This window comes from Oncorhynchus gorbuscha, linkage group LG19 (assembly GCF_021184085.1).
Source record: "Oncorhynchus gorbuscha isolate QuinsamMale2020 ecotype Even-year linkage group LG19, OgorEven_v1.0, whole genome shotgun sequence".
Taxonomy (NCBI): domain Eukaryota; kingdom Metazoa; phylum Chordata; class Actinopteri; order Salmoniformes; family Salmonidae; genus Oncorhynchus; species Oncorhynchus gorbuscha.
The window spans coordinates 15,700,208-15,822,103 of record NC_060191.1 but is presented as its reverse complement, the minus strand read 5'-3'; the positions used below and the strand labels follow the sequence as shown (position 1 = coordinate 15,822,103).

At 45.4% G+C, this 121,896-nt stretch overlaps 3 protein-coding genes across 8 annotated transcripts in view; 1 reads left to right on the top strand and 2 right to left on the bottom strand.

The window, feature by feature from the left end:
* Positions 1-673: 673 nt before the first annotated feature.
* On the top strand, positions 674-16,336 carry LOC124006094 (flotillin-1-like). The gene is made up of 12 exons (XM_046315866.1): positions 674-832; positions 1,639-1,700; positions 3,403-3,478; positions 3,801-3,891; positions 4,034-4,177; positions 9,676-9,795; positions 10,309-10,557; positions 10,783-10,964; positions 13,018-13,063; positions 14,466-14,603; positions 15,779-15,943; positions 16,088-16,336. Exons 2-12 carry the CDS (start codon positions 1,658-1,660, stop codon positions 16,112-16,114), a joined length of 1,281 nt encoding a protein of 426 aa, XP_046171822.1. The 5' UTR covers positions 674-832; positions 1,639-1,657; the 3' UTR covers positions 16,115-16,336.
* Positions 16,337-19,218: 2,882 nt separating this feature from the next.
* On the bottom strand, positions 19,219-106,221 carry LOC124006089 (epithelial discoidin domain-containing receptor 1-like). 6 transcript variants are annotated; one of them, XM_046315855.1, is made up of 22 exons: positions 106,105-106,221; positions 105,835-105,995; positions 78,506-78,663; positions 63,240-63,342; positions 60,861-60,936; positions 60,431-60,583; positions 60,036-60,183; positions 58,051-58,153; positions 57,233-57,419; positions 44,189-44,438; positions 43,835-43,978; positions 42,631-42,684; positions 41,625-41,791; positions 41,160-41,361; positions 29,200-29,346; positions 28,594-28,747; positions 28,295-28,427; positions 27,518-27,645; positions 26,116-26,313; positions 24,698-24,965; positions 23,291-23,440; positions 19,219-22,138 (listed from the first exon to the last, which is right to left on the bottom strand). In XM_046315855.1, the coding sequence occupies exons 3-22, from the start codon at positions 78,603-78,605 to the stop codon at positions 21,998-22,000; spliced, it is 3,006 nt and encodes a 1,001-aa protein (XP_046171811.1). In that variant the 5' UTR covers positions 78,606-78,663; positions 105,835-105,995; positions 106,105-106,221; the 3' UTR covers positions 19,219-21,997. The 6 variants fall into 6 exon arrangements, with proteins under 6 accessions (XP_046171811.1, XP_046171809.1, XP_046171808.1 ...); XM_046315853.1 differs by lacking the exons at positions 105,835-105,995; positions 106,105-106,221 and adding an exon at positions 100,571-100,594 and having other exon boundaries at positions 29,200-29,304; XM_046315852.1 differs by lacking the exons at positions 105,835-105,995; positions 106,105-106,221 and adding an exon at positions 100,571-100,593.
* Positions 106,222-120,047: 13,826 nt separating this feature from the next.
* Positions 120,048-121,896, bottom strand: part of LOC124006090 (guanine nucleotide-binding protein-like 1) — a 9,446-nt gene continuing 7,597 nt past the window's right edge. Inside the window, exon 12 of the mRNA XM_046315858.1 lies at positions 120,048-121,896. This exon is cut by the window's right edge and continues 441 nt beyond it. The gene's annotated coding sequence lies outside the window, so the exon portion shown is untranslated.

Sequence of the window (121,896 nt, the reverse complement as noted above, 5' to 3'; positions counted from 1 at the left end):
GAGTGTCAGTGTAGCATGTGTGGGTGTGTGGTTAGAGTCCAGTGTGTGTATATTGATCCTGTGCAAAAGAGTCGGTGCAAAAAAAAAAAATAAATAAGAATAAAATAAGGGGGTGGATGCAAATACTTATTTCATGCACAATGATACACCTCGCCTCTCCCCTGCCTATTAGCTATTCATATTTTTTATTGTGGGTTCATATTGAAAATTGATCAGGCTTTGGATGCTTTTATGTGTGGTATGATTGCTAGTTAGCCTATTGCAGATCTTGACAAACGATTCACTTTCCAGTATTGTCACTATGAATGGTGGATAGAGGACAGGATAGACAGACTGGTAGACTACATTGACCTGTGGTAGTAAAAGTTAGCATGTCGAAAAGCGCAGTGGAAAAGGGAAGTACCAAAACACCTTGACAGGGGAGGTGAATGCAAGCAGATGAGGAAATGTGGCAAGGATGGAATAAATAATGCAAAAGAGCGAATGTAAACCATGGGGAAAATGCACTACCCTCCCCTGTGCCCAATAAAAAAAAACACAACCCTCCTCAAAGCAAAAAGGTAGACAACCCTCCCCCTATGTTGCCCCCCGCGCCCTTAACATTTCTCTAGGTAAAGAATGTCTGCATTTTGACCACCAGAGGGCGTTATTTCCACTATACTCCGAAGGGGGCGTGGTCAGCATTTGCTAACCATTAAGTCACGTTAAGTAACATTTTGTTGCAATTCCAGTATTTGAGCCAGTCGTCAAGTCACGCAAATCGGAGTATATTGAAACCATCTGGAGTGTACACGACGATTTAGGGAAACATATATTTAGGGAGAATCGATTGGTAAGTTACAGTAGGCAAAATAACAAGTATTTGTTTCTTGTTTGTGGTTGTTATGGATCTAGCTAGCGTAAGGTAAACGTTGGATTTTCAGCCAGCAATTTTAAACTAGCTAATTTGGTTGAGACGGGGGCATAGAGTAGCAAGTTAGCTAGCTACGTACTTGACAGTGTGGTCAGAATTAGCTGTGAAGAGATAAATATAATATTTGCTGTGGTTCATGGGGAGTGATGTGAAGCCGTGAGACAGCATAGGGTGGGTCAGCATGGGTGACAGCACACGGCTATAGTAAATGCACTAACTAACGTTAGCTATCTGCTGTATTTAACATTCACATTGTTGACGTAACTAGTTGGTTATGGTAACCAGAGACCGTAGAGAAACTCTCGCTGTGGTAACTATGTAGCTAGCTGTAACATATTGGCAGACGGTAACGGTAAGTATTATAATGTAACTTCCGGCATAAACCATGGATTCACGAACGACACTGTTGGAGGATCCACATGGCTAATTTAACCTCTCATCAATCTGCTTAGATCCCAGATGAGATGGAGCGCCTCTGTCCCATTCTGCCAAATCACGTTCTCTCTAAACTGTAGTCTGTTGTACACCCACCCAGACTGTCTGTCACTTTTTCACAAGTTGATTGCCCTACTTTTTCTCAGCACAAGTACTAACCACAAAAGTAACTATTTGGAATTGGGACGAGCAGCAAAAGACTAGTAACGTTACTATCCCAGGGATTCTTGAAAGATTAAGCCAACCAAGTGGAAACTGTCTAATGACTTTGACAATCTTAACCAAAACAGCTCTTAGGTCCAAATCAAGATGTTCTACACATGTGGACCCAATGAAGCCATGGTGGTGTCTGGTAAGATTCTTTGTTTTATGTGTTAATATTTAGTAACATAATCTTATATTGCACTATACAGAACCCTCCAAAAAAAACAGGTTGGGTAATCTACCCAACCTTACCCCCATCACCCTACATGGTCCAATATTGTTATGACTCTTCTTGAAACTGTAATAGGCCTATGTTTACTGTATGTGATTGTTTACAGTACAAGTAACTGTAAACATAATGCTGGGCCAAGTGACATGTGACTCACTTTAGCCTATCATCAAGTGTCATGTGATACCATTTAGCAACTCTGGGCCACTTTCAGTTGTCAAACTTTGCTGATCGAAAAGTAATTAATAGAGCCAACGTGATTCCTTGATCTATGTGTCGGAGAGGCATGTTTGTTCTATATTACATATTTCTATCTGAATGTTACAAAACATTGTGTCCTGCTGAACGTACCCCGGATGTCACAGTGTGTAGTAAACCAGGACAGGAATCTAATCGGGTTCAGCTCAAACTTTCTTAACTTTTTATAAAATCAAAATCAAATGTATTTATAAAGCCCTTCGTACATCAGCTGATATCTCAAAGTGCTGTACAGAAACCCAGCCTAAAACCCCAGATAGCAAGCAATGCAGGTGTAGAAGCATGGTGGCTAGGAAAAACTCCCGTGAAAGGCCAAAACCTAGGAAGAAACCTAGAGAGGAACCAGGCTATGTGGGGTGGCCAGTCCTCTTCTGGCTGTGCCGGGTGGAGATTATAACAGAACGTGGCCAAGATGTTCAAATGTTCATAAATGACCAGCATGGTCAAAAAATAATAAGGCAGAACAGTTGAAACTGGAGCAGTAGCACGGCCAGGTGAACTGGGGACAGCAAGGAGTCATCGTGTCAGGTAGTCCTGAGGCATGGTCCTAGGGCTCAGGTCCTCTGAGAGAAAGAAAGAATTAGAGAGAGTGCACTTAAATTCACACGGGACACCGAATAGGACAGGAGAAGTACTCCAGATATAACAAACTGACCCTAGCCCCCCGACACATAAACTACTGCAGCATAAATACTGGAGGCTGAGACAGGAGGGGTCAGGAGACACTGTGGCCCCATCCGAGGACACCCCTGGACGGGGCCAAACAGGAAGGATATAACCCCACCCACTTTGCCAAAGTACAGCCCCCAAACCACTAGAGGGATATCTGCAACCACCAACTTACCATCCTGAGACAAGGCCGAGTATAGCCCACAAAGATCTCCGCCACGGCACAACCCAAGGGGGGACGCCAACCCAGACAGGAAGATCACATCAGTGACTCAATCCACTCAAGTGACGCACCCCTCCTAGGGACTGTATGAAAGAGCCCCAGTAAGCCAGTGACTCAGCCCCTGTAATAGGGTTAGAGGCAGAGAATCCCAGTGGAAAGAGGGGAACCGGACAGGCAGAGACAGCAACAATACCAGCTGTCAGTAGGCTAGCTCCTCACTTACATTGTATTGTATGGAATGTGGTGTTGCATTATAGTCCTATATGTAGGCAAATTAATATATGTCATAGACTCAGTGTGTACATGACATCTTAATTGTGTGCACTACTGTGTTGACCGAGAGTATAGCCTAATGTAAACTCATCTCTCATATTTTCAAATAACCCACTCCTTTTTAGTATATACTAAGGCAATTGTTTTCCCTTTTCTCTGTCAGTCTGATTTGCTCTCTCTTCTTAACTTCTCCTCCAGGCTTTGGTCGTTCCCCTCCACTAATGATCGCTGGAGGAAGAGTGTTTGTCCTCCCCTGTATTCAACAGATCCAGAGGTGGCTATCTCTCCCTCCCCTTCTTCTTTCAGTTATCCAGGTTTCATTCAGGGATTCTATTAATGTATAGAGAAAAAGTCCCCATAGTCCCTGTGTATTCTCTACTGTTACTGTAACGTTAGTGGTTAAATGAGCCTATATGAATACCAGGCTACTATTTTAAGCTTATAATGCAACACAATCTATCTGTCATTTGTAGCCTCCACCTGTAGTCGTGGTTACTCTCTCTGTCTGACTCACTTTCTTCTCCATCCCTCTCACAATCCCCTTCTCTATTCTCACTGTACTTTCCCTCTTTGAACCACTTCTGTCTGTCTGTTAGGATCACTCTGAACACCCTGACTCTGAATGTGAAGAGTGATAAGGTGTACACCCGTCATGGAGTACCCATCTCTGTCACTGGCATCGCCCAAGTATGGACTTAGAAGTCAACACCCTACCCAGTGTACATGCGAAAGTAGCCATGTATTCTGATTGGATAGGTACATTTGACCTCACATGGAATCCCCATTTGTCCTATGTGATCTTTGACCTCTAACCCCTGACCTCTGGCAGGTGAAGATCCAGGGTCAGAACAAGGAGATGCTGGCCACGGCCTGTCAGATGTTCATGGGGAAGTCTGAGGCTGAGGTCTCCAACATCGCCCTGGAAACACTGGAGGGGCACCAGAGGGCCATCATCGCCCATCTGACTGTTGAGGTAGGCTACACACGCACCATGTCCTGATAAAGGGCATGTGTTGCCTCTGGTGCCCTTTTCACTTCCATAAGGAGTGCCTTGGTCTTTTGAATTGCTCAATGTCTCGCTGACTTCAACCTACAAGCCATAGCTTGTTTTTCTCATCGTTGACTTTTCTCATAACTTACCAAAAGGCTAGCAAACCTGCCTGGCAACTTAGAGCATTAATGGATTATAGTTATTATAACATAAGTAATAGTAACGTGTTTCCTTTCATTCCCCTGGTCTGTCATTTACTTCCTGTGTAGCTTTGGCTGATCTCCTCTGTGTGCAACTGGTGTCACCTCCTCCCCACATAGATACAGAAATACTAGAAGGGACAAAGCCTATCAGACCAGGCCAATTTGACAGGAACACTCATGGGTACACTCGTTATGGTTTGTAGACCCTTATCAATCAATCAATCAAATGTATTTATAAAGCCCTTTTTACATCAGCTGATGTCACAAAGTGCTGTATAGAAACTCACCCTAAAACCTCAAACGGCAAGCAATGTTGATGTAGAAGCACGGTGGCTAGGAAAAACTCCCTAGAAAGGCCAGAACCTAGGAAGAAACCTAGAGAGGAACCAGGCTCTGAGGGGGGCCAGTCCTCTTCTGGCTGTGCCGGGTGGAGATGTTCAAATGTTCATAGAGGACCAGCAGGGTCAGATAATAATAATCACAGTGGTTGTAGAGGGTGCAACAGGTCAGCACCTCAGGAATAAATGTCAGTTGGCTTTTCATAGCCGATCATTCAGAGTTAGAGATGAGGTGCGGTGGAGAGGGGGTCCAAAACAGCAGGTCCGGTACAAGGTAGCAGGATTCCATAGCCACAGGCAGAACAGTTGAATTTGGAGCAGCAGCTTGACCAGGTGGACTGGGGAAAGCAAGGAGCCATCAGGCCAGGTAGTCCTGAAACATGATCCTAGGGGAGAGAGAGAGACCCTAGACACAAACTATTGCAGCATAAATACTGGAGGCTGAGACAGGAGGGGTCGGGAGACACTGTTCCTGTCCGGGGGTATCGTTGGACAGGGCCAAACAGAGATCTCAACAAACCTGAGGGGGGCGCCAACCCGAACAGGAAGGTCATGTCAGTGACTCAACCCACTCAAGGGACGGCATGGAAGAGCACCAGTAAGCCAGTGACTCAGCCCCCTTAATAGGGTTAGAGGCAGAGAATCCCAATGGAGTGAGGGGAACTGGCCAGGCAAGGGAGGTTCGTCGCTCCAGTGCCTTTCCGTTCACCTTCACACCCCTGGGCCAGGCTACACTTAGTCATAGTTCCTACTGAAGAGCTGAGTCTTCAATAAAGACTTAAAGGTCGAGACCGAGTCTGTGTCTCTCACATGGATAGGCAGACCATTCCATAAAAATTGAGCTTTATAGGAGAACGCCCTGCCTCCAGCTGTTTGCTTAGAAATTCCAGGTACAGTAAGGAGGCCTGCGTCTTGTGACCGTAGCGTACATGTAGGTATGTAAAGCAGGACCAAATCGGAAATGTAGGTAGGAGCAAGCCTATGCAATGCTTTGTAGGTTAGCAGTAAAACCCCACATAGCCTGGTTCCTCTCTAGGTTTCTTCCTAGGTTTTGGCCTTTCTAGGGAGTTTTTCCTAGCCACCGTGCTTCTACACCTGCATTGCTTGCTGTTTGGGGTTTTTAGGCTGGGTTTCTGTACAGCACTTTGAGATATCAGCTGATGTACGAAGGGCTATATAAATACATTTGATTTGAATAGGGTCCAGTATGCAGCTTGAAGGTTTAGAGGCCAAGTCTATTTTTATCAATGTGTTGAGATATAGTATTTAAAGAACTTGCATGTCTCCCTTGATCCTAGGTCCTGGCAGAGTTGTGCAGACTCAGAACAACTGAGCTTTGGAGAAATACGCAGATTTAAAGAGGAGTCCGTAATTTGCTTTCTAATGTATCATGATCTTTTCGTCAAAGAAGTTAATGCATTTATTACTGCTGAAGTGAAAGCCATCCTCTCTTGGGGAATGCTGCTTTTTAGTTAGCTTTGCGACAGTATCAAAAATAAATGTTGGATTGTTCTTATTTTCCTCAATGAAGTTGGAAGAATAGGATGATCGAGCAGCAGTGAGGGCTCTTCGATACTGCACGGTACTGTCTTTCCAAGCCAGTCGAAAGACTTCCAGTTTGGTGTGGCGCCATTTCCGTTCCAATTTTCTGGAAGCTTGCTTCAGGGCTCGGGTACTTTCTGTATATCAGGGAGCTAGTTTCTCATGGCACATTTAGTTTGTTTTTAGGGGTGCGATTGCATCGAGGGTGTTACGCAAGGTTACATTTAGTTACATTTAGACTATAGCATGGCTTTTGATGATCCTTGGTTGGGGTCTGAGCAGATTATTTGTTGCAAATGTAATAAAATGGTGGTCCGATAGTCCATGATTATGAGGAAAAACATTAAGATTCACAATATGTATTCCACGGGACAAAACTAGGTCCAGAGTATGACTGTGGCAGTATGACTGTGGCAGTGAGTAGACATGTTGGACAAAACCCACTGAGTCAATGATGGCTCCGAAAGCCTTTTGGAGTGGGTCTGTGGACTTTTCCATGTTAGTATTCAAGTCACCAAAAATGTGAATATTATCTGCCATGACTACAAGGTCTGATAGGAATTCAGGGAACTCGGTGAGGAGCGCTGTATATGGCCCAGGAGGCCTGTAAACAGTAGCTATAAAAAGTGATTGAGTAGGCTGCATAGATTTCACGACTAGAAGATGAAAACGCAGTCTTTTTTTGTTGTTGTAAATTGAAATTTGCTATCATAAATGTTAGCAACACCTCCACCTTTGCGCCGATGCGCTGGGGATATGGTCACTAGTGTAACCAGGAGGAGAGGTCTCATTTGACACAGTAAATTCATCAGGCTTAAGCCATGTTTCAGTCAGGCTAATCACATCAAGATTATGATCGGTGATTAGTTCATTGACTATAACTGCCTTTGAAGTGAGGGATCAAACATTAAGTAGCCCTATTTTGAGATGTGAGAAATCACAATCTCTTTCAATAATGGCAGGAATGGAGGAGGTATTTATTCCAGTGAGATTGCTAAGGCAAACACCACCATGTTTAGTTTTGCCCAACCAAGATCGAGGCACAGACATGGTCTCAATGAGGTTAGCTGAGCTGACTACACTGACTGTGCTAGTGGCCGACTCCACTAAGCTGGCAGGCTGGCTAATAGCCTGCTGCCTGGCCTGCACCCTCTCTCATTGTGGAGCTAGAGGAGTTAGAGCCCTGTCTATGTTCATAGATAAGATGAGAGCACCCCTCCAGCTAGGATGGAGTCTGTCACTCCTCAGCAGGTCAGGCTTGGTCCTGTTTGTGGGTGAGTCCCAGAAAGATGGCCAATTATCTACAAATTCTATCTTTTGGGAGTGGCAGAAAACAGTTTTCAACCAGCGATTGAGTTGTGTGAGAGTGCTTGGTGACCTCTGACTGTTTCATCCTAACATCATTGGTGCCGACGTGGATAACAATATTCCTATACTCTCTACACTCGCCAGTTTTAGCTTTAGCCAGCACCATTTTCAGATTAGCCTTAACGTCGGTAGCCCTGCCCCCTGGTAAACAGTGTATGATCGCTGGATGATTAGTTTTAAGTCTAATACTGCAGGTAATGGAGTCGCCAATGACTAGGGTGTTCAATTTGTCAGAGCTAATGGTGGGAGGCTTCGGCGTCTCAGACCCCGTAACGGGTGGAGAGAAGACTCGGACCGACTCGTTGCTTAATGGGGAGAGCCGGTTGAAAGTTTCTGTCGGCTGAATGAGCAACACCGGTTGAGCATTCCTACAGCATTTCCCTCCAGAAGCCATGAGAAAGTTGTCCGGCTGCAGGGACTGTGCGAGGGGATTTATACTACTATCTGTACTTACTGGTGGCACAGACACGGTTTCATCCTTTCCTACATTTAAATGACCCTTGCTTAACGATTGCGTCTGAAGCTGGGCTTGCAGCACAGCTATCCTCGCCGTAAGGCGATCGTTATCCTGTATATTATGAGTACAGTGACTGCAATTAGGTTTAATGTTACTTCTTAGCTTCGGCTGGTGGAGGTCGTGTAGAACCATGTCCAGAAAGCATCATGTTAATGTTACCACTTAGCTTCGGCTGGTGGAGGTCGTGTAGAATCATGTCCAGAAAGCATCATGTTAACGTTACCACTTAGCTTCGGCTGGTGGAGGTCGTGTAGAACCATGTCCAGAAAGCATCATGTTAATTTTACCACTTAGCTTCGGCTGGTGGAGGTCGTGTAGAATCATGTCCAGAAAGCATCATGTTAACGTTACCACTTAGCTTCGGCTGGTGGAGGTCATGTCCAGAAAGCATCAGAACCATGTCCAGAAAGCATCATGTTAATTTTACCACTTAGCTTCGGCTGGTGGAGGTCGTGTAGAATCATGTCCAGAAAGCATCATGTTAATGTTACCACTTAGCTTCGGCTGGTGGAGGTCGTGTAGAACCATGTCCAGAAAGCATCATGTTAATTTTACCACTTAGCTTCGGCTGGTGGAGGTCGTGTAGAACCATGTCCAGAAAGCATCATGTTAATTTTACCACTTAGCTTCGGCTGGTGGAGGTCGTGTAGAATCATGTCCAGAAAGCATCATGTTAATTTTACCACTTAGCTTCGGCTGGTGGAGGTCGTGTAGAACCATGTCCAGAAAGCATCATGTTAATGTTACCACTTAGCTTCGGCTGGTGGAGGTCGTGTAGAATCATGTCCAGAAAGCATCATGTTAATTTTACCACTTAGCTTCGGCTGGTGGAGGTCGTGTAGAATCATGTCCAGAAAGCATCATGTTAATGTTACCACTTAGCTTCGGCTGGTGGAGGTCGTGTAGAATCATGTCCAGAAAGCATCATGTTAATGTTACCACTTAGCTTCGGCTGGTGGAGGTCGTGTAGAACCATGTCCAGAAAGCATCATGTTAATGTTACCACTTAGCTTCGGCTGGTGGAGGTCGTGTAGAATCATGTCCAGAAAGCATCATGTTAATGTTACCACTTAGCTTCGGCTGGTGGAGGTCGTGTAGAATCATGTCCAGAAAGCATCATGTTAATGTTACCACTTAGCTTCGGCTGGTGGAGGTCGTGTAGAATCATGTCCAGAAAGCATCATGTTAATGTTACCACTTAGCTTCGGCTGGTGGAGGTCGTGTAGAACCATGTCCAGAAAGCATCCGGGGTGAAAAAGGTGAATGAAAAAAGTTGTGGGGGGGGGGGGGGGGGGGGGTGATAAAAACCGTAACGTTGGCAGGTAGCAAAGAAACGTTAGCAACAAACTGCACAGCAGCACGTAAACAACCCACTTATCCTTTGGCCCAGTTAGTAGAGCATGGCGCTTGCAACGCCAGGGTTCATGGGTTAGATCGCAGTTTGGGCCACCAATACGAACATGTATAAAAGTGTCTGCTAAATGGTATTATTATATTATCCTTCCCCTGTAGGAGATCTACCAGGACCGTAAGAAGTTTTCTGAACAGGTGTTCAAGGTGGCCTCCTCTGACCTGGTCAACATGGGCATCGGCGTGGTCAGCTACACGCTCAAAGACGTTCACGACGACCAGGTTTGTTCTCTCTGACAAATATACAGCGACGTTACGGTATGAAGGTCACACAAGGATTACTACAGAAAACCGTCTGAAATTGAGATATTAGCACAGATTTGGTAAAAATGCAAATGCCTTTTTGAAAGTCAGTGTTCGAGAATGCAAGACAAATTGCTGCACAAAAATACTTGTTTACTGTTCTGTTTATGTTCATAACCAGTTTATAATAGCAATAAGTCTCAAAGGGGTGTGGTATATGGCCAATATATCATGACAAAGGGTTGTTCTTTGACACGATGCGAAGCGGACTGCCTGGACACAGCCCTTAGCCGTGGTATATTGGCCACATTACACAAACCCCTGAGGTGCCTTATTGCTATTATAAATTGGTTCTGAACATAAATAGAACACTAAGTATTTTTGTGGTATATTGCCTGATACATGCACAGCTGAAATGCTGTTTCAGCCAATCAGCATGCTGGACCCAAACTACCATGTTTCTAATAATAATAATGACACTGTCTCTGTCAGGACTACCTCACCTCCCTGGGTAAAGCTAGGACAGCTCAGGTGCAGAAGGATGCCAGGATCGGAGAGGCTCAGTACAAACGAGACGCGGTGATCCGTGAGGCCCAGGCCATGCAGGAGAAGGTGTCGGCCCAGTATCTGAATGAGATCGAGATGGCCAAAGCCCAGAGAGACTACGAGCTGAAGAAGGCCTCCTACGACTATGAGGTCAACACCAAGAAGGCGGAGTCTGAGATGGCCTATCAGCTGCAGGTATCCTACCACCAAACTTCTGGGCCGTGCAATGATCCTCTCATTCAGACGCTCAACACAGCCGAGGCAGTGTGTCGTGTTCTAATAACGGAACATATTCCCGTTTATTTACACACTAACTTGAGACATGTGCATGATCCTCAAATTCCCTCCACTGCCATCACTTTTGATGTGAAGTGTCTGAGTGTTGTTTTGTAAATCCGTTGTGTTATTGGGGTTATGTAGGTGGCGAAGACAAAGCAGCGGATTGAGGAGGAGACGATGCAGGTGAAGGTGGTGGAGAGATCTCAGCAGATCATGCTGCAGGAGCAGGAGATCACCCGTAAGGAGATGGAGCTGGAGGCCACGGTGAAGAAGCCTGCTGAGGCAGAGAGATACCGTCTGGAGAGACTGGCTGAGGCAGAACGGTATGTTACATTACCCAGGGCCTCATTGAGACAGTTTTCATGTGAAAGTTGTCCGTTATAAAAACTAAACTTGGACCATGTGTACACAACGTTTCTAGTGTTGCATTGCTGAAAGGCTAAAATAACATTGTGCAAATGAAGAATTCATGAGGTCACTCTTATTCATAGCCAAAAACAAGTAGCTAAATATAATAACAAGATGTAATCATTCGCCGTTATTTTTTGCGTTCTAAAATAATGATCATTGCAGAATAAATTCCTCATATTTTCTGGCCATATTCATATTTCTGAAGTAGCCATAGAACAAATGACCATGCGCATCTCTCATTTAATTGAACCTATTAGATAGGCTATTATAATCATTTAAAAATGGCTCTAGCTAGCTATGCATCCAACAGGGAGCGCAGTTTATAACAGACAGTTGATATGAGAGTCTGTGGTTGATGCTTTACATTGAAGTGTGTAGGCTACAGCTGTTAGTAACCAAACTGTAGTTGTCCTTTTTTTCCAGGAACACCATGTTTCAGAATTCGTGGGCAGTGCAGCATATTTATGTTTGGGGAAAAAGTGACTGCAAAACATTATTGCAAACAATCTATTTACAGGTCCACAACCATTTGCAATTGTTTCTGTCTTTCAGAAATGGGCAGATACACCCCCTCCGGGACATTTTGTTTCTGTCTTTCAGAAACGGGCAGATACACCCCCTACGGGACATTTTGTTTCTGTCTTTCAGAAACGGGCAAATACACCCCCTCCGGGACATTTTGTTTCTGTCTTTCAGAAATGGGCAAATACACCCCCTCCGGGACATTTTGTTTCTGTCTTTCAGAAATGGGCAAATACACCCCCTCCGGGACATTTTGTTTCTGTCTTTCAGAAACGGGCAGATACACCCCCTCCGGGACATTTTGTTTCTGTCTTTCAGAAACGGGCAGATACACCCCCTCCGGGACATTTTGTTTCTGTCTTTCAGAAACGGGCAGATACACCCCCTCCGGGACATTTTGTTTCTGTCTTTCAGAAATGGGCAGATAACACCCCCTCCGGGACATTTTGTTTCTGTCTTTCAGAAATGGGCAAATACACCCCCTCCGGGACATTTTGTTTCTGTCTTTCAGAAACGGGCAAATACACCCCCTCCGGGACATTTTGTTTCTGTCTTTCAGAAACGGGCAAATACACCCCCTCCGGGACATTTTGTTTCTGTCTTTCAGAAACGGGCAAATACACCCCCTCCGGGACATTTTGTTTCTGTCTTTCAGAAACGGGCAAATACACCCCCTCCGGGACATTTTGTTTCTGTCTTTCAGAAATGGGCAAATACACCCCCTCCGGGACATTTTGTTTCTGTCTTTCAGAAACGGGCAGATAACACCCCCTCCGGGACATTTTGTTTCTGTCTTTCAGAAACGGGCAGATAACACCCCCTCCGGGACATTTTGTTTCTGTCTTTCAGAAACGGGCAGATACACCCCCTACGGGACATTTTGTTTCTGTCTTTCAGAAACGGGCAGATACACCCCCTCCGGGACATTTTGTTTCTGTCTTTCAGAAACGGGCAAATACACCCCCTCCGGGACATTTTGTTTCTGTCTTTCAGAAACGGGCAGATACACCCCCTCCGGGACATTTTGTTTCTGTCTTTCAGAAACGGGCAGATACACCCCCTCCGGGACATTTTGTTTCTGTCTTTCAGAAACGGGCAGATACACCCCCTACGGGACATTTTGTTTCTGTCTTTCAGAAACGGGCAGATACACCCCCTCCGGGACATTTTGTTTCTGTCTTTCAGAAACGGGCAGATAACACCCCCTCCGGGACATTTGATCAAGTTCACCATTGCTATTCCTTTGAGACACTTTAAATGTCTAATTACAATACCTTTAAAGTAAACAGCAAATAAAGGCCTTATTGTCACCATAAAAGGGGAATGATGGGGGTATGTCAGAACTGTGGGTATGTTCTGTTCCGTAGTTGTCAGTAGACAGTGAGTCCTGTTAAAGGTCCAACATTTGTTCAGCTCAACTCAAACTGTCTCTCTCTTTCACAGTGCACAGCTCATCATGGAGGCTGAGGCAGAGGCAGAGTCCATCAGAGTGAGTTCAGTAGCGCCTCCCTTCTCTTCTCTATCATGTCCCTCCACTCTCCTGTCACTCCTGTTGTCTCTTCACCCCCAGTACAATAGCTGTCTGATATGCCTCCTGTCTTAGCTCCCCCGACAGCCTGTCCCTTCCACCCTTTAATCCACTTGCTCTCTCCATCTCCCCCTGCCTCCCCTCTCTCCGCCTCCCCTCTCTCCATCTCCCCCTGCCTTCCATCTCCCCCTGCCTTCCATCTCCCCCTGCCTTCCATCTCCCCTGCCTTCCCCTCTCCATCTCCCCCTGCCTCCCTCTCTCCATCTCCCCTGCCTCCCCTCTCTCCATCTCCCCCTGCCTCCCCTCTCTCCATCTCCCCCTGCCTCCCCTCTCTCCATCTCTCCATAGTGTTCTCTGTTCCTCTTCCCATCTCTATTCTAAATTCCCTGTCTCCTCCTTCGGAGACATCGCTCACTTCCCTTAATATAACCTTACTTTTGTTCTCTCTCTTCCTGTTTCATATATGATACACATCCTTATTAAACCATCCATTTGTATATTTGTTTCATAAAACAACGTGGTTCAAAAGTTTATTATGTACACCACCGTGTTCATGAAAATGGTTCGCACCAATAGACAGTGAGTCACGTGGCCTGCTATATAAAGCGGACAGACTGGCATCCAGTTTCTGTTACATTGAACGTTAGAATGGGCAAAACGAGTGACCTAAGCAACTTTGAGCGTGGCGTGATCGTCGGTGCCAGGCGTGCCGGTTCCAGTACCTCAAACAGCTGGGGTTTCCAGAGTCTCTGGGGTTTCTCGAGAATGGTGCGACAAACACAAAACATCCAGTCAACGGCAGTCCTGTGGGTGAAAACAGGTCGTTGATGAGAGGTTGGAGGAGAACATGGATCGTGCTAAGAGGTGGGCCACAAACAGGCAAATGGCTGCGCAGACCGACATCTCGAGAGGCACAACTCGACAGTCATGGATGGGCTATTGCAGCAGATGACCACACCAGGTCCCACTCCTATCAGCTCCAGTGGGCATGTGATCACCAACACTCGACAATTGAGTGGAAAAACATTGCCTGGGCTTGACGAATCCCGGTTCCTGTTGCGTCATGCTGGTGGCAGTCAGGATTTGGTGTCAGCAGCATGACTCCATGGCCCCATCCAGCCTGGTGTTAATGGTACAGGCTGGTGGTGTAATGGTGTGGGGAATGTTTTCCTGCCACACGAGTAGTTCCCTTGAAACCAATTGAGCAACATTTCTATGCATGAAGAATTCAGGCTGTTCTGGACCCTACCCGGTACTGGATGGGTGTACCTAATAAACTGGCAACTGAGTGTGTTCTTACTTATTCTTTCATATATACAACCTTTGTTTATTTGAACTAATGTGTTCTCTGTCCTGTCTGTAGATGAGGGGTGATGCTGAGGCGTTTGCTCTGGAGGCTAAAGGTCGTGCCGAGGCAGAGCAGATGGCTAAGAAGGCTGAGGCCTTTAAACAGTACGGGGAGGGAGCCATGGTGGACATGCTGCTGGAGAAACTACCACTGGTCAGTCACACTGGGAGTAGGACTGGTTCTACTAGAGACTGGGAGGATGCATGGATAGGGAGAAGGACTGGTTCTACTAGAGACTGGGAGGATGCATGGATAGGGAGAAGGACTGGTTCTACTAGAGACTGGGAGGATGCATGGATGGGGAGAAGGACTGGTTCTACTAGAGACTGGGAGGATGCATGGATAGGGAGAAGGACTGGTTCTACTAGAGACTGGGAGGATGCATGGATAGGGAGAAGGACTGGTTCTACTAGAGACTGGGAGGATGCATGGATAGGGAGAAGGACTGGTTCTACTAGAGACTGGGAGGATGCATGGATAGGGAGAAGGACTGGTTCTACTAGAGACTGGGAGGATGCATGGATAGGGAGAAGGACTGGTTCTACTAGAGACTGGGAGGATGCATGGATAGGGAGAAGGACTGGTTCTACTAGAGACTGGGAGGATGCATGGATAGGGAGAAGGACTGGTTCTACTAGAGACTGGGAGGATGCATGGATAGGGAGAAGGACTGGTTCTACTAGAGACTGGGAGGATGCATGGATAGCGAGAAGGACTGGTTCTACTAGAGACTGGGAGGATGCATGGATGGGGAGAAGGACTGGTTCTACTAGAGACTGGGAGGATGCATGGATAGGGAGAAGGACTGGTTCTACTAGACTGGGAGGATGCATGGATAGGGAGAAGGACTGGTTCTACTAGAGACTGGGAGGATGCATGGATAGGGAGAAGGACTGGTTCTACTAGAGACTGGGAGGATGCGTGGATAGGGAGAAGGACTGGTTCTACTAGAGACTGGGAGGATGCATGGATAGGGAGAAGGACTGGTTCTACTAGAGACTGGGAGGATGCATGGATAGGGAGAAGGACTGGTTCTACTAGAGACTGGGAGGATGCATGGATGGGGAGAAGGACTGGTTCTACTAGAGACTGGGAGGATGCATGGATGGGGAGAAGGATTGATGGGAAAGTGATTCAGTAGATATGGAAAGTTTAAGTGGATGGATGGAGAGATGAAGAGATTGGATGGATGGTCAGATTCAGTGGATGTGAGGATAGATGGATGACAGATTGATTAGATGACAGATGGACATGTAGTGTACTGTTACTGCAGTCCTGTCTGCTGCTGTTCTCTTCCTGAAGCTGCCATCACTCCTCCTGTCCTCTAGATAGCAGAGGAGATCAGCAGGCCCCTCTCCATGGCCCAGAAGGTTACCATGGTTTCCAGCGGCGGGGGTGAGGTGGGCGCGGCCAAGCTGACCGGAGAGGTTCTGGACATCATGACCAGACTACCAGCTGCCGTGGAGAAACTCACTGGAATCAACATCTCACAGGTGTGTGTGTGTGTGTGTGTGTGTGTGTGTGTGTGTGTGTGTGTGTGTGTGTGTGTGTGTGTGTGGAGGAAGAGAGAGGAAAATAGTATTTGTGTGTACATATTTGTCGACGAACACTGACATTCTCTCCCCTTTTTTCCACAGGTTGGGCTGTCCACCCGAATGGGCTGAGAATGGAACCTAGTTATTGAGACAGTCTGCACTGTCAGACCAGGAACTCCATACTGCCTCCTTGTGCCTATAATTATTATTACCTAGTGTAGTTGTCTGTCTGCATGCCTGTCTCCTTAGGGCATGTCTGTCTGCATGCCTGTCTCCTTAGGGCATGTCTGTCTGCATGCCTGTCTCCTTAGGGCATGTCTGTCTGCATGCCTGTCTCCTTAGGGCATGTCTGTCTGCATGCCTGTCACCTTAGGGCATGTCTGTCTGCATGCCTGTCACCTTAGGGCATGTCTGTCTGCATGCCTGTCTCCTTAGGGCATGTCTGTCTGCATGCCTGTCTCCTTAGGGCATGCCTGTCTGCATGCCTGTCTCCTTAGGGCATGCCTGTCTCCTTAGGCCCTAAGGCTTAGGGCGTGTCTGTCTCCTTAGGGCGTGTCTGTCTCCTTAGGGCGTGTCTGTCTTTCTCCTTAGGGCGTGTCTGTCTTTCTCCTTAGGGCGTGTCTGTCTTTCTCCTTAGGGCCTGTCTTTCTCCTTAGGGCCTGTCTGTCTCCTTAGGGCCTGTCTGTCTCCTTAGGGCCTGTCTGTCTCCTTAGGGCCTGTCTGTCTCCTTAGGGCCTGTCTGTCTCCTTAGGGCCTGTCTGTCTCCTTAGGGCGTGCCTGTCTCCTTAGGGCGTGCCTGTCTCCTTAGGGCGTGCCTGTCTCCTTAGGGCGTGCCTGTCTCCTTAGGGCGTGCCTGTCTCCTTAGGGCGTGTCTCAACACTCTTATTCGACCTCCCCTCTTGCTTCCTGGTCCTTTTTGGCACTGATCTGAAAACAGAGGATGGTTCCAAGCTGTATGTTGTAAGCCTACTGGGGGAGTGTGTCTCCTGGTCATTCATAACTGTTAGTTCAGCTTGGATGAAGGAAAGAAAAGCACTTTGGACTAGCATGACACAGCCTTCGTCGTTCTGGTAGTAACTCCGCCTCCTCCACCATTCTGTACTCTTTTCTCCGTTTGCTATTCAGTGTGTTTTAATCACTGCTTCAAGCCTGCCTCTGTCTCACTCCATTACAGGTTTGGGTCCATATAAACTGTTCAACTGTCACATAGTTGTAATTCATAGAATGTTATTTCATTGGGATGTGGTTGTGTTTGAGAAATGATGTAGGAAATGATTGTGTCAGTATGAGGTCATCCATGTCATTGTTGGGTTCGTCAGCTGATTGTTTTGTCAACATTTGCAGTTCTAGAAGGTTCTTAGCATCGGAAGCTTGCTTAGTTGCTATCAGTTGCTTTGCAAATGAAGAAATGCTTTTTACTTTCACTGGGAAGAAATGAAGATATGTCCAGAATCAGAATTTAGATAATGGTAGTCATGTCATTTATACATGACTTCTGCATGCCTTACAGCATTCCAGTACCTCTGTCTACCACCTTATGGACAAAGTAGTTTTCCACTATGTGCTCCCCTGACAGTAGACCCTAGATCAGTCTATCTACTCATATCTGTAAGATGACACTCTAGAATGGCCAGTGCCTTGTTTTAGAGTCTAATTAATCATATCAGTACAAGCCATATTACAATAGAATCCAAGTTACATGCAGATTATGCTGTTTTTTTGTAAGTCTATGTTTTACAATTTGTGTGCTTTTTGCCATGACTCTGCCATGTGTGGGGGATGAGATCACAAACTATATGATGGGTTGGCACTAAACCTCTTCTATGTGTTGGTACAACACTGGCATAGACACAATCAGTCGAGTACTGACTCTGATGGTATCTAATTACCAAAGCAATAAACAAGGAACTACAGATTCTGTTACTATACTGTTGTTTATCCAACAGACAGATTGTCATGTACACCATTATGGCTTAGTTCCAGTGTGTTTCTAAACCCTAGACTTATTAGACAGACAGGCCATCGATCAGAGCTTCTACTGTGCTATAACTGTATAAAGGTGGAGATTTTCTGTGAAGTGATTGGAAGGAAGAGGGAGGGAGCAGACTGGGGTTTTCCTGCTGAAGGCTAACCTCCGAGGTCTCTATCTAGGTCAGGTGTACTGTCAGTCACGTGGTGTCTGGTGGATGTGTTGTTTGAGGTGAAGGTATGTGTGTAGAAGAGGGGAATGGGTGCCAGTCTGTTTCTGCTCTCTTTTCAAATCCTTATAGAATTGCCATGCCAAACATTGTTTCCCTTGACAATGACAATGGAACAGGCAAAAACACAAACAGACCTGGGACCAGGCTACAGACCCTAAAGTAGTGGACTTCCATTAAGTTGTACGGTCCAGTGGGGTACACAGGGACCTTCTATAGATTGGAGTAGACAATATACATTTGAATTAGGAGCGATCCTTTCATATTGTAATATTATCATTAGAATGGTGTATTTTTGTTGTGCTGGTCACATCCCTGTTTGATCCTTTTGTAGGACAGGGTTGTTGTAGTTGTTAGGGACTTGTTCTATACCATAGAATCCTTCTCGTTCTATACCATAGAATCCTTCTCGTTCTATACCATAGAATCCTTCTCGTTCTATACCATAGAATCCTTCTCGTTCTATACCATAGAATCCTTCTTGTTCTATACCGCTGCTCAGGATTCTAGAAGTTACTTCTCTCTACTGGATTGAATACTGCCCCAAAGCTTACATGCGATCTGACGGTCTATGCATTTTGTTACCGAGTGCCTGACTAAGTTGAAAGATTCCCATTTTTCTCTCAACCTAAAGGCTAAACTATCACACCAGGTTAAACATGAACAATCTAGAGGCATGCTATGTCCTAAAGATATTAATGAAAGCCAATTTCGTCAAACCAATTCTACTGCTTTCACTTATGCACACACCTGTATATTACATCAGTCAATGATTTGTGACTTCTAACCTTTTTCTGTACAGTAGCTGCACTTAGTTACAGAAATCACATTTGTTTCTTTCCATCTATACTTTGTTGACTTGCCAAAATAATCCTGGCCTCCCATGTAGTGTAACTTTAGTATGCAAGTGCACTAAGTTAAGAATATTATAAATATTTGGAATGAAATGATTGTAACATAAAAACTCTGATTTCCTAACGTAAACCCTTTGTTGTGTGTGTGTGTGTGTGTGTTTTAATGACAAGTAGAACATTCTTCCTTGCTTTATTTGGAAAGATTAACTTTATTAAAACTACAAAAATAGACAACACAATGAATTACAATGGCACCAAGGTAAGGTAGCAAGCTTTCTACAGAAGAACAAAAAGAGACCAACTATAACAAAGTCATTCCATATATTAGTCAAGAAAATAAAAATTCTGTCCTTAATATGTACACATCAGGTTCAGCTTCAAAGGCAAAGGATGATATCACTGACAACAAGGAGATTATAAGTAGTATACAGGAAATATATACACTGTAGCCCAACTAAACACATTTGTATATGGAAAAAGGTCAATGGAGACACATACTGTATTCATATGGCACCACCGTTCACTCATTCAATCAGTAAACAAGGATTATTTGATCATCTTGATTAAGCCTGACACATTATGCAGAACTACACTCAGTGAGGCAGAGTAATGTAGGTGAAAGGTTACTGACAAACTAAAAGGCTTTGTATACAGTTGTTAGTGCTCCTCATGAGTGTTAGGTTCTTTGTGATTGGGATGTTTTAACCATCAGCTCTGCTGGGTATCTATGTAACACTGGCAGAAAGCATTTGGTGTACTCTGCCTTTCCTCATAATGCAGACAGAGGTTTTCCAAAGCTGAATTTTCCTCCTTGAGAACATTGAGGCAGTTCTATTTGAACAACAATCCACTGACATGAATGATGAATACAGGATACTCTTTTAAGTAGATAAATCACAAGACACTGACCTGTTTTTCTGTTTAGAACTACATCTATTTTGACCAGCAATGCCATGGACTGCTATCGGTTCTAACACCAAGGGGATACAGACTGTCTGTACGCTCCAACATCCAGACTGGCATTCCAACATGATACTCTTATAGTAACATGATGCATACCAGTGTTGTGGGAGCTTCTCTGAAAGTGTTAATTAGTTGTTAAACTACAAGTACTGTAACTACGCCCCAAGACTGGCCACGACTCTAGTATTCTAGTGCAGGTATTGGGGCGTGCGGACAGAAACAGCCTTTAAAGTGCAGCTGGTAGTGTATTGGACATATACATGAACCTCCTTTCTGCATCTGGGTCACTGAGTCAGACCCAGCTCCGCTATTCATCACTGGTAGAAAATCACATCGCTCACCTCACTTACACATGAAAATGGTCATTTACATATATCAGCCCCCACTCCCCTCGGGTCGTCAATCCATCTGTCCATCAGCTAGTCACCAATCACAACTGTCAGTTTCACATGTGATGTCAGCACAGGCAGTGCTGTGTGTTGCTGTGGGCTGTACTATTCCAGCTCTCATCAGGAAGGATGTCTCTCTTCTGTTAAGTCTGTAGCCGTTTACAGTGCACCTCCCCTACTGTACCTGTTCTCTCAGCCAGTGAGGCTCACGTCACATGACACCAGTCAGTTCTCTCTGGCTCCAGAGGTCCAAAGGGTTTCAGTTTGGAGGTCTGGTAGAGTAACAACCATATCTCTATGGTAACAACCACACACTTCCTGTCCTGGAAAGAGTCCTCGAGTCCAGATCAGTTCACACCCTCTATAACTCCATAGTTACAGCTCAGCTCAGTTGTGATAGATATGAGTGAGACTGCAGAATGAAAGGCTTCTGGATTTGTGAGATACTGAGTTGGGTGGAGTGGGAAGCAGAATGTGGAAGATTATAGTCACAATGCCAGCCAAGTCTGGGCTGAGGAGCTGACTGACTGACTGGCTGGCAGCATTGTCTAATGCCTGGTGTTACAGACTGCTGGTGGAACAGCTGTTGCTGTGTCTGCTACTGGCCTGTGTATGAGATACCATCCTTCTGCTTGCCAGACTGTAACGGGTAGGCCAGAGGAATAGAATGCAATATTCAGCCACACTCGTCTGGTTCCATGAGACTAGAGACAACAGACTGGGGTCTGGGATGGAGGGTTTGGGGCTGGGAAGAACTGGGTTATATACTGAAAACTAGTGAAACATAATGGACTTTACTGGGACACTCGTTTTATATATACTACTAATACAGCAAACCTTGTGTGCAATTTCATCTCTGTGTGAATAATGTGTGCGTACCGTTTTGAGATGGAGAAATGTTGACAGTATGAGAATATATATAGACCTTCACCAGTAACCCTAGCACATGATTTATACAAATACCAAAAACATTAGCAGGTCAAGTAATAAAATATCTATATAGGACAATGTGTTATTAAGTTTATCCCAACATGTTAATATGCTATTAAACTATGATCACATTTCAGAGTATTAATGTCTGACATTGATGCATAATCAGATTGGTAATGTTTATATTCTTTGATAAACGTTAATCAGCGTTACACGTTCATTTTAGCTTCATCTTCATTACCAAGCATTGTCACACCGCCTCCCCATCCATCTTACAGCTTCCCTGTGTTCGCTAGCAGACCATTGACAGACCATCGGTGGTCCTGGAAGGACTATGCAGAATCAGACACCAACCCACCACCGCACCAACCATTGTGTTGTGTTACATTCTTAAGACGCTCTAGAGACTACTCAGGGGGGGTAAAGGGGTTTGGGTTGGGGTCTGTCTCGTGGGAGTGAAAACCGAACCAGCGGTGTCTCAGCCCCATCCGCCCATCATAGAGAGATACAAAATATACAAGCAGGCACCCGTCCCTCTACTGCACACCTCTCCCTCTACACCTCCACCACTTCTACACACATCCCTCGCTCATCTCTACGATGAATGGAGGAATGGAGGTAGGAGGAGCCGTCTCTAATCCCTCTCTCTCCATCTCACTCTTCCATTCCTCTCTCTCTCTACACCATGTTCATGGCATCCTCTGTGAGGAAGGAGTGAATGTGGGCAAATGATGGGCGGAGCTTGCAGTCCCGGTTCCAGCAGCTCAGCATGAGGTCATAGAGACCCTGAGGACACACATCTGGCCTGCTCAGATACACCTGGGGGGTGGGGAGGGAGGGAGAGAGGGAGGGAGAGAGGGAGGGGGAAAGGAAGGGGATAGAGGGAGGGAGAGAGGGAGGGGGAAAGGAAGGGGATAGAGGGAGGGAGAGGGGATGGAGAAAGGAAGGGGATAGAGGGAGGGAGAGAGGGGATGGAGGGAGGGAGAGAGGGAGGGGATGGAGGGAGGGAGAGAGGGAGGGGGAAAGGAAGGGGATAGAGGGGAGGGAGAGAGGGGATGGAGGGATGGGGGAGAAAGACAGAGGAGGGATGGGGGAGAAAGAGAGATGGGGAGGCAAAGACAGAGGAGGGATGGGGGAGAAAGAGAGACGGGGAGGCAAAGACAGAGGAGGGATGGGGGATAAAGAGAGACGGGGAGGCAAAGACAGAGGAGGGATGGGGGAGAAAGAGAGACGGGGAGGCAAAGACAGAGGAGGGATGGGGGATAAAGAGAGACGGGGAGGCAAAGACAGAGGAGGGATGAGGGAGAAAGAGAGACGGGGAGGCAAAGACAGAGGAGGGATGGGGGATAAAGAGAGACGGGGAGGCAAAGACAGAGGAGGGATGGGGGATAAAGAGAGACGGGGAGGCAAAGACAGAGGAGGGATGGGGGATAAAGAGAGACGGGGAGGCAAAGACAGAGGAGGGATGGGGGAGAAAGAGAGACGGGGAGGCAAAGACAGAGGAGGGATGGGGGAGAAAGAGAGACGGGGAGGCAAAGACAGAGGAGGGATGGGGGATAAAGAGAGACGGGGAGGCAAAGACAGAGGAGGGATGGGGGAGAAAGAGAGACGGGGAGGCAAAGACAGAGGAGGGATGGGGGATAAAGAGAGACGGGGAGGCAAAGACAGAGGAGGGATGGGGGATAAAGAGAGACGGGGAGGCAAAGACAGAGGAGGGATGGGGGAGAAAGAGACGGGGAGGCAAAGACAGAGGAGGGATGGGGGAGAAAGAGACGGGGAGGCAAAGACAGAGGAGGGATGGGGGATAAAGAGAGACGGGGAGGCAAAGACAGAGGAGGGATGGGGGAGAAAGATAGAAAGGGGGAGGTGGAGGGGGGAGAGAAAAGGGAGGAGGGAGAGATGAGGCATTCCATCTACACACTTAAATGTACTGCTACTGTACTGTATGAGCCTGTGTATGAGTGTGTGTACCTGTCTTCCGTGGTCTCTGAAGAACTCTCCGGCATTGTCTATGACCTGTTCATCAGTCAGGTTGGAGTAGGGTTGCTCCTGACACACACTCAGCATCTCCCACAGAGTCACACCAAACGCCCACATGTCACTAGCTGTGGTGAACTTCCCCTGCAGAGACACACACTACCTGTTAGTTACTGGTTAGTTACTTATTTACCACAACTAACTTACTACTTGTCCCACCATTTTGTTTCTTTCTTTTGTAATGTCCTCATATCTTCCCTCTTGTTTTCTTTATGCCTCTCCTCCATCCTCGTCCCTCTCTCCTTCCTCGCCCCTCTCTCCTTCCTCGCCCCTCTCTCTCCTCACCCCTCTCTCTCCTTCCTCGCCCCTCTCTCCTTCCTCGCCCCTCTCTCTCCTCACCCCTCTCTCTCTCCTTCCTCACCCCTCTCTCTCCTTCCTCGCCCCTCTCTCCTTCCTCGCCCCTCTCTCCTTCCTCGCCCCTCTCTCCTTCCTCGCCCCTCTCTCCTTCCTCGCCCCTCTCTCCTTCCTCGCCCCTCTCTCCTTCCTCGCCCCCCTCTCTCCTTCCTCGCCCCTCTCTCTCCTTCCTCGCCCCTCTCTCTCCTTCCTCGCCCCTCTCTCTCCTTCCCCGCCCCTCTCTCTCCTTCCCCGCCCCTCTCTCTCCTTCCCCGCCCCTCTCTCTCTCCTTCCTCGCCCCTCTCTCTCCTTCCTCGCCCCTCTCTCTCCTTCCTCACCCCTCTCTCTCCTTCCTCGCCCCTCTCTCTCCTTCCTCGCCCCTCTCTCCTTCCTCACCCCTCTCTCTCCTTCCTCACCCCTCTCTCTCCTTCCTCGCCCCTCTCTCCTTCCTCGCCCCTCTCTCTCCTCACCCCTCTCTCTCTCCTTCCTCACCCCTCTCTCTCCTTCCTCACCCCTCTCTCCTTCCTCGCCCCTCTCTCTCCTCACCCCCTCTCTCCTTCCTCGCCCCTCTCTCCTTCCTCGCCCCTCTCTCCTTCCTCGCCCCTCTCTCTCCTTCCTCGCCCCTCTCTCTCCTTCCCCGCCCCTCTCTCTCCTTCCCCGCCCCCTCTCTCCTTCCTCGCCCCTCTCTCTCCTTCCTCGCCCCTCTCTCTCCTTCCTCGCCCCTCTCTCTCCTTCCTCACCCCTCTCTCTCCTTCCTCGCCCCTCTCTCTCCTTCCTCGCCCCTCTCTCTCCTTCCTCGCCTCTCTCTCTCCTTCCTCGCCCCCCTCTCTCTCCCTGTGTGTCCTCTCACCATCAGTATACACTCCCAGGCCATCCATCGTATAGGCAGCACGGCCCGCCCCTCTCTCTCCTTCCCCGCCCCTCTCTCCTTCCTCGCCCCTCTCTCTCCTCGCCCCTCTCTCTCCTTCCTTGTCCCTCTCTCCTCTCTCTCCCTGTGTGTCCTCTCACCATCAGTATACACTCCCAGGCCATCCATCGTATAGGCAGCACGGCCCGCCCCTGGATGCGGTAGTAGTCTCCAGCGTACAGGTTTCTGCTCATCCCAAAGTCGGCGATCTTGATGGGTCGCTCCCCGCCCCGGTCGCCCCCGCTCTCGCCCTTCTCACCCCCCACCAGGCAGTTTCTTGTGGCCAGGTCACGGTGCACGAAGTTCAGAGACGACAGAAACTTCATCCCTGAAGCTATCTGACTGGCCATGGCAATCAGAGCAGGGTAACTGAGAGGGAGGGATGTGTGGTGGAAGAAGAGAAGAGATAAGTGGCAGAAATACAATATTTCAGATGCAGGTGTGTGTGTATATGCATCTGTCTTCATGAAAACGTGAATGTCACTGCGTGTGTGTACTCTGTGTGTGTACGGTGTGTGTGTGTGTTGTGACGGCCCTGAATTTTTCTGAACCGTCTCAGTGCTTCTCCTTCCAATAGGGCGCTTCCCCTTTAATTCCCAATTAAATAGCCAGCATCAGCTGCGTGAAAGTGGGGTTGTGATGGAGACGTGACTGAGGATGTGTTCAACCCTCAGTTCCCGGAGCTTCTCTATTCCGTTAGTTTTGTTGCCTTTAAACGTGTTTTGTACCATAATAGAGTTTACCCAGGATGGGATCCACTCTTTGTGTCCGTGGACGACACCTCTCTGTTGTTCCTCTCTCCGCTGGACATCTGCTGGCGGATTGGATTGTCTGACTGACCGACTGACCACAACCTTTTTGGATACGGTATTTCATTTGTTTTGGGGTGATGTATTCCGTGATGGTTTATGTAGTTAGTTGTAAGTGAGGACGTATTAGTATTTGATACGCTTTATAGTTGTGTGGTAAAATAATTGTTATTTTGATTGTAAGATTAATACTGGGTTTACGCTACACTTGTATGAACGGACAAACATTGCGTGACTAAGGTCACTTGAGTTCCCTGAACTCCTTTACCAGACTGGACTCTTTTAGGCCCGAGGTGCAGGACATTTCTGGAGGAACCAGAGCTCATTATTTATTATGTGTGATCATTTATGTTGGTAATACAACCCACGCAAAATAATACAATTGTTTTTGAAGTTCTTTTCAATGTTTTAATGGTTTATGAAAAGTGTATAGACTTTTACATAAGTCCTTTGTATTGGGGTAGACTTGACGGACCAGATGGGACTCATTCCCTCACAAACCAAAAAGAGAAACCAATGTTTTCTCTGGTAGGCACAACCTACCTGGCACCCCTATTAATAATAACCTCAAGTGAAAATCATTACGGTGTGTGTGTACTATGTGTGCGTATTACCTGATGGTGGGGGTGTTGTGTGTGGGTCCGGTCTTGTCCAGCAGGACTCTGTGTGAGAGGTACTGGTTGTGTGTGTGTACTATGTGTGCGTATTACCTGATGGTGGGGGTGTTGTGTGTGGGTCCGGTCTTATCCAGCAGGACTCTGTGTGAGAGGTACTGGTTGAGGTCCCCACTCTCCATGTACTCTGTGACCATACAGAGAGGGTCACTGCTCACACACACTCCCAACAGACTGATGATGTTGGGGTCTTTCAGACGAGACAGAATCTTCCCTTCCTTTAGGAAGTCATTCCTAGGATGGAGCGAGAGGTGGGGGGGTGGAGAGAGAGAGAGAGAGCGGGGAGGGGTGGGGGGTAGAGAGAGAGGGGTGGTGGGGTAGAGAGAGAGAGTAGCGAGGGGTGGGGGGATAGATAGAGAGAGAGGAGTGGGGGTAGAAAGAGAGGAGCGAGGGGTGGGGGGGTAGAGAGAGCGAGAGCAGCGAGGGGTGGGTGGGTAGAGAGAGAAGCGAGGGGTGGCGAGAGGAGCAAGGGGTGGTTGGTGGCGAGAGAGGAGCGAGGGGTGGAGAGTAGAGAGAGGTGGAGAGAGAGTGGGGTGGGGGAGTGGAGAGAGAGAGAGAGAGAGAGAGAGAGAGAGAGAGAGAGAGAGAGAGAGAGAGAGAGAGAGAGAGAGAGAGAGAGAGAGAGAGAGAGGGGTGGAGGGGTGGCGAGAGGAGCAAGGGGTGGCGAGAGGAGCAAGGGGTGGTTGGTGGCGAAAGAGGAGCGAGGGGTGGAGAGAGAGTGGGGTGGGGGGGGAGAGAGAGAGAGAGAGAGAGAGAGAGAGAGAGAGAGAGAAGCGAGGGGTGGAGGGGTGGCGAGAGGAGCAAGGGGTGGTTGGTGGCGAGAGGAGCGAGGGGTGGAGAGTGGAGAGAGAGTGGGGTGGGGGGGGGGGAGAGGAGAGAGAGAGAGAGAGAGAGAGAGAGAGAGAGAGAGAGAGAGAGAGAGAGAGAGAGAGAGAGAGCGAGGGGTGGTGGGGTGGAGAGAGGAGTGTGAGGGGTTGGAGAGAGAGAGGGGTGGGGGTTGGAGAGAGAGGAGTGTGGGGGGTTGAGAGAGAGGGGTGGGGGTGGAGAGAGAGGAGCGTGGGGGGTTGGAGAGAGAGAGGGGTGGGGGTTGGAGAGAGAGAGCGGGGTGGGGGGTGGAGAGAGAGAGAGAGGAACACGTGGTGGAGGGAGAGAGAGAGCGAGAGCGGGGTGGGGTGGAGAGAGAGAGAGGGGTGGAGAGAGAGAGAGCGAGGGGAGGGGGTGGAGAGAGAGAGAGAGGGGTGGAGAGAGCGAGAGATCAACAATTGAAACGAGAAAAAGCTCAAAAAAGTAGAGAAGAGATAGCGAGAGATGGAGAGAGAGAGTGAGAGAGAGGTAGAAACTGAGAAAGAAACTTTAGGACCAAAATGAGATGTTCTTAATAGATTTAGAAATGGTAATTGTTCGCTAAATGATTTAGATGAACTATCCTGAGACGGACCTGGCATTCTTGGAGGCGTCAGGGCGCAGTATCTTAACAGCCACCAGCAGAGGGCGACCTTTCCTTACGTTGAAAGGGAACTCCAGGTTAGGCAGGTCCTGAGGGCTCTCTATCTCACACAGGTGTACCTGAGGAAGGAACCAATAGGAAAAGTTACCTTCAGACAACCAACAACCACAACTAAAAGTCTCTCACATGATCAGAAAACCACCCCTCTGCACCACAAATGACTTCAATAATGCCAGTCTGACTAAAGAATGTAGAGAACGATAGAGCAGCGGAAGAATTTAGTGAGAGTTGTCAAGCTAACACACACTTACACATGCACACACACAAACACGTCTACACACACACACACATGCACACACACACACATGCACACACACAGTATAGTTAAACACGTCTACGCACACACACACACACACAGTATAGTTAAATACGTCTACACACACACTACGCACACACACAGTATAGTTAAATACGTCTACACACACACACACACACACAGTATAGTTAAACACATCTACACACACACACACACATCTACACACACACACACACATCTACACACACACACACACACACACATCACACACACACACACACACACACACACACACACACACACACACACACACACACACACACACACACACACACACACACACACACACACACACACACACACACACACACACACACACACACACACACACACACACAGCATAGTTAAACACGTCTACACATACAAACAAGCACACACACAGGCATACACACCTCTCCAAACTGTCCTTCTCCCAGTTTCTCCTTGAAGACCAGACAGTGTCGGGGCAGTTCAGGCAGGGGGGTGCAGTCTGCTGCAGTGGGGCTGGGGGAGGTCTGGGCTGGCACTGCATACGTGTTGTTACCACTGACAAGACAAATCACAACTAAGTGTATTGAAATTGAAACACTTTAGGGTAGAAACACAAAAAAGGCAATATAATATGAATAAAAGAACATAAAAACAAAGAAAGATCACTGATTCAAGTCCAAGTTAAAACGGTGGGTTTTTAATGATGATTTAACCCTCCTACCTGACGCCCTGCAGGCTAACAATGTCTGCCTCTGCATAGTGGGGCACGCTGGCGGAGAAGGGGGGAGACAGGGCCGGGTAGGGAGGGGCATCGGGGTACGGGGGAGGCTCCTCCTGGGTGGGGGGCAAGCCCTTCTCCAAGTCCATACCACAGGCTGGAGGGAGAAAGAAGAGGGAAGAGGTTGTGAAAGGAGGGATAGAGGAGTGGAGAGAGGGATGGAAGAGTTGAGAGAGAGGCTCAGGCCGTTGTCATGACAACTTTGAGACAAATCACTTTATTATGTTAAAAGCACTTCACAAAATGGAGTGAATTGATGCAGTGAATGAGTGAATAGCAGTGAGTGAGTGAATAGGAGTGAGTGAGTGAATAGCAGTGAGAATGAGTGAATAGCAGTGAGTGAGTGAATAGCAGTGAGTGAGTGAATAGCAGTGAGTGAGTGAATAGCAGTGAGTGAGTGAATAGCAGTGACAGACACACGGTTCATAATCAAACACATGCTCAGAGCCCTGATGTCACTCTGTTATTCTAGACAGTATGATTCCAGCTCTATGGAGCTCCAGGAAGGGGGTGAATCCTGGTACTTCCCCCCCAGTCAGAGGCTCTTACCCTGGGCCCCATTATTGAGGCTCTTCTCCTGAGGGTGGGAGGAGCTGGCCCTGGCCAAAGGGACGGTTAGGGGCCACGAGGAGCCTGAGCCATGCTGCCTCTGATCTGACAGGAGGAGGTCATAGGCTGGGTTGTTTAACAGCAAGGCTGGGGGGACACACATGGACACACACACACATTGACACACACACACACAAAACACAAAATAAGGCAAACAACATGCGATATACACATCAAGGCAAAACACACAAGGCAAACAACACAACACAGTACAGCGCAGCATAACATAACACAGCACCACACAACATAACATAACACAGCACCACACAACATAACATAACACAGCACCACACAACATAACATAACACAGCACCACACAACACAACACAACAAAAACATAACACAAGTTAGCGAAACACAGCATACCAGTGACAATACAAGGGGAGGGATGCATTAAGTTGGGGAGAACAGAACAGGTCTGCAGAGCAAAGACCAGGCAAGGTTAACACAACTCAGACAATAAACAAACGTAACAACCACAGGGGTATAATGTACATGTGGGAGGATAATATTTCTGTTATTCAGCATAATAATGTTCCTGTGATATTGTTATTCTTCTGTATAAAGTGACACAGTGGATAGTAAAGACAGCATAGCGGCCGCCTGCAGCGCGGAGCAACTAGGAATGCTCTCTCTCTTCCTCTTTCCTTCCCATCAGTCAACAATAGGTCTCTTATGCCCTGTGTGTGTGTAGGTGTATGTGTGTATGAGTGTGTAGGTGTGTGTATATGGCTGGGTGTGTGTGTATATGGGTAGGTGGGTGTGTGTGTGTATATGGGTATGTGTGTATATGTGTGTATATGTGTATGGGTAGGTGGGTGTGTGTGTGTATATGTGTGTATGGGTAGGTGGGTGTGTGTGTATATGTGTATGGGTGGGTGGGTGTGTGTGTGTATATGTGTATGGGTAGGTGTGTGTGTGTGTGTGTGTGTGGGTGTGTGTGGTGGGTGTTTACTGTTTACTGTTCTGTACCACATCTCCTTCTCCTTTGTGTGTCTACTGTACTGTACCACATCTCCTTTGTGTGTCTACTGTACTGTACCACATCTCCTTTGTGTGTTTACTGTACTGTCCCACATCTCCTTCTCCTTTGTGTGTTTACTGTACTGTACCACATCTCCTTCTCCTTTGTGTGTTTACTGTTCTGTACCACATCTCCTTTGTGTGTTTACTGTACTGTACCACATCTCCTTTGTGTGTTTACTGTACTGTACCACATCTCCTTCTCCTTTGTGTGTTTACTGTTTACTGTACTGTACCACATCTCCTTTGTGTGTTTACTGTACTGTCCCACATCTCCTTCTCCTTTGTGTGTTTACTGTACTGTACCACATCTCCTTTGTGTGTTTACTGTACTGTACCACATCTCCTTCTCCTTTGTGTGTTTACTGTACTGTACCACATCTCCTTTGTGTGTTTACTGTACTGTCCCACATCTCCTTCTCCTTTGTGTGTTTACTGTTCTGTACCACCTCTCCTTCTCCTTTGTGTGTTTACTGTTCTGTACCACCTCTCCTTCTCCTTTGTGTGTTTACTGTTCTGTACCACCTCTCCTTCTCGTTTGTGTGTTTACTGTACTGTACCACATCTCCTTCTCCTTTGTGTGTTTACTGTACTGTACCACATCTCCTTCTCCTTTGTGTGTTTACTGTACTGTACCACATCTCCTTTGTGTGTTTACTGTACTGTACCACATCTCCTTCTCCTTTGTGTGTTTACTGTACTGTACCACATCTCCTTTGTGTGTTTACTGTACTGTCCCACATCTCCTTCTCCTTTGTGTGTTTACTGTACTGTACCACATCTCCTTTGTGTGTTTACTGTTCTGTACCACATCTCCTTTGTGTGTTTACTGTTCTGTACCACATCTCATTTGTGTGTTTACTGTTCTTTCCCACCTCTCCTTCTCCTTTGTGTGTTTACTGTTCTGTACCACCTCTCCTTCTCCTTTGTGTGTTTACTGTTCTGTACCACCTCTCCTTCTCCTTTGTGTGTTTACTGTTCTGTACCACCTCTCCTTCTCCTTTGTGTGTTTACTGTTCTGTACCACCTCTCCTTCTCGTTTGTGTGTTTACTGTTTACTGTTATTTCCCACCTCTCCTTCTCCTTTGTGTGTGTTTACTGTTCTGTACCACCTCTCCTTCTCCTTTGTGTGTTTACTGTTCTGTACCACCTCTCCTTCTCCTTTGTGTGTTTACTGTTTACTGTTATTTCCCACCTCTCCTTCTCGTTTGTGTGTTTACTGTTTACTGTTCTGTACCACCTCTCCTTCTCCTTTGTGTGTTTACTGTTCTGTACCACCTCTCCTTCTCCTTTGTGTGTTTACTGTTTACTGTTATTTCCCACCTCTCCTTCTCCTTTGTGTGTTTACTGTTCTGTACCACATCTCCTTCTCCTTTGTGTGTTTACTGTTCTGTACCACATCTCCTTCTCGTTTGTGTGTTTACTGTTCTGTACCACCTCTCCTTCTCCTTTGTGTGTTTACTGTTCTGTACCACATCTCCTTCTCGTTTGTGTGTTTACTGTTTACTGTTATTTCCCACCTCTCCTTCTCCTTTGTGTGTTTACTGTTCTGTACCACATCTCCTTCTCGTTTGTGTGTTTACTGTTTACTGTTATTTCCCACCTCTCCTTCTCCTTTGTGTGTTTACTGTTCTGTACCACCTCTCCTTCTCCTTTGTGTGTTTACTGTTCTGTACCACCTCTCCTTCTCCTTTGTGTGTTTACTGTTCTGTACCACATCTCCTTCTCGTTTGTGTGTTTACTGTTTACTGTTATTTCCCACCTCTCCTTCTCCTTTGTGTGTTTACTGTTCTGTACCACCTCTCCTTCTCCTTTGTGTGTTTACTGTTCTGTACCACCTCTCCTTCTCCTTTGTGTGTTTACTGTTCTGTACCACCTCTCCTTCTCGTTTGTGTGTTTACTGTTTACTGTTATTTCCCACCTCTCCTTCTCCTTTGTGTGTTTACTGTTCTGTACCACCTCTCCTTCTCCTTTGTGTGTTTACTGTTCTGTACCACCTCTCCTTCTCCTTTGTGTGTTTACTGTTCTGTACCACCTCTCCTTCTCCTTTGTGTGTTTACTGTTCTGTACCACCTCTCCTTCTCCTTTGTGTGTTTACTGTTCTGTACCACATCTCCTTCTCGTTTGTGTGTTTACTGTTTACTGTTATTTCCCACCTCTCCTTCTCCTTTGTGTGTTTACTGTTCTGTACCACCTCTCCTTCTCGTTTGTGTGTTTACTGTACTGTACCACATCTCCTTCTCCTTTGTGTGTTTACTGTACTGTACCACATCTCCTTCTCCTTTGTGTGTTTACTGTTCTGTACCACATCTCCTTTGTGTGTTTACTGTTCTGTACCACATCTCCTTCTCCTTTGTGTGTTTACTGTTCTGTACCACCTCTCCATCTCCTTTGTGTGTTTACTGTTCTGTACCACTTCTCCTTTGTGTGTTTACTGTTCTGTACCACCTCTCCTTTGTGTGTTTACTGTTCTGTACCACCTCTCCTTTGTGTGTTTACTGTTCTGTACCACCTCTCCTTTGTGTGTTTACTGTTCTTTCCCACCTCTCCTTCTCCTTTGTGTGTTTACTGTTCTGTACCACCTCTCCTTCTCCTTTGTGTGTTTACTGTTCTGTACCACCTCTCCTTCTCCTTTGTGTGTTTACTGTTCTGTACCACCTCTCCTTCTCCTTTGTGTGTTTACTGTTCTGTACCACCTCTCCTTCTCGTTTGTGTGTTTACTGTTTACTGTTATTTCCCACCTCTCCTTCTCGTTTGTGTGTTTACTGTTTACTGTTCTGTACCACCTCTCCTTCTCCTTTGTGTGTTTACTGTTCTGTACCACCTCTCCTTCTCCTTTGTGTGTTTACTGTTCTTTACTGTTATTTCCCACCTCTCCTTCTCGTTTGTGTGTTTACTGTTTACTGTTCTGTACCACCTCTCCTTCTCCTTTGTGTGTTTACTGTTCTGTACCACCTCTCCTTCTCCTTTGTGTGTTTACTGTTTACTGTTATTTCCCACCTCTCCTTCTCCTTTGTGTGTTTACTGTTCTGTACCACATCTCCTTCTCCTTTGTGTGTTTACTGTTCTGTACCACATCTCCTTCTCGTTTGTGTGTTTACTGTTCTGTACCACCTCTCCTTCTCCTTTGTGTGTTTACTGTTCTGTACCACATCTCCTTCTCGTTTGTGTGTTTACTGTTTACTGTTATTTCCCACCTCTCCTTCTCCTTTGTGTGTTTACTGTTCTGTACCACATCTCCTTCTCGTTTGTGTGTTTACTGTTTACTGTTATTTCCCACCTCTCCTTCTCCTTTGTGTGTTTACTGTTCTGTACCACCTCTCCTTCTCCTTTGTGTGTTTACTGTTCTGTACCACCTCTCCTTCTCCTTTGTGTGTTTACTGTTCTGTACCACATCTCCTTCTCGTTTGTGTGTTTACTGTTTACTGTTATTTCCCACCTCTCCTTCTCCTTTGTGTGTTTACTGTTCTGTACCACCTCTCCTTCTCCTTTGTGTGTTTACTGTTCTGTACCACCTCTCCTTCTCCTTTGTGTGTTTACTGTTCTGTACCACCTCTCCTTCTCGTTTGTGTGTTTACTGTTTACTGTTATTTCCCACCTCTCCTTCTCCTTTGTGTGTTTACTGTTCTGTACCACCTCTCCTTCTCCTTTGTGTGTTTACTGTTCTGTACCACCTCTCCTTCTCCTTTGTGTGTTTACTGTTCTGTACCACCTCTCCTTCTCCTTTGTGTGTTTACTGTTCTGTACCACCTCTCCTTCTCCTTTGTGTGTTTACTGTTCTGTACCACATCTCCTTCTCGTTTGTGTGTTTACTGTTTACTGTTATTTCCCACCTCTCCTTCTCCTTTGTGTGTTTACTGTTCTGTACCACCTCTCCTTCTCCTTTGTGTGTTTACTGTTCTGTACCACCTCTCCTTCTCCTTTGTGTGTTTACTGTTCTGTACCACCTCTCCTTCTCCTTTGTGTGTTTACTGTTCTGTACCACCTCTCCTTCTCCTTTGTGTGTTTACTGTTCTGTACCACCTCTCCTTCTCCTTTGTGTGTTTACTGTTCTGTACCACCTCTCCTTCTCCTTTGTGTGTTTACTGTTCTGTACCACATCTCCTTCTCCTTTGTGTGTTTACTGTACTGTACCACATCTCCTTCTCGTTTGTGTGTTTACTGTTTACTGTTATTTCCCACCTCTCCTTCTCCTTTGTGTGTTTACTGTTCTGTACCACCTCTCCTTCTCCTTTGTGTGTTTACTGTTCTGTACCACCTCTCCTTCTCCTTTGTGTGTTTACTGTTCTGTACCACATCTCCTTCTCCTTTGTGTGTTTACTGTTCTGTACCACCTCTCCTTCTCCTTTGTGTGTTTACTGTTCTGTACCACCTCTCCTTCTCCTTTGTGTGTTTACTGTTCTGTACCACATCTCCTTCTCCTTTGTGTGTTTACTGTTCTGTACCACATCTCCTTCTCCTTTGTGTGTTTACTGTTCTGTACCACATCTCCTTCTCCTTTGTGTGTTTACTGTTTACTGTTATTTCCCACCTCTCCTTTGTGTGTTTACTGTTCTGTACCACCTCTCCTTCTCCTTTGTGTGTTTACTGTTCTGTACCACATCTCCTTCTCCTTTGTGTGTTTACTGTTCTGTACCACATCTCCTTCTCGTTTGTGTGTTTACTGTTACTTCCCACCTCTCCTTTGTGTGTTTACTGTTCTGTACCACATCTCCTTCTCCTTTGTGTGTTTACTGTTCTGTACCACCTCTCCTTCTCCTTTGTGTGTTTACTGTTCTGTACCACCTCTCCTTCTCCTTTGTGTGTTTACTGTTCTTTCCCACCTCTCCTTCTCCTTTGTGTGTTTACTGTTCTGTACCACCTCTCCTTCTCCTTTGTGTGTTTACTGTTCTGTACCACATCTCCTTCTCCTTTGTGTGTTTACTGTTCTGTACCACATCTCCTTCTCCTTTGTGTGTTTACTGTTCTGTACCACCTCTCCTTCTCCTTTGTGTGTTTACTGTTCTGTACCACCTCTCCTTCTCCTTTGTGTGTTTACTGTTCTGTACCACCTCTCCTTCTCCTTTGTGTGTTTACTGTTCTGTACCACCTCTCCTTCTCCTTTGTGTGTTTACTGTTCTGTACCACCTCTCCTTCTCCTTTGTGTGTTTACTGTTCTGTACTGTTCTGTACCACCTCTCCTTCTCCTTTGTGTGTTTACTGTTCTGTACCACCTCTCCTTCTCCTTTGTGTGTTTACTGTTCTGTACCACCTCTCCTTCTCCTTTTGTGTTTACTGTTTATCTCCTTCTCCTGTTTACTGTTCTGTACCACATCTCCTTCTCCTTTGTGTGTTTACTGTTCTGTACCACATCTCCTTCTCCTTTGTGTGTTTACTGTTCTGTACCACCTCTCCTTCTCCTTTGTGTGTTTACTGTTCTGTACCACATCTCCTTCTCCTTTGTGTGTTTACTGTTCTGTACCACATCTCCTTCTCCTTTGTGTGTTTACTGTACTGTCCCACATCTCCTTTGTGTGTTTACTGCACTGTACCACATCTCCTTTGTGTGTTTACTGTTCTGTACCACATCTCCTTCTCCTTTGTGTGTTTACTGTTTACTGTTATTTCCCACCTCTCCTTCTCCTTTGTGTGTTTACTGTTCTGTACCACATCTCCTTTGTGTGTTTACTGTACTGTACCACATCTCCTTCTCCTTTGTGTGTTTACTGTTCTGTACCACATCTCCTTTGTGTGTTTACTGTTCTGTACCACATCTCCTTCTCGTTTGTGTGTTTACTGTTTACTGTTATTTCCCACCTCTCCTTCTCCTTTGTGTGTTTACTGTTCTGTACCACATCTCCTTCTCCTTTGTGTGTTTACTGTTCTGTACCACATCTCCTTTGTGTGTTTACTGTTCTGTACCACATCTCCTTCTCGTTTGTGTGTTTACTGTTTACTGTTATTTCCCACCTCTCCTTCTCCTTTGTGTGTTTACTGTTCTGTACCACATCTCCTTTGTGTGTTTACTGTACTGTACCACATCTCCATCTCCTTTGTGTGTTTACTGTTCTGTACCACATCTCCTTTGTGTGTTTACTGTTCTGTACCACATCTCCTTTGTGTGTTTACTGTTCTGTACCACATCTCCTTCTCGTTTGTGTGTTTACTGTTTACTGTTATTTCCCACCTCTCCTTCTCCTTTGTGTGTTTACTGTTCTGTACCACATCTCCTTTGTGTGTTTACTGTTCTGTACCACATCTCCTTCTCGTTTGTGTGTTTACTGTTTACTGTTATTTCCCACCTCTCCTTCTCCTTTGTGTGTTTACTGTTCTGTACCACATCTCCTTTGTGTGTTTACTGTTCTGTACCACCTCTCCTTCTCGTTTGTGTGTTTACTGTTTACTGTTATTTCCCACCTCTCCATCTCCTTTGTGTGTTTACTGTTCTGTACCACATCTCCTTCTCGTTTGTGTGTTTACTGTTTACTGTTATTTCCCACCTCTCCATCTCCTTTGTGTGTTTACTGTTCTGTACCACATCTCCTTCTAATTTGTGTGTTTACTGTTTCTGTTACCACCTCTCCATCTCCTTTGTGTGTTTACTGTTCTGTACCACATCTCCTTCTCGTTTGTGTGTTTACTGTTTACTGTTATTTCCCACCTCTCCTTCTCCTTTGTGTGTTTACTGTTCTGTACCACATCTCCTTTGTGTGTTTACTGTTCTGTACCACATCTCCTACTCCTTTGTGTGTTTACTGTTCTGTACCACATCTCCTTCTCCTTTGTGTGTTTACTGTTCTGTACCACATCTCCTTTGTGTGTTTACTGTTCTGTACCACATCTCCTTTGTGTGTTTACTGTTTACTGTTATTTCCCACCTCTCCTTCTCCTTTGTGTGTTTACTGTTCTGTACCACCTCTCCTTCTCCTTTGTGTGTTTACTGTTCTGTACCACATCTCATTTGTGTGTTTACTGTACTGTACCACCTCTCCTTCTCCTTTGTGTGTTTACTGTTCTGTACCACATCTCATTTGTGTGTTTACTGTTCTGTACCACATCTCCTTTGTGTGTTTACTGTTCTGTACCACATCTCCTTCTCCTTTGTGTGTTTACTGTTCTGTACCAACTCTCCTTCTCCTTTGTGTGTTTACTGTTCTGTACCACCTCTCCTTCTCCTTTGTGTGTTTACTGTTCTGTACCACCTCTCCTTCTCCTTTGTGTGTTTACTGTTCTGTACCACCTCTCCTTCTCCTTTGTGTGTTTACTGTTCTGTACCACATCTCCTTCTCCTTTGTGTGTTTACTGTTCTGTACCACATCTCCTTCTCCTTTGTGTGTTTACTGTTCTGTACCACATCTCCTTCTCCTTTGTGTGTTTACTGTACTGTACCACCTCTCCTTCTCCTTTGTGTGTTTACTGTTCTGTACCACATCTCCTTCTCCTTTGTGTGTTTACTGTTCTGTACCACATCTCCTTCTCCTTTGTGTGTTTACTGTACTGTCCCACATCTCCTTTGTGTGTTTACTGCACTGTACCACATCTCCTTTGTGTGTTTACTGTTCTGTACCCATCTCCTTCTCCTTTGTGTGTTTACTGTTCTGTACCACATCTCCTTCTCCTTTGTGTGTTTACTGTACTGTCCCACATCTCCTTTGTGTGTTTACTGCACTGTACCACATCTCCTTTGTGTGTTTACTGTTCTGTACCACATCTCCTTCTCCTTTGTGTGTTTACTGTTCTGTACCCCTTCTCCTTTGTGTGTTTACTGTTCTGTACCACATCTCCTTTGTGTGTTTACTGTTCTGTACCACATCTCCTTCTCCTTTGTGTGTTTACTGTTTACTGTTATTTCCCACCTCTCCTTCTCCTTTGTGTGTTTACTGTTCTGTACCACATCTCCTTTGTGTGTTTACTGTACTGTACCACATCTCCTTCTCCTTTGTGTGTTTACTGTTCTGTACCACATCTCCTTTGTGTGTTTACTGTTCTGTACCACATCTCCTTCTCGTTTGTGTGTTTACTGTTTACTGTTATTTCCCACCTCTCCTTCTCCTTTGTGTGTTTACTGTTCTGTACCACATCTCCTTTGTGTGTTTACTGTTCTGTACCACATCTCCTTCTCCTTTGTGTGTTTACTGTTCTGTACCACCTCTCCTTCTCCTTTGTGTGTTTACTGTTCTGTACCACCTCTCCTTCTCCTTTGTGTGTTTACTGTTCTGTACCACATCTCCTTCTCGTTTGTGTGTTTACTGTTTACTGTTATTTCCCACCTCTCCTTCTCCTTTGTGTGTTTACTATTCTGTACCACATCTCCTTTGTGTGTTTACTGTACTGTACCACATCTCCATCTCCTTTGTGTGTTTACTGTACTGTACCACATCTCCTTTGTGTGTTTACTGTTCTGTACCACATCTCCTTTGTGTGTTTACTGTTCTGTACCACATCTCCTTTGTGTGTTTACTGTTCTGTACCACATCTCCTTTGTGTGTTTACTGTTCTGTACCACATCTCCTTCTCCTTTGTGTGTTTACTGTTCTGTACCACATCTCCTTTGTGTGTTTACTGTACTGTACCACATCTCCTTTGTGTGTTTACTGTACTGTACCACATCTCCTTCTCGTTTGTGTGTTTACTGTTCTGTACCACATCTCCTTTGTGTGTTTACTGTTCTGTACCACATCTCCTTTGTGTGTTTACTGTTTACTGTTATTTCCCACCTCTCCTTCTCCTTTGTGTGTTTACTGTTCTGTACCACATCTCCTTTGTGTGTTTACTGTTCTGTACCACATCTCCTTCTCCTTTGTGTGTTTACTGTTCTGTACCACATCTCCTTTGTGTGTTTACTGTTCTGTACCACATCTCCTTCTCCTTTGTGTGTTTACTGTTCTGTACCACCTCTCCTTCTCTTTTGTGTGTTTACTGTTCTGTACCACATCTCCTTCTCCTTTGTGTGTTTACTGTTCTGTACCACATCTCCTTTGTGTGTTTACTGTTCTGTACCACATCTCCTTCTCCTTTGTGTGTTTACTGTTCTGTACCACCTCTCCTTCTCCTTTGTGTGTTTACTGTTCTGTACCACCTCTCCTTCTCCTTTGTGTGTTTACTGTTCTGTACCACCTCTCCTTCTCCTTTGTGTGTTTACTGTTCTGTACCACATCTCCTTCTCGTTTGTGTGTTTACTGTTTACTGTTATTTCCCACCTCTCCTTCTCCTTTGTGTGTTTACTGTTCTGTACCACATCTCCTTTGTGTGTTTACTGTACTGTACCACATCTCCATCTCCTTTGTGTGTTTACTGTACTGTACCACATCTCCTTTGTGTGTTTACTGTTCTGTACCACATCTCCTTTGTGTGTTTACTGTTCTGTACCACATCTCCTTTGTGTGTTTACTGTTCTGTACCACATCTCCTTTGTGTGTTTACTGTTCTGTACCACATCTCCTTCTCCTTTGTGTGTTTACTGTTCTGTACCACATCTCCTTTGTGTGTTTACTGTTCTGTACCACATCTCCTTTGTGTGTTTACTGTTCTGTACCACATCTCCTACTCCTTTGTGTGTTTACTGTTCTGTACCACATCTCCTTCTCCTTTGTGTGTTTACTGTTCTGTACCACATCTCCTTTGTGTGTTTACTGTTCTGTACCACATCTCCTTTGTGTGTTTACTGTTTACTGTTATTTCCCACCTCTCCTTCTCCTTTGTGTGTTTACTGTTCTGTACCACATCTCCTTTGTGTGTTTACTGTTCTGTACCACATCTCCTTCTCCTTTGTGTGTTTACTGTTCTGTACCACATCTCCTTTGTGTGTTTACTGTTCTGTACCACATCTCCTTCTCCTTTGTGTGTTTACTGTTCTGTACCACCTCTCCTTCTCCTTTGTGTGTTTACTGTTCTGTACCACATCTCCTTCTCCTTTGTGTGTTTACTGTTCTGTACCACATCTCCTTTGTGTGTTTACTGTTCTGTACCACATCTCCTTCTCCTTTGTGTGTTTACTGTTCTGTACCACATCTCCTTTGTGTGTTTACTGTTCTGTACCACATCTCCTTCTCCTTTGTGTGTTTACTGTTCTGTACCACCTCTCCTTCTCCTTTGTGTGTTTACTGTTCTTTCCCACCTCTCCTTCTCCTTTGTGTGTTTACTGTTCTGTACCACCTCTCCTTCTCCTTTGTGTGTTTACTGTTCTGTACCACCTCTCCTTCTCCTTTGTGTGTTTACTGTTCTGTACCACCTCTCCTTCTCGTTTGTGTGTTTACTGTTTACCACATCTCCTTTGTTGTTTTTCCCACCTCTCCTTCTCCTTTGTGTGTTTACTGTTCTGTACCACATCTCCTTTGTGTGTTTACTGTACTGTACCACATCTCCATCTCCTTTGTGTGTTTACTGTACTGTACCACATCTCCTTTGTGTGTTTACTGTTCTGTACCACATCTCCTTTGTGTGTTTACTGTTCTGTACCACATCTCCTTTGTGTGTTTACTGTTCTGTACCACATCTCCTTTGTGTGTTTACTGTTCTGTACCACATCTCCTTCTCCTTTGTGTGTTTACTGTTCTGTACCACATCTCCTTTGTGTGTTTACTGTACTGTACCACATCTCCTTTGTGTGTTTACTGTACTGTACCACATCTCCTTCTCGTTTGTGTGTTTACTGTTTACTGTTATTTCCCACATCTCCTCCTCTGTGTGTTTACTGTTCAGTACCACATCTCCTTCTCCTTTGTGTGTTTACTCTTCTGTACCACATCTCCTTCTCCTTTGTGTGTTTACTCTTCAGTACCACATCTCCTTCGCCTGCCTGCCCGCCCGCCCGCCCGCCCGCCCGCCTATGTATCTCGATCTCTCAGTCAAACTGACACTCTCTGTGTGTTTGCGGTCTAACTGCGACCATGTCTTACCGTTGCTGTCTCGTGGTCGGAGCAGTACGCTGGGCTCCTGGTACTCTCCCTCTCCGTCACAGCGCTCCCTGTCCCTGTCGTCAGGGAATGTGTGTATACGCTGGTAGCGGCTGGAGTAGCTGTGTGTGTTGTTGATCACCACGTTGTCCGAGGGGACGGATAGATGGACACGCAACTCGTCACTGGACAGACTGCCCTGGGCCTGGAGAGGACAAGGAGAGGGTTAGCAAAACACACACAACGCAAGCCAACGCATGCACACACACACACACACACACACACACACACACACACACACACACACACACACACACACACACACACACACACACACACACACACGCTACTGGACAAACTAATTTGAGCCTGAAAGGCCAACACGCACATTAAGTAAGAATGTGAAGATACGTGAGACAGATAGTGGTAGCCATTTTGAAAGTCTTGCTGAAAGCCTTCCTCCTTCACCTTGCCCAGTATCTTCTTCCAGTATTGCCTCCACAGAATGACCGCGATCACAGCTAATAGCAGCAGGATGATGCCCACCAGGCAGCCAATCAGGATGGCTGTGTTACTGCTGTCGTCCTTGGCGACAGGAAGGCCCGCCCTCGGGGTCATGGCATCGAAGTCGGCCCCTGAGAAGAACATAAACGCAATGAAGTGTATGTGTGTGTGTGTTTGCGACAGTATATGTGGTACGTGAGAGAGTGAGTATTTCATCAGTAAATGTGTAAGTGTTAATGTGCTTTACAGTCTGTGTATTAGCACAGTCTGTATAGTCAGAGAGGGAACTGCATCTGTCTGCCACACCCAAATACTTTCATCAAGCTCACTGACTGTCTGGTGTGTGTGTTCATGTTTTGTGTGTGTACAGTATGTGTGTTCATGTTTTGTGTGTGTACAGTATGTGTGCTCATGCCGGGGAGGTCTGTGAAAGCCTGGTCTTGGGGACAGAATGTTTTATCTGTGTTTTCTGTTCCAGATCACCTTGCATGAGAGCAGCAACTCTGATTATATAGGAAATAGAATGCACACAGTTTATGAGTTCAGCTCAAACATGCAAAACAGTGTAAAGTCTCTCTCTCGCCAGCCGTTAAGACAGACATAGCACTACACACTGCCACCCTCTTAAATAAAAAAAGGCCTGTAATTGTCTGATGTTCCTTAGTTCCACAGTGGTTCCGTTGGTTCTGTCAACATGCAGTTAGGGAGATCACAGGAAGGAAGCAGTGGTGTTGTTGTATGTGAATATGATGAGGTACCACAAAGCAACATGCTGTGTTAGTGTGTTACTCTTTGGCCCAGAGTCAAAACATGAACTCCACATCCCATAATCCTTCCCTCCTGCCCTTCTTCCCTCCCTATTTTCTTTCCTTCTGAACCCCTCATGGTCTCAGGACAGCTCTAAGCTGTGTTAAACAGACCAGTTATCAGGGGAAATGTCCTTTCCCTCTTTCCACCCCCTCTCTCTCACCTGACAGTGTGCTGTTACCCGTGCTGTCCATCATGAGGTTGGTGGTGGGGGGTTCTAGAGGAACGAGGGATGGAAGGAGTGATCATACAGAGGAGAAGAGAGTTTCTCTCAAGGTACTGAAAAGCATGAGAGCATGATAATTTGTAGCATATGAGACGTCCAACTCCACGTGGAAAATAAAGATGTATTATTCTGTAGATGACCATGTTGCCAGACAAAGCTGCAGTGTAGACGACCATGTTGCCAGACAAAGCTGCAGTGTAGACAACCATGTTGCCAGACAACGCTGCAGTGTAGACGACCATGTTGCCAGACAAAGCTGCAGTGTAGACGACCATGTTGCCAGACAACGCTGCAGTGTAGACGACCATGTTGCCAGACAAAGCTGCAGTGTAGACGACCATGTTGCCAGACAAAGCTGCAGTGTAGACGATCATGTTGCCAGACAACGCTGCAGTGTAGACGACCATGTTGCCAGACAACGCTGCAGTGTAGACGACCATGTTGCCAGACAACGCTGCAGTGTAGACGACCATGTTGCCAGACAACGCTGCAGTGTAGACGACCATGTTGCCAGACAAAGCTGCAGTGTAGACGATCATGTTGCCAGACAACGCTGCAGTGTAGACGACCATGTTGCCAGACAACGCTGCAGTGTAGACGACCATGTTGCCAGACAACGCTGCAGTGTAGACGACCATGTTGCCAGACATGCTGCAGTGTAGACGACCATGTTGCCAGACATGCTGCAGTGTAGACGACCATGTTGCCAGACAAAGCTGCAGTGTAGACGGCTGTTGTGTGAAGTTGGACGGAGGCCAGGGGCTTTAACACAGCATGATGGACAGAGGAGGAGGCGGCTCACACATGGCTCCTTTCTATGGTGATATCCAGTACTGGTGTGGTTACTTCTTATACCCTGTCTGTTTTGTCATTGCATGTTTCTGGAAATGCTTTAAACACACGACTTAGAACACTGCATGCCCACACTCATCACAACTGGTGGGTCAAGGGGCAAGAGGGAGGAGGTGAGAGGGGAAAGGAGAGAGATTAGGAATGGAGGGGGGATGAAAATGGGAAAGGTGTGAAAAGGGGAAAGGGATGAGAAGAGCGTGGGACAAAAGGGGGATGAATGGAAGAGAGGGGGATGAGACGAACAGGGGGATGAGAGAGAGGTACAAGTGGTGAAGGAGAGGTGACTCACCTGAGGGAATGCTAGTGAAGTTGTGGTTGAGGGCGGGGCTGATGGAGGAGGGGAAGACAGGAGGAGGAGGAGTAGCAGAGGAGACCGGAGGAGCAGGAAGAGCAGAGCCCGTGTCCATGGGGTCGACACCCTCCCCGTACGGCTCTGAGAGAGAGATGGGGATAAACAAGAATAGGATGATCAACTTCCTAACATGATCAGAGATAACCATGAATCCCACAGAGTAGAAGGGGAGAGACACTGAGAATCAGAAAGAAAAGGAGAGATGACGTTAAAATGACAGAGATAATGAGAAAAGGAGAGAAGAGGAGTGAGAATGAAAGGCAGTGAAAGAGAGCAATACCCTGAACGTACCGGAGTAGAAGGAGATCTCAGAGATGAGCATCCATCGGTCTGCAAAGGCAAACTGGCAGCGTAAGATCTGGGCGGGGCGACCCCCCAGGGGCAGGGAGATGGGGCGTGAGGAGGGATCCTTCAGGTCCTCTAGAGGTACAGCCAGGGAGAGGGGGGGCGAGGACCAGGGGAGTAAGAGGCCAGGTTTAAACTGACACTCTACCTTACTGAAGACCCTCACACCCTGGGTGTGGTGGTTATTACTGTGGACCTGGATGAGGGAGGGGGGAGAGGGAGGGGAGGAAGGGGATAAAGAGTTAATAAGATAATGAACATTTAACAATGAGAAGGGCTTATCAAGAAAAACTTCCAAACGGACTAATTCAAGGCAGAAAGGAGTTGAGACTTCAGAGCTCACTTTAATCCATTGAACAGGGTGAAAACAGGTGACTGACGTTTCAACGTCAAGCTGACATTTTCCTCAGACTGACCTGACCTCCTATTTATAGCCCAGTGGCCGGCCCATTGAGACACAACAATATACTTAATTGTTTTTTTAATGATAATTTATTTCAAGGTAAATGACAAATTATAGCACAAAATAATACTAATAATAAGACAAATAGTGTGTCTCATTAGTCAAAAGGCCATGTCAAAATATACATAAGTGATTTGGGTGTCTGCGAATCCGGAGACACAGAGACCCAAAAAACCAAGACAACAACATTATAGAAAGGAGGACAGTGAAAAAGAATCTGATGCTGCCAGAATGCCTCTCTTTCTTTGAGTTGATGTATGATGTCACCTCATCTTGGTGAAATGTGAACCTGTTCTAAGGCTATAAAGAGCAGGGAGAAAGGTGAGCCATGGTTGGCTTCCATGCAGTGGAGTGCAATAGCATAGTCCATAGTCCAGCATAGTTCCTTCTTTTTACCTCGAACTAGACCTTAACCTCGAAGTAGAGGTTCGTCTTGGTAAGCCATTCTCATGATCCTTGTCATTGATGTTGAGCACCCCTCCTATCCTTTGTTTGCTGAAGAGCAAAGGCCCACCTGATATTGATTTAAAAAAAAATTGTGACCCTAAAACCCTGCAGTTATAATGCATCGTTAGCCTTGTTATGACCATGTACTACCTCCTTATAATAGGAACATCACATACGCTGAACATACACTGAACATACACTGAGGTATTAGGTGGAAAATAACACAACTCTGCATAAAGAAACAGTCAATGTGCAAACTCACTTTTTAAATTGGAGGGGAGGGGAGGGGTGGGGGCATTCAATTAAAACATGACATTAAAAACAGGATTTAAATCCTGTTGACTCTTGATTGTTTTGGCAACATTGTTGTGAGCCGGCTATAAATGCAAATGAGTGAAAGTGGAAAGTGATTAGTGAAAGTATGAGAAGAAAAAGAGAGAACAACAAGAAGAGAAAGGAAAGAGAAGAGGGTGAGAATAAGAGAGGGGTAAAGGAGAGGTTGATTGATTCGAGAAAATACATTTTTCAGCCCACCAGCGGGACACGGCAGGAGAAGAGAGAGAGAGAGAGAGAGAGAGAGAGAGAGAGAGAGAGAGAGAGAGAGAGAGAGAGAGAGAGAGAGAGAGAGAGAGAGAGAGAGAGAGAGAGAGAGAGAGAGAGAGAGAGAGAGAGAGAGAGAGAGAGAGAGAGAGAGAGAGAGAGAGAGAGCATAGGTTCAACAACTCACACACACATACAGTGGGGCAAAAAAGTATTTAGTCAGCCACCAACTGTGCAAGTTCTCCCACTTAAAAAGATGAGAGAGGCCTGTAATTTTCATCATAGATACACTTCAACTATGACAGACAAAATTAGAAAAAAAAATCCTGAAAATCATATTGTAGGATTTTTAATGAGTCCACAGACAGAGAGAGAGAGAGAGAGAGAGAGAGAGAGAGAGAGAGAGAGAGAGAGAGAGAGAGAGAGAGAGAGAGAGAGAGAGAGAAACACACACAAACTAGACCTAAAAAATAGGAGATTTAGAGGGGGCCTAAAAATAGGAGATTTAAAGAAGAGAGAGAGTCACCTGGAAGAGAGGGATAAAGATGGAGGGGGTGCAGGTAGAGAGGATAGAAAGAGAGGGGGCAGGAAGAGAGAGGGAATAAAGAGAAATAGAAATGATAGAGGGTGAGGTAGATAGGGGGTCTAGGCGGAAAGAGGGAATAGAAAGGATAGAGGGTAAGGTAGATAGGGGGTGAGGTAGATAGAGGGTGAGGTAGATAGGGGGAAAGAGGGAATAGAAAGGATGGAGGGTAAGGTAGATAGAGAGTGAGGTAGATAGAGGGTGAGGTAGATAGGGGGTCTAGGGGGAAAGAGGGAATAGAAAGGATAGGGGTAAGGTAGATAGGGGTGAGGTAGATAGGGGTGAGGTAGATAGGGGAAAGAGGGAATAGAAAGGATGGAGGGTAAGGTAGATAGAGAGTGAGGTAGATAGAGGGTGAGGTAGATAGAGGGTGAGGTAGATAGGGAGGTAGATAGAGGGTGAGGTAGATAGGGGTTCTAGGAGGAAAGAGGGAATAGAAAGGATAGAGGGTAAGGTAGATAGGGGGTGAGGTAGATAGAGGGTGAGGTAGATAGAGGGTGAGGTAGATAGAGGGTGAGGTAGATAGAGGGTGAGGTAGATAGGGGTCTAGGGGGAAAGAGGGAATAGAAAGGATAGAGGGTAAGGTAGATAGGGGTGGGTGAGGTGAGGTAGATAGGGGGAAAGAGGGAATAGAAAGGATGGAGGGTAAGGTAGATAGAGAGTGAGGTAGATAGAGGGTGAGGTAGATAGAGGGTGAGGTAGATAGAGGGTGAGGTAGATAGAGGGTAAGGTAGATAGGGGGTCTAGGAGGAAAGAGGGAATAGAAAGGATAGAGGGTAAGGTAGATAGAGGGTGAGGTAGATAGGGGTGAGGTAGATAGCGGGTGAGGTAGATAGCGGGTGAGGTAGATAGGGGTGAGGTCGATAGGGGGTCTAGAGGGAAAGAGGGAATAGAAAGGATAGAGGGTAAGGTAGATAGGGGTGAGGTAGATAGGGGGTGAGGTAGATAGCGGGTGAGGTAGATAGCGGGTGAGGTAGATAGGGGGTGAGGTAGATAGGGGGTCTAGGGGGAAAGAGGGAATAGAAAGGATAGAGGGTGAGGTAGATAGGGGTGAGGTAGATAGGGGGTCTAGGGGGAAAGAGGGAATAGAAAGGATAGAGGGTGAGGTAGATAGAGGGTGAGGTAGATAGGGGGTGAGGTAGATAGAGGGTGAGGTAGATAGGGGGTCTAGGGGGAAAGAGGGAATAGAAAGGATAGAGGGTGAGGTAGATAGAGGGTGAGGTAGATAGAGGGTGAGGTAGATAGAGGGTGAGGTAGATAGAGGGTGAGGTAGATAGAGGGTGAGGTAGATAGAGGGTGAGGTAGATAGAGGGTGAGGTAGATAGGGGGTCTAGGAGGAAAGAGGGAATAGAAAGGATAGAGGGTGAGGTAGATAGAGGGTGAGGTAGATAGGGGTGAGGTAGATAGGGGGTGAGGTAGATAGGGGGTCTAGGGGAAAGAGGGAATAGAAAGGATAGAGGGTAAGGTAGATAGAGGGTGAGGTAGATAGGGGGTCTAGGGGGAAAGAGGGAATAGAATAACCAGGAAGAAAGAAAGAGAGAGAGAGGGGGGAATACAGAGAGGTAAAGAAGGGGAAGAGAGAGAGTGATAGGGCATCTGGGGAGAAAGAAAAGGTGAAGGAGATAGAGGAAACATTTCTCCCTCTAGATCCCTAATGGGGAAGGAAGGGCTGGTATAAAAACTCTACTGACAGGTTAGTGAATGAAATCTGTGAGAAGGGGTGAGAATATTGTGGTAACACTGGGGCATACAAAGCTACAATAGTCATTAACCTGATACTTGCTGTAGGGCCAACCTCTAACTAAAACCATATGTGGATCTGTGTAATACAAATACACACACGCCTAAAGCACGCACGCACACACACACACACACACACACACACACATGCCTTCATGCATACTCCTGGAACACTGAGGTTAACATGTTATATTACTATACTGATTGTAATATGGAATGGGCCTAATAAGTCATCAAAGCAAAGCCTGCTGGGTAATCTGTCCTGCACAAGCCTGGCTAGAAAACATACATTATGTTCTTGTTATTTATAGCTTAGTGTGATGGTTTGGGGATGCTTTGCTGCCTCAGGACCTGTACAACTTGCCTTAATAGAAGGAACCATGAATTCTGCTCTGTATCAAATAATTCTAAAGGAGAATGTCAGGCCATCGTCTGTGAGCTGAAACTGAAGTACAGCTGGGTTATGCAGCAGGACAATGATCCAAAACACACAATCAAGTCAACATGGAAATGGGTAAAAAGCAACACATTTGAAGCTCTGGAATGTCCTAGTCAAAGCACAGACCTAACCCTGATTGAGATGTTGTGGCGGGACTCGAAATGAGCAGTTCGTGATTGAAAACCCACAAATGTCACTGAATAAAAGCCGTTCTGCATGGAAGGTGGGACAAAATTGCTCCACAGCGACGTGAGAAACACATCAACAACTACAGGAAGCGTTTGGTTGGAGTCATTGCAGCTAAAGTTGGCACAACCGGTTATTGAGTATAAGGGGGCAATTACTTTTTCACAAGGGCATTGGGTGTTGCATTTGTTTATGAAATAAATTAAATAAGTATGAAATTGTTGTGGGAGGCCCCGGTGAACAACTGAGCAATTTGTTGAGGACAAGTACATTAGAGTATCTAGTTTGAGAAACAGACGCCTCACAAGTCCTCAACTGGCAGCTTCATTAAATAGTACCCACAAAACACCAGTCTCAACGTCAACAGAGAAGAGGCGAGTTCGGGATGCTGGCCTTCTAGGCAGAGTTCCTCTGTCCAGCGTCTGTTCTTTTGCCCATCTTAAACTTTTCTTTTTATTGGCCAGTCTTAGATATGGATTTTTCTTTGCAACTCTTCCCAGAAGGCCAGAATCCCAGAGTTGCCTCTTCACTGTTGACATTAAGACTGGTGTTTTGTGGGTACTATTTAATGAAGCTGCCAGTTGAGGACTTGTGAGGCGTCTGTTTCTCAAACTACAGTCGTGGCGAAAAGTTTTGAGAATGACACAAATATAAATTTTCACAAAGTCTGCTGCCTCAGTTTGCATGATGGCAATTTGCATATACTCCAGAATGTTATGAAGAGTGATCAGATTAATTGCAATTAATTGCAAAGTCCCTCTTTGCCATGCAAATGAACTAAATCCCCAAAAACATTTCCACTGCATTTCAGTCCTGCCACAAAGGACCAGCTGACATTATGTCAGTGATTCTCGCATTAACACAGGTGTGAGTGTTGACGAGGACAAGGTTGGAGATCACTCTGTCATGCTGATTGAGTTTGATTAACAGACTGGAAGCTTCAAAAGGAGGGTGGTGCTTGGAGGCATTGTTCTTCCTCTGTCATCTAAACAAACATGTGCCGTTGTCATTGCTTTGCACAAAAGGGCTTCACAGGCAATGATATTGCTGCCAGTAAGATTGCACCTAAATCAGCCATTTATCAGATCATCAAGAACTTCAAGGAGAGCGGTTCAATTGTTGTGAAGAAGGCTTCAGGGCGCCCTAGAAAGTCCAGCAAGCGCCAGGACCGTCTCCTAAAGTTGATTCAGCTGCAGGATCGGGGCACCACCAGTACAGAGCTTGCTCAGGAATGGCAGCAGGCAGGTGTGAGTGCATCTGCACGCACAGTGAGGCGAAGACTTTTGGAGGATGGCCTGGTGTCAAGAAAAGCAGCAAAGAAGCCACTTCTCTCCAGGAAAAACATCAGGGACAGACTGATATTCTGCAAAAGGTACAGGGATTGGACTGCTGAGGACTGGGGTAAAGTCATTTTCTCTGATGAATCCCTTTTCCGATTGTTTGGGGCATCCAGAAAAAAGCTTGTCTGGAGAAGACAAGGTGAGAGCTACCATTAGTCTTGTGTCATGCCAACAGTAAAGCATCCTGAGACCATTCATGTGTGGGGTTGCCTCTCAGCCAAGGGAGTGGCTGAGAACACAGCCATGAATAAAGAATGGTACCAACACATCCTCCGAGAGTAACTTCTCCCAACCATCCAGGAACAGTTTGGTGATGAACAATGCCTTTTCCAGCATGATGGACACCTTGCCGTAAGGCAAAAGTGATAATTAAGTGGCTCAGGGAACAAAACATTGATATTTTTGGTCCATGGCCAGGAAACTCCCCAGACCTTAATCTCAATGAGAACTTGTGGTCAATCCTCAAGAGGTGGGTGGACAAACAAAACACCACAAATTCTGACAAACTCCAAGCAATGATTATGCAAGAATGGGCTGCCATCAGTCAGGATGTGGCCCTGAAGTTAATTGACAGCATGCCAGGGTGGATTGCAGAGGTCTTGAAAAAGAAGGGTCAACACTGCAAATATTGACTCTATGCATCAACTTCATGTAATTGTCAATAAAAGCCTTTGACACATATGAAATACTTGTAATTATACTTCAGTATTCCATAGTAACATCTGACAAAAATATCTAAAGACACTGAAGCAGCAAACTTTGTGGAAATTAATATTTCTGTCATTCTCAACTTTTGGCCACGACTGTACATAAACAGTGATCATCGATGGATATGGATCACAGCTGAAGGGAGTTTGTGGTTAATTACTACCTCATTATAGTCGCTGACTTGTACATTAACAGTGAGAGTGTAACTACTAAGCCCCCTGTAGCCCTCCCATGAAGCAGCCATACGCTCAGTGGGTTAGAGCTAGACCTATAGCCCTTACCACATGGAACCCTCCCCTCCACCTCCTCACTCACATGTTCTCCTCCAGAGGACAGTACAGTACAAGATAATATAAGATAGTATTATTCATGACCGTAATCTAGCCTGTGCTAAAGCAAGGAAATCATGTTCTAATGCTGATTGGCTTATTTTTAGGCAGTTACGAAACAAGTGTTCTTTTCTTCCCAGGAAGGCCAAGTCTGAATATTTTATGTCTTGTTACCACTGATAACCTGAATGACCCTAGAACGGCTATTAAGTCTATGTCTGGTAACAGTAATGTTAATGAATTACCGTCATGTGTTTTGAAGGACTCTGTTGCTATATATGACAACTGAAATGCTGAATTGTTTCAATGAGCACTTTGTATCACCTGGTAGGCTGTTTGATTCAGTGTCCTCTGTCTCTGTACAACCCTGTGTGGATGAACCAGTGAGAGCTGGTCAAACCTTTAGCTTTTTGCCATTCTCAGTGCAGGTGGTACATAAAGCCCTGAAATCCTTAGATCAGAGAAAGCCTGCAGGTCCTGATCTTTTGGATCCCTGCTTTTTAAATCTGGCAGCTGATTTCATAGCTGAACCACTTACATCTCTGTTCAATCTAACCCTGGAATGGAATGAAATTCCAAAGATCTGGAAATCAGCATTTGTCCTACCACTTTTAAAAGGGGGAGATCAAACTCTTTTTATTTATATATATATTTTTATTTTTTATTTTATTTTAATTATAGGCCAATCTCAAAGCTGTCACTCCTGGTGAAAATAACCTTGTAAGTGAACAGCTAAAATAGTTTTTATTTCCTAATTCTATTTTATCAATGTACCAATCGGGCTTCGGGAAGAAGCATAGCACAATTGCAGCAGCCATGTGAAGGTTTTAAATTATATCACTGAAGCCCTTGACAAAAAACAGCACTGTGTCTCACTTTTTATTGATCTCTCGAAGGCTTTTGATACAGTTGATCATGCTATACTAAGGCAGAGATTGTCGAGTGTAGGTCTTTCGGAGCATGCAGTTGCATGGTTTGCTAACTATCTGTCTGATAGAACCCAGTGCACTCAATTTGATTGGCTTATGTCTGTTAAATTGTCTGTCTTGAATGGTGTGCCCCAAGGCTCTGTACTTGGTCCTCTCTTATTCACTATTTATATAAATGATTTAAAGAAAAATGTCCAAAATGCACAACTTCATTTTTATGCTGATGATACTGTTATTTACTGTTGTGCCTCATCTCTTACAAAAGCTTTCCAGAACATGCAAACTGCTTTTTTTGTTCAATTGAAGCTTATCCTCAATACTGACAAAATATACTAATGGTGTTTTCTAATGCAAGAAATAGACCTCTGAACCTTTCACCTATTACTACCTGTCATGGCAAGGAGATTGAGGTTGTAACCTCATATAAATATCTTGGAATTTTAATCGATGATGGTCTCTTTTAAATTGCATATTCAACAACTGAATTGAAGCTGAAATTGGGATTTTATTTTAGGAATAAGGCCTGTTTTTCGTTTGAAGCCAGAAGGAGGCTAGTATCAGCTAAATGTATGCCTTTACTAGACTATGGGGATATTTTATATATGAATGCTTCCGCTCAGTGTTTGAGATCAATTGACACTCTTTACCATGGCACTTTGAGATTTATTTTAAACTGCAAAACCCTTACGCACCACTGCACTTTGTATACCAGGGTTGGCTGGCCTTCTCTAGTCACTCGTAGGCTCAGTCACTGGTATACTTTTATTTACAAAGCCATTTTGCGTTTACTACCTTTTTATTTGGGCATTTTTATTGTTCAGAAATGTGATGGGTACTCTCTTCGTTCACTGGACGTTATCCTGCTAACTGTTCCAAATGTCCCAACTGAATTTGGTAAAAGGGCTTTTATGTACTCTGAGCCATCGTCTTGGAACTCCTTACAAAATACTTTTATAACTGGAAGAACTTGTCCCGATTGGTGTTTTTAAAATCACTGATGAAGGATTTTGAGGCTGATTCCCTGACCTGTCAATTTTTTAATTTGCTGTTTTATACTCTTGTGAATTCAATGGTTTTTACTAGATTACTTGTAGTTTTTCATGTTGTCTGTCTGTCATTTTTTTGTAATGACTTGGTGCTGCCTATCTTGGCCAGGGCGCTCTTGAAAAAGAGATTTCAATGAGCCCTTCCTGGTCAAATAAAGGTTAAATAAATAAAATACAGTACAGTACAGTACAGTACTAGATAACACGGTACAGTACTAGATAATACAGTACAGTGCTAGATAATACAGTACAGTACTAGATAACAGTACAGTACTAGATAATACGGTACAGTGCTAGATAACAGTACAGTACTAGATAATACGGTACAGTACTAGATAATACAGTACAGTACAGTACTAGATAATACAGTACAGTGCTAGATAATACAGTACAGTGCTAGATAATACAGTACAGTACTATATAATACGGTACAGTACTATATAACACAGTACAGTACTAGATAACACAGTACAGTACTAGATAACACAGTACAGTACTAGATAACACAGTACAGTACTAGATAACACAGTACTGTACTAGATAATACGGTACAGTCCTATATAATACGGTACTATATAATACAGTACAGTACAGTACTAGATAATACAGTACAGTACTAGATAATACAGTACAGTACTAGATAAAACGGTACAGTACTATACAGTACAGTACTAGATAACAGCACAGTACTAGATAACAGCACAGTACTAGATAATACAGTACAGTACAGTACAGTACTAGATAATACAGTACAGTACTATATAATACAGTACAGTACTAGATAATGTGGTACAGTACCATATATTACAGTACAGTACTAGATAATACAGTACAGTACAGTACAGTACAAGATAATACAGTACAGTACAGTACTAGATAATACTCAACTACTCTCAACTATTCTAAAGAGGGCCAGTTTTATTGCTTCTTTAACCACCCATCCCGGATCCGGGATAATTGTCATCAGCAACGCTGAATAGCATAGCGCCACAGTCAAATAATATTACTAGAAAATATTCATGAAATCACAAGTGCAATATTGCAAAACACAGCTTAGTCTTTTGTTAATCCACCCGTCGTCTCAGATTTTGAAATTATGCTTTACAGTGAAAGCAATACAAGCGTTTGTGTAAGTTTATCGATCGTTCGACAAAACAATAAGTACACTTAGCATCAGGTAACTTGGTCACGAAAATCAGAAAAGCAATCAAATTAATCGTTTAACTTTGATGATCTTCGGATGTTTTCACTCACGAGACTCCCAGTTAGACAACAAATGTTCCTTTTGTTCCATTAAGATATTTTTTATAACCAAATACCTCCGTTAGTTTGGTGCGTTATGCCCAGGAATCCGCTGGAAAAAGCGGTCACGACAACACAGACAAAAATTCCAAATTATGTCCATAATTTCCACAGAAACATATCAAACGTTTTTTTATAATCAATCCTCAGGGTGTTTTTCAAATATCTATTCGATAATATATCAACCGGGACAGTCGGCTTTTCACTAGGACCGGGAGTAACAATGGCCGCCTTTCTCTTTTGCACACAACTCACTCTGAGAGCCCCCCACCTATCCACTTACGCAATGTGGTCGTTCATGCTCATTCTTCAAAATAAAAGCCTGCAACTATGTCTAAAGGCTGTTGACACCGTAGGGAAGCCATAGAAAAAGGAATCTGGTTGATATCCCTTTAAATGGGCAATAGGGATGCATAAGAAACAGAGTTGTTTCAAAAACAGGGGCACTTCCTGATTGGATTTTCCTCAGGTTTTAGCCTGCAATATCAGTTATGTTTAACTCACAGACACAATTTTAACAGTTTTGGAAACTATAGAGTGTTTTCTATCCTAATATGTCAATTATATGCATATTCTAGCATCTGGTCCTGAGAAATAGGCCATTTACTTTGGGAACGTTATTTTTCCAAACATAAAAATAGTGCCCCCTAGCTTCAAGAGGTTTTAATCAGCACTACAGTTTTCAGCTGTGCCAACATCATTTCAAAAGGGTTTTCTCATGATCAATTAGCCTTTTAAAATGATAAACTTGGATTAGCTAACACAACATGCCATTGGAACACAGGAATGATGGTTGCTGATAATGGGTCTCTGTAAGCCTATGTAGATACTCCATTAAAAATCTGCCGTTTCCAGCTACAATAGTTGTTTACAACATTAACAATCTCTACACTGTATTTCTGATCAATTTGATGTTATTTAATAGACAAAAATCATCTTTTCTTTAAAAAACAAGGACATTTCTAAGTGACCCCAAACTTTTGAACGGTAGTGTATATATAGAGATAGATAGAGAGGCAGAGATCTAGGTAATGGAACACATTCCTCTCCTGCGAGAGCGTCCTAGAACCAGGTTAGAGAACATATCTCCCTTTAGGGAACACAGACATGTCAGGTTCAGGTTCCTGCAGTTATTTATGTGAACTGTGTGCTATTCTCTTCAGGTGTATGTTTTCTGAGATAACACATTGGAAAAAAGCAGGAAAAACAGCGATCGCGATAGAAAGCTTTAGATAGCTTAGGTGCAGCATTCCGAGAGGACTGGGAAAACACTGGGATAGTTCAATAATTCCCATTGTTAACGGCAGAGCATGGGGAAACTAATGAGTAACCCTGAAAAGTTCAAAACAGATCACTCATCGTTTGTATCTAGACTGGAAAGTCAAACTGGTCAATACTGTTTCTTTACTCATTTCTTTCATTCTTCCTGCTTGTTTTCTTTTATCTCATTCATTTTATTGTTTTAAGGTGTGGTGTGGTTTTAAATACAATTTCATTAAACTTTTATTGTATTTAATAATATGTGTTTTTATTGTGGGCAAATCTCTAATCCCAGGCCTAATCAACATTCTAGACTGACTCCATTCCCGAAGAGAAAACAGGACATTAAATTGGGTTCACATATTAAACTGGGTTGCTTCACATCTAAAATCTTCCAACATAACAACACAACATTTCACCATAAAGAAACCATCAAACCACACATTCAGCCAGGGATACAACCTAATGGCCCCCAGACACCAGACAACAGACAAACAATGTTAAACAACAGGAAAACAAAAAGCTAATATGATGGTGGGACTGAGAGGGTAATTAAAGACAATGTGCTACTGGCTAGTCACAAGATGATAAAGAGAGATAATGTGATGTGACAACAGTTATTATGTGTTGTGCAATGTTGTGCAACATTATTGTATAATGGATCACTTGAAGGTTTAATAGAGATGTATTGGACTGTGTGAGCCAAGGATTTTAGGAGGGATTTTTGGATTTAAAGACAGAAACACACATAGGCATAAGGGACACACACACACACCCTCCCTCCCTCCCCTCACACACACATCCTCCCTCCCCTCACACACACATCCTCCCTCCCTCCCCTCACACACACATCCTCCCTCCCTCCCCTCACACACACATCCTCCCTCCCTCCCCTCACACACACACCCTCCCTCCCTCCCCTCACACACACCCTCCTCCCTCCCCTCACACACACATCTTCCCTCCCTCCCCTCACACACACATCTTCCCTCCCTCCCCTCACACACACAGCCTCCCTCCCTCCCCTCACACACACAGCCTCCCTCCCTCCGCTCACACACACAGCCTCCCTCCCTCCGCTCACACACACAGCCTCCCTCCCTCCGCTCACACACACATCCTCCCTCCCTCTGCTCACACACACACCCTCCCTCCCTCTGCTCACACACACCCTCCCTCCCTCCGCTCACACACACACCCTCCCTCCCTCCCCTCACACACACACCCTCCCTCCCTCCCCTCACACACACACCCTCCCTCCCTCCCCTCACACACACAGCCTCCCTCCCTCCCCTCACACACACAGCCTCCCTCCCTCCCCTCACACACACAGCCTCCCTCCCTCCCCTCACACACACAGCCTCCCTCCCTCCCCTCACACACACAGCCTCCCTCCCTCCCCTCACACACACAGCCTCCCTCCCTCCCCTCACACACACAGCCTCCCTCCCTCTGCTCACAAACCCTCCCTCCCCTCACACACACATCCTCCCTCCCCTCTCACACAACACCCTCCCTCCCTCCCCACACACAGCCTCCCTCCCCCCCTGGTACACACAGCCTCCCTCCCTCCCCTGGTACACACAGCCTCCCTCCCTCCCCTGGTACACACAGCCTCCCTCCCTCCCCTGGTACACACAGCCTCCCTCCCTCTGCTCACACACACACATCCTCTTACCTGCATGGTGTGAAAGCTGCGTGTCTTTTCGAAGTGGAACTCGATGTCGACGCTGCCCTGCCCGAGAGCCTCTCTGCTCCAGCCCAGGTAGTCATACCCCGGCCACACCCTCAGCTCCTTGGTCTCTGTGAAGTCATTCCCTCCTAACACACCATCAAACAGCTGGCCCAGGCCTCCGAACTGAACCCTAAACACATACATACAGTACACACACATTATTACACAGTTATACATATACTGTACACATGCCAAGGCATACACAGTCATACATTGTACATGTGACACACAGAGCCATTCACACACACACACACACACACACACACACACACACACACACACACACACACACACACTGTATATAGGTCTGGGTTGCATCAAAACTGTTAGCTCATCCGCTATGAAAACAGTTGTGCCCCATTAAAAAGGCATATGTGAATATAACCTCCCTACTTTCCCCCCATCCCTGGACAATACAGTCTGGAAACAGAGTACAACACCCTCAGCAAATAAAGATCCTTACTCCAGATCATTTCATTCTTATTCGATTAAGTGGACAGAGAAAATAAACATTGGGTAGAGGAGTCGTTTCGTGTGTGTGTGTGTATGACAGACTGAAGCCTTTTGGCTCACTAAGGCCCTGTTAACTACTAACAGATGGGATGAGTCCAGGAGTCCTTAATATATTCATCATATTTTACCAGGTAGGTTGGCTGAGAAACACATTCTCTTTTACAGTGACAACCTGGGAAAAGTTGCATTTGTGTGGGACCCTACTAAAGCCAATACCCACAGAGCTGAGAGAGGAGGATGATGTTTACCCTGACTCTACGCTGCCATCGTAGGTGGAATCGTTGAGGTACACAGGTGAGCCGGACAGGTGCATCACATGACCCACTGGAGCTGTGTACATCAACAGGCCATCTGAGAGAGAGACAGATAGAGGGAGAGGGACAAAGAAAGATAGAGAGAAAGAAAGAGAGAGAGAGAAAAAGAAAGAGAGAGAGAAAGAAAAATAGAGAGAGGGGGAGAGAGGGGAGGGGGAGAGGGAGAGAGAGTGAGAAACAAAGAGAAACAAAGAGGGGGAGAGAGAGATTGAGGGGGAGGTATATAGAGAGAGACTACATTAATAATATACACTTTAATAAGATACAACATACATCATCTTTACCATCGCCTGGTCAGCTACACATGAACTACATACGTTGGTTAAGCCTGTGTTCAGGAGATGAGAAACACACAGGCAGAGCAGACATCTCTCCAGTGAAACATTAGACCCTGTCTCCTCCCAGTCAGCCTGTATGGCTAATCAGCATGTTCTCCTAACACTGGTCTGAAGTCACTCACTGTAACTACCTTCACCTTCAGCGCTCACATCCATAATAAACACAGCTTTTACAGAGGCGCAGAGTGTGTGTGTTTGTGTGTGCGTACGTGTGTGCGTGTCTGTGCATGTGTGTCAGTGTGTGTGGGGGACATGGGCTCAGTCCCATTGGGGTCTTGCACAATAAACAAACCACATAGCATACCCGTTCCCCGCCACAATGTAAAACGTGATGATGGAACAGGAATGTGTGCCGGGAAATGTGTCTTCCATTTCTGTGAATCTGCATGTTATAGTGTTAGTGGTTCCAGAGACAGAAACCTCTCTAACAGACAATAATTCCAGGAAGATAGTCAGTCTATCCCCAGAGAGACACACAGAGGTTGAGTCTTAAATTACATTTACATTTAAGTCATTTAGCAGACGCTCTTATCCAGAGCGACTTACAAATTGGTGCATTCACCTTATGACATCCAAATGACACCCTATTCCCTAAACAGTGCACTACCTTTGACCAGAGCCCTGTTCAGGGAATAGCTAGTGCCATTTGGGATGCATCCAGATGCAGTGGCCCCAGGCATTAAGGCTCAGCACTAGGCTTGATTTACAGCCAGTCAGCCAGCCATTGTGTGAAGGGAGGAGGACAGAGAGGAGACGTGACCCACCCATAAACACAGTGTAATTCACTGTGCTGTAGTGTCACTTATCTGTTGGTACAACTGGATGGTTTCATCTCAGGCCAAACCAGACAGTAAATTAAACGTCATGGTGAGTGAACTCCATCCCTGCAGAAATACGTGCTTGAAGACACATAATCAGCCTTATTACACACATTTACCAAATATAGCAAACAGACTGTAAATTCAAGTCGACACACACAAAAGCATGCACACACTCACACACACGCACACGCATGCACACACACACAGCAAATAAATCTAGGGATGGTGAAGTCGTTGGCCATCCCCCTAAGTGTCTGTAGTGCAGACAGCAGAGATATGAGTAGACACAGAGTGATGTCCTCTTTGCTGTGATCTTCCAAAGGCCTTCTTTTCTGTCTGTCTGTATCCACTTTACACTCTTAGAAAAAATGGTTCTGGATAGATCCAAAAAGGGTTCTATGCTTGCTTCATATATGGCCTCCCTAAAGGTTCTATATATAACCCTATATGGAATTCAAGGCTTCTATGTGGAACCAATTTTGGTTCAGTGAAGAAGAACCCCTGGGGTTCTGATCAAAGAACCCTACAAAAGGGTTCTACAGTATATAGTGCCGTATATGAAGCAAGCAATATAACCCTTTTTGGTTCTATCCAGATCCTTTTTTTCTAAGAGTGTATTAATTCATCTGCTCTAGACCCACACACATGCAGAACCCATCCACACACGTTTCCCAACTATCAAACAGACAGACAGACAGACCTACACACACACACACACACATATGCACACACGCGCGCGCGCACACAGACTGTGACTCACCGTTCCACAGACAGCCATAGAGCTCAACTCGTAGACAGACGCTCATGACCCGGTCTGCCAGGGGGTAGAAGCGGACATGGCGGGCAACAATGGGTGGACCCAGGTCCTTCAGAACCACATCATAGGTGTTCTCATTCCCAGACACCACCTGGTGGATGAGAGGGGGGGGGGGAGAACGACAGTCAAGAGTAGCATGGAGACCCATTGAATAACCATGAATAGCATAATTAAGCAATTAGATGTGAAAACTAAAACTAGTGAGATTCAAGTATGTCGTGAGTGGGTGGCTGAATAAAAGTTTAGCATAAGACAGAAATTATGTCAGAGAAGTAGAGCCAAGGGGAGAGAGATACATTAGATAGATAAAACACACACACACACACACTTGTCTTTACCTCCTGCCCCCAGCGGTCCTTCCAGGTGATCCAGGTGCGTCCGTCTCGGGAGTAACGGAGCCGGTAGCTGCGGGCAAACTCCCGGCCGTGCCCGTCGGCATGGCGACCCTGGGTACCCACCAGAGCCAGGAAGTGCAGCGATCGCAGGTCCACCTGGAAGACAGAGAACAAGACGTCTCTAGTCACTGATCCAAGGTCAGTTGTAATGTAGTGCTCTGACCCTCAAGACCATCCTAACCCTCTACCTCCAACACAGGGAAACTTGGGAAGCTAGGAAACTTCTACCTTGATGAAATAAAACACAAACTCTAACCCAATGAAATGTGAGTATTGGTAGGATGATTGCACCTCTAGCCAATGGAAACAGAGAATCCTACACATACAGTGTGTGGTTGTAGCCCATGGAGTAGGCCTGTGTACTCTGTCTGACCTGGAGGTACTCTGAAGCACTGGGGAACACTGCTCCTGCAGGACACCACGCACCATCCCCCTCTCCTTTACTCAACCTGGGAGACAGAGAGACAGAGACAGACACAGAGAGACAGAGACAGAGAGACAGAGACAGAGAGACAGAGACAGAGAGACAGAAGGGGGAGAGAGAGAGAGAGAGAGAGAGAGAGAGAGAGAGAGAGAGAGAGAGAGAGAGAGAGAGAGGAGAGAGGAGAGAGAGAGAGAAGGGGAGAGCAAGAGAGAGAGACAGAAGGGGAGAGCGAGAGAGAAAGAGAGAGAGAGACATAAACAGAGACAGAGACAGAGAGGGGGGGGGGTTGTTGAATTATGAATTTATGGATTCCATAATGAGATCATTCTGGATAGAATATAACTTTATCATTCAAACTATCCCAACCACAAATACTTCTTACAGAGACCACAATATCCATCACCATAAACAGACCACAGTACAACCACTTAGTCGCTGGCATTAGGATCAATTCACACTGAGAACTAGACCACATGAAGCAAACCAAACTTGGACCATATAAAGACCAGCCCTAACACCAAGACACATGTCTTCCTGTCAACATTGTTGAATCGAATGCTAATAAAGTTTTACTACATTTGATGGTGATCCCACTGAGGTCAACCGAGACCACGCACACCACAATCTACCATTCAGAACACTAGATCATTGACACTGATGGAGGGAGGGAAGGGGGAGATAGAGGGAGGGATGAATGGATGAAGGGAGAGAGAGAGAGAAACCAGGCCTCTGCATCAGACAAAATTATTAATATGACAGATCACTGCCGTGCAAAACGAGAAAAACTGTCCAAGTCCTCTATTCCCCCCGTCTTTCTATCCCATTCCCTTCTTCCCCTTCTCTTCCCTTCATCACTCTCTATTCCCTCTCTCTCTTTCTCTCTCACTCTGAGACCAGCCAAGTACTATATCCCTTCCTCCTTCTCTCTCTAAATTCCCTTCCTCCCTCTCTCCATCTAACATGCTGTCATCTAGCTGCTTTGGGACAATATCAATGAGCACCTCCCTAAGATCACACACCAGGCTTCCTCCTTCCCTCGTTCCATCCCTCTTTCTATCTCCCCTCCTCCCTCCATCACAGTGGCACGCCCATTTTCCCTACTTCTCTCTCCTCTCTCTCCTCAATCGCCCCCCCCTCTCTCTATTCCCCTCTCTATCTTCCCCTTTCCCTCCATTCTCGCTCTCTTCTCTCTCTCCTCCCATCCTTCATACTATCTATCTATCTCTCCACTCCCTCTCGCTCCTCCCATCCTTCATACTATATATCTCTCCCCTCCCTCTCGCTCTCCTCCCATCCTTCATACTATCCATCTCTCCCCTCCACCTCTCTCTCTCCTCCCATCCTTCATACTATCCATCTCTCCCCTCCACCTCTCTCTCTCCTCCCATCCTTCATATTATCCATCTCTCCCCTCCACCTCTCTCTCTCCTCCCATCCTTCATACTATCCATCTCTCCCCTCCACCTCTCTCTCTCCTCCCATTCTTCATACTATCCATCTCTCCCCTCCACGTCTGTCTGTCTGTCTGTCTGTCTGTCTGTCTGTCTGTCTGTCTGTCTGTCTGTGTCTGTCTGTCTGACTGACTGTCTGACTGTCTCTGGTGTCTCTTTAAGGGATTGGGACTGATCACCTCCACATGGACTGACAATCAGCCAGCAAACGCAGCCCAGACATGGCAGGCTAAGAGAGACATGGAAACACACAAGACGCGCACACACACACCCACACAGTGGATATCGAGTCATTGGCCACGTGAATCTGCCGTGTCTAACAGGCTGGTCATGTAATGTCATGACCTAATGTGCTATACAGAGACACGCTGGCCACAGTCTTGTGTTGTAATCTAATAGTCTTCTCCTGTGTGATTTAAACATGGTGACAACAGATGGCAGACATAGTCAACGGTAGAGAGATACAGACCCAGAACCAGACATGAATAGAGATAATGTAATTACACACACACACACACACACACACACACACACACACACACACACACACACACACACACACACACACACACACACACACACACACACACACACACACACACACACACACACACACACACACACACACACACACACACACACTTTGAATACTCTATCTGCACTCTTCACAGTCAAGCATTGAGGTACAAAGGACCCAAATATGTCAAAGATCACAGAGTCTTAGAATCATGGAAACCAGAAACAGAGATAAGCTACAATAACAGCTGGCACAGAGCTATACAGGCCAGCTGCTGGGCTTCTTCCCTTTGGAAGGTATGCAATAATACACACAGCACATGCAGTGCAGGCAGGCAGGCACACACACCGACATACGTACCTGCCGTGTTTGGCCTCAGTAGAGTCTGACCAGGCGCTTGAAGCCGTGATGTCAGAGTCAGGGATGGTGCCATCCTCCATCCCCAGGGCATAACGACACTGAGCTGCATGGATGTGTGTGTGTGTGTGTGTGTGTACATGGGACCGTGTGTGTGTGTTAGTGTTTGTGTGTGTGTGTGAGAGAAAGGGAGACACAGACAGAGAGAGGGGGGGACAAGAATGAGAAAGAGACTACGTAACATAATTCATCATGCCTGTCAAACAGAGAGTAGAGGATAGAATAGAACATTATACTATCATACACATTATACTATCATACACATTCTACTGTCATACACATTGAACTATCATACACATTCTACTATCATACACATTGAACTATCATACACATTGAACTATCATACACATTCTACTATCATACACATTGAACTATCATACAATGTACTATCATACACATTCTACTATCATACATTCTACTATCATACACATTGACTTTCATACATATTCTACTATCATACACATTCTACCACCATACAATGTACTATCATACACATTCTACTATCATACACATTCTACGATCATACATTCTACTATCATACACATTGACTATCATACATATTCTACTATCATACACATTCTACCACCATACAATGTACTATCATACACATTCTACTATCATACACATTCTACTATCATACACATTCTACAATCATACACATTCTACTATCATACACATTCTACTATCATACACTCTACTATCATACACATTGACTATCATACATATTCTACTATCATACACATTCTACCATCATACAATGTACTATCATACACATTCTACTATCATACACATTCTACGATCATACATTCTACTATCATACACATTGACTATCATACATATTCTACTATCATACACATTCTACCACCATACAATGTACTATCATACACATTCTACAATCATACACATTCTACAATCATACACATTCTACAATCATACACATTTTACTATCATACACATTCTATTATCATACACATGTTACTATCATACACATTCTACACTCATACACATTCTACACTCATACACATTCTACACTCATACACATTCTACACTCATACACATTCTACACTCATACACATTCTACACTCATACACATTCTACACTCATACACATTGAACTATCATACACATTGAACTATCATACATATTGTACTATCATACACATTGACTATCATACACATTCTACCACCATACAATGTACTATCATACACATTCTACGATCATACACATTCTACTATCATACACATTCTACTGTCATACACATTGTACTATCATACACATTCTACACTCATACACATTCTACACTCATACACATTCTACACTCATACACATTCTACTATCATACATATTCTACTATCATACACATTCTACTATCATACACATTCTACTATCATACACATTCTACTATCATACACATTCTACTATCATACACATTGTACTATCATACACATTCTACTATCATACATATTCTACTATCATACACATGTTACTATCATATACATTCTACTATCATACATATTGTACTATCATACATATTGTACTATCATACATATTCTACAACCATACATTCTACTATCATACACATTGTACTATCATACATATTCTACTATCATGCACATTCTACTATCATACACATTCTACAACCATACATTGTACTGTCATACACATTCTACTATCATACACATTCTACTATCATACACATTCTACAACCATGCATTCTACTGTCATACACATTCTACTATCATACACATTCTACTGTCATACACATTCTACTGTCATACACATTGTACTGTCATACACATTCTACTGTCATACACATTCTACTGTCATACACATTCTACTATCATACACATTCTACTGTCATACACATTCTACTATCATACACATTGTACTGTCATACACATTCTACTATCATACACATTGTACTGTCATACACATTCTACTATCATACACATTCTACAACCATACATTGTACTGTCATACACATTCTACTATCATACACATTGTACTGTCATACACATTCTACTATCATACACATTCTACAACCATACATTGTACTATCATACATATTCTACTATCATACACATTGTACTGTCATACACATTCTACTATCATACACATTCTACAACCATACATTGTACTATCATACATATTCTACTATCATACACATTCTACTATCATACACATTCTACTATCATACATATTATACTATCATACACATTCTACACTCATACACATTCTACACTCATACACATTCTACACTCATACACATTGAACTATCATACACATTGAACTATCATACATATTGTACTATCATACACATTGACTATCATACACATTCTACCACCATACAATGTACTATCATACACATTCTACTATCATACACATTCTACTGTCATACACATTGTACTATCATACACATTGTACTATCATACACATTCTACACTCATACACATTCTACACTCATACACATTCTACACTCATACACATTCTACACTCATACACATTCTACACTCATACACATTCTACACTCATACACATTCTACTATCATACACATTCTACTATCATACACATTCTACTATCATACATATTCTACCACCATACAATGTACTATCATACACATTCTACTATCATACATATTCTACTATCATACACATGTTACTATCATATACATTCTACTATCATACATATTGTACTATCATACATATTGTACTATCATACATATTGTACTATCATACATATTCTACAACCATACATTCTACTATCATACACATTGTACTATCATACATATTCTACTATCATACACATTCTACTATCATACACATTCTACAACCATACATTGTACTGTCATACACATTCTACTATCATACACATTCTACTATCATACACATTCTACAACCATGCATTCTACTGTCATACACATTCTACTATCATACACATTCTACTATCATACACATTCTACTATCATACACATTCTACAACCATGCATTCTACTGTCATACACATTCTACTATCATACACATTCTACTATCATACACATTCTACAACCATGCATTCTACTGTCATACACATTCTACTATCATACACATTCTACTGTCATACACATTCTACTGTCATACACATTGTACTGTCATACACATTCTACTGTCATACACATTCTACTGTCATACACATTCTACTGTCATACACATTCTACTATCATACACATTCTACTGTCATACACATTCTACTATCATACACATTGTACTGTCATACACATTCTACTATCATACACATTGTACTGTCATACACATTCTACTATCATACACATTCTACAACCATACATTGTACTGTCATACACATTCTACTGTCATACACATTCTACTATCATACACATTCTACAACCATACATTGTACTATCATACATATTCTACTATCATACACATTGTACTGTCATACACATTCTACTATCATACACATTCTACAACCATACATTATACTATCATGCACATTGTACTATCACACACATTCTACTATCATGCACATTGTACTATCACACACATTCTACTATCATACACATTGTACTATAATACACATTGTACTATCATACACATTGTACTATCATACACATTGTACTATCACACACATTCTACTATCACACACATTCTACTATCACACACATTCTACTATCATACACATTCTACTATCATACACATTCTACTATCATACACATTCTACTATCATACACATTCTACTATCATACATTGTACTATCATACACATTCTACTATCATACATCAGGAGTAACATGATACCTTAAAGGATCTTAATTTGACCTGTTTCTCCCAGCAGAAAAATAATCCTGCAGCAACAGGAAATGTTCATTATTGTGTGGATTAAAATTAATGGACATTTTTGTGAAGGCAAATCAAGTCGAACACACTACAAGTTTGCGAAATGTCCTGCAACAAGAGGGTGATCCTACACCTGTACATGTCATTGTTGGAGCCAGTCATTGGTCATGCAGCATTAAGTAATCTAATATATATAATATATGCCATTTAGCAGACGCTTTTATCCAAAGCGACTTACAGTCATGTGTGCATACATTCTACGTATGGGTGGTCCCGGGAATCGAACCCACTACCCTGGCGTTACAAGCGCCATGCTCTACCAACTGAGCTACAGAAGGACCATAATCTCCGTCGCAATCTTTCCTTGTCTATATTCCCTATCTTTCCTTCTCCATATTTCCTATCTTTCCTACAAGGCACCCTACTCCAAGGTTCTGGTCAAAAGCAATACATTCCATAGGGAATAGGGAGCCATTTGGGACACATCATCACACTGCGTAGGGGAGCTCATCCAATAATGTCCTTGTCACCTCTTATTGCTCTTCTAGTCACTCAGGAAGAAACACGTAGAGTCAATGTTAATTAATAATCTAATAGGATGAATATTGAAGAATAGGAGCTGCCAAGGTCATTACACACAGATAACCTTCTGTTAGTTTATAACCCTGAAGAGGTATCATTCTCCATAGTTTTTACTTTAACAGGCAGATGAGGTGAGGTGAATACAGGAGTAAAAAGAGTAGGAGGGGAAGGAGAAAGAGAAGGAAGAGGGGCATGAGGAGGGGGAGGGGAGGAGAAAGAAGAGGAGAAGGTGGAAGTGGAGTGGATAGTGAAAGAGGGGATAAGGAGGACATAGGGCAGTTAACCAGATTAAATGGACAGCTCTACTCTGCCCGGTGAAAATATCAGCCCCGACAACAGTCCTAGAGGCATATATCAACCAGGCATTATCAAACGACTTAACTATCTGCCATGACTTAACTAGAGGGTCAGACATGACCAAATAGAGGGCAGAGAACCAGTCTTCACAGTGAGTGAAAGGAAGGGGGTGTGGGGGGGTGATGGAAAATGAGATGCGATAAAGGGGTGATGCTAGTAGGAGGGGTATAACTCAGTTATTGTTATGGATGCTGTCACTGATATGGGGACATGGATAACTGATCGTGTCATTGATATGGGGACGTGGATAACTGATGCTGTCATTGATATGGTGCGTGGATAACTGATACTGTCATTGATATGGGGACATGGATAACTGATGCTGTCATTGATATGAGGACGTGGATAACTGATACTGTCATTGATATGGGGATGTGGATAACTGATACTGTCATTGATATGGGGACGTGGATAACTGATACTGTCATTGATATGGTGCATGGATAACTGATACTGTCATTGATATGGTGCGTGGATAACTGATACTGTCATCGATATGCTGGCGTGGATAACTGATACTGTCATTGATATGGGGACGTGGATAACTGATACTGTTAGTGATATGGGGACGTGGATAACTGATTCTGTCATTGATATGGGGACGTGGATAACTGATACTGTTAGTGATATGGGGACGTGGATAACTGATACTGTCAGTGATATGGGGACGTGGATAACTGATGCTGTCATTGATATGGGGACGTGGATAACTGATTCTGTCATTGATATGGGGACGTGGATAACTGATGCTGTCATTGATATGGAGACGTGGATAACTGATGCTGTCATTGATATGGTGCGTGGATAACTGATGCTGTCATTGATATGGGGACGTGGATAACTGATGCTGTCATTGATATGGGGACGTGGATAACTGATGCTGTCATTGATATGGGGACGTGGATAACTGATGCTGTCATTGATATGGTGCGTGGATAACTGATGCTGTCATTGATATGGGGACGTGGATAACTGATACTGTCATTGATATGGGGACGTGGATAACTGATGCTGTCATTGATATGGTGCGTGGATAACTGATACTGTCATTGATATGAGGACGTGGATAACTGATACTGTCATTGATATGGTGCGTGGATAACTGATACTGTCAGTGATATGGGGACGTGGATAACTGATACTGTCATTGATATAGGGACGTGGAAAACTGATACTGTCATTGATATGGGGACGTGGATAACTGATACAGTCATTGATATGGGGACGTGGATAACTGATACTGTCATTGATATGGGGACGTGGATAACTGATACTGTCATTGATATGGGGACGTGGATAACTGATACTGTCATTGATATGGGGACGTGGATAACTGATACTGTCATTGATATGGTGCGTGGATAACTGATACTGTCATTGATATGGGGACGTGGATAACTGATACTGTCATTGATATGGGGACGTGGATAAGTGATACTGTCATTGATATAGGGACGTGGATAACTGATACTGTCATTGATATGGGGACGTGGATAACTGATACTGTCATTGATATAGGGACGTGGATAACCGATACTGTCATTGATATGGTGCGTGGATAACTGATGCTGTCATTGATATGGGGACGTGGATAACTGATACTGTCATTGATATGGGGACGTGGATAACTGATGATGTCATTGATATGGGGACGTGGATAACTGATACTGTCATTGATATGGGGACGTGGATAACTGATACTGTCATTGATATGGGGACGTGGATAACGGATACGGTCATTGATATGGGGACGTGGATAACTGATACTGTCATTGTAACGAAGTTCGTCTGTTGTTTGAAGAGAGTCAGACCGAAATGCAGCGTGTAGGTTACTCATGACTTTTAATGAAGATAATGCGGTACATGAAATAACTGAAATTATGAAAACAACAAACAAGTGAAACTAATTACAGCCTATCTGGTGACTAACACAGAGACAGGTACAATCACCCACGAAATACAACGCGCACTCAGGCTACCTAAATACGGTTCCCAATCCGAGACAACGAGAATCAGCTGACTCCAATTAGGAATCGCCTCAGGCAGCCAAGCCTAACTAGACACACCCCTAATAATACACACTCCCAATTAATACAAACCCCAATACGAAATACAACATATAAACCCATGTCACACCCTGGCCTACCCAAACATATAACAAAAACACAAAATACAATGACCAAGGCGTGACAGAACCCCCCCCCCTAAGGTGCAGACTCCGGGACGCACCTCAAGAGCATAGGGAGGGTCCGGGTGGGCGTCTGTCCATGGTGGCGGTTCTGGCTCGGGACGTGGACCCCACTCCATAAATGTCCTAGTTCCTCCCCTTCGCGTCCTAGGATAATCCACCTTCTCCGCCGACCATGGCCTAATAGTCCTCACCCTGATCCCCACATAACTGAGGGGCAGCTCGGGACCGAGGGGCAGCTCGGGACCGAGGGGCAGCTCGGGACCGAGGGGCAGCTCGGGACAGAGGGGCAGCTCGGGACAGAGGGGCAGCTCGGGACAGAGGGGCAGCTCGGGACAGAGGGGCAACTCGGGACAGAGGGGCAACTCGGGACAGAGGGGCATCTCGGGACAGAGGGGCATCTCAGGACAGAGGGGCATCTCAGGACAGAGGGGCATCTCAGGACAGAGGGGCAGCCCGGGACAGAGGGGCAGCCCGGGACCAAAGCAGCCCGGTACTGAGGGGAAGCCCGGTACTGAGAGGGAGCCCAGTACTGAGAGGAAGCCTAGTAGGAAGCTCAGTACTGAGAGGAAGCTCAGGACTGAGAGGAAGCTCAGGCAGGTAGTAGGCTCCGGTAAATCCTGGCTGGCTGGTGGACCTGGATGATTCAGGTTGTCTGGCCGATCTAGAAGATCTTGGCAGACTGGCACTTCTGGCGGATCCTGGCAGACTGGCACTTCTGGTGGATCCTGGCAGACTGGTGACGCTGGGCCGACTGGCAGCACTGGGCAGACAGGAGACTCCGGCAGTGCAGGAGAGGAGAAAGGCTCTGGCTGCGCTGAACAGGCGAGGCGCACTGGACGCGCTGGGCCGACTGGTAGCACTGGTGGCGCTGGACAGACAGGAGACTCCGGCAGCGCAGGAGAGGAGAAAGGCTCTGGCTGCGCTGAACAGGCGGGAGACTCCAATAGCACAGGAGGGGAGAAAAGCACTGGCTGTGCTGAACAGGCGATGCGCACTGGACGCGCTGGGCCGACTGGGAGCACTGGTGGCGCTGGACAGACAGGAGACTCTGGCAGCGCAGGAGAAGAGAACAGCTCTGGCTGCGCTAAACAAGCGGGAGACTCCAGCAGCGCAGGAGGGGAGAAAAGCACTGGCTGCGCTGAACAGGCGAGGCGCACTGGAGGCCTGGTGCGTGGTGCTGGAACTGGTGGTACTGGCGCGAGGACACGCACAGGAAGCCTGGTGCGGGGAGCTGCTACCGGAGGACTGGTGTGTAGAGGTGGCTCTGGATAGACCGGACCGTGCAGGCGCACTGGAGCTCTTGAGCACCGAGCCTGCCCAAGCTTACCTGGCTCGATGCCCACTCTAGCCCGGCCAATAGGAAGGGCTGGTATGTGTCGCAGCTGGCTCTGCACCCGCACTGGAAACACCGTGCGCTCCATAGCATAACACGGTGCCTGCCCGGTCTCTCTAGCCCAACGGTGAGCACAGGGAGTATGCGCAGGTTTCCTACCTGGCATAACTATTCTCCCTTTTAGCCCCCCCCAATATTTTTTGGGGGGTGACTTTCCGGTTTCCAACCGCGTCGCCGTGCTGCCTCCTCATACATGCGCCTCTCCGCTTTAGCTGCTTCCATTTCCTCCTTGGGACGGCGATATTCTCCCGGCTGCGCCCAGGGTCCTTTTCCATCTAATATCATCTCCCAAGACCAGAAGTCCTCATATTGCTGCTCCTCACAATTAACAGGGAGAGTAGGCTCAGGTCTGACTCCTGACTCTGCCACTCTCTCTCTGCGCTTTCCCCCGTTACCTTCGGTTCTCGCTCTGTATAACCGTGCTTTCCTTTTCGATTCCATACGTGTATAGCCCTCTTCGCATTGCTGTAGGGAATCCCAGGCGGGCTCCTGCACTCGTTCTGGGTCGGCCGCCCACCTGTCGATTTCTTCCCACGTCGTATAATCCCTGCTTCAGCCGTCCATAACGTCCTCCTTTAGATCCTGCCAGTTCACACGCTGCTCGGTCTGTGAATGGTGGTGGGTGATTCTGTAACGAAGTTCGTCTGTTGTTTGAAGAGAGTCAGACCGAAATGCAGCGTGTAGGTTACTCATGACTTTTAATGAAGATAATGCGGTACATGAAATAACTGAAAATATGAAAACAACAAACGAGTGAAACTAATTACAGCCTATCTGGTGACTAACACAGAGACAGGTACAATCACCCACGAAATACAACGCGCACTCAGGCTACCTAAATACGGTTCCCAATCCGAGACAACGAGAATCAGCTGACTCCAATTAGGAATCGCCTCAGGCAGCCAAGCCTAACTAGACACACCCCTAATAATACACACTCCCAATTAATACAAACCCCAATACGAAATACAACATATAAACCCATGTCACACCCTGGCCTACCCAAACATATAACAAAAACACAAAATACAATGACCAAGGCGTGACAGAACCCCCCCCCCTAAGGTGCAGACTCCGGGACGCACCTCAAGAGCATAGGGAGGGTCCGGGTGGGCGTCTGTCCATGGTGGCGGTTCTGGCTCGGGACGTGGACCCCACTCCATAAATGTCCTAGTTCCTCCCCTTCGCGTCCTAGGATAATCCACCTTCTCCGCCGACCATGGCCTAATAGTCCTCACCCTGATCCCCACATAACTGAGGGGCAGCTCGGGACCGAGGGGCAGCTCGGGACCGAGGGGCAGCTCGGGACCGAGGGGCAGCTCGGGACAGAGGGGCAGCTCGGGACAGAGGGGCAGCTCGGGACAGAGGGGACGGGACAGAGGGGCAGCTCGGGACAGAGGGGACAGAGGGGCAGCTCGGGACAGAGGGGCAACTCGGGACAGAGGGGCAACTCGGGACAGAGGGGCAGAGGGGCATCTCGGGACAGAGGGGCATCTCAGGACAGAGGGGCATCTCAGGACAGAGGGGCAGGACAGAGGGGCATCTCGGGACAGAGGGGACGGGACAGAGGGGCATCTCAGGACAGAGGGGCAGGGGACAGAGGGGCATCTCAGGGAGGGGCAGAGGACAGAGGGGCATCTCAGGACAGAGGGGCAGCCCGGGCAGAGGGGCAGCCGGGACCAAAGCAGCCCGGTACTGAGCCCGGTACTGGGGAAGCCCGGTACTGAGAGGGAGCCCAGTACAGAGAGGAAGCCTAGTAGGAAGCTCAGTACTGAGAGGAAGCTCAGGACTGAGAGGAAGCTCAGGCAGGTAGTAGGCTCCGGTAAATCCTGGCTGGCTGGTGGACCTGGATGATTCAGGTTGTCTGGCCGATCTAGAAGATCTTGGCAGACTGGCACTTCTGGCGGATCCTGGCAGACTGGCACTTCTGGTGGATCCTGGCAGACTGGTGACGCTGGGCCGACTGGCAGCACTGGGCAGACAGGAGACTCCGGCAGTGCAGGAGAGGAGAAAGGCTCTGGCTGCGCTGAACAGGCGAGGCGCACTGGACGCGCTGGGCCGACTGGTAGCACTGGTGGCGCTGGACAGACAGGAGACTCCGGCAGCGCAGGAGAGGAGAAAGGCTCTGGCTGCGCTGAACAGGCGGGAGACTCCAATAGCACAGGAGGGGAGAAAAGCACTGGCTGTGCTGAACAGGCGATGCGCACTGGACGCGCTGGGCCGACTGGGAGCACTGGTGGCGCTGGACAGACAGGAGACTCTGGCAGCGCAGGAGAAGAGAACAGCTCTGGCTGCGCTAAACAAGCGGGAGACTCCAGCAGCGCAGGAGGGAGAAAAGCACTGGCTGCGCTGAACAGGCGAGGCGCACTGGAGGCCTGGTGCGTGGTGCTGGAACTGGTGGTACTGGCGCGAGGACACGCACAGGAAGCCTGGTGCGGGGAGCTGCTACCGGAGGACTGGTGTGTAGAGGTGGCTCTGGATAGACCGGACCGTGCAGGCGCACTGGAGCTCTTGAGCACCGAGCCTGCCCAAGCTTACCTGGCTCGATGCCCACTCTAGCCCGGCCAATAGGAAGGGCTGGTATGTGTAGCAGCTGGCTCTGCACCCGCACTGGAAACACCGTGCGCTCCATAGCATAACACGGTGCCTGCCCGGTCTCTCTAGCCCAACGGTGAGCACAGGGAGTATGCGCAGGTTTCCTACCTGGCATAACTATTCTCCCTTTTAGCCCCCCCCAATATTTTTTTGGGGGTGACTTTCCGGTTTCCAACCGCGTCGCCGTGCTGCCTCCTCATACATGCGCCTCTCCGCTTTATCTGCTTCCATTTCCTCCTTGGGACGGCGATATTCTCCCGGCTGCGCCCAGGGTCCTTTTCCATCTAATATCATCTCCCAAGACCAGAAGTCCTCATATTGCTGCTCCTCACAATTAACAGGGAGAGTAGGCTCAGGTCTGACTCCTGACTCTGCCACTCTCTCTCTGCGCTTTCCCCCGTTACCTTCTGTTCTCGCTCTGTATAACCGTGCTTTCCTTTTCGATTCCATACGTGTATAGCCCTCTTCGCATTGCTGTAGGGAATCCCAGGCGGGCTCCTGCACTCGCTCTGGGTCGGCCGCCCACCTGTCGATTTCTTCCCACGTCGTATAATCCCTGCTTCAGCCGTCCATAACGTCCTCCTTTAGATCCTGCCAGTTCACACGCTGCTCGGTCTGTGAATGGTGGTGGGTGATTCTGTAACGAAGTTCGTCTGTTGTTTGAAGAGAGTCAGACCGAAATGCAGCGTGTAGGTTACTCATGACTTTTAATGAAGATAATGCGGTACATGAAATAACTGAAAATATGAAAACAACAAACGAGTGAAACTAATTACAGCCTATCTGGTGACTAACACAGAGACAGGTACAATCACCCACGAAATACAACGCGCACTCAGGCTACCTAAATACGGTTCCCAATCCGAGACAACGAGAATCAGCTGACTCCAATTAGGAATCGCCTCAGGCAGCCAAGCCTAACTAGACACACCCCTAATAATACACACTCCCAATTAATACAAACCCCAATACGAAATACAACATATAAACCCATGTCACACCCTGGCCTACCCAAACATATAACAAAAACACAAGATACAATGACCAAGGCGTGACAGTCATTGATATGGGGACGTGGATAACTGATACTGTCATTGATATGGGGACGTGGATAACTGATACTGTCATTGATATGGTGCGTGGATAACTGATACTGTCATTGATATGGGGACGTGGATAACTGATACTGTCATTGATATGGGGACGTGGATAACTGATGCGGTCATTGATATGGTGCGTGGATAACTGATTCTGTCATTGATATGGGGACGTGGATAACTGATACTGTCATTGATATGGGGACGTGGATAACTGATGCTGTCATTGATATGGGGATGTAGATAACTGATTCTGTCATTGATATGGGGACGTGGATAACTGATGCTGTCATTGATATGGGGACGTGGATAACTGATGCTGTCATTGATATGGTGCCTGGATAACTGATACTGTCATTGATATGGTGCGTGGATAACTGATACTGTCATTGATATGGGGACGTGGATAACTGATACTGTCATTGATATGGGGACGTGGATAACTGATACTGTCATTGATATGGTGCGTGGATAACTGATACTGTCATTGATGTGGGGACGTGGATAACTGATACTGTCATTGATATGGGGACGTGGATAACTGATACTGTCATTGATATGGGGACGTGGATAACTGATGCTGTCATTGATATGGTGCGTGGATAACTGATACTGTCATTGATATGGGGACGTGGATAACTGATATTGTCATTGATATGGGGACGTGGATAACTGATATTGTCATTGATATGGGGATGTGGATAACTGATACTGTCATTGATATGGGGACGTGGATAACTGATACTGTCATTGATATGGTGACGTGGATAACTGATACTGTCATTGATATGGTGCGTGGATAACTGATACTGTCATTGATATGGGGACGTGGATAACTGATACTGTCATTGATATGGGGACGTGGATAACTGATACTGTCATTGATATGGTGCGTGGATAACTGATACTGTCATTGATGTGGGGACGTGGATAACTGATACTGTCATTGATATGGGGACGTGGATAACTGATACTGTCATTGATATGGGGACGTGGATAACTGATGCTGTCATTGATATGGTGCGTGGATAACTGATACTGTCATTGATATGGGGACGTGGATAACTGATATTGTCATTGATATGGGGACGTGGATAACTGATATTGTCATTGATATGGGGATGTGGATAACTGATACTGTCATTGATATGGGGACGTGGATAACTGATACTGTCATTGATATGGTGACGTGGATAACTGATACTGTCATTGATATGGTGCGTGGATAACTGATACTGTCATTGATATGGGGACGTGGATAACTGATACAGTCATTGATATGGTGCATGGATAACTGATACTGTCATTGATATGGGACGTGGATAACTGATTCTGTCATTGATATGGGGATGTGGATAACTGATGCTGTCATTGATATGGGGACGTGATAATGATGCTGTCAGTGATATGAGGGCATGGGGGGTGATAATGATGCTGTCAGTGATATGGGGACGTGATAATGATGCTGTCAGTGATATGAGGGCATGGGGGGGTGATAATGTTGCTGTCAGTGATATGAGGGCATGGGGGTGATAATTATGCTGTCAGTGATATGGGGACGTGATAATGATGCTGTCAGTGATATGAGGGCATGGGGGTGATAATGATGCTGTCAGTGATATGGGGACGTGATAATGATGCTGTCAGTGATATGAGGGCATGGGGGTGATAATGATGCTGTCAGTGATATGGGGACGTGATAATGATGCTGTCAGTGATATGAGGGCATGGGGGGGTGATAATGTTGCTGTCAGTGATATGAGGGCATGGGGGTGATAATTATGCTGTCAGTGATATGGGGACGTGATAATGATGCTGTCAGTGATATGAGGGCATGGGGGGTGATAATGATGCTGTCAGTGATATGGGGACGTGATAATGATGCTGTCAGTGATATGAGGGCATGGGGGGGTGATAATGTTGCTGTCAGTGATATGAGGGCATGGGGGGTGATAATGATGCTGTCAGTGATATGAGGGCATGGCGGGGTGATAATGATGCTGTCAGTGATATGAGGGCATGGGGGGTGATAAGTGGGGAAGTTCTAACTCAGTTGCTGTCAGTGAGTCAGTGGATAGGAATGTGGGGTTGGAAGATAAAACCTCTGAGACACACACACACCTACCCCCTACACCCCCACACGGCCAGGCCTGTTTCATTACATCATTACCTAGCTGCCACTAAAACTCTCCAGGCCTCCCCTTCTCTCTTTTTAGTCCCCTCTCTGTCATTGCCCTCTCTGTCTCCATTGGCTTTCTTCCCACGCTCCATCTCTCTTTCTCCCCCTTTCACACACATGGTGGGTGTTTCCCTTCCTTTATTTACTCTTCATATCAGTTCATATCCCGGTACTAATGGGCTATTTCCTCCTATAAAAGACTTGTTGCATTACCGCAGCAACGGTGTGGAAATAATAACCATATGGATCAAATCAGATGACACAAACCTGTGCATGCGTGTGTGTGTGCGGGAGACAGATAATTTACTGTCTGCTTCTACCCTGCAGGTGGCAGCTCTGGTTTCACCTTGTGGAGTTTCATTTTCTCTACTCTATCTCGATCCCTCTCCTCCCCTCCCTCCTTCCCCTCTCTCTCTTTGTATGATTGACAGGTGATGAGCGGCCTGTACATTAGTGAGGCTGAATACCCAAGGCTCATTCTCCCTGCTACCATCTCTCTCTCCCTGCTACAATCTCTCTCTTTTTACACATGGCTGCCTGGGAGACATGGACCTGAAACAGGATCGGCTGCTGATAGCGGATGGACAGACGTAAGGCACACATTCAACAATGTGAGGAGAGTGTAGACAGGAAAGGGACAGAGAGGGCGAAGGATGGAGGGGTGGAGGAGGAGGACAAGGCAATGGGTAAGGTTGAGATGGAATTGTCTGACATTTCTGAGGAGGTGCCTGTGAGATCTTGAGTGGAAGGTAAAACACATCTGTTCTGATTTTTCCCTTGTTGTGACTCCAATTGTATTAAACCTGGTCGATTGGTCAACGATCATCAATCCCTAGTCCGTCTACTACCTACCTTGGCTTTAACTAGGTAAGTTATTGAGAACCCAAACTCTTCAACAATAATGACCAATCATATTCTGGGGGTCTGATTTGACCTTGACCTTAAGCAGTCACTTCCTGTCTGACATCTGACCTTTGACCTCTCACCTGGTTTAAAGTGCCAGTCGTGGTCATCCGCAGCCGACAACGCCACCAGGATGACGGTAACCACAATGACAGGAAACAGCCGCAGCTCTGGCGTTGCCATGGCACCAGCAACACACCCGGTTACCTGTCCGGAGACGCGCTGACAACCACAGGCATACCTAACAGAGGGATAGAGAGAGGGGAAGGATTAGAAGATTTCAAAATGCATGAATCATTTATTTTGTATCATGAAAGACAGAATACGAGAGAGTAGGAAGAATGAGAGAGAGGGGTGATAATCCGTGTGGATGAGTTTCTGTCTAAATGTCAGGTCCAGTCTAGTAGATACAGTAGCTTCCTCTGTGATTTATGAATCCCTGTCTGTCAGCCCTGTGTACATGTGAACCAGACACCATGGACTCATTGGAGAGCAACTCAAAATGTAAGCAATATAATACAACACAACATGACACAATATAATACAACACAATATAACACAACAAAATAACTCAATTCAACACCACAAAATCCAACAAAACAGACCAGTGGCACCACAGCACAGAGAACATTAGACTGGGACCTGATAGGGTGCTGTAGTAGTTAGACTGGGGCCTGATAGGGTGCTGTAGTAGTTAGACTGGGGCCTGATAGGGTGCTGTAGTAGTTAGACTGGGGCTTGATAGGGTGCTGTAGTAGTTAGACTGGGGCCTGATAGGGTGTTGTAGTAGTTAGACTGGGGCCTGATAGGGTGCTGTAGTAGTTAGACTGGGGCTTGATAGGGTGCTGTAGTAGTTAGACTGGGGCCTGATAGGGTGTTGTAGTAGTTAGACTGGGGCCTGATAGGGTGCTGTAGTAGTTAGACTGGGGCTTGATAGGGTGCTGTAGTAGTTAGACTGGGGCTTGATAGGGTGCTGTAGTAGTTAGACTGGGGCCTGATAGGGTGCTGTAGTAGTTAGACTGGGGCCTGATAGGGTGCTGTAGTAGTTAGACTGGGGCCTGATAGGGTGCTGTAGTAGTTAGACTGGGGCCTGATAGGGTGGATAGGGTGCTGTAGTTACCCATCTACGAGACACAAAAAGGCTTGTCCAGTAGTTTTACTGGTGGTTGCTTAATGATTGGGGGTGATGGGGGTAGGGAGGGGGAGACAGCTGGTAGGGGAGGGGGTGTAGAGGGGTGGCCTGGTTTCCCTGTGGGCCCACTGACTTCACTGGCACAGACCGACAGCTGACACACAGCTGTAGGGACACAGAGGAAGGGGAGCGACAGTGTGATGGACAGAGGGAGGGAATGAAGGGAGGTATGAAGACGAGTGAAAAGTGGAATTGTAGGCATAAAGAACAGAAGAGAAGGATGGAACGACGGAGCAGTCCAGCTGACATGGATGACATAGTGTGTGTGTGTGTGTGTGTGTGTGTGTGTGTGTGCGTGCGTGCGTGCGACACAGAGGAGATTTCAGGGATAGCCAGCCAGTGCAGCTGTCCAGAACAAAAGACAGGCGCTAGGCAACAGATACAGGGTGCAAGTGTTCAGAGAGAGGGAGAGAGAGTAGACAGCTTGTTTTGAGAAAACACCCGAGCCTTCCAAACGAGTGAAGCAGTGTGTGTCTGCTGTGCCAGATGACACCATGTTGAAATATGTCTCTTACAGGATTCCAGTAACTCTAAGCATGCCAAACCAGAGCTGAGAATCTCCCTCTGCTGGCCTGTCCACTATGTCAACAATCCTAAAAATGATCCCCGTCACAATCCATAACAAGGTACTCAACAAATGTTACAACTGATAAAATACTTTTGCTGACCAGCGATCACAAAACTGGATGGAAACACAAACCTTAGGTTCTGAAGAAAATACAACCAAATGAAAATCACCGCGAACCAAAACCAAGATTATGTTTGGCATAGACAGTCAAGTGTTTGAGGCACCAGGCAGCTGCCATGTCTAAGTGGAAAAACAAGCCACAGTGTTTAGGGAGAAGCTAGTGAGGGAAGTGAGGCGAGCCCACGGTGTTTAGCAAACCATCTATCTATCTCCCTATCCCATTGCCATCTCCCTCCACTTACATGATTTGTCCAGACTAATTCACAAGGCTAACTAATGGTTATGAACAGCTGTCTAAGTCCCACCACACAACAATAAAACAGACAGAGAGAGGGGAGAGGGAAGAAAGGAGGCAATGAGGGAGGGAGAAGAAATGTTCTTATGAAAAAGTATGCTTCAGTGAAAGTTTGACAAAAGTTTGGATTCCTTTTGGCTCATGACAATCATATTGTAGTTTGCATTCCAAACTATACTGAACAAAAATATAAACGCAATGAGCTGAAAAAAAAGATCTCAGACATTTTTCATACGCACAAAAAACATATTTCTCTTTCATTTTGTGCACAAATGTGTTTATATCCATGTTAGTGAATATTTATCCTTTGCCAAGATAATCCATCCACCTGACAGGTGTGGCATATCAATAAGCTGATTGAAAAGCATGATCATTACACAGGTGCACCTTGTGTTGGGGACAATAAAAGGCCACTCTAAAATGTACAGTTTTGTCACACAACACAATGCCACAGATGTCTCAAGTTGAGGGAGCGTGCATTCGGCATGCTGACTGCAGGAATGTCCACCAGAGCAGTTGCAAGAGAGTTAGACTGGGGCCTTATATAAACTGTAACTCAGTAAAATTTTGAAATTTGAAATTGTTGCATTTATATTTTTGTTCAGTGTATAATGTGATTGTCTTGGAACTGCTAAGATCAATAGTGCCCATTAAAACATCCATTCAAGTTGGGCCATATTATGAGAGTTTGCCATACTATAGGACTTGATGGTATCAAGCCCAACTTTGTGTTGGAATGCTCGTTCCACTCAGTCTAATTCTAAGGGGTTGAGTTTGGGCATGGGGTAGAACAAGGAGCTGATTCTAAATCTATTATATTCTCTGTCAGGCACAGAGACTGTTTCTCTCCCCAGTCAGTAAGACAGACAGACCATTTCTCTCCCCAGTCAGTAAGACAGACAGACCGTTTCTCTCCCCAGTCAGCCAGTCAGTAACAGACAGACCGTTTCTCTCCCCAGTCAGCCAGTCAGTAAGACAGACAGACCATTTCTCTCCCCAGTCAGCCAGTCAGTAAGAAAGACAGACCGTTTCTCTCCCCAGTCAGCCAGTCAGTAAGAAAGACAGACCGTTTCTCTCCCCAGTCAGCCAGTCAGTAACAGACAGACCGTTTCTCTCCCCAGTCAGTAAGACAGACAGACCATTTCTCTCCCCAGTCAGCCAGTCAGTAAGACAGACAGACCGTTTCTCTCCCCAGTCAGCCAGTCAGTAAGACAGACAGACCGTTTCTCTCCCCAGTCAGCCAGTCAGTAACAGACAGACCGTTTCTCTCCCCAGTCAGCCAGTCAGTAACAGACAGACCGTTTCTCTCCCCAGTCAGTAAGACAGACAGACCGTTTCTCTCCCCAGTCAGCCAGTCAGTAAGACAGACAGACCGTTTCTCTCCCCAGTCAGCCAGTCAGTAACAGACAGTCAGTAAGACAGACAGACCGTTTCTCTCCTTAGTCAGCCAGTCAGTAACAGACAGACCGTTTCTCTCCCCAGTCAGTAAGACAGACAGACCGTTTCTCTCCCCAGTCAGCCAGTCAGTAAGACAGACAGACCATTTCTCTCCTCAGTCAGCCAGTCAGTAAGACAGACAGACCGTTTCTCTCCCCAGTCAGCCAGTCAGTAACAGACAGACCGTTTCTCTCCCCAGTCAGCCAGTCAGTAAGACAGACAGACCATTTCTCTCCCCAGTCAGCCAGTCAGTAACAGACAGACCGTTTCTCTCCCCAGTCAGTAACAGACAGACCGTTTCTCTCCCCAGTCAGCCAGTCAGTAAGACAGACAGACCGTTTCTCTCCCCAGTCAGTAAGACAGACAGACCGTTTCTCTCCCCAGTCAGCCAGTCAGTAAGACAGACAGACCATTTCTCTCCCCAGTCAGCCAGTCAGTAAGACAGACAGACCGTTTCTCTCCCCAGTCAGCCAGTCAGTAAGACAGACAGACCATTTCTCTCCCCAGTCAGCCAGTCAGTAAGACAGACAGACCATTTCTCTCCCCAGTCAGCCAGTCAGTAAGACAGACAGACCGTTTCTCTCCCCAGTCAGTAAGACAGACAGACCGTTTCTCTCCCCAGTCAGCCAGTCAGTAAGACAGACAGACCATTTCTCTCCCCAGTCAGCCAGTCAGTAAGACAGACAGACCGTTTCTCTCCCCAGTCAGCCAGTCAGTAAGACAGACAGACCATTTCTCTCCCCAGTCAGCCAGTCAGTAACAGACAGACCGTTTCTCTCCCCAGTCAGTAAGACAGACAGACCGTTTCTCTCCCCAGTCAGCCAGTCAGTAAGACAGACAGACCATTTCTCTCCCCAGTCAGCCAGTCAGTAACAGACAGACTGTTTCTCTCCCCAGTCAGCCAGTCAGTAAGACAGACAGACCGTTTCTCTCCCCAGTCAGCCAGTCAGTAAGACAGACAGACCATTTCTCTCCCCAGTCAGCCAGTCAGTAACAGACAGACCGTTTCTCTCCCCAGTCAGTAAGACAGACAGACCGTTTCTCTCCCCAGTCAGCCAGTCAGTAACAGACAGACCGTTTCTCTCCCCAGTCAGTAAGACAGACAGACCGTTTCTCTCCCCAGTCAGCCAGTCAGTAAGACAGACAGACCGTTTCCCCAGTCAGCCAGTCAGAAAGAAAGACAGACCGTTTCTCTCCCCAGTCAGCCAGTCAGTAAGACAGACAGACCATTTCTCTCCCCAGTCAGCCAGTCAGTAACAGACAGACCATTTCTCTCCCCAGTCAGTAAGACAGACAGACCGTTTCTCTCCCCAGTCAGCCAGTCAGTAAGAAAAACAGACCGTTTCTCTCCCCAGTCAGCCAGTAAGTAAGACAGACAGACCGTTTCTCTCCCCAGTCAGCCAGTCAGTAAGAAATACAGACCGTTTCTCTCCCCAGTCAGCCAGTCAGTAAGACAGACAGACCATTTCTCTCCCCAGTCAGCCAGTCAGTAACAGACAGACCGTTTCTCTCCCCAGTCAGCCAGTCAGTAAGACAGACAGACCGTTTCTCTCCCCAGTCAGCCAGTCAGTAAGACAGACAGACCGTTTCTCTCCCCAGTCAGCCAGTCAGTAAGACAGACCATTTCTCTCCCCAGTCAGCCAGAGTAAGACAGACAGACCATTTCTCTCCCCAGTCAGCCAGTCAGTAAGACAGACAGACCGTTTCTCTCCCCATTCAGCCAGTCAGTAAGAAAGACAGACCGTTTCTCTCCCCAGTCAGCCAGTCAGTAAGAAAGACAGACAGTTTCTCTCCCCAGTCAGCCAGTCAGTAAGACAGACAGACCGTTTCTCTCCCCAGTCAGCCAGTCAGTAAGACAGACAGACCATTTCTCTCCCCAGTCATTTCTCCCCAGTCAGCCAGTCAGTAACAGACAGACCGTTTCTCTCCCCAGTCAGTAAGACAGACAGACCGTTTTTCTCTCCCCAGTCAGCCAGTCAGTAAGACAGACAGACCATTTCTCTCCCCAGTCAGCCAGTCAGTAACAGACAGACCGTTTCTCTCCCCAGTCAGTAAGACAGACAGACCGTTTCTCTCCCCAGTCAGCCAGTCAGTAAGACAGACAGACCGTTTCTCTCCCCAGTCAGCCAGTCAGTAACAGACAGACTGTTTCTCTCCCCAGTCAGCCAGTCAGTAAGACAGACAGACCGTTTCTCTCCCCAGTCAGCCAGTCAGTAAGACAGACAGACCATTTCTCTCCCCAGTCAGCCAGTCAGTAACAGACAGACCGTTTTTCCCCAGTCAGTAAGACAGACCCGTTTCTCTCCCCAGTCAGCCAGTCAGTAACAGACAGACCGTTTCTCTCCCCAGTCAGTAAGACAGACAGACCGTTTCTCTCCCCAGTCAGCCAGTCAGTAAGACAGACAGACCGTTTCCCCAGTCAGCCAGTCAGAAAGAAAGACAGACCGTTTCTCTCCCCAGTCAGCCAGTCAGTAAGACAGACAGACCATTTCTCTCCCCAGTCAGCCAGTCAGTAACAGACAGACCATTTCTCTCCCAGTCAGTAAGACAGACAGACCGTTTCTCTCCCCAGTCAGCCAGTCAGTAAGAAAAACAGACCGTTTCTCTCCCCAGTCAGCCAGTAAGTAAGACAGACAGACCGTTTCTCTCCCCAGTCAGCCAGTCAGTAAGAAATACAGACCGTTTCTCTCCCCAGTCAGCCAGTCAGTAAGACAGACAGACCATTTCTCTCCCCAGTCAGCCAGTCAGTAACAGACAGACCGTTTCTCTCCCCAGTCAGCCAGTCAGTAAGACAGACAGACCGTTTCTCTCCCCAGTCAGCCAGTCAGTAAGACAGACAGACCGTTTCTCTCCCCAGTCAGCCAGTCAGTAAGACAGACCATTTCTCTCCCCAGTCAGCCAGTCAGTAAGACAGACAGACCATTTCTCTCCCCAGTCAGCCAGTCAGTAAGACAGACAGACCGTTTCTCTCCCCATTCAGCCAGTCAGTAAGAAAGACAGACCGTTTCTCTCCCCAGTCAGCCAGTCAGTAAGAAAGACAGACAGTTTCTCTCCCCAGTCAGCCAGTCAGTAAGACAGACAGACCGTTTCTCTCCCCAGTCAGCCAGTCAGTAAGACAGACAGACCATTTCTCTCCCCAGTCAGCCAGTCAGTAACAGACAGACCGTTTCTCTCCCCAGTCAGTAAGACAGATAGACCGTTTCTCTCCCCAGTCAGCCAGTCAGTAAGACAGACAGACCATTTCTCTCCCCAGTCAGCCAGTCAGTCAGACAGAGAGACCGTTTCTCTCCGCAGTCAGCCAGTCAATAAGACAGACAGACCATTTCTCTCCGCAGTCAGACAGTCAGTCAGACAGACAGTAATAGTAACCCTCCCACTGGGGAGGTTAGAAAGGAGTGAGGTCTTTGTTCTGGGTTTCCGTCAGACCCAGTAGAGGGAGTAGAGGGAGTCACTGAGGCACAACCATTCAGTGAGTCCTGGATAGAAGGAAACACCTTTTAACCTTCCAAGCACTTACAGTGTTCGATAGTGTCAACTGGGGAAACAAGGTGGCACTTGAAGGCTTTCCTGAACGAGAGCAGATGATTTTGTTATTTTGTCTGTGAGTCAGTGATAGCCTGGTCCCAGATCTGTTTGTGAGGTATTGAGACCTCAGAGGGGTATACTACAAAGTAGGATCAATGAGTTAGCCAGCTAACTTTAATTAATAACAAGAAATAACTGTTGATTTTCTGAATCATTAAAAAGCTTAGATATGTGTTTTTGGTTGTTGAGTCAATTAGACCATGCACATTTCAAACTTATCTTTCTAAAAACGACAACATTATTTTAGAATAGTTAGTCAAGTTAGATGGCTAACTCATTGATCCTGCTTTGTAGAAAACCCCTTTGTTTATGTATGCTGTAGTTGACAATACAACACAAACAGATCAGAGACCAGGCTAGGTCAGGATTGTTGTCAGCCTGGTAATAACACTGCTACTGGTTCTGAGGGGCTATTCTCTGAGAATCTTTAAAGACCTGGCTAGAAGAACAATAGTGGCAGCTAGAGAGCTGTGCTACTATCCAGCAGGCATTTTTGCTAATCCTGCAAGAATTGCTGATACCCTTTCCCTGAAGCTGTCGCCTTCTCTTGAAGCTGTTACCTTTCCCTGAAGCTGTCACCTTCCCTTGAAACTGTCGCCCTTTCCCTGAAGCAGTCGCCCTTCCCCTGAAGCAGTCGCCCTTCCCTTGAAGCAGTCGCCCTTCCCTTGAAGCAGTCGCCCTTCCCCTGAAGCTGTCGCCCTTCCCTGAAGCAGTCGCCCTTCCCTTGAAGCAGTCGCCCTTCCCTTGAAGCAGTCGCCCTTCCCCTGAAGCTGTCGCCCTTTCCCTGAAGCAGTCGCCCTTCCCTGAAGCAGTCGCCCTTCCCCTGAAGCTGTCGCCCTTCCCCTGAAGCTGTCGCCCTTCCCTTGAAGCTGTCACCTTCCCTTGAAGCTGTCACCTTCCCTTGAAGCTGTCACCTTCCCTTGAAGCTGTCAACTTCCCTTGAAGCTGTCAACTTCCCTTGAAGCTGTCGCACTTCCCTTGAAGCTGTCGCACTTCCCTTGAAGCTGTCGCACTTCCCTTGAAGCTGTCACCTTCCCTTGAAGCTGTCACCTTCCCTTGAAGCTGTCGCTCTTCCCTTGAAGCTGTCGCTCTTCCCTTGAAGCTGTCGCACTTCCCTTGAAACTGTCACCTTCCCTTGAAGTATTATTAAACTATCTGACTCATTGCCTGCATCCGTAATGGGTCTGCGGTCAAACGTCCACCCCTCATCACTGTCAAACGCTCCCTAAAACACTTCAGTGAGCAGGCCTTTCTAATCGACCTGGCCCAGGTATCCTGGAAGGATATTGACTTCATTCCGTCAGTAGAAGATGCCTGGTTATTCTTTAAAAGTGTTTTCCTCACAATCTTAAATAAACATGCCCCATTCAAAAAATGTAGAACCAGGAACAGATATAGCCCGTGATTCACTCCAGACCTGACTGCCCTTGACCAGCAGAAAAACATCCTGTGGCGTTCTGCATTAGCATCGAACAGCCCCCGTGATATGCAACCTTTCAGGGAAGTTAGGAACCAATATACACAAGCAGTTAGGAAAGCAAAGGCTAGCTTTTTCAAACAGAAATTTGCATTATGCAGCACAAACTCCAAAAAGTTCTGGGACACTGTAAAGTATATGGAGAATAAGAGCACCTCCTTCCAGCTGCCCACTGCACTGAGGCTAAGAAACACTGTCACCACCGAACTAATCGAACAAATCAGAACTAACAAATCAGAACTACAGTTTTGTGGCTAAGGATTCCACGAGTGCTAGCTGGCTGTACTACAGACACCTGTCATCGTCGTGGGAAAGACTCATTGTTATCTTTTTTATCTTAACTGGTTGCAGTAAAGAGCCAATCTGGATACTAAGGAGAAGCTGAGGGAAATCGACGAGTACCGACAGCTTTACGCTATGGAGGAACAACATACTCCATCATGGAAAGATCCGACCACCTCACACAATAACTTTAACCTGACTAAAAAAAAGAAAAACAGATTCATCTACAGACACGGATGATTTACTTACCATTGAGGTAGAGGCTAGTGCTCTGGCTGGAATCCATGCAACAGTGGAAATGTTGTGTGAAGAGGTAGCAGGGCTGATGGGGAGTTTGGAGTTCAGCCAGAATGAAATTCTCACGCTCCAAAGAGAAAACAAGACACTCACAGCCAAGATAAAAATCCACGATTCCAACATGGATTGTCTACTCCATATGTGCCGTTGACCTTATATGGATCCTCTCACTAGATTCCAAGAACAACAAACGCACTGAGATAGAATGAAGCCATCTGTCTGGAATCAATGCTGTGGTGGATATCCTCTGTGATGAGGCTGTATCTAACAGTGCTATTGGTTGGTCAGTCAGTCAGTAGTCCAGTCATTCGTCATCCAGTGATTCACTGGTACGTGTCAGCTGACACTTCATCAATACCAGGAAATACCAGGCAGCAGGAAGTAAGGAAGTAGAGTCAGTCAGAAATTTTGAATCTGAAAAGATTTTGACAGGATGGAGCAGGAAGAGATTAGGAAAATGTAGTCATTTAAAAATAACAAAATAGATGGCGGGAGAAACTAAGAAAATGCTTTGAGAAGTTAAACAAAACATTTTGATAGTGAAGAAGGAGAGAGAGAGAGAGAGAGAGAGAGAGAGAGAATTATAAAAGTGGACGGATAAAGAGAAAGTGGAAGAAAGAGAACTCATTTCCAGGAATAGTTTGGCCTTTGGAGGTGTGGCATGACTCAACAGGACGTCTCTCTGCTTGCCAAAACATAGGTTCAACAACTCACACACACATACAGTGGGGCAAAAAAGTATTTAGTCAGCCACCAACTGTGCAAGTTCTCCCACTTAAAAAGATGAGAGAGGCCTGTAATTTTCATCATAGGTACACTTCAACTATGACAGACAAAATTAGAAAAAAAAATCCTGAAAATCACATTGTAGGATTTTTAATGAATTTATTTGCAAATTATTGTGGAAAATAAGTATTGTCATAAAACTCTGATTCATTATATGCAGCTTGGGCCAAGTAGAAGTCAATCATTAAGGGAGTAAAACTTAGTTACTCCAATATGTTCCTTCCCCCTTTCCATAGCCCTCTCCTCTCCTCTCCTACTTCATAGTTGAGATCAGGTCCTCTTGGCCTTCCCCAGTCCTCCTTCCTCTAACTCCCTCTCAGCTCCAAAAGAGCTGTATTACTAGGATTGCACATTCTTCAGCATGTCTACATCAGTGGAGACCCCTCAGGGGAGGAAGGGGAGGACCATCCTCCTCAGTGAATTTCATAAAAATAAAAATAGTGAAACAAAGAAGTTTAAAACTATATTAAATATATTCATGTCACCAAATAATTGATTAAACCACACTGTTTTGAAATGAAGGTATACAGTAGCCTCATCAGAACCCTGTCAGCTAGCTTCTGTCCTCCTCTGGGTACATTGAGTTCAATACAAAACCTAGGAGGCTCATGGTTCTCACCCACTTACATAGTAATTATGACAACTTCCAGAGGAAGTCTGTGGCTGCTATGAAAGTGAACTGTGTTTGTGTGTTATCAGGGGTGTATTCATTCTGATGATTCTGTTGAAAAACGGTTCTTAAATGGAGGCAAACGGAACGCAACAGAGACATACCAGAATTTATCCGATATAAACTCTAATTTGCAACTGTTGGACTAATGATTACACCCCAGATCAGCTAGATGCTGGCAAGAGTGTGCAAGCCGGTATTGAATGTCTCAATCTGTCACCTTGATTACTCAAAATTCTATTGACCTGTGCACCTACATTTGTAAGCTTTCATTCATAGGCTAGGTTGTAGCAACCTCATGAAAATGTGAGTATCATGTAGAAGCCTAAACCTATCAATGTTACATTGAGCTGGGTGAATGGAATATGAATGACAGTCATCCAATATGCTGTGAAAAAAGTCATCATCCTCCCTCATCTTAAAAGGCACGACAGCCACTGGCCTATATAGTAGAGGACAGAGACCGATGACGATTGAAGACCACATGTTCAGTTTGTCCTGCTGGGGAAATTAAGCTTTGTCGTCAACAACAACAGAATATGAAGACATTAGTTGGACGCCATTACAAAAATTATGGATGTTAAATACTAATACTTTTTTTTGTTCAAGTTTTCTGTTTATTATTATTTTTAAATCTGACTAATCCTGAAGCACAACTAAGCTAATAATGAACAGATTCAAACTAGCACATTTAATGGAGTTTTGGGATCAATTACAAAGTCTCTAAGCAGTCCTAAAGCCAAACACTGACTCATGCTTTTGCTCACTGTCATTGATCTGCATGAAAATGACAGAATCAAGAGGAGGAATATTCATTTTCTGTTGGGGCATAATAGCCCTAGACCTCTGTCCTATACGCCTACAACACACCCACACTGCAGAGTGGAGAAACACAACCTGTACAATTCTGAACAATGAACTAAAACACCTCTGTTGTTGCCGGAGTATGGATCCAAACCCGTATGTAACCAAGATCACCTGGGAGAATCAAGACAACGTTAGCACAATGAGCTAAAACACCTCTGTTGTTGCCGGAGTATGGATCCAAACCCGTATGTAACCAAGATCACCTGGGAGAATCAAGACAACGTTAGCACAATGAACTAAAACACCTCTGTTGTTGCCGGAGTATGGATCCAAACCCGTATGTAACCAAGATCACCTGGGAGAATCAAGACAACGTTAGCACAATGAACTAAAACACCTCTGTTGTTGCCGGAGTATGGATCCAAACCCGTATGTAACCAAGATCACCTGGGAGAATCAAGACAACGTTAGCACAATGAACTAAAACACCCCTGTTGTTGCCGGAGTATGGATCCAAACCCGTATGTAACCAAGATCACCTGGGAGGATCAAGACAACGTTAGCACAATGAGCTAAGACACCTCTGTTGTTGCCAGAGTATGGATCCAAACCCGTATGTAACCAAGATCACCTGGGAGAATCAAGACAACGTTAGCACAATGAGCTAAAACACCTCTGTTGTTGCTGGAGTATGGATCCAAACCCGTATGTAACCAAGATCACCTGGGAGAATCAAGACAACGTTAGCACAATGAGCTAAAGCACCTCTGTTGTTGCCGGAGTATGGATCCAAACCCGTATGTAACCAAGATCACCTGGGAGAATCAAGACAACGTTAGCACAATGAGCTAAAGCCTAGGCATAGATCTAGAACATTGAGCAAAATCCTATGTATTGCATCTGGACATTAGCTAGTATATAACTACTGATATGCACACCCTTTCTAGTCACACACTGTCCATACACACCATTCACATACATACAGTGCATTCAGAAATTATTCCGACCCCTTGACTTTTGCCATATTTTTTTACGTTACAGCCTTATTCTAAAATTGAATACATTGTTTTTCCCCTCATCAATCTACACACAATACAATACCCCACAATGTCAAAGCTAAAAACATATACGTTATTAAACGTTGGCAAATGTATTAAAAATAAAAAACAGAAATATCACATTTACATAAGTATTTCAGACCCGTTACTCGGTACTTTGTTGAAGCACCTTTGGCAGCGATTACAGCCACTGTGTTCTTAGGGATCTTCAACGCTGCAGACAGTTTTGGTTCCCTTCCCCAGATCTGTGCCTCGACACAATCCTGTCTCTGAGCTATACAGACAATTCCTTCCACCTCATGGCTTGGTTTTGGCTCTGACATGCACTGTCAACTGTGGGACCTTATATAAACAGGTGTGTGCCTTTCCAAATCATGTCCAATCAAATGAATTTACCACAGGTGAACTCTAATCAAGTTGTAGAAACATCTCAAGGATGATTAATGGAAACAGGATGCACCTGAGCTAAAATTTCAGAGCAAAGGGTCTGAATACTTATGTAAATAAGGTAAATTTTTAATTGTTTAAGCTTCGTCTTTATGGGGTATTTTGTGTAGATTGATGTTTTTTATTTTTATTTCATCAATTTAAGAACAAGGCTGTAACGTAAAAAAAATGTGGTAAAAGTCTAGGAATCTGAATAATTTACGAATGCACTGTATATTTATATTCCATGCGCAATGCCAAGCATCAGCTGGAGTGGTGTAAAGCTCGCTGCCATTGGACTCTGAAGCAGTGGAAACGCGTTCTCTGGAGTGATGAATTATGCCTCACCATATGGCAGTCCGACGGACAAATCTGGATTTGGCGGATGCCAGGAGAACGCTAACTGCCGGAATGCGTAGTGCCAATTAAAAGTTGGCCCCTTAGTTCCAGTGAAGGGAAATCTTAAACGCTACAGCATACAAAGACATTCTAGACGATTCTGTGCTTCCAACTTTGTGGCAATAGTTTGGGGAAGGCCCTTTCCCATTTCAGCATCATAATGCCCCTGTGCACAAAACTAGGTCCATACAGAAATGGTTTGTCAAGATCGGTGTGGAAGAACTTGACTGGCCTGCAAAGAGCCCTGACCTCAACTCCATCGAACACTTTTGGGTTGAATTGGAACGACGACTACGAGCCAAACTTACTTACCCAACATCAGTGCCCGACCTCCCTAATGCTCTTCTGGCTGAATGGAAGCATGTCCCTGCAGCAATGTTCCCACATCTAGTGGAAAGCCTTCCCAGAAGAGTGGAGGCTGTTATAGCAGCAAAGGTTGGACCAACTCCATATTAATGCCCATGATTTTGGAATGAGATGTTCAACGAGCAGGTGTCCACATACTTTTGGAGTGTAGCTCATTCTAATATTTCTACCACTGTACATGACATTTTAGTTACACTGTTTATACACACCGCATATGTATTTGTATAGTGGATTCTTGACATAGCCCAATCTAATATATCTACTGTTGTACATATCATTCTTAGTACATCTACCAATACACTGATTCATCTGGTGTACACATGCATAGATTACTGTTACAGTGCTATTTGGGTTGTGCTATTTGACTTTTTACTGCATTGGTAGGAGCTGGTAACAGAAGCATTTCGCTGCACCCGCTAAACTGTGTACATGATCACCTTAAACTGCTGAGCTAAAGCCTAGGCATTAGCTCTAGACCACGTTAGCACACTGAGCTAAAGCCTAGGCATTAGATCTAGACCACAATAGCACACTGAGCTAAAGCCTAGGCATTAGATCTAGACCACGTTAGCACACTGAGCTAAAGCCTAGGCATTAGATCTAGACCACATTAGCACACTGAGCTAAAGCCTAGGCATTAGATCTAGACCACGTTAGCACACTGAGCTAAAGCCTAGGCATTAGATCTAGACCACAATAGCACACTGAGCTAAAGCCTAGGCATTAGATCTAGACCACGTTAGCACACTGAGCTAAAGCCTAGACATTAGATCTAGACCACGTTAGCACACTGAGCTAAAGCCTAGACATTAGATCTAGACCACGTTAGCACACTGAGGTAAAGCCTAGACATTAGATCTAGACCACGTTAGCACACTGAGCTAAAGCCTAGACATTAGATCTAGACCACGTTAGCACACTGAGGTAAAGCCTAGGCATCAGATCTAGAAAGCTTTCATATGCATTAATGACTGTGTGTTGAGTTATTTTGAGGGGACAGCAAATTTACACTGTTATACAAGCTGTACACTCACTACTTTACATTGTAGCAAAGTGTCATTTCTTCAGTGTTGTCACATGAAAAGATATACTCAAATATTTACAAAAATGTGAGGGGTGTACTCACTTTTGTGATATACTGTATATATATATATATATATACTGTCTATTTTTTGGGGTGGCAGGATAGCCTAGTGGTTAGTGGATTGGATCAGTAACCGGAAGTTTTCAAGTTCAAACCCCCGAGCTGACAAGGTACAAATCTGTCATTCTGCCCCTGAACAGGCAGTTAACCCACTGTTCCTAGGCCGTCATTAAATAAAGGTAAAATAAAAAAAATATGGGGGAATGGAAATGATGCAGACAATACATTGCTAGAAGCCACAATCTAAAAGGCCCTTTTCAAAAGTAAAGCACTGTGTAGGGTATAGGGTGCCATTTTGGACTACAATTGGTTCCCACGGGACAAGAATTTTGTTTCACTCTCACTGTCTGCTACTCCAACGGTTTTGTTTTGGTTCTCAGACGGGGCTTAGAACTCCTTACTTGTCGGTGCACGTCCAGGGAACTGCTCTGGGCCTCAAACGGATGATTACACCTGTCCTAGTGGAGCTAGGTGTACCAAACATTAGGAACACATAGACTGACCAGGTGAATCCATGTAAAAACTATGATCCTTTATTGATGTCATTTGTTAAATCCATTTCAATCAGTGTAGATAAAGGGGAGGATACAGGTTACAGTATTTTTAAGTCTTGAGACAATTGAGACATGGATCCTATATGTGCCATTCAGAGGGTGAATAGGCAAGACAAAATATTGAAGTGCTTTTGAACAGGGGGTGATAGTAGGTGCCAGGTTCACCGGGTTTGTGTGTGTCAAAAACTGCAATGCTGCTGGATTTTTCATGCTCAACAGTTTCCTGTGTGAATCAAGAATGGTTCATCACCCAAAGGACATCCAGCCAACTTGATACAACAGCATTGTGCTAAACATGGACCAACAAATTGAGGCAAAAGGTGGTGCAACTCAATATTAGGAAGGTGTTCTGTATTTATACACTGAACAAAATTATAAACACAACATGTAAAGTGTTGGTCCCATGTTTCATGAGCTGAAATAAAGGATCCCAGAAATGTTCCATACGCACAAAAAGCTTATTTCTCTCAAATGTTGTGCACAAAGTTGTTGACGTCCCTGTTAGTGAGTATTTCTCCTTTGCCAAGATAATCCATCCACCTGACAGGTGTGGAATATCAAGAAGCTGAGGCCCAAGGTATCTTTGACCAACTGTTGTGAAATCCATAGATTAGGGCTGAATTAATTCATTTCAAATTGACTGATTTTCTCATATGAATTGTAACTCAGTAAAATCTTTGAAATGGTTGCATCATGCATTTATATTGTTGTTCAGTATATGTTTTATTGTCACATACACCAGATAGGTGCAGTGAAATGTAATGCTTTACAGGGTCAGCCATAGTAGTATGGCGCCCCCGGAGAAAAGTAGGGTTAAGTGCTTTGCTCAATGGCACAACAGTAGATTTTTCACCTGATCAGCTCAGGTATTCGAACCAGCAACCTTTTGGTTACTGACCCAATGCTCTAACCGCTAGGCTACCTGCGGCCCTAGATGGGAGAGACGTGCAGTCACGAAAATCCAGGGGGGAGTACTTCCACTGAATCTAAATTAAGAACCCGTCAAATCTCTTTAAGTCTCAACCTATAAACATAGTCTTGGTGAGAAAATTTTAGCACTGAAAAAATAATTATGTTTTAACGGAATTTAGCCCTAGGCATAGGAATAACAGTACCTATCTAACTTATGATGTACTGTTTTCCATATGAGACCTATACTATAACAAGTATGTGATACAGCTCGAGTCGCATTGACATCCTAATGACATACTAGCGATAGAGTGAATGTCAATCTGTGATGCTAGACTGACTAGCTATACTGGACCTCTGAGGGTTTGTTACAGTTCTAGTGTGACACAAGGCCTCAGACTAATTCCCTGAATTCAATTTACACTGTCTCACTACCACATGTCTGAGGAGAGGAGAAAGAAAGGGGGATGAGGGGGAGGAGAGAAAGGGGGATGAGGGGGAGGAGAGAAAGGAGACGTATGTGACAGCACTGTGCTACTCTCACAATGGGGACAGAGGAAACGGACTGCTGCCTGGTCCACCACGGTGTTGAGAGAGTTGGAGAGAAAAGGGGGAGAGTGGAAGAGAAAGGGGGATGAGGGGAGGAGAGAAAGGAGACGTATGTGACAGCACTGTGCTACTCTCACAATGGGGACAGAGGAAACGGACTGCTGCCTGGTCCACCACGGTGTTGAGAGAGTTGGAGAGAAAAGGGGGAGAGTGGAAGAGAAAGGGGGATGAGGGGAGGAGAGAAAGGGGGATGAGGGGGAGGAGAGAAAGGAGACGTATGTGACAGCACTGTGCTACTCTCACAATGGGGACAGAGGAAACGGACTGCTGCCTGGTCCACCACGGTGTTGAGAGAGTTGGAGAGAAAAGGGGGAGAGTGGAAGAGAAAGGGGGATGAGAGGGAGGAGAGAAAGGAGACGTATGTGACAGCACTGTGCTACTCTCACAATGGGGACAGAGGAAACGGACTGCTGCCTGGTCCACCACGGTGGCGAGAGAGTTGGAGAGAAAAGGGGGAGAGGGGAAGAGAAAGGGAGATGGGGGGGAGGAGAGAAAGGAGACGTATGTGACAGCACTGTGCTACTCTCACAATGGGGACAGAGGAAACGGACTGCTGCCTGGTCCACCACGGTGTTGAGAGAGTTGGAGAGAAAAGGGGGAGAGGGGAAGAGAAAGGGGGATGAGAGGAGAAGAGAAAGGGGGATGAGGGGGAAGAGAAAGGAGACGTATGTGACAGCACTGTGCTACTCTCACAATGGGGACAGAGGAAACGGACTGCTGCCTGGTCCACCACGGTGGCGAGAGAGTTGGAGAGAAAAGGGGAGAGGGGAAGAGAAAGGGGGAGAGGAAAAGAGAAAGGGGGATGAGGGGAGGAGCGAAAGGGGGATGAGGGGGAGGAGAGAAAGGAGACGTATGTGACAGCACTGTGCTACTCTCACAATGGGGACAGAGGAAACGGACTGCTGCCTGGTCCACCACGGTGGTGAGAGAGTTGGAGAGAAAAGGGGGAGAGGGGAAGAGAAAGGGGGATGAGGGGGAGGAGAGAAAGGAGACGTATGTGACAGCACTGTGCTACTCTCACAATGGGGACAGAGGAAACGGACTGCTGCCTGGTCCACCACGGTGGCGAGAGAGTTGGAGAGAAAAGGGGGAGAGGGGAAGAGAAAGGGGGATGAGGGGGAGGAGAGAAAGGGGGAGAAGAAACAAGAAATGGGTAGAGGAGGAGAAAGCAGTAGAGAGGAGTAGAGGAGCAGAGAGAGAGAAAGCCTTCCATATTTAGAAGCCTGACTCAGAAATATAGAGTAAGCATTAGACAGCGTTAGACAAAGACGGGACCTTGGCAGCAGGAGGGTGAGAATGATTCACCCAGTGACTTAGCATTGAAATGGAAAGGAGGACAGGAGGGAAAAGGAGGGAGGAATAGTTTGGAGACAGAGAGAAAAGAGAGAGAGCAGGTCAAACCGGAATGTGTTGTGCGAGGCTCAGCATTTAGAACCGCAGTGAGAAAAACAGACTCTCTCTACTTCACTAACCACTTCTTCTTCAAAACAAATAAATGGTCATGCAGGGGAAGGCTGAAGACACCCTCAGAGCTGTTTAATGTCAGTCTGGACCATTCAAACACATGCATGTACACACACACACACACACACACACACACACACACACACACACACACACACACACACACACACACACACACACACACACACACACACACACACACACACACACACACGTACACGCACGTACACACACACACACCAAACAAAATCTCAACTCTAACGTGGAGTCTGGTTCTAGATGAAACTCACGCTGACACACACACAAACACACGGCAGTATCCTGGTCCTAATGCCTGGAAGGGGAAGGCTGATGTCATAGTCAGAACCTCAACAGGGATGGTGTTACTCAGAACACTGAGGTGATAAAGAGACATAGGCTCAGTCCCAAATGGCATTGTATTCCCGTTATGGTACACTACATTTAACCAGGACCTAGGAGAGCTCCGGTCAAAAGTAGTGCACTATATATAGGGAATAGGGTGCCATTTGGGATGTTGCTTGTTAAAATAAGCAATTCTTTGATGTTTAGCATGGCATCATGCGTTTTCTTTCCTGGAACTTTTCTAGAGTCATCCGGAAGCCCCGAGTAATGATTGGTGGGGTACTGTACCACATGAGTCGACGGGTGTGTTAGCAACACTGGGAAAGAGAGCGAGAGGGAGAGGGAGAGAGAGGTAGAGAGGGAGAGAGAGAGAGAGAGAGAGAGAGAGAGAGGGAGAGAGAGAGATGAAAGAAAAAGAGCTCATTATTTGGGATTGAAGTCGACTGAAGTTTGTTTCCTTACTTACCGTAGGCAAATATGATAGCAGTCATATAGAATGTGTCCAGTGAGTCTGACTCTGACTCATAAAACAACTAATGTAAATAATTTATTTAGTTTGTTAACACACTTTTGGAAGACATGTTCCTATTACCAACCATACAGTACTAGATACATACATACAGTACATACATACAGTACTAGATACATACATACATACAGTACATACATACAGTACTAGATACATACATACAGTACATACATACAGTATTATATACATACATACAGTACATACATACAGTACTAGATACATACATACATACATACAGTACATACATACAGTACTAGATACATACATACATACAGTACATACATACAGTACTAGATACATACATACATACATACATACATACATACATACATACATACATACATACATACATACATACATACATACATACATACAGTCCTCGATACATAACTACATACATACAGTACATACATACAGAAATAGATTCATACATACAGTACATACATACATTACTAGATACACACATACAGTACATACATACAGTACTAGATACATACATTCAGTGCGAGATACATACATACAGTACATACATACAGTACGAGATACATACATACAGTACATACATACAGTACTAGATACATACATACAGTGTATACATACAGTATTATATACATACATACAGTACATACATACAGTACTAGATACATAAATACAGTACTAGATACATACATACAGTACATACAGTACATACATACAGTACTAGATACATACATACAGTACATACATACAGTACTAAGGCATTCTATTGTGTTTTAAACAACAACAGTGAGTCAGTGCTCAGGCACGACGCATTCGTAGAAATAAAATCATTACAATATAATGATCTGAAATGCCTTTTGGGTTGTTTGGGGTACACACTTCACTATTCAAATGCTCCCTGACTGTATCACTGAAATGAACAACCCTGAAGATGAGTGCTCATTATACAGGATGCAGACAGAGGAATCCCAGTCAGCTCTTATGTTGGCATGATATGCTGAGGGTATGTTAGATCCCCAGATAAGATACACTGACAAATTCACTCATTCAAACAGTTCAGCCACAGTCAATAGACAAACTGTTTACCCAGCCCCATACCAACACTATCTATCAGGGTTGGGAGGATGGTAACCTCACAGATGAGTGGAGGCAGAGATGGGGGGGGTGATGTTAATGATAAAGAGATGGGAGGATGAGGGAAAAGAGCGAGAGAGAGAGAGAGAGAGAGAGAGAGAGAGGTGGAAGATGAAGTGAAATAAGAGATGTTCAGAGAGATTTGGAGAGAGAAAGATTGCCAGAACGATCAATTACTGCATCAAAGGTATGTTGGATGGGGCAGAGGGAGAGACGGATGGAGATGGAGAGAGGAGGAGATCAAATGGGTCTCAGAAATGGTTTGAAACAAACCGACACGCAGAACCCAAAACGACTTTACATCCCGCTTTTAAGTGTCGCCGCCCATTATGCAATGAATTATGAATTTCTCTCTCTCTTCTTCCTCCCTCTCTTCCTCTCTCTTTGACAGCTATTCAAATGCTTGCAAGAGAAAAGTATGAGAAAGAAATTGGATTGAAAAGTCTAGCTAGCTGTCTAGACCAAGGGGAAATTGGTTTTGGGACAAGAGATAAACCATTTAGCCAATGCTTTCTTTTTGGAGGTGTAAAAATGCTACTTTGTCTGAGCGTGTAGATGGAACCTGCTCGTCCTTGGTAATTGAATTATTCCTGAACATGAGGTCTGTCAGCCTGTTGGGAGCCAATTAGTACAACAACAAAGTATTGTGATATGGACAACTGCTTCCATACAAGCTATTCCATCCATAAAAGGATGATACTACTATGCTTTAATCTAAGATTACAGATTATAAAACTAAATCCTGTACACTGTGTATGCTAGCAAAGTTTCAGCTCTTTATTATTTCAATAGCCAATGTTTAGTTCAACAGACCTCAATGGTATATGGAATCAATGGCTATTGAAATACAGTAGATTGCAATAAAGGTGAGGTTTTGCCAGCAGGAAGTATGTGGTTAATTTGTTATTTTGATTCACGTTTTATATTCCTATGAACCAGTAAAATATATATATTTTTTTACATGTGAGAGCATCACTTTTGAAGATCGAAGTCATTTAACAAAGGTTAGAGTATCTCTCCTAACACTACATCTAATAAATGTATCTCATAAACACAATGTCCTGAAAAAGAGGACAATGGTGTCATCAGCAGCGAGGTCAATGATTAACCTGTGTGACTGTATACTGGCGGAGACTAAACCTGAATGCTTCACAATCACCTAAACCCAGTTACATTTATTATGTTTGAACTGATAATGTGGTATGTAGTATGCATGTCTTGGTGTAATTACATACTACAGTGCATTCAGAAAGTATTCACACCCCTGGACTTTTTCCACATTTTGTTATGTTACAAGGAGTGATTAAAATGTATACATTTTTTGTCAATGATCTACACAAAATACTCTGCAATGTCAAGGTGAAAAAAAAATATAACAACTAAAAAAATATAGAAAAAATAAAACACTAATATTACTTGATTAGATAAGTATTCAACCCCCTGACTCAATACATGTTAGAATCACCTTCGGCAGTGACTACAGCTGTGAGTATTTCTGGGTAAGTCTCTAAGAGCCTTGCACACCTGGATTGTACAATATTTGTGCTTCCAACAGATATCTCTTACTGATAGACTGAACAGACAACTTGCATAGAGCACTTACAAAGAAAATTATTCTGACTCTGTAAATGCATATTTTCCTGTACAAAACTCCAAAGAATGCACAATAATCCAATTTGTATGCAGCGGTATACTCACATTGTTGAAGTGTGATCTAAATACTGTAGGCTATAATATGTCAATCTCTTCTTGTCTCTTCTCTAAAGCTGATAGAACCAGACTATGAAATGACAACCATCCTCTCGGGACGACATGGAGGTTTGGCATCCAAATGCCCATTAGACACGGACAGAACTGATCCCTTCAGGGTCTATCTATCAACACAATGCTCCTCCTCTCTGTCCTCACTCTTCATCGGTATTACCAGCACAGCAGAGGGGAGAGCGAGCGAGTAGGGGACAGAGAGGAGGCATAGAGAGAGAGAGAGAGAGGCATAGAGAGAGAGAGAGAGGCATAGAGAGAGAGAGAGAGAGAGGCATAGAGAGAGAGAGAGAGAGAGAGAGAGGCATAGAGAGAGAGAGAGAGAGAGGCATAGAGAGAGAGAGAGAGAGGCATAGAGAGAGAGAGAGAGAGAGAGGCATAGAGAGAGAGAGAGAGAGAGAGAGAGAGGCATAGAGAGAGAGAGAGAGAGAGAGAGAGGCATAGAGAGAGAGAGAGAGAGAGAGAGAGAGAGAGAGAGAGAGAGAGAGAGAGAGAGAGAGGCATAGAGAGAGAGAGAGAGAGAGAGGCATAGAGAGAGAGAGAGAGAGGCATAGAGAGAGAGAGAGAGGCATAGAGAGAGAGAGAGAGAGAGAGAGAGAGAGGCATAGAGAGAGAGAGAGAGAGGCATAGAGAGAGAGAGAGGCATAGAGAGAGAGAGAGAGAGAGGCATAGAGAGAGAGAGAGAGAGAGGCATAGAGAGAGAGAGAGAGGCATAGAGAGAGAGAGGCATAGAGAGAGAGAGAGAGAGGCAGAGAGAGGCATAGAGAGAGAGAGAGAGAGAGAGAGAGAGAGAGAGAGAGAGAGAGAGAGAGAGAGAGAGAGAGAGAGAGAGAGAGAGAGAGAGAGAGAGAGAGAGAGAGAGAGAGAGAGAGAGAGAGAGAGAGAGAGAGAGAGAGAGAGAGATCACCTACAGAGAGATGAACCTGGAGAAGAGTCCCCTAAGCAAACTGGTCCTGTGGCTCTGTTCACAAACACAAACAGTCTATTAATGTTCTGTATTATGTCATGTTTTGTGTGGACCACAGGAAGAGTAGCTGCTGCTATTGCAACAGCCAATGGGGATCCTAATAAAATACCCCAAAATACCAAATACCCCACAGAGCCCCAGGACAAAAACACAATTAGACACAACTAAAACATGAGAAAACAAAAAAGATAATTACTTGACACATTGGAAAGAATTAACTAAAAAAATAGAGCAAACTAGAATGCTAATTGACCCATTAACAGAGAGCACACCGTGGCAGAATGCCTGACCACTGTGACTGACCCAAAATTAAGGAAATCTTTGACTATGTACAGACTAAGTGAGCATAGCCTTGCAATTGAGAAAGGTTGCCGTAGGCAGACATGGCTCTCAAGAGAAGACAGGCTATGTGCTCACTGCCCACAAAATGAGGTGGAAACTGTGCTGCACTTCCTAACCTCCTGCCAAATGCATGACCATATTAGAGACACATATTTCCTTCAGATTACACAGATCCACAAAGAATTCAATTTTTTCCCATATCTATTGGGTGAAATACCACAGTGTGCCATCACAACAGCAATATTTGTGACCTGTTGCCACAAGAAAAGGGCAACCAGTGAAGAACAAACACCATTGCAAATACAACCCATTTTTATGTTTATTTATTTTCCATTTTTTACATTACCTATTTGCACATTGTTACAACACTGTATATTGACATAATGACATTTGTAATGACTTTATTCTTTGGAACTTGTGAGTGTAATATTGACTGTTTATTCATTTCACTTGCTTTGGCAATGTAAACATATGTTTCCCATGCCAATAAAGCCCCTTGAATTGAATTGAGAGAAAGAGAGAGAAAGAGAGAATAGTGGAAAGAGAGTAGGGGTAGAAAGGGTTTTATTGTCTCTTTATCTATTAACAAAACCACAGGCAGCTAAACCAACCCGAGCCAGGCAGCATTTCCCCCCACCCCAACAACACCATCCTCCTGACACAGCAGCAGGACCAGCCCCCTGGCCAGGGCAACCAATAAAGACATATCTACAGGGAAGAGAGACCAGACCCCTGGCCAGGGCAACCAATAAAGACATATCTACAGGGAAGAGAGGCCAGACCCCTGGCCAGGGCAACCAATAAAGACATATCTACAGGGAAGAGAGACCAGACCCCTGGCCAGGGCAACCAATAAAGACATATCTACAGGGAAGAGAGACCAGACCCCTGGCCAGGGCAACCAATAAAGACATATCTACAGGGAAGAGAGGCCAGACCCCTGGCCAGGGCAACCAATAAAGACATATCTACAGGGAAGAGAGACCAGACCCCTGGCCAGGACAACCAATAAAGACATATCTACAGGGAGGAGAGACCAGACCCCTGGCCAGGGCAACCAATAAAGACATATCTACAGGGAAGAGAGACCAGACCCCTGGCCAGGGCAACCAATAAAGACATATCTACAGGGAAGAGAGACCAGACCCCTGGCCAGGGCAACCAATAAAGACATATCTACAGGGAGGAGAGACCAGACCCCTGGCCAGGGCAACCAATAAAGACATATCTACAGGGAGGAGAGACCAGACCCCTGGCTAGGGCAACCAATAAAGACATATCTACAGGGAAGAGAGACCAGACCCCTGGCCAGGGCAACCAATAAAGACATATCTACAGGGAAGAGAGACCAGACCCCTGGCCAGGGCAACCAATAAAGACATATCTACAGGGAGGAGAAACCAGACCCCTGGCCAGGGCAACCAATAAAGACATATCTACAGGGAAGAGAGACCAGACCCCTGGCCAGGGCAACCAATAAAGACATATCTACAGGGAAGAGAGACCAGACCCCTGGCCAGGGCAACCAATAAAGACATATCTACAGGGAAGAGAGACCAGACCCCTGGCCAGGGCAACCAATAAAGACATATCTACAGGGAAGAGAGACCAGACCCCTGGCCAGGGCAACCAATAAAGACATATCTACAGGGAAGAGAGGCCAGACCCCTGGCCAGGGCAACCAATAAAGACATATCTACAGGGAAGAGAGACCAGACCCCTGGCCAGGGCAACCAATAAAGACATATCTACAGGGAAGAGAGACCAGACCCCTGGCCAGGGCAACCAATAAAGACATATCTACAGGGAAGAGAGGCCAGACCCCTGGCCAGGGCAACCAATAAAGACATATCTACAGGGAAGAGAGACCAGACCCCTGGCCAGGACAACCAATAAAGACATATCTACAGGGAGGAGAGACCAGACCCCTGGCCAGGGCAACCAATAAAGACATATCTACAGGGAAGAGAGACCAGACCCCTGGCCAGGGCAACCAATAAAGACATATCTACAGGGAGGAGAGACCAGACCCCTGGCCAGGGCAACCAATAAAGACATATCTACAGGGAGGAGAGACCAGACCCCTGGCCAGGGCAACCAATAAAGACATATCTACAGGGAAGAGAGACCAGACCCCTGGCCAGGGCAACCAATAAAGACATATCTACAGGGAAGAGAGACCAGACCCCTGGCCAGGGCAACCAATAAAGACATATCTACAGGGAAGAGAAACCAGACCCCTGCTCTCTCTGCACAATTACCCCCCTAACCCTATTGTTTACTTTGTGTCCAAAAAACACACACACAAACTTGGTTCTATGAGAAAGCATATTCTCTCTCACTGTAATTCATCCCATGTCTCTGTCAGAGGATAATCGATCCATTCATTCTCCATGATGGATTCATTAACACTATGGGTGATGATGCTTGGGACATAATGGACATGTTTCTCCTTCTTCCTTCTCTTGTCTTCCACATGTGTTTCTTCTAAAACCCCTTCAGTCCTTGGTGGTGTCCGATTGTGTTCCATAGGTTGAGACTGGATTCTCTAAAAACATGTTTATTTTCTCTGGCAGTACTTTAGGCTAGTTTGGGGGCTTGTTCCAGTGACTGATTGCTTCCCAGAGGAGAACTCCCCATTCGCTACACTGGTTTATCCCACAGGAACGAAATTCAAGCGGCTCTGCCTTGTTTGGGGTCACCTGCTTGCCACGCGAGGTCACAAGGTTAATAACCGCACCGTGTTCCATCAAGGTGTGAAATGGCCACCTGGACGCTATGAGGTCATCATGGTAAACGTTAAACTTTTTATTGACCCCATCCTTCTCACGTTAAGGACCCTTTGCCTTTTTACAGTTGCAGTACTCTGCATCCGTAGAATGTATTGTGTATAACCCCGACTGGGTCTGAGGAGCACCATATCAATAGAATCGGGCCATTACCTCTAGAGTTTTACAGACTCTGGGTAATTCAAAGCGAACAATGTTGCTGAAAGGTTATTTATTATGGAATGTGGCAGGGGGGATGACTTGAAACAACTCAAGTCCATTTGCAATTTAGGTGGGGGGGTCAATTGTGGGCAGTAAATCGGATAAGCACCTAAGAGATCTAATGGAATGCAAAGCCTAAATAAGAAAATGCATGGAAAAGCTACATTTGCGCATAGGCTTTAGCTAATTCATATACGCAGCCTACTAAGAACAATAAACGATTGAACAACTGACCGTGCGTTTTTTTAGGTAATACACTGTTTATACACTGGTATTACAGTGGTCAGCCTATCAAATAATAGAATAGCGTGAAGAGCAGTTAGGCCTATGTGGTAATCAGTTCTGTTGTCACTTAGAGAGGTACAATGTACTGTAACTACGCGATATAAGACCTAATGCTATACATTAGGATATTTTTTATACTGCAGGGATATATATAATGTAGCCTAATTACAATAGTCCTAACTAGCTACATTGTACATCTGATTTACTACATCACCAATGAAGATGTGAATAATGCAAGTAGTAAGTAACTAAGTAGTTAACGTTAGTTCGTTGACTCTTGGAAAATATAATTTATCTAATCACCAGGCCAGACAAACAAGCAATGTGGGTGCAACGTTACACCTCACTATGCGCTTCCCGAGTTCTGTGGCCCCAGTCCAAACCAGCCTTCCCGAGAATGTTTGACGCCAATCGACACAGTGGGGCCGACAGACAAAACTGACATAAACCCACAAACACCCATTCACAGACAAACGGACATAAATACCTAATGTAACCGTGAAGATAGCCTACCCACAGCAGCTCCTTAACTGGCATGAGCGATTTAGCCATTTGCGTTTATTGACAGTGCGTACTCTTTATCAATGCATGAACGTGATGTAGTTTTTACCACTTACCTAAAAGTCACGGAGAAATGTGATCCCACTCGCAACTTCTAAATGTTTTGAATATCCCGTATGCAATGTGTAGGACGGTGACTGTCCACCAAAATATTCCACCACAGGAATAATCCAACGCTGCCTGCAGTTGTTGCGCGGCGCGTTCGACCTTTCTTCGACTGTGAAAACAACAAAGCACTCAAAAGTAGGCAACACGTTACGTCCTGAAACGTAGAAAATGCAAAGTTGTCTAGCTCACATTTGTCAAAATTAAAGTTTTGAACTGACAAGAGAACGGGAAGAGAAAACCGTCAATATCTCCGTCGCTCTCTATTCGTCTACTTCACCGAGGAAACCTAGTTTCAGCTGCGCACACAGAGCCCTGCTCAAACCTCAGCTCACCGCGAGGCCAGCGCCAGGGGCTCATTTACATAACTGCACTGGCTGTGTCCAATCACAACAGCTAGCCAGGTGCATGTTGAATATTCTACCAGCAAACAGCCAATCAGTAGTCGCCCTGGGTGGGACCCATGGCCTGACAACAGCACTGTAAATGTGAGTAAGCCCCTGAGTATAGAGATATTTTTATTTGTTACAGGAATTGAGAGATTTGGGGAATATGAAATATAATACAGGGGAAGGAAACAGAGGTATTTTACCTTGTTAACCCCTTGCTTGTACGCCTGTCTGGATAACTGTACCCTAGTTTTCAGCATCAACATCCTTACTTTATGTGAGATATCAAAAGCAACACTTATTCTTTTCCCAAATGACACCCAGTTCCCTATTACAGTGCACTCATTTTGACTATGGGCCCTGGTCAAAGTAGTGCACTCTAGGGAAAAGGGTGCCATTTGGGATGCAGGGCTTCATCTGTTTTCACTTCTTTCATCCACTCATCATAACTGTTGCCAATAGCTACATCTATCTAGGGTTCTTTCTTTGGATTTACCCCAAAAGTAAACATTATTACAGAGTTTGCCACTTTAACTGTATAATATTACACCCCTGGGCTATAATTAGTGTGATTGAAGGTTTTGTACTAAACCATAAGAGTTGTGAAAATGGGGCTTGGAGAAGAGAACAAAGCGCACACAGAAAATACTGAACCTAAAGAAGTGAAATAAAAGTGTTGTTCAGTATAAACGTGAAAGAGTAGAGTTTGTAAACTGAATGAACCAAGCAAACACAAACAGTATCACACTACGCAAACTCTAATGAAAACAATTTGTTATTTTAAAATCAAGCCAATGAGAGTCAGACAGTGTAGTAGCCTAGGAGTTGGGAATGCTGAAGGAAAATTAGTAGAAGGAAAATGAGTAGAAGGCAAGAAGAGTGAGACGGAGAGGAAGAGTATTAGGCAGCTATGTGTCAGTACTTGCCCGTCTCTCGCGGTATGGTGCGACCATGGTCTCTCTCTCTCTTTCTCTCTCTCTCTCCCCCTCTCTCTCTCTCCTTCCCTCTCCCCCTCTCTCTTTCTCTCTCTCTCCCTCCCTCTCCCTCTCTCTCTCCCTCTCTCTCTCTCTCTCTCTCTCTCTCTCTCTCTCTCTCTCTCTCTCTCTCTCTCTCTCTCTCTCTCTCTCTCTCTCTCTCTCATTCAGTCTACCCCCCTTGTCTCTCTCTCTTTGTCCATTTGAATAGCAGAGCTGCCGTTTCCTTTGGTCTGCTTGCCTTGCCCTGCATATCATTAACATTCTATCACCAGCTTCCAATTCATGCTAAACCCAAGACTGAGTCCAAAAGCCTACTCTTTTGGTTGACTGGAAACCCTAGACCAAAATCCGATTCTCTCTTTAAACCTCTTAATGGTTATATTTTAAGCTTCTCCTCCTCAAAGTCCAAGTGTTTCATATAAACCTCTTTGTAACTGCTGAACTTATGAACAGAGTTTTCCACCATGTTCTTTGAATCTATTTAGTCACTTCACTAACTTGATTTCTACATGTTGTCTGAATGGTTGACAGTCATCAGATATTAAATACGGTCCTTTCCTCGAGCGTATTTATACAAAAAGTTCACCATGGGGATAATAAAGTAAAAAAATATAAAAAATAATATTCTCCCATTTCTATCAGAAGCTCTTTTTCATCCTTACTGAGAAATACTTCAGCTGCTATCCTTTGTGTAGGCCATTACCTCTCCCTCTCGCTTTCACTCTCTTTCTGGGTTCTTCCCCTGACTGGCAAGTCTTTGTTGGTTGCCCGAGCAACTGCAAATACCCCTCCAAATGTTATGACCTTTTTTACCATTATTCTTCTGGCCTTCTTTCCCTCTGTCTCTTTACTTCCTCCCTCCTTTCTGACATTATTTCTCTCCATTTTACAAAATTCATTTTTTGTCCATTTACTGTTGTTTAAAACCTACAAATGCTGCCTCTTAACCAGTCATTTTGGTGTGGTGTCACTCTCCACCCCTCTTCTTCTCTCTCCTCACTTTCTCCCCCCTCTCTCGCTACTTTGAGTGAAACCTAGTGAAGCATAAAAAGCAGGTGAGGAATTCACTAAAGGAGGGAGGGAGGGAGGGAGGGGGAGGGAGGGAGGGAGGGAGGGAGGGAGGGAGGGAGGGAGGGAGGGAGGGAGGGAGGGAGGGAGGGAAGGAAGGAAGGAGGGAGGGAGAGAGAGAGAGAGAGAGCATGAAAGACAGAAAGAAAGAAATAGGGAGAGAGAGAGAAAGGGAGAAGAAAAGTTGAAGTTGTAGAATGGATGAGGAGTCAGTTAGAAGGAGAGTAAGGGTGTGAGGGTGTGAGGCACAGCCACTGAGGACCTCTCCTCTGGATGTTCAGTGTAAAAAATCTGCGGTGGTCAGCTCCTCTCACTCTCCTTACAGTTCTTTCTGTGACCTGGCAAATTCCCCTACCCAACTCAGTTTTACATTCAGTCAGTGTGTGTGTGTGTGTGTGTGTGTGTGTGTGTGTGTGTGTGTGTGTGTGTGTGTGTGTGTGTGTGTGTGTGTGTGTGTGTGTGTGTGTGTGTGTGTGTGTGTGTGTGTGTGTGTGTGTGTGTGTGTGTGTGTGTGTGTGTGTGTGTGTGTGTGTGTGTGTGTGTGTGTGTGTCAGTGTCTCAGTGTGTGTTGGGTTTGTATTACAAGCTTTGTTAAACAAGCAAACAAATGAGCCAGAAAACTCAGTGGCTTTAGAAGATAGAGTATTCAGGGTAGACATTTAGAGTCCTAGTGGTTAAAATGGTCATTGATAGCTCGTGTCCTGTAATAAAATACAATTTTATCAGCATACTGTTTAACTGCGAGCAAATCAATGTTTCTGTCTCCGAAGAGGTGCGACAGCCATTATGTGAAATACTCTACTCAATAATGGATACATGGATTGATCCGCGGGTATTTTACAACTATATCAGTTATTTCATCTGTGTTTGTAGTCATTGAAAGTGATCCCACTCAAAGGTTTGTGCTGTGGAGGCCAGAGAGTTGTGTGGTGGGTTGTTACACTGTTGTGTGCTAGAGGGTGGACGTGGTGTTTGTCGGTGGGGCATAGTGGTGGTGGGATCAGAGGAGAGTGTTCCAGATGACCCCTCACACAGTCACAAGGTTTCTGGGGACCCTCTCAGCTGTACCCTGCCATGGCCTGCACTTGTGTCTCCTCTTCCACCTGGGGACTGGGTTGGGGTGGTGGATGGGGGGGAAGACTTATTTTTGGTGTCAGGTTCCTTCACTTCTCTCAGAAATCCCCCGCTATCCTTCATCCACCACACACACCGACTAGTAGTACACACAAACACACACGACACATACACACCCTGCAGCAGAGGGGGACTGCTGCAGTCGCTATGGCATTTGGGCGGGCGGCTCTCCCACAACTGTCGCCCCCTGTTCAAACGGTTACTCCAACTCCTCTAGGGTTACGCTTAGTTTTTTCTTACCCCCTCTAATCTCTCCCTCCCTCCCCTCTCCACTCCTGTCCTGCTCAGCCTGTAAATGAAAATGTTCCCCCTTCCTTCTCCTCTCTCTCAAGTGTCTAACTATAGTGCTTAGGGACTTCCTCTTATAGCCCCCATTGGATGTGTCCTAATTCACTTTGTCTAGTCACGGAACCATTGTCTTGTCCAATTACACCTTCTTTCATTCACTCTGTCAGTCAGGGCATTACCATCCTACTACCACTCCTCTCTCCGACACTAACACTAGCTCAGGGAAATCTCTCAACCACATACAGTGCCTTCGGAAAGTATTCAGACCCCTTGACCTTTTCCACATTTTGTTACGTAACAGCCTTATTCTGAATTAGATTTTTTTTAAACATCCACAGCAATCTACACACAATACCCCATAATGGCAAAAGCGAAAACCGTTTTTTAGACATTTTTGCAAATGTATTAAAAATAAAAAACAGAAATATCTTATTTACATAAGTATTCAGACCCTTGCTAAGAGTCTCAAAATTGAGCTCAGGTGCATCCTGTTTCCATTGATAATCCTTGAAATGTTTCTACAACTTGATTGCAGTTCACCTGTGGTAAATTCAATTGATTGGACATTATTTAGAAAGGCACACATCTGTCTATATAAGGTCCCACAGTTGACAGTGCATGTCAGAGCGAAAAACCAAGCCATGAGGTTGAAGGAATTGTCCGTAGAGCTTTAAGACAGGATTGTGTCAAGGCACAGATCTGGGGAAGGGTACCTCAACAGCATTGAAGGTCCCCAAGAACACAGTGGCCTCCATCATTCTCAAATGGAAGACGTTTGGAACCACCAAGACTTCTCCTTCCAACAGGACAATGTCCCTAATCTCACAGCCAAGACACCGCAGGAGTGGCTTTGGGACAAGTCTCTGAATGTCCTTGAGTGGCCCAGCCAGAGCCCGGAATTCAACACAATCAAACATCTCTGGAGAGACCTGAAAATAGCTGTGCAGCGACGCTCCCCATCCAACCTGACAGAGCTTGACAGGATCTGCGTAGACGAATGAGAGAAACTGTCACGTCTGCTCCCGCTCTTTCCCCCCTCTGGCGCTTGAGGGCGCCAGGATGTCCTGCATCACTCACTCCTAATAGAGCAGGGAACGTCAAATATAGGGGAGGTAATAAACAGATGATGAGTGAGTCCAGGTGAGTCCAATATCGCTGATGCGCATGACGAGGGAGGCAGGTGTGGGTACCTGCCTCTCACACCTGCCTCCCTCGTCACGCGCATCAGCGATATTGGACTCACCTGGACTCACTCATCATCTGTTTATTACCTCCCCTATATTTGTCAGTTCCCTGCTCTGTTTTTGTCTTTGTTTTCTTGTATGCTGACGCTGTTCCTGTCTCGTTCCATGTCCATTCCTTATTAAATGTTTGACTCCCCATACCTGCTTCGTCTCTCCAACCTCAATTCATGTGACAGAAACTCCCCAAATACAGGGGCGCCAAGCTTGTAGTGTCATACCCAAGAAGACTCCAGGCTGTAATCGCTGCCAAAAGTACATCAACAAAGTACTGAGTAAAGGGTCTGAATATTTATCTAAATGTGATATTTAAGGTTTTTATTTTTTATAAATTAGCAACATTTTCAAAAAAAATGTTTTTGCTTTGTCATTAAGGGGCAGTGTGTGTAGTTTGAGGGGGAAATAACAATTTAATCCATTTAGAATAAGGCTGTAAAGTAACAAAATGTGGAAAAAGTTAAGGGGTGTGAATACTTTCAGAATGGACTGTAGTCTCTCAAACACAGACACATACAGTCTTGTCTCTCTGTGTGGAAACATGGTTAGAGTCAACAATCTAGAAGCACATATTTATGAATGAACAAATAATCGAACTTTGATTATTTGAATCAGCTGTGTAGTGCTAGGGCAAAAACCTAAACATGCACACTCTTGCCTGCGGGTTCTACTATCACCATGGTTACTGGAGTCCTCCAATCCCCTACCGTCTGTCTCTGCTCCTCTCATTTCTAAACTATCACTCTCCTTTTTAAAGTTACACCCTGACTGTTGCTGGCTAGCTCTATAGTCTCTCCCGGTGAGAGGGAATGTTATGGCGGGGGGATTGGAGGGGTGGAGGTGGAGGGTAGACAGGGTGGGTGGGGGAGGTCCAAAGGGGTGCCATTGCAATGCAGTGAGAGGCAGCACTAAAAATACCTATTGACACATGGGCTCCAACTCACAAACAGGGGCACAGACGAACATACGCGCCGCCTGCGGTCCATGACTGAAGGGGACCCATTCAAGCATGAACACACACTCAGAGACACATACAGTATACAGAACCTCAGACTGAAAACACACACAAATAACAGGATTACACACACAAATAACAGGATTACACACACAAATAACAGGATTACACACACAAATAACAGGATTACACACACAAATAACAGGATTACACACACAAATAACAGGAGGCTTCATGCAGCCAGACAAACATGACTATGTATGATTAGTTCAGCATCATCTACATCTCAGCCACTTTAATGACAATGAGATTGTATTCCTAGAGTGATGCTCCTCACCCAAGCTAAAAGCCCTCTGTCAAACAGTGCCAACAGTTTTCACACGCAAGCGCAGGTCCTTAAGGCAAACAGCTCAGCTGATATATTGTGAAAAAATATGAAAGGGAAAGTGCTATTTCTGTGTAACTTCATAAAACAGGACAGTTGGGACATGTATGGACTAGTTTACCTAATGTTGTCATAATGATACTAGATCAGTCCGCCAACTGTTGATAGTCTGATATATAGTAAAGTAGTCCCAGCAGTGTAGTAAATAGTTGCTACTTCATCATGACTTGTTTTTTCCTCACAGAGGAACTGGGGCTGGGTGTGTTTACCTGGTTAAGAGACCCTCCAGGACAATAGAGACTGAATGTTACTGAGCAGCCCAGTTTGTGACACGATATGCTTTCTCTCTCACAGAGGCTGTATGTCAATAGTAGAGCATAGTAACAGGCTTCTTTGCCATGGCCTCTCCTTCATGAAAGGACTGGACACTCCCAGTAGACCTCCACCATTTTGCTTCCCCTTCCTTTGTGTTTTCAGATTAGTAAAAGCGAAGGAGAGAAGATGAGTAGAGGACACCCATGAGATTCAGCATTACATTATAGCACAGTCTAGTCTAGGCTTTCTTTCCTCGTCTCCTCCCCTTCATCTCAAGTCCTCTTCGTTATTTTCTGGGAGTGCTCTGTCCCTTAGCAAACCACATCCAGAGACCATAAGACATGTTTGCACCAGCCTGGTGGGTATGATCGATTGCTATTTTTACTCACAGATCGAGCTTTTGGAAAATGTTTCAGGGGACAAACAAACACAAGACAGGAATACCATCATTAAGATGACAATGAGGATAAATAATATCATGATGCACAGCGAGAGACCGACCTGAGCACCAGGTCAACCAGAACAGCAGTGACGATGGGCCCAACCCAGAAGACCCAGTGGTAAGGTGGCTTCCTAGTCTTCTCTCATCTCCCCGGGTGCTCTGTTTGGGCCTAGCGTGTTGCTCTAGTGAAACAAGCCTGAGACAGGGAGATCAGGACACCCAATCTGCCGGCTGAGGCTGCCCTGACCCCCACAACGACGCACCACTCGGAAGTAGGCTGGAGACAACTGCCTGGTAGTAAATCATATACGGGAGGTGTCTGTCTGTCTGTCCGTCCGTCCGTCCGTCCGTCCGTCCGTCCGTCCGTCCGTCCGTCCGTCCGTCCGTCCGTCTGCCTGCCTGCCTGCCTTTGTGTGTGTGTGTTTTCATAGTCCACATACTTTACATAGTGTATTATTGTACCATGACATTACACCATCGGGATGCGGTATAGAATGTGTGGTAACAAGTAGAGAGTGAGTGGTTGAGTGTGCGCTTCTGTGTGTGTACAATTGTATGTGTATGTGTGTATGTGTGTGAGAGGGAGAGAGAGCGAGATACTCAATAGTCCATGACACACCTATGCATAGGTGATAAAAACCAACCATGTGTGTGATATCATGTAGCACATACTGCACATACTTACTATTAACACCACCAATGAAAACCCTGTGCACAATAGGCCAGCAGAACCTGACCAGTAACAACTCCAGACATCAATGGTGCTGCAAGGCTTGAAAGCCCTCTAGTGACCATACAGGTGTACATGCCAGCTGGGTATTTTGGTCCCACAGTTGGTGTTGTAGAAATCTTGTTCACAAGATGCTTCCTCCCAATGCTAGCCTGGGGAACAAGTAAGTGCTGTAGTAATAAGGTTCACTTTGGGTGTTGAGTTTGGGCTTATGGGGTCCTCTCTATTCTGTTTCCCCAGTAAGTAGCCAGAATAAGGGCCCATTATAACACCTGTACTCTCAGCTTCAGGGGACAGTGTCTACCAGGCTTAACACCGTTTCTGTGGTTTGTTAATTTTCCGCCTCTCATTCGAAACCTATTCATTACCATCTGGTCTCACACACATTAGGCATTAGGCTAGTTGAGGGGGCACATGGAGAGGGAGTTTGTGCCAGGGTAGGAAGTGTGCATGTGTGTGTCTATGTCTGTAATTGTCAGTGTGTGTGTGTGTGTGTGTGTGTGTGTGTGTGTGTGTGTGTGTGTGTGTGTGTGTGTGTGTGTGTGTGTGTGTGTGTGTGTGTGTGTGTGTGTGTGTGTGTGTGTGCGTGCGTGCGTGCGTGCGTGCGTGCGTGCGTGCGTGCGTGCGTGCGTGCGCGTGCGTGCGTGCGTGTGTGTGTGTGTCAGGATAGGAAGGGGAAGGGGGTTAAGGCACTGATTACATCATGAGAAAAGAGTTCCACAGTGAGCCTCCCTGAAAAACTGAACTGTAACTCAAACCACATGGGCATTACTGGCACGACCAACACATACTGCTGGCAGTAAATTCTTTTGACACACCAGAATTTAATTAACAGTTTTTATATTTATGGTGTCATGCAATAGTAAATCTCATGCTTTTCTATGTGACGGTATAATTGCTACCATACAGGTTGATCCCTGGAAATCAGGCGGTTAATAGTTTGGGAAACCATTCCAGATCATCTGTGGTATTAACCCACTGGAGGGAAGGAAATGAACAGTGATGAAATAGATAACTAATGCACTCAGATACACACACTGTATAGTGCACTACTATATAGGGAATAGGGTACCATTTGGAGAGAGACGGTATGGGCGTCTATGATGAGAGTGTGGAGGATGATTCAGAAGATGACTGTCTGCTTCAACATGAGAGCCTACATAGGGTCCCACAGCTGGTGGCTGAATTTGGCCCGGAGGTGGCTTATTTGGCCCCCCAAGTTTTCTCTGAATTATTATTATTATTATTTTTTTTATCGTTGAACCTAAAGGATTGTAAAAACACCAGGAAATCAGCTCCAAGTGATTTACATTTTTGGAAGTCTGTTCCCCAGTATTCCCACGCAAAATAGAGAGATACATGTGTGATCGTATACAACTGTAAGCAAGGTTTGAAATGATGTTTTAGTGAAATATATGTTTGGGCTTCTTAGGGTCAATTTGTCGTCTACAAATGATTTGTAATTATTTGAAAATCATCCTGCGGCTGAATTAAATTGGTAATCCTTGCAATAACGTTGAGTAATGACAATTTCTAATCTATTTCCTCTGAGATTAATATAAATATACATCCTAAAGACGATCTGACCATTGACAATTTGGACAATCAGAGAGTGCATGAGTCAGGACGTGATACCACACATTCTATACCGAATCCCGATAGTGTAATATCATGGTACAATAATACACTATGTAAAGTATGTGGACTATGAAAACACACACACACACACACACACACACACACACACACACACACACACACACACACACACACACACACACACACACACACACACACACACACACACACACACACACACACACACACACACACACACACACACACACAGGCAGGCAGTTTTAAGGACAGCTTTTTTTCCATCTACGTAACATTGCAAAAATCAGAAACTTTCTGTCCAAAAATGATGCAGAAAAATTAATTCATGCTTTTGTCACTTCTAGGTTAGACTACTGCAATGCTCTACTTTCCGGCTACCCGGATAAAGCACTAAATAAACTTCAGTTAGTGCTAAATACGGCTGCTAGAATCCTGACTAGAACCCAAAAATTTGATCATATTACACCAGTGGTAGCCTCCCTACACTGGCTTCCTGTTAAGGCAAGGGCTGATTTCAAGGTTTTACTGCTAACCTACAAAGCATTACATGGGCTTGCTCCTACCTATCTCTCTGATTTGGTCCTGCCGTACATACCTACACGTACGCTACGGTCACAAGACGCAGGCCTCCTAATTTCTAAGCAAACAGCTGGAGGCAGGGCTTTCTCCTATAGAGCTCCATTTTTATGGAATGGTCTGCCTACCCATGTGAGAGTCGCAAACTCGGTCTCAACCTTTAAGTCTTTACTGAAGATTCATCTCTTCAGTAGGTCATATGATTGAGTGTAGTCTGGCCCAGTAGTATGAAGGTGAACGGAAAGGCTCTGGAGCAACGAACCGCCCTTGCTGTCTCTGCCTGGCCGGTTCCCCTCTTTCCACTGGGATTCTCTGCCTCTAACCCTATTACAGGGGCTGAGTCCCTGGCTTTACTAGGGCTCTTTCATACCGTCGCTAGGAGGGGTGCGTCACTTGAGTGGGTTGAGTCACTGATGTGATCTTCCTGTCTGGGTTGATGCCCCCCCCCCCTTGGGTTGTGCCCTCTTCTTCATCTGCACTGGTCTACTGTAACCACTCAGGACAAAGTGAGCACCTTGTTTCTTGTCAGAATCTTGAGCCTCATTTTGTTAAAGGTGGGGTAATGACCGATGGAATAATGTGCTTGTATCCTTTTTTTGTCCCTCTAGTAGTGTGTGGGCTGTGCTTTGGCAAAGTGGGTGGGGTTATATCCTGCCTGTTTGGCCTTGTCCGGGGGTGTCATCGGATGGGGCCACAGTGTCTCCTGACCCCTCCTGTCTCAGCCTCCAGTATTTATGCTGCAGTAGTTTATGTGTCGGGGGGCTAGGGTCAGTTTGTTATATCTGGAGTACTTCTCCTGTCCTATCCGGTGTCCTTTGTGAATTTAAGTATGCTCTCTCTAATTCTCTATTTCTCTCTTTCTCTCGGAGGACCCTGAGCAGTAGGACCATGCCTCAGGACTACCTGACATGATGACTCCTTGCTGTCCCCAGTCCACCTGGCCGTGCTGCTGCTCCAGTTTTAACTGTTCTGCCTGTGATTATTATTAGTTGACCATGCTGGTCATTTATGAACATTTGAACATCTTGGCCATGTTCTGTTATAATCTCCACCCGGCACAGCCAGAAGAGGACTGGCCACCCCACATAGCCTGGTTCCTCTCTAGGTTTCTTCCTAGGTTTTGGCCTTTCTAGGGAGTTTTTCCTAGCCGCTGTGCTTCTACACCTGCATTGCTTGCTGTTTGGGGTTTTAGGCTGGGTTTCTGTACAGCACTTTGAGATATCAGCTGATGTACGAAGGGCTATATAAATAAATTTGATTTGATATGAAAAGTATGTGGACACTTGCTTGTCGAACATCTTATTCCAATATAATGGCCATTAAAATTGAGTTAGTCTCCCCTTTGCTGCCATAGCAGCCTCCACAATTCTGGGAAGGCTTTCCACTAGATGTGGGAACATTGCTGTGGGGACTTGCTTCCATTCAGTCACAAGAGCATTAGTGAGGTTGGGCACTGATGTTGGGCGATTAGGCCTGGCTCGCAGTCGGCGTTCCAATTCATCCCAAAAGTGTTCAATGGAGTTGAGGTCAGGGCTCTGTGCAGGCCAGTCAAGTTCTTCCACGCCGATCTCGACAAACCATTTCTGTATGGACCTCGCTTTGTGCACATAATCGTCTACAATGTAATTGTAAACTGTAACTTTAAGATTTTCCATTAAAATCAGCCCCAGACCATTATTCCTCATCCACCAAACTTTAGTTGGCACTATGCATTGGGGCAGGTAGCATTCTCCTGGCATCTGCCAAATCCAGATTTGTCCGTCAAACTGCCAGATGGTGAACCGGGATTACTCACTCCAGAGAACATGTTTCCACTGCTCCAGAGTCCAATGGGAGCAAGCTTTACACCACTCCAGCCGACGCATGATAATCTTAGGCTTGTGTGCAGCTGCTTGCCACGGAAACCTATTTCATGAAGCTTCCGACGAACAGTTATTGTGCTAATGTTGCTCCCAGAGGCAGTTTGGAACTCGGTAGTGAGTGTTGCCACCGAGGACAGACCATTTTTACCCAATACACGCTTCAGCACTCTGCGGTCCTGTTCTGTGAGCTTGTGTGGCCTATCACTTCGCTGCTGAGCCATTGTTGCTCCTAGATGTTTCCACTTCGTAATAACAGCACATACAGTTGACTGGGGCAGTTCTAGCAGGGCAGACATTTGACAAACAAACAAATTCTAAACAAAAAAAGTAAAAAAAATTATATACACCAATCCCAGATTGCTAAAGTAAATCCTATATGAAGAAAGAGCATAAAAAGACAGACAGACCTTGTTCCATGGATTATCTTTATTGCAGAGAGCAGTCCAGTTCATTGTCATACCAGGAATGAAATAAAGAATGCAGCAAATACACAATCCAAACACTCACGTACAAGTCTGTTTAAATCATTCAAACAAAGAGCATTAACACATCTATCTCTATATCGGAAACCAGAGTGGTGTCTATTAGGGACAGGAGTTTTTCCTGGTCACGTGGGTAGGAAAAACTCGGCTGGGTCCCTAGTTGTTGCTTAGACACACTACGGCCCAGAGTTTTTCCTGATCAGTCACACAGACAGGAAAAACTAATGGCCCTAGTGTGTATATTTCTAAGTGTGCCATTGGTATAGACCAGAACAGTGCATGTTGTTACATGGTAACATAGCACTGTGCAGTAGTGTTCCCTCAGAGTGACATGTAATACCGTAGAACAGGAACAATGATGAACAACAGTAGGCAACAGCACACTAGAATCCAGCCCTGACAGATTGTAACAGTAGAACAGGAACAATGACGAACAACAGTAGGCAACAGCACACTAGAATCCAGCCCTGACAGATTGTAAGAGTAGAACAGGAACAATGAGGAACAACAGTAGGCAACAGCACACTATAATCCAGCCCTGACAGATTGTAACAGTAAAACAGGAACAATGAGGAACAACAGTAGGCAACAGCACACTAGAATCCAGCCCTGACAGATTGTAACAGTAAAACAGGAACAATGAGGAACAACAGTAGGCAACAGCACACTATAATCCAGCCCTGACAGATTGTAACAGTAGAACAGGAACAATGAGGAACAACAGTAGGCAACAGCACACTATAATCCAGCCCTGACAGATTGTAACAGTAGAACAGGAACAATGAGGAACAACAGTAGGCAACAGCACACTAGAATCCAGCCCTGACAGATTGTAACAGTAGAACAGGAACAATGAGGAACAACAGTAGGCAACAGCACACTAGAATCCAGCCCTGACAGATTGTAACAGTAGAACAGGAACAATGAGGAACAACAGTAGGCAACAGCACACTAGAATCCAGCCCTGACAGATTGTAACAGTAGAACAGGAACAATGAGGAACAACAGTAGGCAACAGCACACTAGAATCCAGCCCTGACAGATTGTAACAGTAGAACAGGAACAATGAGGAACAACAGTAGGCAACAGCACACTAGAATCCAGCCCTGACAGATTGTAACAGTAGAACAGGAACAATGAGGAACAACAGTAGGCAACAGCACACTAGAATCCAGCCCTGACAGATTGTAAGAGTAGAACAGGAACAACGAGGAACAACAGTAGGCAACAGCACACTATAATCCAGCCCTGACAGATTGTGAGAGTAGAACAGGAACAATGAGGAACAACAGTAGGCAACAGCACACTAGAATCCAGCCCTGACAGATTGTAAGAGTAGAACAGGAACAATGAGGAACAACAGTAGGCAACAGCATACTAGAATCCAGCCCTGACAGATTGTAACATTAGAACAGGAACAATGAGGAACAACAGTAGGCAACAGCACACTAGAATCCAGCCCTGACAGATTGTAAGAGTAGAACAGGAACAATGAGGAACAACAGTAGGCAACAGCACACTAGAATCCAGCCCTGACAGATTGTAACAGTAGAACAGGAACAATGAGGAACAACAGTAGGCAACAGCACACTAGAATCCAGCCCTGACAGATTGTAAGAGTAGAACAGGAACAATGAGGAACAACAGTAGGCAACAGCACACTAGAATCCAGCACTGACAGATTGAACAATAGGAATCCAGATCCCAGCCCTGACAGATTGTAAGAGTAGAACAGGAACAATGAGGAACAACAGTAGGCAACAGCACACTAGAATCCAGCCCTGACAGATTGTAACATTAGAACAGGAACAATGAGGAACAACAGTAGGCAACAGCACACTAGAATCCAGCCCTGACAGATTGTAAGAGTAGAACAGGAACAATGAGGAACAACAGTAGGCAACAGCACACTAGAATCCAGCCCTGACAGATTGTAACATTAGAACAGGAACAATGAGGAACAACAGTAGGCAACAGCACACTAGAATCCAGCCCTGACAGATTGTAACATTAGAACAGAGCCATAGAGATGGAAGTTTACCCAACATTAATGTCATTCCATTCTTCCAGTATTTAAGACTCTCGTCCTAAATTCTTGCTACTCAGCTGGTTTGCATAGCTGGCATAATTTAGGATCATTAACAGGACCGTTACTGTATTGTTCAATATTGGCTGCTATGGAACCATGTGATACTATCGCAGAACATCAGAGTGCTTTTTGGTGGGCAAACTCTCTCTCAAGTGAGTCAGTCACTCAGCGTTGCATGATACAGTGCTGCACGTGAGTGGCTCTCTGTAACAGCAAATTCTGACAGTTTTCTTCTGTAGTAGTTCAAACACTACATGTATAGTCCACAACAACATGTCTTTAAACTCAATCAGATGTTTTCAAGCCTGGTCCTGGGGACCCACAAGGTGCGTAGGCTTTTGTTTCAGTCCAATACTGAGTCTCCTGCACCAGGATTGAAGAACACTGCCCCTAGTAGAATCTAAAATATAACACTGAATTGGGTAGAACCATATAAAATGGGGTCAACAATGATTATTACCACTGAAAGCAGCATGGAATGCTGAATTCCACACATCACCACCCTACCGAAGTACTATCATACCGTGGTATACAGTTAAATCAACCAGGATTAGACAGTGATGTCATAAATCTGCACTGGCAGCCAAATAGTAGTCCCATGTCGATGACATCATCATCACTGTCTAATCCCCATTTAGACTGTGTGACTGTCAACATCAGGTGGAATCCATAACCTTGTCACAGTTCAAGCCATTCCATTTCTAGGGTTTAATGAGCTTATCTGACATTTGGCATCTCAGCTGTGAGGCCACTTATCAATAAACAGATTGAAAACCAATCAATGATTAATACACCACAATACCCCTACCAGCTTTAAGGGAAATAATAATAGTCAAATCAATGATTAATACACCACAATACCCCTACCAGCTTTAAGGGAAATAATAATAGTCAAATCAATGATTAATACACCACAATACCCCTACCAGCTTTAAGGGAAATAATAATAGTCAAATCAATGATTAATACACCACAATACCCCTACCAGCTTTAAGGGAAATAATAATAGTCAAATCAATGATTAATACACCACAATACCCCTACCAGCTTTAAGGGAAATAATAATAGTCAAATCAATGATTAATACACCACAATACCCCTACCAGCTTTAAGGGAAATAATAATAGTCAAATCAATGATTAATACACCACAATACCCCTACCAGCTTTAAGGGAAATAATAATAGTCAAATCCTACATGCAGGAAAATGATAAAAACCAAACCAAATGTAATCCTACAATAGTTTAGACAGGCAGGCCAATTCTGATCTTTTCTTCACCAATTGGCCTTTTAACCAATCAGCTGTGATAAAGATTAGACAGGATGTGATTAGGCAAAAGAACAATTAGTAGAAAAAAAGATCAGAATTGGGCTGCCTGTCTAAATGCAGTCTAAGTACAGCTGCATGGTTGAACAAGCAGAGCAGAGGCACAGCATGGAGAAATGAACATGTTTGATACAATATC

Excerpts from the sequence above, each read along its gene's own strand:
- LOC124006094 (XM_046315866.1), top strand. The coding sequence starts at position 1,658 with ATGTTCTACACATGTGGACCCAATGAAGCCATGGTGGTGTCTG. Across the intron at positions 4,178-9,675 it reads TCGCCCATCTGACTGTTGAG|GAGATCTACCAGGACCGTAA; the intron begins GTAGGCTACACA and ends CTTCCCCTGTAG. Across the intron at positions 15,944-16,087 it reads CTGGAATCAACATCTCACAG|GTTGGGCTGTCCACCCGAAT; the intron begins GTGTGTGTGTGT and ends TTTTTTCCACAG.
- LOC124006089 (XM_046315852.1), bottom strand. Across the intron at positions 26,314-27,517 it reads GACGCCTCCAAGAATGCCAG|GAATGACTTCCTAAAGGAAG; the intron begins GTCCGTCTCAGG and ends GCTCCATCCTAG. Across the intron at positions 24,966-26,115 it reads CACAACACCCCCACCATCAG|TTACCCTGCTCTGATTGCCA; the intron begins GTAATACGCACA and ends CCTCCCTCTCAG.